Source organism: Spea bombifrons, chromosome 2 (genome assembly GCF_027358695.1).
Source record: "Spea bombifrons isolate aSpeBom1 chromosome 2, aSpeBom1.2.pri, whole genome shotgun sequence".
NCBI classification, from domain to species: Eukaryota; Metazoa; Chordata; class Amphibia; order Anura; family Pelobatidae; genus Spea; species Spea bombifrons.
In genome coordinates, this window is record NC_071088.1 from 135,136,758 (window position 1) to 135,280,936 (window position 144,179).

The 144,179-nt window shown below is 45.7% G+C and overlaps 2 protein-coding genes across 2 annotated transcripts in view; both read left to right on the forward strand.

Annotated features, from left to right (window-relative positions):
- Window positions 1-16,247, forward strand: part of STARD10 (StAR related lipid transfer domain containing 10) — a 21,375-nt gene extending 5,128 nt beyond the window's left edge. The window contains exons 3-7 of the mRNA XM_053456607.1: window positions 9,926-10,073; window positions 10,493-10,596; window positions 12,129-12,246; window positions 12,843-12,895; window positions 15,489-16,247. Coding sequence (XP_053312582.1) covers window positions 9,926-10,073; window positions 10,493-10,596; window positions 12,129-12,246; window positions 12,843-12,895; window positions 15,489-15,716 — 651 coding nt within the window. The 3' untranslated portion in view covers window positions 15,717-16,247. The remainder of the gene's footprint in view (window positions 1-9,925; window positions 10,074-10,492; window positions 10,597-12,128; window positions 12,247-12,842; window positions 12,896-15,488) is intronic.
- Window positions 16,248-41,871: 25,624 nt separating this feature from the next.
- On the forward strand, window positions 41,872-115,793 carry ARAP1 (ArfGAP with RhoGAP domain, ankyrin repeat and PH domain 1). The gene is made up of 35 exons (XM_053456611.1): window positions 41,872-41,953; window positions 57,299-58,017; window positions 65,305-65,450; window positions 66,261-66,331; window positions 66,704-66,813; window positions 70,895-71,053; window positions 77,072-77,141; window positions 77,339-77,459; window positions 78,435-78,628; window positions 79,251-79,357; window positions 79,861-80,060; window positions 81,381-81,466; window positions 82,544-82,726; window positions 90,778-90,952; window positions 97,328-97,462; window positions 98,246-98,381; window positions 98,702-98,804; window positions 99,045-99,237; window positions 99,418-99,460; window positions 99,716-99,879; window positions 100,199-100,408; window positions 100,696-100,801; window positions 101,618-101,765; window positions 102,668-102,748; window positions 103,115-103,183; window positions 103,955-104,072; window positions 104,566-104,682; window positions 105,518-105,678; window positions 106,022-106,063; window positions 107,713-107,798; window positions 110,416-110,466; window positions 112,196-112,259; window positions 112,949-113,101; window positions 114,721-114,760; window positions 115,756-115,793. The coding sequence occupies exons 2-34, from the start codon at window positions 57,335-57,337 to the stop codon at window positions 114,736-114,738; spliced, it is 4,503 nt and encodes a 1,500-aa protein (XP_053312586.1). The 5' UTR covers window positions 41,872-41,953; window positions 57,299-57,334; the 3' UTR covers window positions 114,739-114,760; window positions 115,756-115,793.
- The last annotated feature ends 28,386 nt before the right edge of the window (window positions 115,794-144,179 follow it).

A 144,179-nucleotide genomic window follows, 5' to 3' on the forward strand; every position in this document is an offset into this window, starting at 1 on the left:
TCTATAGCTCTCTGGGTCAGTCGGTTGGGGGGCTCAAAGGATTCTCCCCAACTGGCCCGTGGCCCCCACTGCCTACAAAAGCAGGACAGTGCGGCAGCTTCCCAGTGGGACTGTGGCGAAAACCTGGACACTTGGGAAGTATTGAAGTCATTTTTATATTATTTTTGGTTCGTAAATTTTCTTCATTTTAACTCTATTTTAGCTTATTTCCCCAAGCTTTGATACGTGCTTCTATTTGGAATATCCACTAGCGAGAAAGAAGGGCATCGGTGACGCAAAAAGGAAATCGTGAGCTACTGGTCGGCCGCGGGGTTAATTTTTCTGTCTATGATAAATGGATAATAGGGGTGTCGGAAAGGACATGATTATCTGTTTCTATGGCTTTGTGGCTTTGTGGAGATACTGGTTGAAAGGCTTCTCTGTGTCTTTACGTCTGGGCACCGGCAGCACAGTTGTAAGTTAACCCAGATTCGGAGCGTCGGAGGGGTATTTTTGGAACAGAGTGAACCCGCGTGGGCTGCTGCTTCTTCTTCTCCTCCGACAATCTGCCTTTGTAGAAACGTGACGCGGTCGGCGAGCCGGCAAGCTCCGGAGGGAGAAACATTTCGGGAAAAGCGCGTTAACCTCGACCGCCTGCTTTGAAGACCCGGATAGGTGGGATTCCTGAGGATCAAACGGTGATCTTCACGAGAAGGCTCCTCCTGATGACCGCCAGTGAGCAGGGTTGCCCGAATCGGATAAAGTTCTGACATATTTAACAAAGAAGACCAGTTTTGGTTAGTTTCTTGAGACAAGACAAGAAACCGAGCCGGCTGACGGCATGGCGCCGGGATGAGTCAAACCCATTGGCTGGTTGGATGAGACCTACTGGACTTGTCCGTCATACTCTCCTCACAAAGCCAAGCCAGCTACCTGTAGTGAAGTCATGGTGGTCCTCCATAGCGTTCTAGTGAACTGTGTTGGATAGAACAGTGATGTGATCTTGGTTGCCATGGCGATGAGACCACTTGTTAAGCTTTGCACCAAAATCACTTTTTTTTAATTTATATAGAAGACCCACCAAACCACGTGAGACAGAAAGACGAGGCCCAAAGAAGTATCAGCAGAATTGTGATGTGTAAAGAATTTTTTTTACCCCCCCAGGAACGATGTGAAGGTCTGTTCAGCTTGACGTATCGATAGAAAGTGGAGTGCAGGAAGCGTTGGGTAATAAGAAGCGTCTTGGTCAGTAAATATTTTATAAGTGGATACAGAGGTCGTTCTGCCGGATCGTTCTGCCGGTTTTCACCAAAGCTTTATGTTGCAATCTCTGTCCGTCTAGAGAGAGAGAACATTTACTGATCCCAGCAGGTCAAAAGCAAACAGAGGAAAGTTTGAGTTTCTGTAGACAGGGATCGACCCCCCCCTCCCCACACCTCGGCCGCTGAATATAATACCCGTCATTGTCTAAATAAAGGTTAGACCGCCCTTCTTGAAGTTCGACGCACCCTCTGATCTTAAGAGTAAAAAAACCACACTTCTAAGAAATGGGCATTTCTCCGCGTTTTGCCCCGGCGACTCTGGGTGAAGAGCTGGGTCTCTGGGTCGCTACGGGGAATCTCCGTGTTGTCCCACTCCCCGCCCACTTTCTCTCCACCAATTGCGTGTTCCCCGCGACACCAGCGGGGACCTCCTACCCGCATGGGTGGGCTCGGAGTAGCCGGGGCCAGAAGGTTCCCAGGTTATGGGGTGTGCGACTCCAGTGCCATAAAAGCTGCGGAGCTCCGAGATTTAAGGCTAAAACCTATCTTTCTTCTCAATATTATTCGTACGATTACAAGAAAGGGAAGAGTTTATTTTTTGTCCTTTCTGACGGTAATCGTGGCTCTGGGTCAGCAGAGACTGCCGGGACCTCGGAGACGCTACAGAAGTATCATGTCTTGATACTGCCGGGGGTCTGTACAGGAAGCTCTCCGTGATACAGGAAGTAGAAACACGGATGTGGGTTTTATCTGCTGCCAGTTAAAGGGACGCTTCGGCCATCATGTGCACTTTACTGTCCCTTTAAACTTTCGCGCGATCCTCCATGCGAACGCCAGGCAGCTCCAGGGTGGGTTTAGGGGAAATGGCAGAAAATTCTCCTGTTGAGTTGAATGGAATCCCTTTCCTGACAATGTCGGCTGCCTTACGGCGGTGCAACGTTGCAGCTACTCCTTTTTTTTCCCTCCTAAAGTACTTAGATTCAGGAGCTATATGCTTTCTAAGACAAGAAGACCAACGACTGATGAAGGTTCGAGTCTTTACAGCAGGAAAAACAGGCGACTAGGCGGGGGCCGGATGGGGCCGATCTGCCAGCAGCTTCTATGTTTCTATATTAGTGTTCTCCCGCTTAAATTAATGACAATTATTCCTACTTTGATATTCCTGCTACAAAGAGAATCATTTATACTCTCCCAGTAGTTGAATAGGAGATTTCCAATGATCGGCTTATCTGCACCTGTGCTGGAGACAGTCTTGGCGCTGAAAAGGTTAAGGATAACAGCGAAGAGATCCTTTTTGTAATTTGAGATGAACCGGAGCAGAAAGCCTGGCTGGGAAGGAAAAAACCCCACTGTCCTTAATCTGACATGATGGGATTCAATTATCCTGTGGTTATAGAGCCGAGTGTATGGGGGGGGCAGCCAATCACAGCGCACTCGGAGATGAGCCGTCTGCCCCCGGTGACTCACGCAGGGCAACAGACCTTAAAGGTGTCATTCACTTTTGGCTGAACTGAAAACAACCCTTACCAATCACATCACGTTTTTATTATCCGTAATCCCCCCCCCCCCAACATTCCTAGATCTTTAGAATATTTTTATGGAATTCATCCTAAATAAGCGTATTCCTTTGTTATAATTACGTCTTCACAGTTCAGCCTGCCCATCTTAGACACCCCCCCCATCCGTGATCTCTATAAACGTTTCTAATCACTCTCATCACACCTATCACACGGAACCCCTCACTCACTCGCACTCGCTGGCCATCACTGTGTGCATGTGGATCTGTGAAGCTTCACACGCGTGAGCATAGAATGGCGGGTAGGCGTGACTGTAGACAGACAGACTGCTGTGATGTAATACATAGGGGAGGGACTTACAGGACTCTATTGCTAGGCAACTGCAGTATTTCCATAAACTTTTTAAACGCGGTTTTTTTAAAACGGGGAGCATTAAAGAAAAAAGTAAAATGACAGAGAACTTTCTTTTACTTCTCGCTACGCGATGCCGAACGTATCTGGGGTTATTTCAAGAGCCCCCCAATCTGTACAGTATAACGCCCCCGACAGCCTCCCCATAAAAGCATGAAGGGCTTTGCGAGTATTTGAAAAATTGGGGAAAATAAGATATTTTACCCTTTGGCAGAAGCTACAAGGCTGCAGCTTCCCTCCTCCTTCAGTGTCTAATAATTCTCATCACTGATTGGATAGTAAATACGCCACTGCACATTATTGATACTTTCGGGGGGGGGGGTAGGACGCTGGAAGAAAAGCCGGATGGAGGGACTCATGGCATGTACCGCATCGCGTCGGACACGACACCCACCCTGTAGTTAATAAAATTCCAGCGAGCGGCAGCCCAACGTTTCGCAGAAACCTCTAATCCCAGCTGACATTCCTCTCGGAAGGCAATTAGTGGCCCCTGGAGTCACAGGGCCGTTTCCAATGACACTCGCGCCGCGTCCCGCTGACCATCTGTCCCCGTGTGACATGCACACACTCACACTCACACTATCCCGCACACTCACACTATCCCACACACACACTCACCCGCACACTATCCCCTCCCTGACGGCATCATGTATTCCATGCATAGCTTCACTCCTGGCCAAGAAACCGAGCAGGGAAACCAGCTTCTTTAATAATGGATGTGCACAGGGGGAGGAATAACTGCATACCTGCCAAGAGTCCCTGTTTAGGAGGGACAGTCCCTGTTTTGGTGTTTTTTTTACCCCAATCGTACATTCTGGAGCTGTCCTCTTCATACTCTAGCTCTGATTTACCAAATGCCTGAACATTACAGGTGAAAATCCCTGCTTTAATACAGGTGACCAGGACAGATATTACAACCATTTAGTTGTTGCCATTACTGGATAAAATACCATATAACGTATGTGCCGGGCAGTTAAAGGGTTAATGTATTTGCAACATCTCAGGGGCATCTCTTATTAAAAATATCCCAGGGATGCTCGTAATCTATGATAGGAAGGTACGTCCTCTTATGACGTCCCTTCAAGGTTTTTTTTTTCCTCCCCATTGCCAAAATAACTAAGGGAACGTGCTAAATATAGACGCTTTGTGTTCTGACCTTGGGAAAAGTACAGACTGTGTTGGCAGACACTGAATGGGTTAACCGGCGCCTGCACCCGTCAGTGTTTGCTCAAGGTTGAGTGGGGCAGGAGGATGTGGGAATAGTGAATAACGTACACGCGCGTCACGTGGGGTCACGTGACAGATGGTGACATCAAGGACATCGATGGCTGCGGATGTGATGGAGAGTTTGGGCTCAGCAGATAAATTGTCTCCTGTCTAACTCCCATCACACTGAGTCACCCTCTTTGTATAGGGTGATCCAGGTGACACATCTCCAAGAGGGCCACGGTAACCCCTTGATTCTCCCTGCAATGCCCTCTCAGCCCAAAGGGTGGCAGTAAAGAGGTCATTGTTTTGTATTTTGATTGGACGTCTCTATTCTGCCCGTTCCTCCTGCTGTAAAGACTCGGACCTTAATCAGTCGTTGGTCTCGTCTTATGCCTATCCCTCGCTGTATTAGCCTCTACCACTTCTGCTGGGAAGCTACATATCTACCACTCCTCTCACTCACTCTCTCTCCCCACTCTGAGTATCTTTCAGCGTGTTTTTAATGCTCCAGTCCTTTAGCAGGCAGCACAGCGAGCGTTAACCATGCGCAGGCAGGAGACTGTGCATGAGGATGCGGAGAGGAGCACTCAGCATTCCTGTTACCTAGCAACAGCAGCATCTTTCCTGCCTAGCAACCGGCGCATCTGCGATCTCTGGACACGTACACACGTCGTCGGTGTAAACCCTGTATACCACCGTATACATACGAGTACCGCCTGCAGATACACTATAAATACATCATTAATAACATATAGATTGTTAAAGAAACCTTATATTCAGTAAATAAGTAAAATCTATACAGTTAACGGGGCGCTCCAACCACCATATGCGTTTCATTCTCTCTATGATGTTTTTCGCGCATGTGCGTCGGCTCTGTGGCGTCTGAAAGTCTTTCGTTTGAGTTAATATGTTTTATTACCCCTCCTTTGTACTTTAACGGGGCATCTGGAACGAAAGAGAAAAAAAAAAAAAAAAGCCTTTTTAGGCTATTTAAGGGTTAAATGTTTACTTTCAGTAAGACGGAGCGTCAGGATAGGGAAGTTCCCCGCCCCCACCCTGCGTACAAATATACATTATACGTAAATAATAGATGATTTGGGAAGACAGAGCAGACGGAAGGCAGAGATAAAAGAGATTACGTTCTCAGGGCAGTTCGCTGCCGCCGGCAGAGCTTTTTTTTTAGGTTTTGTTTTTTTCCTCCAATTTAATCCCCCGGCCAGCTTTAGTTCTGATGTCAGGATTGCAGCCAAGCTCAGGTAGATTTACACAGATACCGACAGACGGATAACTGAATCGTACCGCCCAACAGTCCCGGATCTTGCGGGACACTCCTGATTTTTGGGTACGGCCCTGGGAGCTTTAAATCCGACGGTGACATAAAAACTACCTCTGGCCGTAATACACGCTAAAACGTGAATAGGTTTACGTGAAAATCCCCAGGCTCCAGCAGATAACCGATCAATACATCCCTTTACTTCAATAGTAATGCTTCCGTTTAACTCTTTAAGTGCTAAACACAATGTATCGTCCGAATCATCCAGCGCTGAAAGATCTTCTATCCGTTCCCTAATAGCCCCTTATAGAGAAGGTTCCTGCCGATGGCGGACCCCCCGTATGGTGCCAGCCTGCCGTAAACATTCTGTGTCTCTAGTCTGAGTCACCCCGGCGCTGGCACAGCGGGGGGGGGGGGGGATTGGCACCGTCCGTCGGCCGTTTCTCTTCTTCAGCTGGCAGGATAAAGGCGGGTGACTCCGGAATGGTGGGCGTCCTGTTTAATGTCACTGCCATCTGCTTCGCGTCATGCAAAATATCTATCTATAATTATATATATTTAATATATATTATATATGTAATATATATATATATAAAACATATACAACATATTACATATACAATATATATGTGTAATATATTATATATTTAATATATATTTATATTATATATTTAATATGTATATATATTTATATTTAATATATATATTTATATTATATATTTGATATTTATATATATATGCCCTCGCATATTGTCTGGGTGCAGATGTGAAGCTAGTGTAATAGGGATGAAGTAAAGGAGTTATCAGATGGCCGGCGTGTGGTCTTGGACCATGGACGCCCTGGATACAGATGTCTTTGTACATCTGGGTTTTGTAGAGTTAATATGTTTTCCTCCTGGATGCCATGACTTGGCTTTCCCTGGATCTGCATCATTTAATACGACTCCACGATGCAGGGTAATCCCGAGGCTATCACCGTGACGCTGCCGTAATAATCGCTTTATGTCGTGTAATCCTGGTTTTTAAACCGAATATAATCTTGCGCTGCGTTTACAAAGGAAGCATACAAGTGGATATAGCTGCCGGCCACAGCGACGCGTGAAGTGTGTAAATGCGACCAACACATTAAATTCACGTGGCATCGTTAGATTGTAAGCTTTGTGCACTGAGGGTAGATAAGTGGAACAGCCTCCCAGCAGAAGTGGTAGAGGCCGATAAAACAAATACGGCAGCGCTTTGAGGAGGCCACACATTGTGCGTGTGACAGAACATTCTGCCTCTATACCACTTCATTCATTGATAGCGTAATCTAAAGACACCCTCTGCTAAAAACAACATGTTTACTTCTAACCTGAAACGCGTTGGGAGTACGGAATAAATAAAGCGCCTCGGCTGCGAGCGTTCAGCGAGCTCGTTAGAGTAATTAGTCCTCCATGTACGTCTGCGTCTTCTCTCTAATAAGTCTGCTATATTCCGACGGCCCCTGCGTAGATATTTTGGGGGCTTCGGTTGCCATCGGGTAATGACACTCTTGTGTCACATGACTATTAAGTGTTCCCGACAAATGTATAAATGTGGATGGTTATGGGTTTTTTTTTTCACAGCCTTAAAGACTCTGCCTTCCCAATTCGGCCGTGTCCTTTTTGTACATATGTACCAAGGAGTAAGGGTTAATCCTATAGATTCATTATCCTCTTCTGCCTCTGCGGCCCCTGGGGCCGATAATGGGCAAAAGGGGCAGCTACACTGAAACGGGACCCTTCCCCCGAATACATGGAAGATCATATTAGAGAATGGTGTTCATTTTGGAAGGGGGGGGTTGTTGGTGGATCCTGGACTAGCGTTGCTCACGCCTGTTGGACGTCTAGGAGGAGGCTATGTTCTGCCACGCGCACGCACACGTATGATGTCCTCTGCGCGTTTCGTCAGCTTGGTGACGTGTCTGCAGACACAGCCGCTGGACGGCAAGCTTCCTCCGAGCTTCACAACATCAATAATATACAAGACAACCATCTTCTCTACATGTCATGTTCCGCGCCGTCCAGCACCCGTTATTATGGATTTTAGGGCCGTAGAGCCCTGCGATACCCTCATACCCAGCAAACATCCCGAGCGCCTAGAAAAGAGGGGCATCAGGGGAGGAATGAGGGGAGAATATTTAACTATTCACACGCAGTTAACCAAATGAAAAAATATAATAACTTGGTGATAGACATCTAGATATCTTTCTTACAAGAGGAAGCTGCAGGTGTCAGACTTGCAGGCTCGTAGTTCCCTGACTTTATTTAACACTTTAATTTACGTCATTATATAAAATAGCCTCATGTCTATTAAAAGCACGCTTAGATCTAATCTAACCTCTACCACCTCTTCTGGGAAGGCACTCCACTTCACCATCTCAATGAGCAGGCGCTTTCCAACATTGCGTTTAACCCTTTAAACCTCCTAGTTTGGGACCTTTCCGGTGAAGCGCGTCGGCTTCCTTATTCCTTTGATATTTTGTCAGCACGTCGTGATCGCGAGCTCTGTGACATTTGGAAGTGACATTTTAAGCTGCCCCGCTGCGACTGCCCTCCTCGCAGTAATCTGCACCCCGTCGAGAGGAGTCCGGATGGCATCGGCACCTGCGAAAAGTCAGCCCTTTTGAATTTTCCCCATCGTTCTTTTTATGACACATTGAGGTCACCGGTGGACCCCGATCTCTCTTCCGGACCGGCATCTTCATTTGGATGATTTCTGATAGTTCAGCCTTTTGAGCTTTGTTGCCTCTTTTTTTTCATTCCTCGTCTGTATGATTAATGAGACAGTAAAGAAATCGATGTATACCCAACGTGCTACGCCATCGCTTTAAGCAATATAACATGTAGGTGGCCCCCTACTTATCATTTTGGGATCATTTGGCCCCTTTGGCAAAAAAACATTGCTGAATGAGCCCATTTTAGAAAGAATCCGCTCACTTTAATCACATGATTTACTGGAAGTTTGGTAGAAAATGCACTATTAACATTTTTTTTGATTTCTTTTAAAGTTAATGTGTTCTTTTTATTCATATACACGAGTCCCAGATATTCTATTTCTAACGTGTAGAATTGTAATGCCGAGGAAACGCTCAATGTTCAAATAACTGAGAAAAAAATGATATTGCGATATTTTGACTGCTGGATATTGGAAGGATTGTAAGGTGGTATTGGAATGGACTGAACAAAAGAAATGATTCCGGGATCAACATGAAGTCATTTCAGGATCTGTGATCTGGTAGTGGAATCTCTGTGCTGTGGTTCTAGAATCGGTGATCTGATAGTGGAATCTCTGTGCTGTGGTTCTAGAATCACGGTGATCTTATAGTGGAATCACTGCATTGTTATTTTAGAATCACAGTGAACTGCTTGTATCAGCATGAATCAATTTTAGAATTGGTGATCTTGTAGTGGAATCACTGTGCTGTAACTTTACAATCATGGTGATCTGATGGCAGAATCACTGTGTTGTGATTTTAAAATCATGGCGATCAGACCGTCGAATCAACTGTGCTTTAACTTTAGAATCGGTGATCTAGTAGTGGAATCTCTGTGCTGTGATTTTACAATCATGGTGATCTGATGGCGGAATCTCTGTGCTGTCATTTTGGAATCCTGGTGATCTAATAGTGAATTCACTGTGCTTTAATTTTAGAATCGGTGATCTGATAGTGGAATCACTGTGCTGTGGTTTTAGAATCATGGTGATCTGATAGTGGAATCTCTGTGCTGTGATTTTAGAATCGGTGATCTGATGGCCGAATCACTGTGCTGTGATTTTAGAATCGGTGATCTGATAGTGGAATCACTGTGCTATGGTTTTAGAATCATTGATCTGATGGAGGAATCACTGTGCTGTGATTTTAGAATCAGTGATCTGATAGTGGAATCACTGTGCTATGGTTTTAGAATCAGTGATCTGATGGAGGAATCACTGTGCTGTGATTTTAGAATCGGTGATCTGATGGCCGAATCACTGTGCTGTGATTTTAGAATCGGTGATCTGATAGTGGAATCACTGTGCTATGGTTTTAGAATCAGTGATCTGATGGAGGAATCACTGTGCTGTGATTTTAGAATCAGTGATCTGATAGTGGAATCACTGTGCTGTGATTTTAGAATCAGTGATCTGATGGCGGAATCACTGTGCTGTGATTTTAGAATCATGGCGATCTGTGCTTACCAGAATGATTGTGTTGAGCTGCTGGACCCCGGGTCTGCTGTCGCTTACCATCTCTCCCTGTGCTGTCTCTGTAGTGCAGGATGGAGTGTAAGGATATACCGGCTGAAGTCCTTTATGACGTTCTCCATGATATAGAGTATCGCAGGAAGTGGGACAGTAACGTCATCGAGACCTTTGATATCGGGAAGCTGACGGTCAATGCGGATATTGGATACTATGCATGTAAGTGAAAACGAGAATACTATTGGATCATAATAATAACTAATAATAATACTTAAATAACTTCGTAAATGTGAACAATTATAAACGGGTTACTCTTTAAGAATTCCTTTGACGCCATCGGTCCGATACTTTAAAAAGTTCTCTAGAACATCCGACCCATTAAAAAATTAACACAGCCTATAGAAAGGGGATTTAGTAATCATTTAACAATTGATGGGGTAAATCCTGAAGACATTTTGAATAAAATCACGTTTTTTCCCCCAGTTTTAACTCTCCAGTGGGGTCTGATGAGATCTGAAAGGGTCTTCAGGGTGTTTTAAAGAGTGTCTCACATGTGACTGTCGGCCCAGGCAGTCTCTGAGTAGAGAGCTGGAACGAAATGCCCTTGATGACTTTCTACCGCTTTGTCTCTCCAACAGGGAAGTGCCCTAAGCCCTTGAAGAACCGCGACGTCATCACTCTGCGCTCGTGGCTGCCAATGGGAAATGATTACATCATCATGAACTATTCTGTTAAACACGCGGTGAGTAAAGCATCATGGGAACAAAGGTCCCGGTGGTATCTGGGGAATGTGCCGAACACAAGCTTTGAACATAGTTGGTCTTTAAGCCAAGCCGGTGGTGACTGGCTGTCCCAACACATACCAGTTTGGGTGTCCCAGTAGAGTTACTGTCTGGACAGTGAAGGTTCTTCTTTGAGAGAACTCAAGATTGGGGCCTCTAGTGAGTGTAGGTTTCTATGGAACGTGAGTGTCTTAGGATCTGGAGTATGGACCATGTTGGGGTCAGCACTGCCGATCTGGGCCAAGTTGTTGTCCATAGCTCTTTATTTTTTAACCCAGTCATGGAAAGTCAGAGGAGGAAGACTAAAGTCCCATCAAGAACTGTAGAGACCTCAGCCCTAGATCTTCGTTGTCGAAGTGTTGAGAAGTTCCGATCTCAGATGGTTAGAGTTCTAAAGAGTTTCTTTCAAAGCGATCGCTCAAAGCTTGGCCTATTTACGCAGGATTTGGGTCTTCACTTTAGCTGACGGTGGTATTAATCACTTGGCTTCCGGTTGATATAATGGAATCATCTCGCTCGTGCTGGGATGGGGTGGTTATCTCTCCGCCAGCAGATGACTCGCACGCCCTTTATGATTTATCTCTCGTCAGAGCGCAATCTGTCCCTTTAAATGCAAAGTAAATATAGAAATATATCACGCTGTCTGTCAACAGAGACAAGTCCAGGAGAGCGGCGCAGATGTGCAAACCCCGCACTGAATGGCATGTTCCCTAACAAACACGTCTTATCTTATTTGCATGTACTGATATCATGCGTGCTCCGTCCGCCATCAAAGCTAGCTCGCTTTCTCATTTCTCCGGCTCTTTTCTACCCCTTTTTCTCCTTTCATTTGCCGGCAGATAAGAACCATCTGGCCCATCCTAGTGTAAGGAACCGTAAGCAGTCGTCGGTCTCGCCTTAGATTAAGGAGGCGTATGCCGATCCCATGCCTGTTTTCATTTCCCTCGCTGTATAAGTCTCTACCACCTCTGCTAGGAGGCTGTTCCACGTATCTACCACCATCCCTGTGAAGCAAAATCCCCACCATCTCTGATGACGCGCCTTTCCTCGTTTGCTATTTCACATTTAGTCTGGCTTTGGAGGCGTAACAGAGCTTGAATCGCAGATAAACGTATCGCTGTCTTACTGCCAGCGTGGCATAAATGGTTTCGATGATTTTAAGCCCCAATCATTTTGTGGAAATAAGAAATATGGTGGAAAGTGAAAAGTGGGTGCGGTTACCGTAGCAACGAACCAGTCTTCATCCTGTTGATTCTACTTTTACAGTTTTGCACTCCAACTGGTCTCTATACTTAACCCATCCCCATATCATCTTATAGGAACTGTAAAAAAAGGTTCATCGATGATGTCATAATTTGGTAATTTGATGTCACCCCTTTTTTAATTTTCCCGATTCTACGTGAAGCTCGTATCCTCTGTGGTGTCATCTCTGGATGGCTTGGATAACATTAAATGGAAGTGATTATTAACCCCTCTGTCCCCGCATTTCTAGAAATACCCCCCCAGGAAAGATCTGGTGAGAGCGGTCTCCATCCAAACGGGGTACCTCATCCAGAGTGAAGGGGCAAAATGCTGCAGCCTCATCTACCTGGCACAGGTGGACCCGAGAGGTGAGATATAAATGTTATTATACATGGATGGATACGGGGGGCTTCTGGGTAACAATGAGCTATAGATCAGCTCTGTGGTGGGAATCATCTCAGAAGAAGTTTGATTTTACCTGCCGTTTCCCATTAAAGCAATAAATAAATGACAGGAATACAAACGTTATATCTATAATTAAACTGAGATATCGTAGGAATGCCTCAAGGAGTGGCCTACCACTTCTACTGGGAGGCTGTTCCACCTATCTACTGCTCCCTCCATTAAATAAAACGTTATAATTTAATTCTAGACTAATAACAGTTACTATAACCACAAATCCACACAAATCCACTCGTGAATGAGGCCAAAATTTGGTTTCACTAACATGGCGGTTCATGAATTTTGGGCAGTTGATTATGGAACGGTCATTCATTTATAAAACCAAACCGCCACCGACTCAACTTCATGTATTTTCACGGCATATAATAAGACGTACATTTCTATCGGATGCCTGCGGTTATTCGTTATGTCCGGAATGTAAGCGGTGATGTCATAATGTCAGAATCCATATAAGGAAGGATGTCTATGATGTATTCAAACAGATCCTTCTTCTTATTTTAAGGTTCTTTACCCAAATGGGTGGTGAACAAATCCTCGCAGTTTTTGGCCCCAAAAGTAAGTACAATAAAAATAATAAACTGCGTATTTTACAAGAATAGGAAAAAAATGAATATGAGAATGTGGTCTGAATTCTAGAACGTGTAAGAAGAATGTTATATTTATATATTATATTATATATATATATATACACAACATTTTTGAGTAAATCAGACAAACCTCAATTACGTCAACTGTATAAGAAATAAATACTTTATATTTATATAGCGCCAGCAGATGCCATGGCGCTGTATGTTCCCGTCTCACCAGATTGCCAGCTCGTTCTCTGTAAATAGCTTCACGGCATTCTGTCTCAGTACTTTTTTTTTAACTAGTTACGCGCCAGAGGCTGAACCCGCCCACTATGTTGCATTCGGAGGCTGGCTTGTCTGGGCACCCGCGGGTTAAATCGTTATTCCAGAGACATGTGCGCTCCCGGCGGGTAAATAAACCGCGCATGTGTTTCTTTTTCTTTAATAGATCCATCAACAAACAGAAGCTGCTTTGTTCCTTCTTGAATATTCTAATTCAAGGCTGTTGTGACGATGGCTGCGATTGCCCGGAGAAGGCTGGCAGAGCTTTTCTCGACATTTAAAAACGCGCCTCGTTTATTTTTATAACGAAAACACGCAGAGACGGTTCCCTGACAGCGCCGCTAGAGAACAATGCTTATTAAAGTACTTTATGAATACTTTAATATGCATTCTTTAAGTAGAAGCTGCAGCTGGCCTCCCCAGTGGCAGGAAAGTGGCCCCATTGAAATGAATAGGAGCGCTTTACACGCATGCACAACGGGGGTCTTCGTTCACCCCCAATGTTCGCAGAACCTTCGGTGGAGCCGACTGGGGTAAGAATATCATGCGCAGAGAGATGTGTCCGGCCCATGGCTGGGGAGGGAAAAGGGGCAAGTGCGTGGGGGGGATTCTGTAAAATCCCCCAATGTATTTGCAAGGAGGGACACCATGAAAATTAAAAATGGCCTCTTAGCTGTCATATACATATACATATGTCATTGATATTAAAGGTAAAATGCCAAGCACACGCATAGAGGAGTGTGAAAACACGTTAACACGGATGTTTATGTCTCCATATGAAATGTAATATGTGCCAGCATTCCTATGCAATTCAGAATAGTATAGCTATATAGTACACATGTGTATACATTCATTATTATTTAATAATTATTAATAACACATTAATAACTAAAAGTAAGGGCATTTGAATAAGTAACTAAAAAGGGGGCATTAACTTAATATCATAATCCTCAAATTAAAAAGCTGCCAGCATTGCAAGGGTTATATATATATATATATATATATATAAAATTAGCAACTTGCTAAAAATGTATCATGTGAAATAACCAAATCAAACCATTTTTATTGCACAACTTGCTACAATGTAACTTTGTTAGGTAGCCGACGGCTTCACCGATGATGGTGTAAGAAATTATGACCCTCTTACAGGGATATTCTTTTAGGGAATGTGTGACGAATAAAGCACAAATACAAGCGTATAGAAAAATGTATATTGATATTGAACTAGGCTACTGTTACAGGTTATAAAACATATAACATACAGAAAACATTTGATAATAATACAAAACAAAAAGGGATACTTAAGCACATTCTTGGGAAACCTCTCTCAGCTCACAGGCTTCTCCCGAACGCCATCTTGCGCAGCTTCGTTCTGAGTCTTCTGACCCAGGACACTTCTGTTCACTGCGCTCTCCTTTCTCAGACTCCTCTTTCTCCCTTCTTTCTATCTTACTCTTCTCTCTCCGACTCTGCTTTCTCTCTCACTCAGACTCTTCTTTCTATTGCAACCCCTAACTAGTCATCCCAGAATTCCTTGTACCTCCCAGAAAGTGGTTCACCCAACCCCTCTTTCCAGAGATTTCCTGTATGACCCAATTATGGAGGAGACAGGTAGTCTATGCAAACATGCACACAGTTATGTTAATATACATCGGCTTCAGTTGTCTGACCCCCTGTGGGGTATCCCACCTCTGCTGGAGCCTTTGTTCCAAACCCTTTGTAATGCATTACTATGCAAATTACCTTACATTGTAAAACCAGATATCTCACCTTATAGAAACCCAAATCGTCCTCAAAACATTATGCAATAAATGTAATATCACATTTTAAAGGCACCCTTCATTTCTTACAATGGCGATTAATGGAATTCTAGTGTGACGCCTCGAGCTTCAGCCCTTTCTTGCAGTTTGAAATGTATTAATCATTATTGTTAGTATATGTGTGTGTGTGTGTGTATATATATATATATATATATTGTTATATAATTTGTTGTTTCAGTTCGTATCAAGGTGATCTGGACACACATTTATGGCTCATTTAGCTGTAGTGGAACCTGTTTGCTGAATTGATTGCATTGTTCTGCGTGTACTTGGAACGATTAGCTCAGATTAGCTCACGTTACTTCACTGTGTGCCGTGGGAACCGAATCGCCAAATACCGTACTTTGTATCAATATTGCGTTTGCTCTTTTTCTCTCTGCTATAACCGGGAAACGCGAGGGGGTCATTGGGTCGGCCCCATTATATCTTCTACTTCCCTAAAAACCCAAATCCTTTTCTCTCTCCGCCGGTCTACAGGCCATGAAGAAGATGTATAAAGCCTGCGTGAAGTATCCCGAGTGGAAGAAGAAGCACAATCCCCAACACAAGCCGTGGCTGTTCCCCGAGCAGAGCACCCTCCCCACCATCAGCCTGTCGGAGGTGTCCGTCCAGCACGCCGACTCGCTGGAGAACATCGACGAGAGCTGCGTGACGGAAACCAAAGACGACCGGGGCGAGGGCAGCGACGAGGACAGCGTCAACTGAGACCCTCGCCGCTCCAGCCAACCCCCTTCATCGTGTTGGTGTCCACCATGGTCTTCATAACAAAGACCTACGGAAGGGTCATTGAAGGAAGACTCCAGTAATAAGAGGGCAGGACGTTTTTATACAGCCCCGCGGGGGTTGTTGTCCATTTTTATTTTGGGCTTGTGTCGGTAACTCATTCACCAGCAGAAGACCGTTTCGACAGAGGGCAGGGCTGGCGTTCTCCCGTAGACTGGGGGTCCCCATAAATGAGCCATACATATGACATACAAAAAAAAAAAAGTCGGCAAGTCTGATGTCACGCTCACAAGCCCAAAATATGGAGAATGACGGGCACTGCCACTTAGGATAGTATCGGCCCCGTCGCCATTCATAATCCCAATAGATGCCGATTAATATGTAACGTTATTCCGCTAGGGGGGCATCTTCTCGATGTAGCCCATCCCCCCCCATCAATCAGTTATTTTTAAGAGCCAATGTTAATGGTTTCTTCCTTTTTAACCAGAATTCCTTCAGCTAGGAATTCCAAAATTTTAACAAAAAAAAGATGATCTATAAATATATCTATATATATATTAATCAATTATTTGTTTACAATAAAAAAACACTTATTTTGGTTAGAATAGAATTAAAATCAGAAAGATATCAGAGCCCACCGTTACAGAGTTAATTATCAGAATTTTTATGAAATGCAGTTTTTGAATGTAGACTGGAAATTTATATTTTGGGGGATATTTTGAAACCACTCAGGCAATAAAATTCTAAGTATGTGTTTTGTAGGGCAACCAATGTTGGTGAAAACATTTCTTTCTTTTTTTTTTTTTTATTTGTTTGTTTTTTTAAATCTATTAAATTTAATGGTAGGAAATTTGGGGTTTTTAGGATTTTAGGCAGTGGATACTAATTCCGACAGCCATACATATTATCGGTCATGCCGTGGGTGGCATTTAGCCATCTGAATGGAGTAGTAGCCAGCTGACCGGGGGGAGGGGGATTTGACCCTAAAAACATATCTCCTAAAATTTGTTTAGACCACACAGACCTCGACCATCCTCAGAACGCCTGGTCCTAAGGCCTTTGACACCGTGAATGATGATTATCGGGAGCTGTTAACCCATCGTGCTTTGGCTCGTACTTCGTTGCATGCCGGCTTGGCGATGGGCAGGATCTGTATGATAATCGTTACGTTTTGTAATATATCCTAATTAATCCCAGGGGCTTCTATATGTACCTAGAATCGCAGTATAGAATTATAGCATGGCAGGATCTTATCGTACATCATTCCATTCCCGGTACCCATAGGCATAAATAATACATCTTTAAATATCATTTAACTGGACTTTTATGCCGGATTGAAACTCGGCGGGATGCTTAGAAATGGGCAAGATTTATTAACAATCGGCATGCGCAAGAATGGGCTGCCTCATCGCCTGCCCTAGCAGACCAAAAACAGTGACTTGCTAAGCCCAGGGCCAGACCGGGGAGGACTAGGCACTTTCCTTTATCATATTCACGCAGCATGTGGCCACCCACTGCAGGACCCGATCCGCCGCTTGTTCCGCAGTAAAGCGGCCCTACTGGCCCACCGGGCATCTCCCCCATGTGCCCCATTGCTAGTCTGGGCCGTGCTCACCCCCATGGCTAGTCTGCCTTCCTGCGGATCCAGGCCTGAGCTTATACTCTAATGATGCAGAAATGTAGATGGAGTATCCCATATAGATCGCGCAGGCTGGCAACCTTATAGATCGCGCAGGCTGGCACCGCACAAACGTCATGGCAGCAACGACGAGGGCAAAACGAGACTCCCCGACATTCAGGACCTCCGTATTAACATGTTCCCCGCGTGCCGAAGGAGACAATGTGTCTCTATACTGTCCGAGACGTCCTGTAATGTATAGAAAACGATGCATTAGATCTCGGGGGCGACGATCGTTTGCCGATCCAGTGAAACTTTCAATGTGGGTGATGTCATTTGCTTAAAAGATAAATCATAATTCACATCTTTTATATATATATATATAAGTAATGTGTGTCGAATGTATCCATTGGTACTGACCTGTCAGTCACGGACTATAACTCTTATCATCCTCCTCATGTGTTAACCCTTTACTGTTTGCCGTCACTAACACTTTTAACGGATCTGTCACTTTTTCTGTTTTTAGTTCAGTACACAAAATGCATATAATATACGTGTGTGTGTATATGTATGTATGTGTATATATATATATATAGGGTGTATATATATACATACCATGCAAGCTGTCGTGTTAATTCCCTGTCTTTTTATTAAATCACTGCCCCGTTTTTTAAGTTCGGTAAGTGTGCCGACGGAGGAGATAAGGACAGTCGGTCGATATGCTAGTCCTGCCACATTTTGCCACAAACCTCAGCTCCTGTAACCTAAAATAGCCACTTTTTACCAAGTTTGAACCAATATCTCAAAAAACAATCACACTAATTGGCGATGATGAAAAGCTGTGACGGAGGCAATGCCCCTCTGTACGGGGGGGGCTTTAGAAATGGGAATTAGTAAAAAAAAATGTTATTGGGATAAATGTTAACAATAAAGACTTCTCTTATGGCTTTAGAGGGAATTTAAATGTTGTCGCGGTTTTGATGTTCTTGTTATGGTTTGAATCCCCTCCCCCGCCGCCGGAGGCTGATCCGTGTTTAGTAGATTTTTATATATATGTGTATGTTGAGGATAACCCATATACAACGTGTTATACGAGGCGAGACCCTTCAGCCTCGGCGATGCCCGTGGGAGCCGGAGATCCTCTATAACGGGGTGTCCAACCTGCGGCCCTCCAGCTGTTGAGAGATGTAGTGCTGCAGCAGCTGGAGGGCCGCAGGTTGGACACCCTTGCTCTATAAAAGTACTTTTAGCATGTAGCTGTGGGCCGGGAAGTGGCCCCCGAATACAAACACTGCCCGATATCCTGCCATTTACTTGAACCGTGTGTCGATTGTAACTTCAAGAAGCTCAAAGTAAATAAAAGACGTCGGTAGAGATGTGCGGTTTTGTGTTTTTTTCCTCCCATAATATATATATATATAATATAATATAATATAATATATGAGCAGAGGTGTGTTTAAAGGTGCTGTCCCCATGCTTCACTCAATGTAAAACCTTTGGAAGTTTAGGAAGATGGTTACTGATGGATTTCCCGGAAGGAATTACAGTGAAGGAAAAAATTATTTGATCCCCGGCTGATTTTTACCCGCTGACAAATACACGATCAGTCTATCATTTTAATGGTAGGGAATAACAACAAAGTAATCCAGAATATCACATTTCAAATAAGTTATAAATTGATTTTACTCAGTGAAATAAGTATTTGACCCCTTTGCAAAACATGACTTAGTACTCGCCATAAAGCGTCAGCAACGGCGGCCTCTAGGTCTGTAAATAAAGGTAGTTTATTGGGACAAAATGAGATAAAACCAGGTTATTGTCACCAACTGACCCACATTACTGAATGGGGGGGTTATATTACTGTATACAGCGCTGGGGGTTATATTACTGTATACAGTGCTGGGGCGTTATATTACTTTATACAGCGCTGGGGGAGGTTATATTACTGTATACAGCGCTGGGGGAGGTTATATTACTGTATACAGCGCTGGGGGGTTATATTACTGTATACAGCGCTGGGAGGTTATATTACTGTATACAGCGCTGGGGGGTTATATTATTGTATACAGCGCTGGGGGTTATATTACTGTATACAGTGCTGGGGGTTATATTACTGTATACAGTGCTGGGGGGTTATATTACTGTATACAGCGCTGGGGGTTATATTACTGTATACAGCGCTGGGGGTTGTATTACTGTATACAGCGCTGGGGGGGTTATATTACTATATACAGTGCTGGGGGTTATATTACTGTATACAGCGTTGGGGGTTATATTACTGTATACAGCGCTGGGAGGTTATATTACTGTATACAGCGCTGGGGGTTATATTACTATATACGGTGCTGGGGGTTATATTACTGTATACAGCGCTGGGGGTTATATTACTGTATACAGCGCTGGGGAGTTATATTACTGTATACAGCGCTGGGAGTTATATTACTGTATGCAGTGCTGGGGGTTATATTACTGTATACAGCACTGGGGGTTATATTACTGTATACAGCGCTGGGGGGTTATATTACTGTATACAGCGCTGGGGGTTATATTACTGTATACAGCGCTGGGGGGTTATATTACTGTTTACAGCGCTGGTGGTTATATTACTGTATACAGCGCTGGGGGGTTATATTACTGTATACAGCGCTGTGGGTTATATTACTGTATACAGCGCTGGGGTGATATTACTATATACAGCGCTGGGGGTTATATTACTGTATACAGCGCTGGGGGGTTATATTACTGTATACAGCGCTGGGGAGTTATATTACTGTATACAGCGCTGGGGAGTTATATTACTGTATACAGCGCTGTGGGTTATATTACTGTATACAGCGCTGTGGGTTATATTACTGTATACAGCGCTGGGGTGATATTACTATATACAGCGCTGGGGGTTATATTACTGTATACAGCGCTGGGGGGTTATATTACTGTATACAGCGCTGGGGAGTTATATTACTGTATACAGCGCTGGGGAGTTATATTACAGTATACAGCGCTGGGGGTTATATTACTGTATACAGCGCTGGGGGTTATATTACTGTATACAGCGCTGGGGGTTATATTACTGTATGCAGCACTGGGGGGTTATATTACTGTATACAGCGCTGGGGGTTATATTACTGTATACAGCGCTGGGGGTTATATTACTGTATACAGCGCTGGGGGTTATATTACTGTATACAGTGCTGGGGGTTATATTACTGTATACAGCGCTGGGGGTTATATTTCTGTATACAGCGCTGGGGGTTATATTACTGTATACTGCGCTGGGTTTTATGCTCAGTTATTGTTTAAAATTCTCTATAGTAAGGTTTATTTCATACTCCGTGTCTGTTTTGTGGAGTAAAAACTAGACTTGGGCACCAGGGGGCTCTTCGTGTTCGTCTTCGTGCTCGTCTTCGGGGGAAAAAAAATCTTCGTATTCCGCGAATATTCGCCCGTTCCTGTCTTCTCTTCGGGCGAATATTCGCGGACATTCTTCGTGCTCGTTTAATCTTCGTTTTCCTCCTGGTTGCCTAGCAGGGGTTAATACGGGGTTAATAACACATCACAGCAGCAGCAGCTGCCGTGAAGGTACGTGTGTGCAGCTCTATTGGTCGTTTCGGCAGGGGGCTGGTCTGGCATCAACGAGTGAATTGCAGAACTGCAGAATGCACTTCATTCGTTGATGGCAGGCGAGCCCCCTGCCGAAACGACCAATAGAGTTGCACACACATACCGAGGTGTACTGTCCATAGATGTTTAATAAAAGAATAGGGAATATTTTACATTTTTAAATTGATTTTGGACCACTTTACATGCCTAACATTTGCTACCTATTTACAATGGCATACTTTGCAACAACCCAACTTACTTATTGGACAGGACTGGAAAATAGCAGGACTGTCCACCAAAATCTTGGGTGTGTTGGCAGGTATGCTGATGGAAAAATGTTGGACAAGAACTAAAAAATAGCTTAGGGTTAATGTACGGTTATGGTTAAGATTAGTAGCAGTGCACTGGTTTGGTTAAAGATGGATTATGTCTAAATAATAATAATTTAATTTTAATGTTTTTTTTTAAAAAAAAATAGGGGTTTATTTAAATGTATTTTAAAGTTAGATTTATTATTTAGTACTTGATTATATTTATTAAATGTTTATAGTAGCGTTACCTACCGAGCTATAACTACCTATGTGTATTTGCATTTTGCATACCTAGTTTAGCTAAATTAGATGGGACAGGACTGGAAAAAAGCAGGACTGTCCCTGAAAAAGTTGGGTCTGTTGGCAGGTATGTGGATGGAAAAATGTTATAGGGTGAAGTGTGAGTTATAGTGTTAATGTAATGCTATTAGTGAGTGAAGGCCAGGGCAAATAAGGAAAAGGTCCTTGTGTTTTGTGCATTGTAAGTGTGTGTGTATGTGTGTTATGTGTGATGTCACTGTGTGTTATATGTGTTATATGTGTTATTGTGTGTGTTATGTTTGGTTGGTTGTGTATCAGAAGAAAATTAATGAAATGGAAAAGGAAATGGGAAAGGCAAATGAGTGGGCAATTGGGGACCCGCTCACCTGTTTCACCCCAGGGCAAAGCACCCAAACACTGTCAGTCTTAGACGTTTGGCAGCAGACTTCCAGAGCTCAGACACAAGGCCCTAGCGTAAGCTGGCCACTCCGGCGGAGGTAGCAGGCGTTGCCACACCGCAGACAGAGGCAGCCAGGGGGGAGAAACTGCCCTTACCATTAGGGACATTTTGGGCATGACTCTAGCCAGGAAGCGAACTGGCAGAGAAGAGATGCTGGCACCACCACCAGCAGCAGCATTGAAAAGGCGAATGAGTGGGCAATTGGCGACCCACTCACCTGTTTCACCCCAGGGCAAAGCACCCAAACACTGTCAGTCTTAGACGTTTGGCAGCAGACTTCCAGAGGTCAGACACAAGGCCCTAGCGTAAGCTGGCCACTCCGGCGGAGGTAGCAGGCGTTGCCACACCGCAAACAGACGCAGCCAGAGGGGAGAAACTGCCCTTACCACTAGGGACATTTGATTCATGACACTAGCCAGGAAGCGAACTGGCATCGAAGAGACACTGGCACCACCACCAGCAGCAGCAGCAGAATTGGGAAAGGCGAATGAGTGGGCAATTGGCGACCCACTCACCTGTTTCACCCCAGGGCAAAGCACCCAAACACTGTCAGTCTTAGACGTTTGGCAGCAGACTTCCAGAGCTCAGACACAAGGCCCTAGCGTAAGCTGGCCACTCCGGCGGAGGTAGCAGGCGTTGCCACACCGCAAACAGACGCAGCCAGAGGGGAGAAACTGCCCTTACCACTAGGGACATTTTGGGCATGACTCTAGCCAGGAAGCGAACTGGCAGAGAAGAGATGCTGGCACCACCACCAGCAGCAGCATTGAAAAGGCGAATGAGTGGGCAATTGGCGACCCACTCACCTGTTTCACCCCAGGGCAAAGCACCCAAACACTGTCAGTCTTAGACGTTTGGCAGCAGACTTCCAGAGCTCAGACACTAGGCCCTAGCGTAAGCTGGCCACTCCGGCGGAGGTAGCAGGCGTTGCCACACCGCAGACAGAGGCAGCCAGGGGGGAGAAACTGCCCTTACCATTAGGGACATTTGATTCATGACACTAGCCAGGAAGCAAACTGGCAGAGAAGAGACACTGGCACCACCACCAGCAGCAGCAGCAGCAGAATTGGGAAAGGCGAATGAGTGGGCAATTGGCGACCCACTCACCTGTTTCACCCCAGAGCAAAGCATCCAAACACTGTCAGTCCTTGGCGTTTGGGAGCGGACTTCCAGAGCTCAGACACAAGGCCCTAGCGTAAGCTGGCTACATTGGCGGAGGTAGCAGGCGTTGCCACACCGCAGCAAGTGCAACCAGGGGGGAGAAACTGCCCTTACCATAAGGGACATTTAAGGCATGACACTAGCCAGGAAGCGAACTGGCAGAGAAGAGATGCTGGCACCACCAGCAGCAGCAGCAGCAGCAGCATTGGAAAAGGCAAATGAGTGGGCAATTGACGACCCGCTCACCTGTTTCACCCCAGGGCAAAGCATCCAAAGACTGTCAGTCCTTGGCGTTTGGGAGCGGACTTCCAGAACTCAGACACAAGGCCCTAGCGTAAGCTGGCTACATTGGCGGAGGTAGCAGGCGTTGCCACACCGCAGCAAGTGCAACCAGGGGGGAGAAACTGCCCTTACCATAAGGGACATTTAAGGCATGACACTAGCCAGGAAGCGAACTGGCAGAGAAGAGATGCTGGCACCACCAGCAGCAGCAGCAGCAGCAGCAGCATTGGAAAAGGCAAATGAGTGGGCAATTGACGACCCGCTCACCTGTTTCACCCCAGGGCAAAGCATCCAAAGACTGTCAGTCCTTGGCGTTTGGGAGCGGACTTCCAGAACTCAGACACAAGGCCCTAGCGTAAGCTGGCTACATTGGCGGAGGTAGCAGGCGTTGCCACACCGCAGCAAGTGCAACCAGGGGGGAGAAACTGCCCTTACCATAAGGGACATTTGAGGCATGACACTAGCCAGGAAGCGAACTGGCAGAGAAGAGACACTGGCACCACCACCAGCAGCAGCAGCAGCAGCATTGGAAAAGGCGAATGAGTGGGCAATTGACGACCCGCTCACCTGTTTCACCCCAGGGCAAAGCATCCAAAAACTGTCAGTCCTTGGCGTTTGGGAGCGGACTTCCAGAACTCAGACACAAGGCCCTAGCGTAAGCTGGCTACATTGGCGGAGGTAGCAGGCGTTGCCACACCGCAGCAAGTGCAACCAGGGGGGAGAAACTACCCTCTCCATTAGGGACATTTAAGGCATGACACTAGCCAGGAAGCGAACTGGCATTGAAGAGAGACACTGGCACCACCACCAGCAGCAGCAGCATTGGAAAAGGCGAATGAGTGGGCAATTGACGACCCGCTCACCTGTTTCACCCCAGGGCAAAGCATCCAAAAACTGTCAGTCCTTGGCGTTTGGGAGCAGACCTACAGAACTCAGACACAAGGCCCTAGCGTAAGCTGGCTACACCGGCGGAGGTAGCAGGCGTTGCCACACCGCAGCAAGTGCAACCAGGGGGGAGAAACTACCCTTACCATCAGGGACATTCGAGGCATGACACTAGCCAGGAAGCGAACTGGCATTGAAGAGAGACACTGGCACCACCACCAGCAGCAGCAGAATTGGGAAAGGCGAATGAGTGGGCAATTGACGACCCGCTCACCTGTTTCACCCCAGGGCAAAGCATCCAAGCACTGTCAGTCTTTGGCGTTTGGGAGCAGACCTACAGAACTCAGACACAAGGCCCTAGCGTAAGCTGGCTACACCGGCGGAGGTAGCAGGCGTTGCCACACCGCAGCAAGTGCAACCAGGGGGGAGAAACTACCCTTACCATCAGGGACATTCGAGGCATGACACTAGCCAGGAAGCGAACTGGCATTGAAGAGAGACACTGGCACCACCACCAGCAGCAGCAGAATTGGGAAAGGCGAATGAGTGGGCAATTGACGACCCGCTCACCTGTTTCACCCCAGGGCAAAGCATCCAAGCACTGTCAGTCCTTGGCGTTTGGGAGCAGACCTACAGAACTCAGACACAAGGCCCTAGCGTAAGCTGGCTACACCGGCGGAGGTAGCAGGCGTTGCCACACCGCAGCAAGTGCAACCAGGGGGGAGAAACTACCCTTTCCATTAGGGACATCTGAGGCATGATTTCAGCCAGGAAGCGAACTGGCAAAAGATACTGGCACCACCACCAGCAGCAGCGTTGGAAACGGAAAAAGGTGAATGAGTGGGCAATTGACGACCCACTCACCTGTTTCACCCCAGGGCAAAGCATCCAAAGACTGTCAGTCCTAGGCGTTTGGGAGCGGACTTACAGAGCTCAGACACTAGGCCCTAGCGTAAATTGGCTACACCAGCGGAGGTAGCAGGCATTGCCACACCGCAGCAAGTGCAACCAGGGGGAGAAACTACCTTAAACATTAGAGAGAAAAAGTTTAACTTTCCAAGCTAAGAGCTGGGTAACCCAATTTGGGCAGATTGAATTTAAGAAAGGCAATCTGCTCCATCAGATGAGGTGCCATGCGTGAGCGCTGTGGACTCAGTATGTTTCCAGTCATAGAAAACACGCGCTCACTTTGAACAGTGGTTGGCGGACATGATAGAAGCTGCTGCGCAACCCATGAGAGTGCAGGCCACACACTCTTCTTTTCATCCCAGTAGCTAAGAGGATCAACATTAGGAGCAGAAGGAACTTCACAGAGGTAAAGTTTGACCATTTCAGCAGCACTACTCTCCTTTCTGCTGCTAGCTCTGTCAGATGGTCCAACTATACTGCCAAGTGCCTCTTCCCAAAACGCAGCTGCTCCACTCAGCTGTGTTGTGCTGCTTGTGGCACTGCTGCTGATGCTGCTGCTAGGGGTAGCAGACCACATCATCTCTTCCTCCTCCTGCACCTCACCCTCCTCGGACAGCATTCCCATTTTACGCTGCCAGTCACGCACCTTGTTGACCAATTGCTCCCGGTAGCTACTGAGAACATTGAATTTCAAAGCTAGCTTTCCCTTAATTCTTGGATCACAAAGGCACGCTAGCATCATTTCGGGACTCTCTTCCATTCGCTTGCGAAGGTGTACTTTTAGCAGATCCTTCAGCTTCCTGACTATGGCTGCTACGTCAGGATGTAGAGTGCCACCTTGAACAGCCTCACGGTTTCCAAGGAACACATCCATCTTGCTGCCTAGATGGGAGAACACTGGGATTACCTGGGCCAGACTGGCAGTGTTTGAGCTTAAATTTTCTGTGGCATCCCTGAATGGTTTAAGGACTGCCACTAGCTGGGCGATCACTGTCCAATCCTCCCTATTCAATGGAGAGGTAATCCCAATATTGTGCTCTGAGGCAAGATTATGGATTGCCCTCTGCTGCTCCAAAATCCTCTCTAGCATGTCTAACGTGGAGTTCCACCGTGTACTGACATCCTGACGTAGGCAGTGTACGGGAAGACCTGACCTCTCTTGCTCTTCCCTCAAAAGTTGGCTAGCCTTAACACTATGGTGAAAGTGCCCAGCGATCTTTCTGCAGCGGGACAGAACTACTGCTGCCACATTAGTTCCTTCTGACATTGCTGCCTTCACTACAAGATGGATGATGTGGGCTGCACAGCGCACACCAACAATATGACCATCTCGCAGCGCTTTCACCATATTGGCACCTCCGTCAGTTACCACAAAACCAACTTCAACATTGGTGCCCGCCTCTGCTCCCACCCAAAGGCTAAACATTTTCCTCATCGCATGCAGAATGTTTTGGGAAGTGTGCTTTTCATCCATCACTTCTGCATGGAGAAGGAAAGATCGGTAGCCTGCTGCAGCAGCTTCCTTAGACACACCGGGCTGCCACCAGTGTGCTGTCAAAGAAAGAAAGGCATGCTGGCCGCTAGGTGCACTCCACAAATCTGTAGTGAAATGAACAGACTGACCAGCAGCCTTGGAAAGCTCCTCTTTCACTGCTGCAACACAGGACCGATACAATGAGGGGACAATGTTCCTGCTGAAAGTGGAACGTGACGGAACTGTATATTGTGGAGCCACAGCCGCCATCAATTGTTTGAAAGGCTCCCCTTCGATCATAGAGAAGGATGCCCCTCCAACAGCAATGAACTGACCAATCAGTCGCGTTACTTTATTGGCCTGCTGTTTGGGCATTGACCTTTTGGATTGGAATGCCACAAATTGTTCCAGGGTGGGCTGGACATGCAGTGCTCCAACCTGCCTTGGTCTCTGGCTGCCAGCACTAGTTGCTGCTGCTGCTGCTGCTGCTGCTATTGGCTCAGAAGAAGAAGCTGTTGGGGTTTTTCCACGGCCACCAGCTATGCTGCCTGCACTAAGTTTTACCTCTGCATCTTTCCCCAATAGCACAGCGTTGTGTTGAGTGCTGAGGTGATGCTTCATGCTAGCACTGGTAAAATGGCCAGACACTTTCCCTCTGCTTATTAGCTTCCCACAATGTTTGCACTTTCCATAGCGCCCTTCTTCAACATTTTCAAAGTGCTCCCAAATTGGGGCGCGCATAGCCTTGGAGTGTGCCTTGGGTGCTGCTCTTACTGCTCGGGGTGGATGAACAGAGGCAGAACTAGTGGTGGTGGGACTGGTGGTAACAGTACTGGCCATAGTGGGACTGCTAATTGCTTTAGATTTGCTAGGTTTTGCTGCTGCTGCTGGTGGTGGTGATGGTGATGATCGTAGCGGAGAAGGTGGAGGCTCAGGGGAAAATTGTGCACTAGTCATTTGGACACTGCTCCCTGAGGAATCTGATTCCTGACCACTCATCTCCTCTACTTCCTCTGGCTCATAGTCTAGCTCTTCATTAGCCAGATCGAATGGAATTCCTGCTAGGCTGGAGCTAAGACTGATATCGTCGTGAGACTCGTGACTAGTAGTAGTGCGAGCAGGAAGAATAGACTCTGCACTTGGCCTCTCAGTCTCAGGCTCCTCTGCTACCTCGCTAGGTGGAGTTCCACTATGTGTAGCCCTCTCTCTAACTGTCTTTACAAAAATTTTGTAAGGACTTGGTGGCTTGCTAGAGGTACTAGGAGGACATGGCGTGGCGGTACCAGTGGGAACAGTAGGCGCAGCACTAGTGGTGGTAGAGGCGGGGGTGGTGGTGGTGGTGGTTTTCCCTACAAAGGAATGAGATCGCTTTGGTTTGGGACCCCTCTGAGTCTTGCTGCTAATTTGGCTCTGCTTGGTACCTTGCATGCTGCTGGTGGATGGGGAAGATGCTGCTTGGGGCAAAAGGCACTTCTTTTTAGTCACTGGGCTGGTACTACTTGTGCTACCCTTTAACTTTGAACGTGCTTCTGGTGCTTTAGGCTTTCCGTAAAAAACCATAGAGCTTGTGGGCCTAGCCGCACTACTACTGCCTGCTTTTGGTGCCTTTCCTTTACTTGATGATCCTTCAAGCAATGCTTCCCCAAATGATAAGCGAGAGCTTGGCCTACTTGGCCGACTAGACTGACGCAAAGGCTGCATCTTAGAGCTGGTGGTGGTGCTGGTGGTGGTGCTGGTGGTGGTGGTGGTGGTGGTGGTAGATGGAGCTTGTCCCTCCTTAGTCCCAAAAGGAGGATCCATTTCAAATTTTGTGTTGTGTGTGTAGTGTAGTGTAGTGTAGTGTAGTGTAGTGTAGTGTTTAAAAAACTATAAAAAAAAAAATAAAAAAATAAAAATAAAAAAAAGGAAAAACGAATTAAAGACAAAAAAATTAGAGGAAGTTCTCTTCAGTGCTACTGCTTAAAAAGTAAAACTATGCACTACTGCACTGTGCTGTGTGCAATCTGCCAAAATCCTAAAGTTATTTAAATTATTAACTCAAGATTAACTATTTAATAACTAGCAGTATTTTATTTTTAATTTGAATTTACACGGGCCTAAGAGCTTAGCCTACCACTATGCTAGCCTAAAGTTATATTTCCTTACTATAAGTCTACCTCTAGGCAGACGCTCTCAAACCCACTAAGCTAAAGTGAGGTTAAATCAGATTCAGTATATGATTTATTAATTAATATTAAGTTATATAATATTAATAGATTAGAACTAATTTACTTATATATTATGTATTATAGATAGAAGAATATAGATTATGAATTAGAATTTAGAATTAGAATTACTTATATTATAGATTATGAATTAGAATATTATTATTTATAATATATTATAGATTAAGATTAAAGAAGATTAGAATTATTTTAGTACTACAGCTAGTAGCTTGAAGCTTTGCTTAGTACAGCTCGTCACAGTCAATTTTTCTTGAAAAGAATTAGAAATAAAATAAAATGTCACAGCAAAACAGTTATCTTCACTGCTTGCTGCACTCACTAGCCCAACAAGTTCACTTCACTGATGGACTGAGGTGAGCAAAACACTAAGGGTACTTTTAATAAAATTGAAATAAAATGTAAAATAAATGAGAAAATCTTTGCAAAACAGTTAACGTCACTGCTTGCTGATCAAAAAAAAACACAGCACTTATGCGGCTGCACTCACTAGCCCAACAAGTTCACTTCACTGATGGACTGAGGTGAGCAAAACAAATGAAATAAAATGAAAGATTAATTAAGAAAAATTGACTTGGTCTCTTACTGTTGCTAAAACAAAGCACAAACTATAGAGCTGCAGCACCAGTACTAATAAGATTAGCTGAACTATACGCTAGTAGTAATTAATTAATATTATTACTTTTATTTATAGCTAATTTAATTAACTATTAAGATAAGAAAGAATTAGAGAATTATTGATATTACTGATTTTAGATTAGACACTAGTAGATGTTCTGAATGTCTACAGTACACTCTACACTAGTATACTATTACTAACTATAACTGACAAATATATATATAATTTTATAATGAATTCAATTATTAATTATATTAATTAATATTACTGATTTTAAATTAGACACTAGTAGATGAATGTCTACAGTACACTCTACACTAGTATACTATAGTATATATATATATATGACTGACAAATATATATATATATATATATAATATTATAATGAACTATTAAATTATAGATTCTATTAAATTGTAATTTATAAATTCTATTTAATTTATTTAAGCAGGACAGGCAATAGGCACTAGTGCCAGCCCAGGGCAAGGGCACCCCAGTGCCACTGAGGCACTGGGTGCACTGTCAACTCAACAGCACTTACACTAAAGTTGATGACAAATTAATTTTAAAAAAATTAAATTAATCAAATTATTATTATTAAATATGTTAATTAAGTAGCACTGAAGTGAGGATGAAGTACACAGTGAGAAATGGCAGGCTAAGGCTTACCAGTCTCACACAGAACAGAACAATCTCTCTCTGTAACGCTCGGATGCAGCACAGCAGTGTTGCCAAAGCAGTCACAGCGAAAAATGAATGGATCTCTCAGGCAAGCTCTGGTCTTATAAAGGCGCCTTCAGAATTCAAAAAACAGCAGCACAGGCATTGGACGAGACCCTTAGCGTTACGTCACAAGAGTGAGCTGATTGGACAGACGAGGATCAGCTCACTCCTGTTTGAAATTTTGGCGGTTGCGCGGCAAAAACGAAGACGATCACGAAGAATCTTCGATTCTTCGTGATTGTGAGTCTTCGTCTTCGCCTACGGTTTGCCGGCACTGTATTCTGTTCTACGTTCCTTCGGAACGAACAAAAAAACGGCCTCTTCGTGCTCGTTTTCATGTTCGCCCGAAGACGAATGCACAAGTCTAGTAAAAACCCATTTATATAATTCCTGCAGAAAATGTATCTGGCTGCCGGTTCATTAGCTGAACGATCCTTGCTGTGAGGACAAACTGTTCGCTTTGTTGTTCACGAAGCTTCCATAAGGATGCCCAGGAGTCCGCTGGAAATGAGATCTCCAGCAATCGCGTCTTCATAACAGAAACGTGCAAAAAGATTTATGAAAATCTGCCCAAAACTGCACCCCGAGGCAAAGTGATTCTGAATCCGTCTTCAACGCCAATTTCAGATATGATTTACAGGCTGGAGGCAGAGGGATGAACCGGCAGAGTTCTAAGGCTGCAACAATTAGGAATTCAGATATTTGGGGTTGATTGCACTTTAGTGGATGTTCTGCAGCTTTAAAATATATAAGTAATGTTCTCTGATGCACATATATGCCAGTCTATAAACTTAGAATTTGCCAGCAGATTGGCCACATTCGGCCCCCGTCTAGTCTGCCCGTTTTTCCTGCTGTAAAGACTCAAACCTTAATCAGTCGTCTATCCCATGCGTGTTTACTACCCTCACTGTATTACCCTCTACCACTTCTGCTGGGAGACTTCCTTACATTACAAGCCTCTGATTCTCTAGTTATAGAACATGACCTCTGGACAAAGAGACAATGATGAGACTTGATTATGGATTATTTTTCCATACGCTGGCTTGTTAAGAAGGAGTTAAAGAGATGTCTCTGGTTATGAAGGCGTTAAAGAGATTGTCTCTGGTCATGAAGGAGGTAAAACATGTCTATGGTTAAGAAGGAGCTAAAGAGATGTCTGGTCATGAAGGAGTTAAACAGATGTCTCTGGTCACGAAGGAGTTAAAGAGATGTCTCTGGTCATGAAGAGTTAAAGAGATGTCTTTGGCTAGAAAGGAGTTAAAGAGATGTCTCTGGTTAAGAAGGCGTTAGAGATGCCTCTGGCTAGGAAGGAGTTAAAGAGATGTCTGGTTATGAATGCGTTAAAGAGATGTCTCTGGTTAAGAAGGAGTTAAAGATATGTATCCAGTCATGAAGGAGTTAAAGAGATGTCTCTGGTTAAGAAGGGGTTAAAGAGATGTCTCTGGTCATGAAGGAGTTAATGAGATGTCTCTGGTTAAGAAGGAGTTAAAGAGATGTCTCTGGTTAAGAAGGAGTTAAAGAGATGTCTGGTTAAGAATGAGTTAAAGAGATGTCTGGAGTTAAAGAGTTGTCTCTGGTTAAGAAGGAGTTAAAGAGATGTCTGGTTATGAAGGAGTTAAAGAAATGTCTCTGGTTAAGAAGGAATTAAAGAGATGTCTCTGGTTAAGAAGGAGTTAAAGAGATGTCTGGTTAAGAAGGAGTTAAAGAGATGTCTGGTTAGGAAGGAGTTAAAGAGATGTCTGGTTAAGAAGGAGTTAAAGAGATGTCTCTGGTTAAGGAGGAGTTAAAGAGATGTCTGGTTAAGAAGGAGTTAAAGAGATGTCTCTGGCTAACAAGGAGTTAAAGAGATGTCTCTGGTTAAGAAGGAGTTAAAGAGATGTCTCTGGTTAAGAAGGAGTTAAAGAGATGTCTCTGGTTAAGAAGGAGTTAAAGAGATGTTAAACATCCTTAAAAAAATGACCTTGACTAAAATGGAAGTTTGTGTTATTGGGACTGCGACAGTGAGCGTCGCCATGGCAACCCATTGAGTAGTCACCCGTGGCCGCTGGCGATGCGGGAACGGCCGTCTCTCTCCTCTCTCTGTATTCTCCGGTGCTGAGAGACCGGTCCGGGTGAGGGGCTCTGCCGGTCGTGCTCCTTGTGACGGATTTAATAAACTTATTCGAATCACTCGCGCCGTGTGACACTGTCAAGATTCAGACCAAACATGGCCAGGTTCACCTCGATAAAATCGCCCAAAGTTTTCAATATTATTATTTCTCCCTATATAATACTGAAGCCACGAAGGGTCCCGGGGGGCCACCTACAGACAGTCTCAGATAAAGGAATGGAGGCAATGGATGCCCCAAACATGGCTGAGGAGTGAAAAGATACTGGGGCAGGAAGTCCCCGGATCCTGAAGGTCTTACTTCAGCAGGCTGTAAAAAGCTCAAGGATCCCCTCGGCCCGTGCTTCCCAAGGGCATTTCATTCTTAAAGACATGAGGGTTTTTTTTACCCACCCAGACTTTAGGAGCCAATATTCCGGTGATCCCGAAGAAGGGAAAACATCTTATAAATGTTGACAAACTTGGACTTCAAAACTCTTTCCAAAAAATGTGGCTACCTCTACGAGGAACGTATCCCCAGGTTGACTAACCCTGACCAGCTTGGATTTCTCCTGGGTCGTGAGGCACGGGACAGCACAGCACGGGTTCTTAACCTTATTCATATTATAAAGAAGTCCAAAACGAGTGTCTTCTTCTGTCCACCAATCCAGAAAAAGACCTTTTCTCCTAGGGGCGACAGTTGTGGCTTTGGTCCATGCAGGTGTTGGTGGACGGGGGCTCTAAACCATTGGCCAGAATCAGAGTGAGTGGATCTTCTCTGTGTGATGTCCAATTCCCTTTAATTCCCTCCTCAGCATTTTGGGAATATGGCTCATCGACCAACTTGAAAAAAGTTACGATGACTCTGAGATTTTTTCATGTTTTGGTCGCTTGGTCCTCACTTAAAAATATTAAACTTCCATTTAAATTGTGTGAATCAAATTTTAAGGGTCATCTGACCAGTTGGGAGGTCCCTCTCTTTACATGGCTTCGGAGGGTCAAAACATCAGCATTTTGTACCTCCTTCGTTGGCTTCCCGTTGAAACCCTGCTGTGTTCCATTCATGGCGGAATTCTCATTCGCCAACATTTGGTAGGTATTGGAATTGGGAAGCCCTCATTCATCAATGCCAAAAGCTTTTCCGGATGACAGCATATTGTATATATACATTGGGAAGCTGTTCCACTTATCCACTACCCTCTAAGTAAAGTTATCACATTTAGAAGTCGGTTGGCTCACATTAATTCACTAGGTCCGGGACGCAGGCATTTTCCTGCAGAATTAATTGACCGTGCATTGTGGTTTATGATTTCGAGTTTGCGGCTCACCTAAAGGTTGGATGGGAGTGCGGCAGCGGGTCCCTCGGCGAATAAAAACATGAATTTGAATGGTATCCAGGAGCGAATCTGCTGGGATTATATATATATAACTCAGATGAAAATTGTTTAAAGAAAGAGAAATAATTGAAACAAGAAATCCTCATAATTCTGAATCCCTGCTACGACGAGGCGAGGGAATGAAGAATAACCTGAAGGAGAACACGCAAAGGGCAGATTGTCTCCTTGAAGCCTGGAAGAAATCTACAGCTGGGGCATTAAAGGTCCTAATGGAATAATTATTTGGAGATGCCCACCATTGGTGAGCTGCTGCTTCCATACCACCCAAGTGTCCCTGGACAGTCCTGATTTCCGGGGCACTGTCCGATTTCATAATATAATCAATAACATGTTCCAAGACAGAGCCTTTTAGATGCCAGACAAGATACAGAGATGTGGTGGGGCCCCTCCACCCAGCTGGCAGGGACCCCCAGGATTTTGGTTTACGCCACTGCTATTTCTAAAGCTGAAGACATTAGCGCGGGGGGGGGGAATGTGAGGACCAGCCTGCTTTCCACAGTTCCTTCCCCAGAACGGCAGACATAATAATAAAGGAAATGCACATATTTTACTCTTCTCTTCAAAGATGAATTAACCCCTTTCCCACCAGGCAAACCAGGTGTATTCCTCGGAAGTAATGGAAGAGAAAGGTTTCCTGTAGCAGTACATGTAAAGCTCAAGCTCCTCCCATTATTAAACAAACTCCGCCCCCCGGATATTCTGCCTGGTGACCCGGAGACTCAGAGAAGTGGCGCTTCACCATCTAACATGCACCCCATCTAACACGCACCCCATCTAACACACCCAGACAGACACCCCATCTAACACGCACCCCATCTAACACGCACCCCATCTAACACACACCCCATCTAACACACCCAGACATACACCCCATCTAACACGCACCCCATCTAACACGCACCCCATCTAACACACCCAGACATACACCCCATCTAACACGCACCCCATCTAACACGCACCCCATCTAACATGCACCCCATCTAACACGCACCCCATCTAACACACCCAGACAGACACCCCATCTAACACGCACCCCATCTAACACGCACCCCATCTAACACACACCCCATCTAACACACCCAGACATACACCCCATCTAACACACACCCCATCTAACACCCCCAGACACCTCCGTGTCCCAGAACCGGCTCCTCGGACCTCTCCTTATGGCGGAGCGACTTCATGTAAGGGCACCAGACATTGCTTAGTGAGAGAACGGAGCGGGGGAAAGCGGCAGGGAGTAGGTACAGGGGGTAGAGACCGGGCACAGCCACCCACTGCTCCATTCCCCAGAGAAAGGAGAGCACCTGGGAAGCAGGAATCCCCCCTCCCCCCCGAGAGATCCCAGGTATGCCAGCAGGTCTCATAGAAACCCTACTGGGGTCTCTGAACGCCCACCACCCATCATGCACCTAAAGATCGTATCCAAACCGTACGTCTCTGGAGATTATGTAGGAATATTATCAATGTTTAAACCCCTAGTATGGCTTCTGTTTGCCTTCTTATCTGACAGAATTCCACCACGTTGCAAGATCGTAAAGGAGAAAAAGACCTGCTTAAAGGCTCAGCGAGGTCTCAGGAGATAAAACCAAACTGATGTGCGTGGGGAGATCTCGCTCGGATCACCCGGGGTATAACGCTTTTATAAACGACAGTGTGAGGGAGACGTGAAGCTCGTACTTTCCCAGGGAATGTTTTATTTTCGGTTACGGTCATGAAACATAATGACAGGGCGCTGGTAGGCCAAAGTACTCTGTTGCCATATAAACAGAGAACAAGCTTCTACGTCTCGGTGTTGACTTTATGTTTTAAACATAAACTCTGTTCTGGACTGAGATGACCTCAGATGATCACAAGTGGTTCTTTAACTTCAGCATCCCTATGAACTCATCTCAGAAGATCCAAAAGAGAGGACTTCTTTGGGACTGAGTTGATGTTCCATACACGATATTATAAGATCTTGGTAAAGTTCTAGGTGCAGAACGAAGAGATCTGGCTGGTGCTAAGTGGGGTTGCTTATCATCTGAACGAAGATCATCTGAAGGTCGTATCTGGGATGAAAGCCTCAAAACCCAGAGAAAACCCAATTATAAAATGATTGATGGTTCAATGTGGGGTCATTTTCCCCAATGTGGAACTTGACGTGACCTTCTCCCTCTTCTAGTGCTGTTGGTGTTATACCAAGGACCTTCTCGTAGACGCTAAGTGTCCGGGCTCATGTGTCTTTGGTCAGCGGGTCCTTTGTCCACGGTCTTCCTCATTGGTAACCAGAAGTTCTTCTCAGCCCTCATCATCATCATTAATAGAAAGAAGCAGCTCATCAAACACTCCAAGAACCCAAACACTGTAACTAACCCAGGTAATCTGCAATGCTGTGTAATATATATATATATCTATAGATGAACAAAATCCCTTGAATATTAGAAAATAAAGAGAATAAAACAAAATTTTATGTTTTCCCATTTTTTATTTTATTTTATTTAAAAACAATATAGCTCATCTAATGCCCTGGTCTACAGAAGCCACATCAACACTCGAGAACAATTATTATTATTTTTTTAATAATCAGCCTGCTACAGAATATAATAATTATAATAATTATAATAATTACAGAAAAAAAGAAAAGCCATTATCATGCTAATGATAAAAATAATCGGGTTATTGTAATCAATTAAAACAAGTAACCATCGAACGAAAACTGATACAAAATAACATACAATCAGAAAAAAGTATAAAATATATAACGCGATACAAGAAATATTTATTGAGAAAGGCAGGCAAACCGGGGCAAAAAGATACACCTAATAATTCTCAGTATAGATGAAAATCCTGGGGGGCAACCGGGGTTAATGAACATATTTGGGCTATTTTCTCCCCGTTATTATAATGATGTTTATGAATATGATATTTAAAAGAAAGTCCAACTTGTTTTGAGAGGTCCTGTAGTGTAGTGGCCCTTAAGGGGTTAAAGGGGCACTCGAACCATTAATGTACAGGAACCGTATATAACCGCGTATATGATAGCTGGGGTTCGTGCGTGTGGCTATCAGAGCCGGCCTTAGGTGTTCCGGCGCCCTGTGCGAACTACTCCTCTGGCGCCCCCCCCACTACCCCCCCTCTGCCCCTTCAAACTACCCCCCCTGCCCCTTCAAACTACCCCCCTATGCCCCTTCAAACTACCCCCCCCCTGCCCCTTCAAACTACCCCCCTATGCCCCTTCAAACTAACCCCCCTGCCCCTTCAAACTACCCCCCCCTGCCCCTTCAAACTACCCCCTCTGCCCCTTCAAACTACCCCCCCTCTGCCCCTTCAAACTACCCCCCCCTGCCCCTTCAAACTACCCCCCCTGCCCCTTCAAACTACCCCCCTCTGCCTCTTCCTTCAAACTATCCCCCTGCTCTCCCTACTTCTCCTTATCCTAACTTACCTTGAGGAGTCCTGCCGGCATTTCATGTTGAGCGCCGGCACCACGACGGAGTCACGGAGAGTAAGGGGCGTCGAGCGGTTGCTGAGAACTTCACGAGCAACCGCTCGGCGCCCCTCCCCGGGACATAAATGAAAACATTGTTGGTTTTTTTTGTTGTTGGTTTTTTTAACTTTATTTAACATCCTCCATGTTAAATAGAGCTAAAAAAAACTTTATTTAACATGGAGGTTGTTAAATAAAGTTAAAAAAACCAACAACAAAAAAAACCAACAATGTTTTCATTTAGGTGCGGAGGGGGGGGCGGAGGAGGAGGACCCCGCGGCGGCGGCGGCGGCAGCGGCGGAGGACCCCGTGGCGGCGGCAGCAGCGGCGGCGGCGGAGGACCCGGCGGCGCCCCCTGGAGTGTCGCACACCCCAAAGGCCGGCCCTGGTGGCTATTTTGCGTGTGTCAAGAATTTTCAGAGCAAGGAGGACGGTGGCAGCTGCAGGGCTGCAGCTTCCACCCCAAGTAAGTAATTAATTGTATTTACATTTTTTTAAATTATTTTTGATGAATGCACAGTAAAAGCACTCACAGAGGGTTACTCATTGAGTACATTAATATGCCTTCTTCTACCGCAGGGCTGTCAGGGACATTAAACTGTCCCTTTCAGACATATTGGTACAAAGGGTGGAGAAGACGATACATTGAGCTGTCTAAAGCTTCATTGGTGGACAGAGGAGAAAAATGAGAAAACTAGAAAACTGGCACAAAAAAAGCTGAAAAAATGATTTAAAAAATGACGCAATATCAGGCAACAGAAACAGGAATCAAGGCGTTGTTAGTGGACAGGACATCTGGTTCTGGTGGTGCATCAACCCATTTACTAGCCCTTTACTAGCCATCTACAAGCGAATCTACCCGGTTTATTGGCTTGCTTATAAACGGCGACAGATTTATATTTCAGATGTGGTTGTGGAGCCTCAATAAAGTATCTTTGACATCTTGGAAGACGCAGGCAGACAGGGCAGATTGGAGCTTTAGACAGAGAGACACTTGGGTGGTATTGGGTACAAAGTTTAATAAGCGGGTTAGACTGTTTGGTAGTGAGAGTGCGGGAGTTGTGACCCAATTTGAGGTCTGTCCAGGTGTTGAAGTCCCCCCCCCCACAACAACCCCATCCCCATGCGTAAGCTATAGAGAAACTGTGTCAGAGGAGTTATTATATTTGGCATAGTGGCCAGCGGGGCAATGAATGAAAACCAGGACAGTTGGGAGGTATGCATAGTGGACCCCTATGGCTTCTTGGTGCTAAACTACTGTTGATCACATATGTATTATTTTATCACTGAGCGTACAAATGGTTTGTTAACATACAACTGTCTCGTTTTGAGAATTCATTTATTTGAGCCCAGAATCTCGCTTTTAATAATCTGTGGTTTGTGAAAAGCCTATCGTCAATTTATTGTGAGAGAAGTTTAAAAGATTTGGCATTTAAAAGGTCAATATATATATATATATATATATATATATATATATATATATATAACAGGGATATTAAAAAGGGGTTATCTGCAGGTCCCTATACTATAATGAGCCAATGGCTCCCCCCAGTGGTAAACAGCGATATAACAAGCATAAAACACCCGCACTGCAAACTATCAGACACAGGAAAGACAATAGCCCCCTTTTAATAGCTCCTAGGTTCTCTCCTATACAGGGGGCACATCAGGCATCTATCCCATACCTACCCTTAATATACCTCAGGGGTGGGCCGACTCCATTCAAAGTAACTAGTGATTCACACTGAAGAAAGACGTTAGCGGCCATGGACTGGCTACCTGGCAAACGCAGCGCAGGAGACTTACCCCGACAGGCAGATTGGGCCGGATTCACATCAGGATGGCAACCAAGTCCCTTTCAAGGGGCAACCGAGGGCTCTGTCTATAGACCACTGGCATCTTTTTTTTTCTAATAGATTGTAAGCTCCCAAGCCCAGGGTCCCCTTCGCCGTCTATACCGGTTATGTGCTAATCTTATTGTAAAGGTTGTTCATTTTTAACTGCCCCTCTGTAGTGACAGCGCTACGGAATGTGCTGGCGCTTTATAAATAAAATATAATGTAATAACATTTCTTCAACCCAGCTACAGCTTCAGACTTCAGACAAGTGACACCCGCCTGCCTCGCCATCAGCGACAGGAGCGGCAGCCCAGCTTTAGGTGACCTGCTTACTCCTTTTGAATAGAATAGTGGTGTGAGTGTCACTGCTTCCTCTTGTACAGCGCTGCGGAATATGACGGCGCTATGTAAATCAATAAAATACTAACCATGAGCCGTGTGCTGACGTTGCCTCTGGGCTCTCATTGACTTGGTTATCGCAGTCATGGCTAATGATCTGTCTGGATGTCCTTCTCTGGGCCGCGGATAGATGTGATCGCTGCGGGGGCAGATCCGCTGACTGCAGATACACTGCCTGCGGAATTATCCCACCGACAGGCGGATCCTCCCCGCTGATACCACAAGAAACAAAAAAATAAAATACATTCTCCCCTGATGCCCCTCTCTCCTCCCCCGATGCCCCTCTTTTCTAGGAGCTCGGAATGTTTGCTGGGTATGAGGGGATCGCAGGGCTCTACAGCCCCTAAAAGCCCCGGTAATGTGTATAGAAACAGCAGGAAATGGGTTAATAAATGAAACATTAAATGCAGTCTTCTGAATGCTCCACTCAGTTACACAAATACCCAGCATTAGGGCAGAAAATCCACATTAGGGACTGAAATGTGAGATGTATATGATATTATTATATATTATATTATTATATATATTATATTATATATATTATATGATATAATAAGTTATTCTTAACTACAAACTATTTGACCCCAGCTCCTTTATCTCTCCGGGGCGCAAAACGGGCACAGCAAGATGCTAGGACTGTTTCTGGACAGGCGGCAGGTATAGTATGAGGTATGAGGTGCCGGTCATACCCCAGGTTGGTCCAAAATTCTTCAAAAAGTGGAGGGGCAACGCGGTCGGGTCACTAGAGGTTGCTGGGCTATGACATCATAACTTGGCGCTCTGTATATGGAGGCCGTCTCATTGGTTCCTCTTTATGAGTCTATACACCCCGTATACTGCAGGGCAGCACTTTATCTGGGCTGGTCAGCAATATGTAAAGATTATACGCGTCCTGGAAAGCATGGCCGCCGTGCTCACCCTCTGAAAAAACCCTCCGCTCCGTATCAGAAAGGAATCGTGTAACGGCCCCCATAATCTGATGATTGTACAGCCCAGACCTACATGCAAGGGTGGGATGGCCTGGGGGCAGCGGGGCAATGAGAGGGTGACAGAGTGTGTGGGGGTGTTAGGGTGAGTGTGTGTGGGGTGTTAGAGTGAATGTGTGTGGGGTGTTAGAGTGAGGGTGTTAGAGTGACTGTGTGGGGGTGTTAGAGTGAGTGTGTGGGGGTGTTAGAGTGAGTGTGTGTGGGGTGTTAGAGTGAATGTGTGTGGGGTGTTAGAGTGAGGGTGTTAGAGTGACTGTGTGGGGGTGTTAGAGTGAGTGTGTGGGGGTGTTAGAGTGAGTGTGTGGGGGTGTTAGTGTGAGTGTGTGGGGAGTGGTAGGGTGAGTGTGTGTCGAATGGTAGAGTGAGTGTGTGGGGGTGTTAGAGTGTGTGGGGGGGTGTTAGAGTGAGTGTGTGGGGGTGTTAGGGTGAGTGTGTGTGGGGTGTTAGAGTGAGTGTGTGTGGGGTGTTAGAGTGAGGGTGTTAGAGTGAGTGTGTGGGGGTGTTAGAGTGAGTATGTGGGGGGGTTAGAGTGAGTGTGTGGGTGTTAGAGTGAGTGTGTGGGGGTGTTAGAGTGAGTGTGTGGGGAGTGGTAGGGTGAGTGTGTGTCGAATGGTAGAGTGAGTGTGTGGGAGTGTTAGAGTGTGTGGGGGGGGTGTTAGAGTGAGTGTGTGGGGGTGTTAGAGTGAGTGTGTGGGGAGTGGTAGGGTGAGTGTGTGTGGGGTGTTAGAGTGAGTGTGTGTGGGGTGTTTGAGTGAGGGTGTTAGAGTGAGTGTGTGGGGGTGTTAGAGTGAGTATGTGGGGGGGTTAGAGTGAGTGTGTGGGTGTTAGAGTGAGTGTGTGGGGGTGTTAGAGTGAGTGTGTGGGGAGTGGTAGGGTGAGTGTGTGTCGAATGGTAGAGTGAGTGTGTGGGAGTGTTAGAGTGTGTGGGGGGGGGGTGTTAGAGTGAGTGTGTGGGGGTGTTAGAGTGAGTGTGTGGGGAGTGGTAGGGTGAGTGTGTGTCGAATGGTAGAGTGAGGGTGTGAGGGTGTTAGAGTGAGTGTGTGTGGGGTGTTAGAGTGAGTGTGTGGGGTGTTAGAGCGAGTGTGTGTGGGTGTTAGAGTGAGTGTGTGTGGGGTGTTAGAGTGAGTGTGTGTGGGGTGTTAGAGTGAGTGTGTGGGGAGTGGTAGGGTTAGTGTGTGGGGGTGTTAGAGTGAGGGTGTCCTCTAGTGAGTATGCTGATTACCGGGCAGGGGGCCTCAGCTTTAGCCGCCCCTCCCCCCTGCACCCCCAGGCCATGGTGTGTAAAGCGCAGGGCTGGACCGGTTGCTGGCTGCGGTTCCCATAGCAACCAGTAGATGGCGCACGTCGCTGACAGATGAATAACCAAATTCCGAAAAATCATTTTTTTTCCTCCTCTTTATTCATTGAAAAGGTTAAATCGGCAGCCCAGGGGGAGGAGGCACTCAGAGGAACAACAACAAGAAGTCGCACAAGGGCAGCGGCAGGGGAGGACAGCAGAGGGTACACCGGCGGTGGACAGGTCAGTACTGGCTACTTATATACAGCAGAATAGAGTACTTGTACAGCGCCGAGCACCCCTTACTGCGGTTTGATTAAAGTGTAAGCTCTGAGGGGCAGTGACTCCATGTGGTTTGATAAGAGTGTAAGCTTAATGGGATAGTGATATTCTTGGAGTAGAGCACCGAGCACACCTTTAGCTTTGTGAGACGTCGATCTTCCTGGTGTATAGTGCCGCGCTATTAAAGTGTTAGCTCTGTGGGGCAGCGACTGTTGCGTACAGCACTGAGCACCCCAAGTGGTTTGAAAAGAGTGTAACATTTGTGGGGCAGGGATATTCCTGGTGTACAGCACTGAGCACCCCTCTTGTTATGTCAGCTCTGTGATACAGTGAGATTATCCTAGGTACAGAGCTGAGCACACCTTCTGGTTGTATTCTAAGGTAAGATGTCTGGGACAATTATTCTCCTGATGTACAGCACCAAGTATTCCTTTGGCCCATTGCTTTACCACGCTGAACTTGCGCTTCAACTATGTAGAGTGCAAGCTCTGTGGGGAAGGGATTCTATAATGTGATTGCTGTACAGCGCTGTGTTTGTGCTGCGGGTCAGATTAGAGTGTAAGCTCTGTGGGGGAGGGATTCTGTTATATGATTGCTGTACAGCGCTGTGTTTGTGCTGCGGGTCAGATTAGAGTGTAAGCTCTGTGGGGGAGGGATTCTATTATATGATTGCTGTACAGCGCTGTGTTTGTGCTGTGGTTCTGATTAGAGTGTAAGCTCTTTAGGCTTACGCGCTGAGAACACACTTAATATAAATAAACAAACAGCTCTTCTTATCGTTACAGAAGTTTTAGATTGTCAGCTCTCCGAGCCGGACCCTCCCCCTACCTTTTCTTTCTATGCACATTGTTATGCGATGCGCTACCTGGCATGTCCCGGTTACACGTTGTACATCGCTACGGAATATGACGGCGCAATACTAATCCATGAGTAACAGCGTATGATGTAAGGTGTGTAACACAGTAAGCAGATCTGTGGGAGGCGTGTACAGTAACACGCGTGTGACATACAATACCAAACGCACAGCGTGTTAATGTGCCTGATATCTGTAACATACGTGTTCATGGCATGTGCAGTAACAGGTTAATAGGCCGGCAGACAGCGGCATGTCTTGGGGGGGGCAGGGCTGGTCTGTCTGGTTATGGGCTCTGACACCGGGGTCAGACGGGCCTCTGGGGTGGGGGGGGTGTCTGGGGGGGGGTGTTACTAGAATGCCAGAATTGTAGGAATTCCGTAACTAGCGTGTAATTAGCCGTGTGGGTTAGTATGCTGCCTCTAGACATACGTGATTCTCCAGAGTATTCACAGGGCTGCCCCCGGGGGTTGTGGGACCCCATTGCTCACTTTAGGGGCAATACGTGGTCCTGCCCCCCCTATTGTGCTGGTGGACTGCGAGTGTGAGTGAGAGGTAAGTAGCGGCACTGTTGGGGCTCTCCTAAGCGAGCCTCACTTGCCCCGGCCCAAGACCAGCCCTAAATATTAGTCTTTTAAACCCGCTTTTTGCAGAATTCATAAACATCACGATGCAAAGTTTTGTCTCATTCATAGCCGGGAACATTAAACAATCATGTGACACAAATGCAGGCGCTAATAGGTTGTTACTATAGAAACTGAAAAAGCTTATTCAAAGTCTGTTTGTATTGACCTATTTTGAATGAAGTCACCTTTATTCAAGCAGGAATTCCATCTGTGATACAGCAGGGAGTGAAGCACCAATCGGAATGCTCCAGATTAAATCAGAGTAGAATGTGAATCGGGTTCCGGTGACCCCCAGAATCTGCCCCTGCACCCAGAGACCCTAGGATCGGGGTAAAAACCCTGACAGTTCCTAGGCCCCCGCCAAGCGTTACCCAGAAGCCATAAACTTCTTGTGCGCATGTCCAGGGTTCTAGAAGGACTCTAGTGAGGATCCAGACACAGAAGGCCAGGAGACACCTCAGTCTGGAGCTGCTCCAGATGTTGGGCTTCGACCCCCACCGGAGGAACCCGGCAGCGAACTCTGATTCTCCAGACTTAACGTACGGAGACCCGAGCTCCAGGCGGAACGTTCTAGGCGCTGACCTAACCTGGACTCGGTCTAGGGGTCCAAATATTCCTCTCTTGGGTGATCAGGCCCCCAATGTGTTGCTCCTCAACTAGTGACAGAGGGGGATCTAATCTCCCCAAATGGGCCATTTACACTATGGAGGCCGAGCCGAGTCAGAATTATGGATACCCCAAATGCCCATTTCTTTAATAGTCACAAAAAAATTTGGTTTAACCCACCTGGCCTTCTCTCCTGGGTTGTCTGCCCACCTAGTATCTCCTTAAACCTGAGTGATTTTTATAACCCTATGTGTCTGGTCGCCCTCCCACCTATCTAGACCCCAATTAAAGTCTTAAGTCCTCAGACTGTTTCTTTAAACTAAGCTCTCCCTACTTTAGAGACCTCAGAGGTCTCCTCTTCAAGAGAACAAGACTTTATAGCTTCAGGGGCTCTTTACATCTCATTCTATGAGCCGCAGGAAGGTCTCGCTAATGTCTGTTAGGCCGTATCGTCGCTGGGGCCGATGCCGCGTCACAAATGATTGTGCATTGCTTTGGGAGCGGTGGGCTTAAGGTCAGGAAGCCACCTAACGCTTCTAGTCTCTTCCTGTCCTCTGAGTCATTTATTACATGAAAACGAATATAAAAAAACTTTAAAGCACCTTAAAATATTTGTGTGACTCAGTCGATTGTGGTTTTCATGAGAAAAAAAAGTTGTGTAAAAACCGCTCTTGTTTTGTGTGTTGGAAACGGGCCGGTGGAAATCCGGTACCCTGACACCTTTAGACAGGCTTAAAAAAATAAAAATACTGCAAAGTAAGAAAACGTCTCAAAATATAGACGTTAATAGCTTGTTTTTATCACTTAAAAAAATGCAACGGGAGTGAACAGCTTCAATTCTGCTAGGTAGACACAAAGTCGGGGATTTTGTAGGCATATAGTTAGGTGTACGATTAAACGATTACACTAATCGGGTCCTAACGATCATCGATGTCGTTTAAATAATAATAATACTGGGCGAGGAACAGCCAGACTCACTAACGAGGTGAGGGTGCTGAAGAAAGTTTAAAGTCATACACTCAGCACAGCAACAACCCACAGGGTAGCTATACCTCTTCTGCACCGTCTCTACCAGGCAAGGCCAAGCTCGACTCGACTATTCACGAAAACATAGGAACCGGATGCAGAAGAATGGCAGCGGGTGCTCCGGAACGATGAGTCAAAATGTGAAATATCTGGAAGAAGGCATTTTGTTCACCGGAGGGGCAAACAAAAGAGCGTTTTCAGGTAACATTGAAGCACGGCGGAGCGTTGGGCTGAATTTCTGCAAATGGAGTGGGGGATTTGTTTGGAATGAATGCTGAGACGTACAGACAGCGAGGCATCTGATTGGCCCCCGAATTTATTCTGCATCCTGACAGCGACCCCCAAACATACGGCCAAAGCCATTAAGAGCTATCCTCAGAAGAACAAGGAGCCCTGGAAGTCGCGGTACGAGCCCCACAGACCCCAACATCATCGAATCCGTCTGGGATTACGTGTAGAGAGAGACGTGACCGGGGGGCCGAAACCCACTGAAGAACTGCGGTTAGTTCTCCAAATTATTTGGAACCACCTACCTGCCGAGTTTTGAAGGCAAAGGGCGGTCACACCGAGTATTGACCTGATTTACATTTTTCTTCTGTTCACTCACTTTGCCTTTTGTTAAATGATAAAAATAAATTATTAATATGTCTATTTTTGAAAACATTCTTACTTTACAGCATTTTTCACACCTGCCTAAAACTTTTGCACAGTACTGTGTGTATACATATATATAATTTTGTGTGAGGGAGCGGCCCCCCTTTAAGCGTGGCGCTGCTCAGAGCGCGTCGGGGGGATTATGGGAATGGCTGAATTCCTTCTGTGCAGGAATTGTGTGAGGATTACTCAGAAAGGGGACGCTTTTGTTGTGAAGCGAGCTGAATAATTTGTATGAATGCGCAGCAGACCTGCCTGTAATACCGGTGCTCGCGCATACAGAGCCCGGGGCTGCGGTACAGGTCCTCGGAGGGGCCAAACAATCTGTTCTATTCCTTGTCCCCAGGGGGGTCTTTTAACCATTTATAATTACAACTTTTTTACAATCCGCACAGAAGCTCCATCCAGACCCCCCCAAAATAAATAAAGTAACTGGAGGGCAAAATTGGTTTATTTATTTAGTAGTACAGAAGTGGAATACGTTCCCAGCAGAAGTGGTAGAGGCTGATACAGTGATGGAATTTAAACATGCATGGGGTAGGCATGTGGCTTTGTATCAACAACGAACAAAAGTATTTTTGTTGGCTGTGAGGTCACTATGATGTCACTTCACTAGAAACAAGAAATATATATATATATATATATATATATATTTTAAATCAAAAATAGAAAAAGTAACTAATTTTCTCAAACGGTCTTTGGTTGCCGCGGCGAGCTGTGTGATTCCCCAGTTCTGTTGATCTTCTGCTTTCTATGTTTTTTTTTTTTTTTTTTGTTATTTTCAGTAAGTATTTTTAGTTTTTTTGTGTGTTTTTATTAAAGTCGCTTTAGTAAAACAATTCAGACTGCCAAGGAATCCCGGAGAAAGTCAGCAAGTCCTGGAAAGGCCTGGCAGCCGGTGGGATGAAATCAGGCTCGATAAAAGCGTTAGGGGGCAGCCCTGGACCGGCCGTCTGGCACACCGGCAAGTTGGGCCACTGAGTCACAAGACACAATAAAAACAGAAATAAAAGCATAAAAATGTCCCGTTTCCAGCCGTCCCCTGCACCCACATCATCAGACGGCCAGGTCGTGGCTACCCATTGTACCCCCCCATGGGGCATTTTAATCTGTGCCAGCGATGACATCATATCCCTTCCCCCGGTTTCTTTGCACGTCCTTGTATTCTCTGTGTTTGGACAATGATGTCAAGGTCACTTTGTGGCCCTCTGGGAATAGATGGAGCTGGTCAGCATAACTCCCAGGTGTCCTGGCTTTTGTGGGAAAGTCCCTGATATCCTGTGACCTGTCCAGGGAACTGTAAAGGGATCGGTGCTGTTATATGAATTTCAAACTTATTTACTACCCGTGCTAATCGCAGATATGTGCTGCTGGTGCTGTAGAAGACGGCTTGTTCTCCACGGTGGTCTGTAGGGGCCGGATATAAATTCTGTGTTGGCAAAGCCGTTCCAGAAGTGACCCCAGGAGGACGGTCCTTGCCGGCGCATACAGCTAGGACACAGAAGCCGTTAGTCATTCGCTCTGGGGCTAGTGCCAACTGTTTGACCCGAGCGTGGCTTTCACTGACTGCGCGAGGGGGGTCTATTAACATGGAAGCGTCGGATTAATCACGGATTACTCACCGCAGCCGATGCCCGGTTATCAGCCAAGAACCGAGGCGAAGCGCTTCCTCTTACCCTTCCTGATGTAGCGAAGGAGCCGGCTTCATCCCGCTGGGGTCAGAGAACTCGGAGGTCTCTCTATTTTGGGGGTCTCTGTGCCAAACGTATAGAGAAACGAAAGAGAAACCCATACTGTTTTTTATGCTGCCACAACGTATAGATCAAGTTGTGTATAGATCAATGTCAGGTGGATAGGAATGTATGATTTGCAAAGAAAAGGTTTCTTTTCAGGTAGCATTTCTATTTTGGGTAATTCTTATTCAAAAACAACTAGGTGTCCACCAAACCAGACCCCATGTATCTCGATGAAGTCTGCAGCCGGTCAGAAGACGGGTCCCGGTGGCGGGAAAGCCGGGTCTCCTGCGATTGACCCTTATGTCTGAACCTTTGCCAAAGTCCTAAGAAGATGGCCACGTAGTCTGAGGTCTTTGTCTTGTTTCGTCGTCCTGGAGAAGTGATCGCTCGGGGGTTCCGTCTGACGCAGTCCGCTTAGAACTCGAGAAGCGGTGAAGGTGGGCAGCCTTGTGTGACCCCAAAATAACGTCGTGCAGCCATTTACCGATACCGGGTTGCAAATGTCTCTACGTTGGGTCAACCTAAGAGCAGAACGTCTCTCCAAAGCTAAACCCACGCGAGGCTCTACCCATTAACTTGTGGGTCAAACCATCAAAGGCTTTCTCCCGGGCCAAGACTGACCAGAACAGACCCTGTGGTCCATGATGTAATGGATCATGCCCTTGGTAAGCGCTAAGCGGTCTCCTATTGTGTGTCCCAGGGGTGCAGAAGGTTCTGGTCATGGAGCACAAACCTGGAGGCCAATATCATAGCTTGGTGTAAGGCTTGGAGGCAAGATGGCTATTTACGGTATATAATTGAGGATTTTAATGAGAAAATTCTGTTTATGAACCCATTCCCTGACATTATCGGGGCTTTTAGGGCTGTAGAACCCTGCGATACCCTCATACCCAGCAAACATTCCGAGCTCCTAGAAGAAAAGGGGCATCAGGGGAAGAATGAGGGACAGATGGGTTTGGGGACCAAAGAGGGACTCTCCTTCTTGAACAGGGACGCTTGGAAGGAGTGGTGCGATATACATCCGTGTAAATGGAACCGTAGTCGGCATTAAGGATGGGTAACTATGATACGGGAGGCCGGCAGAGCACGTCACGTGAGTTGTAATTCACAGCAGAGCGTAGGAGGCAGCGGATCCCTGCATAGAGCCGGCAGGAGCCCCTGACTGTATCAAGCCTGCGTCTGGTCGGCAGGGTAGGTAAGTACTACCCTGCAAAACACAGGAATATCAGAAATACTCAGTTTCCTCTTCCGCCTTTAAAACGGATGCTTACGTAGAGAGTGTGCTGATCGCAGAATGCAGAACAGGAAGATGGCTGTAATTATTGGGAAATGCCCGGTACGCTTAACGGCGCGATGTAAAACCAGCCGAACGAACGAGTAAAGGGCCGCGGGAGTGCCACGTTTTTGTAAAAGGGGGAATTTTCTTCGCTCGTCGTGTGCAGCATGAAGCATCAGGTGCCGCTAACAGGATCGATACCTACGGCTGCCACGAAATTTTAAGGTGTGTTTAGAACTTTTAATTAAAATCGTATTCTTATAGTCTGAACGCTTACCTAGGTCCAGGATCCATGATTTTAGCTCACGCAGAATATAGAATATCTGTAGGACCTATAAAAAAAACCCGCAAGAATTTACCAAACCGGCCCGGTGGGCCGAGCGCATTCTGTACCCATGAAAGGTTATGTTTGGGGGAATTTTGGTGGACCGCTTTCCCAGCACAGTCGGTGTAGCCCCCACTTTCTTTCATATATCTGCCTATGTCCTGTCGATCAGGAGCGGGGTAGCTGTACGGGGTAGTTGTGCGGCTTCATGGTGGGTCTGTACACTTGACACATAACTAGTTTTTGCCGGATCCGCAGGTAGACCTTGTAAATGCTCCGCTGTTTCTAAGGTGCGAGAGGGGCAGTTGTGTCCGGGCATTGCATGGCAAGGGGTGCACTTCAGCCACCCAGCAGCAATACCCCTGAACCATCTTCTGCCTCCAGGGGCAAATGTGATGTTGGTGCGGGATAGGACCTCCGACCCTAACCCAGGTTACGGCTCTGCTGGTAACTTACTGGTGGCTTGAAGTAGAGCCCTGGGCGGGACGGCTTTTTCAATCCCGCCTGCTCCCGCAATGTGGGTGTTCCACTCCCGCAACATGTGTGGCCAATCCCGCCCGCTCCCGCCACATTTGTGGCCAATCACGCCTGCCTCCTTACCTGAACTGCAGATTTCCCGCGCAGTCCCGTAAGGCTGCCCTCGAGTTCCTCCCTCACAGAGTCTCTTCTCTTGCTCCGCCCAGGAAGAAGGCGGAGTCACTGTTCTACAACTCTTGGAAGGTCAGCCTGGGGCTTATGTTGCGAGACCCCTTGGACTGTACTGAACGTGACCTCCCAGCGTGGGACCTGCTATCCGGTTAGGGTTGGTTTTCGGAATAGTTGCACCTTGGAGTGACCTTCGCGGTGTAGCTACCCTGGGTCTTGTTGCTGTGCTCAGTCTTGCCGCGGTAAGTTGACGTTGCGCTCCTGACTTGGGACGCTTGGAGATACTTGGTGAACGATAAACTCCGCAGTGGGTCGCCGATAACCCAAAATGAAATGTCCTGTAATCATAAGAAATAATTTAATACGTTTAAGGAGTTGAGTTGGTTTAATTAAAAAACGGCAGAATTCAAGCTCATTCATTCTCATTCTTCTCGCTGAAACGTTTAAAATAATGTTGAATGGTTTTGTAACTTTTTGGAATAAATGCAAAAATCAGAGCAACCGAGTTTCAGAGGATTGTCCGGTCGGCTGTCGTAGGAGCAAAAATGTAAAATTAATTTTAACTAAAATAAAAGAAATATTAATTAAAAATGACTTGAATCACATCCCAGAACACCTTGCGCTTCTTCTCTGCTGCTTCAGCAATGAGGAAGTTACTGGGGAAAGGCCAGGTGGGGCGTGTGGATAGCAGGGAGAGAGCCGCGCAGGGGAGACGGCTGGAGGGCCACGGCTTCGTGATCTTGCTGCTGCGGAAAGCTGAAGCAGATAAAGCTGCTTCCTAACGCGTGAGTCCTGCCTGCCTGCCTGCCTGCCTGTCTGCCATGAAGTCTGCTGGGGTAAGCGTGCTGCGTCAGTCTGTGGGGGGTACAGGTGGCAAACCAAACGCGCGTTGTGTCTGCGAACAGGGCTGGCTGACAGTGTTGTGAGTTGTACAGAGGCATCGGATTGGCAGAGCCTAAAGGACCGCTTAGAGTTGGCTGTTTGAGGCTTGTGGGAGTTGTAGTTAATGTAAAGAAACTACTGCTATGAGAGGGACGTCGGTTGGATTATTGATTCTTCCTGAGCGATTTGTACGCAGACGACCATCAGAAGTGTTTGGCTGTTTGCTCTGTGCTGTACCCAATGGGTGATGGGAGTTGTAGTCCTGCCACACAGTTACTTACTGAATTCCAGCGTGACCAGGATAAACCCCAAAGCGGATGGAGTGTTCTCCAAACCATCGCGATGCGCCCGGTGTCCCTTTATTCTTTATTCTAACGGTGCAGTTACCCCAAAAGTTAACCCTTTCCCTGCATTAGAGAGCCTGTAAAGGATGGCGTGGCCCTTTAAGTCAGTAGCGCTGTGAAAGTGACGCTTCCCCTCTAAATGCGGGGAACGCATCCTGTATTCCAGTCGCTCTTTGTGGTCTGGCTAAGTTGGAAGCCATAGCTGACAGTGTTCTTCTGCACAGCTTGGGGTTATCTGGTCAGACCTGTTTAGACAAAGAATTCCTTTTCCTCCTCAATCTTCTGATTAACCCCTTCCTTCCCAGGCAGTGCAGTGACAGGAACTAAAATGAAGTTTTTTGTTTTTGTACTTCGTTGTTAACCATTTGAGAGCCGGAGTTCCAGTCAGTGCTTTGACCCCCCCCCCCCCGTACCCCCTGAGGGTTAATCCTGCTATAACTATTTGGGATGACGAGGACAGGTTAACCCTTGAGTGGCCGCGGATCACGCACGATATGCAGAAACAGAATCACCAGACCATGTACGTCTAGATTGCAAGCTCTTCGAGCCGGCCCTTGTCACCTTTTATTTCTGTGAATCCATATTGTTGCGTGATGCCCATTGTACAGCGCTGCAGCCTGTGATGGCGCCATATCAATCAGTAGACAAGTTGTCCGCATTGCACTGGGCTCTTAGAGATTACCCCCCCCCCGGGTCCCTACAGTTAGCTCTGAATTTGGGTTCGTATATTACGCAACACTTTGTGTTTATTCAAAGGGTGAAGCGTAGAGACCTGTGTGCATGCCTGCGAGCCGTCTACCTGCGCTGACCTGACAAACATTAACCCTTCCATAGGCCGGTGTGAAGATGTAGCCAAATGTGTTAAATGACACAAATATCGCCCCACATCCAAACCTTGACCTGTCATTATTTAACGGTGCACTTAAATGAGTCACCTGCACTCAAGCAGGGATATCAACCACAACATATTGGGAGAAAAAGCACCCAATCTGGAGTCTTATATATGATCACATGGCGGCAGATCGGCCCCATTGGCCCGTTCCTCCGGCTGTAAAGACTCAAACCTTGGATTCAGGAGCCGTACGCCTATCCCATGCATGTTTAAATCCCATCGCTGTATTACCCTCTACCACCTCCGCTGAGAAGCTGTTTATCATATAAACGTGTACACCTGTTGCACTGTATGTTGTGTGTATCTGTAATGTAGCAGCCGTTGGACATTGAACTAGATTGTAAGCTCTCCGGAGCAGAGCCCTCTTCTCCTTTTGTACCAGTCTGTTATCGCGTGCGATTTCAAATTATTCCACTGATTGTAACAGCGCTATGGCCTCTGCTGGCGCTATATAAATAAATGTAATGGAGCTTCGTAACGCGCGGTGAAGTCTTTTAAATGGACCATTTATTGCCCCCGACACCCCCACTATAGAACAATGTATACTAAAGTACCCTCTGGGCATACCTTATTATTATTTATTGTTTTATATAGCACCATCATATTCCATAGCGCTGTACAGCGGGTAAGCGGGACATAACAAGTAGTCTTGCCGGGTGTCCGCGGGTGGCTGCTGGTTGCGCATGCAGAGCGGAATCTCGAGTTCCTGTGGAGGAAACGTGATAAAGAAAACCAAAAAACAGAAGTTGTCCCTGAAAAAAAAATAAACATTTACTGATAAGACGTTCGGGGCGCACAGGATCACCTCGCTCAGCCGGGTCGCGGGGTAATAATAATAATAAATAATAATATAATAATATTTATTACTAATAACTGGCAGCTGTCATTCCATATCACCTTCATAGCTGCCAACAGTCCTGGACAGTCCCTTCCAGCTCTCTGCTCTTGTTGCCAGGTGATCGTATGCATGTAGGGGAAGGGGAGAAGTTGGAGATACGCGGGTAGAAGTACCCCTGTGATGTCACACTCCCCCCCCCACACTGCCTTGTGTATCCCATTGTATAGCTCTGTATGATGGCGCTATATAAATCGTGGCCAGAGCCCTGGGTGATGCGCACCTGCTTCTGGGTTTTAAGACCTTCGAGGGCCACAGTGATCCAGAGTTCTTACAAGGAGAGTGGTAAGTAAATGGAACAGCCCCCCAGCAGAGGTGGCAGAGGGTAATACAGTGAGAGGATGTAACATGCATGGGATAGGTGTACGGCTCCTGAGTCTTTGTGTCAGGAGTTCGATGGCTCTGGATTATAAGTCTGTAGGAAATGATTATTTAGCACTAAACACCAGAGCTCAGAATATTGGTAAAAAGTAGGACTTTCCACCCACGTTTTGCAGTTGTTGTGACATCGGCATCATGTGACCGCTTGCGACATGATGGGGAAGCGTTGCATGCGTCGTGGTGACTTCTGCCCCACATCAGGTGAAACCGCCGCGGTCTCTGTTACCCCCATATATACTGTGTGGGGCGGGGGAGGGGTGTATGCAGAATCCCCCCCCCCATGCCTCTATCTGCAAGGGGAGTAAGACCCCACAAACAGTTAAAGGGGCCGCACGGCTATCATAAGCGTGAATAAAGAGACGGTGGCCGGAGTGTCCCGTTACATGATTCTATTCTCCATTGGTGGGGCTGCGTGGGACACGGGACTTCCGCCTCGCTTCGTGACACTCGGAACTACTGATCTTGAAGGAACTGGTTGCTGGGAGTTTTCTAGGGATGTAATAAAGAGAAGGAATGGCTTCGGATGAGGACTAGACGCCGGGGTGCGGGGTGCCTTATCACATCGGGCTGTCACTCAACACTCAGGCTCCGCCCTCTAAATGGAGACCCGCTTTTAGGGTGGTGAAAATGCAACATTGTGGGAAATAATAACCCCGAGACTCAGACCTTAGATTCAGGAGCCGTATGTCTGTCCCATGCATGTTTAATACCCTCACTGTATTACCCTCTACCACTTCTGCTGGGAGGCTGTTCCACTTATCTACCAACTTCCTTAAAGAAGCAGGTAATCAGGTTTACGTCCTGTGCTGGGTGGAGGTATTAAGTCACAGATGCCCCCATGGATCCTGTTAACCTATAATTTGCCCCCCCCACCCTGTAGTTCATTGATTTTCTGAGACTCCTTTGTTCAGAGGAGCTCAAAGTACGTTCACAATCACAAGACGCCGGGCTACGGCAACAAGGAAGAGAAAGTGGGGCGACGTCTCCGAACGCCCTGCGCCTGGCCGAGTGGCTCGGGGATTTAACGGGGAGGAAAGAGCGTTTAAAGGGACGCTCCGGGGTCCCCGGCAGCTGCCCGGAAAGAGATCTCACGTTACATTTGCTTTGTAAGTCCCTTTATACACATTAGTTAAATGAGCCTTGCCTAAAGGAGAAGTTGCAGTTCCAGGGCTGCAGCACAATGTGTGTGTGTGTGGGGGGGGGGGGGTTGTTTGGCCGGACAAATCTCCTGACCCTAAAACATCTGGGGGAGCGGGGGAAAGGGGGCAAACGCATTTAGGGGGTTCGGCAGACGGGGGGATGCCATGAGAATTTAAAGGGGCCGCCGCTCACCCCATTTCTGTCGAACCCCCGAAGTACATAGAGGTGCACCCCCGTATGTTAAGGGTTAATAATAGATTGTAGGCTCACAAGGGCAGGGTCCTCTCCTCGCGTTTGTCAAATATTTCCCTCTCCACCTGCAGTGACTGCGCTACGGCACTTGCCGGCGCTATTTACGTAATGTTAGTGATGGGTATCGTATCACGCGGTCGCACTTCTCGTTTTGCTCCGTTATGTCGTAACGTCCGTTATGCCGCGTTTTCTCCGCTTTTATGTCATTTTGTGTGTTGTAACATCGCTACAGACTCTGCCGGCGCTCTCATCATACGGCGGGGGTTAAAGAGATTGGGGTTCTGCTTCCCACGTGCAGTAACGGCCTGAGCTTTTCTAAATTAAACGGACATGTCATAATGCCTTATTGATTTATATAGCGCCAGCATATTCCGCAGCGCTGTACAATAAGTAAAGGGTAAGGAGAAGGCCGGGTGAAATGCGTCGGGGGGGGCGTTGCGTTGATTCGTTCTGGATTTATCTCGCCTTGTTTCAGTGTGGCCCCCGTATGCTTCAGCTGGGGAAGGCCTGTGGCCCTTGGTGGTATTGTTGGGTTTCTACCCCACTGTGAGCGCGACGACTTCCCATTTCATTCATTGTCATAGATTCCGTGGCGGCCCCCCCATCGTATCAATCCGCTGACCCCATTTCTCGTCACCCAGCGTTCTTCACATGGGAGCAGGAATTCTCCCCCGATCCATTTGGCCCTCCGCTGGCCGGGGGCTGCAGGGACTTAGTCTTTCTTTTACAGGGGGGGGGCATTCTTCATTTCTTGACCCACTCGGGTGAGATCAGAGGATCCCTCCAACCACCCCCTTGTCGGGAAAAATGTGACAGTGGGGCAGCTATGCAGGTCAGTGTCAGGACTGTCCAGCGGGCAGACTAGACGGGGCCGACGGGGGCCGATCTGTCGTGTCATTGAGGAAACGCTAGTGACATTAAGCAGCCCAGGGTCTAAGAAAAGGGTGAGTTTGAGTCGAGTTAAAAAGATTTGTCTCGGCAGAGAAAGCTGGGAACATCGACTCGAGCTCTAACCCCAAGAGCTTTCAATTCAACTAGCCTAATAAGTTACCTGCCCTACAAATGAAAAGAATCCACTCGCCCATTAAAGAGGGAAGTATTTTCTGGGGGTAACTAGGGTCACTGAGAGGGCGTAGAATAGGTGGAACAACCTCCCAGCAGAAGTGGTAAGGGAATTTAGGATAAGATCCATCCGGCCCCCGTCTAGTCGCCCGTTTCTCCTGCTGTAAAGACTCAGACCTTAATCAGTCGTTGGTCTCGTCTTAGACTCAGGAGCCGTATGCCTATCCCGTGTTCTGGTGATCATTCTAGGTGAGCACCACTGCCGAGCTCCCCGCAGAACAGTCCTGACATCCGTTATTCTAGAGCCGCAGCCGGCATCATATATCACTAACTTAATTTGCCGCAATGTATCCTTCATCCTGGGACCGCGGTGGGACTCCCAGAGCTGACAGTGTTCCGAGACGTAAAGTTACCTAACCTTTCGAGGCCTCAGAGGTCTTGTCTTCAGATGGACGCAGGGCTGAGGTTTAGAAAGAGGAATGTATTGTACAATCAGGTTCCTGTAAAGATGTTTCCAAACCAGCCAGCAGGTGGCGCTATAATAACTCGCCACTAATTTATTTCTGAAATACTCCTTTTAATGGTCTTTTAAGGGTGGTAGGTAAGCGGAACAGCCTCCCAGGAGAAGTGGCAGAGATTGACACAGTAAATTTAAACGTGTGGGATAGGCGTACAGCTCCTGAATCTAAGACGGGAGCGAGGGTTAGAGGGTAAAGTCTTTACAGCAGAAAAAAACCACGAACACTGATGTGCCTTCCCGTTCTATATCCCAAACTCTGAGCTGTGCCATCGGATAAACGCCCAACTGCCCTATGGAGACAATTGGTTTCTGTAGGCTCTGTGCAGGCAAAGCTGCCAACTGTCCTGATTAACTGCCTAAAGCTTGGTTCTCACGACTGGCCAGGTAAACGTGGGGCTGTTGGTTGCTATATGCCAGTATGTTATGTGACTAGATGTGGGCCACACTATGCACTATTTCGGGTTTCCCCGTAAATCTTCGAGGTCTAAGTCACTGAGTTAAAAGAAAAAATTCAACACAAGACGTTAGAGGGTCAAAGGTCACGCCGGGGGAGGTAAGCGGAGTCCTGCGCGCCGTCGAGCGGTTCCCTTTTTCCGTGTAAGGGGTTATTTGCATACAGTTCTGCTTTGGTCTTCTTGGGATCAGAATCTATGCCAGGGTGTCCAACCTGCGGCCCTCCAGCTGCTGCAGGACTACATCTCCCATCCTCCTCAGCCAGCCCCTTAGGTGAAAGAGCATTATGGGAGATGTAGTTCTGCAGCAGCTGGAGGGGCGCAGGTTGGACACCCCTGATCTATATATCCCCAGCGTGCCACCGAGTCATCTGCATTGGTCTTACCATATAGACTCTAAATACTTATCAACCAATAGATGCGAATAAGCAAGGCCTGAATATAAGATGAAACTCCACAACAAAGATGGCGTCCATTGGGCGGTGGTTGCAGGATTGGTAAATGATGATAAATGGGTCACGTTTCATGACACCTCGCCTCTTCCTCTGTTTTTAGCGTACGTCATTTGTTAAATGTGCATCCTAAGGCAAAAAGTCCATCAGCTGCCTCCATAGAGGAACAAAGGGGAGAAATAACTGTAATGGGGAGGAATAATCATAAATATCCGAAGAAAGGGTTTTAAGATGACTTATATGCTCCTCAGCGGTTCCAATAATTCTGTTTTATCATATTATTACAGATGCAGAGATGAAGTGAAGAGTCGGGACTGTCCAATATGGCTGAGGACCTCTCTCTTCCCATCTCTGAGTGTCTCCAGTCCCTTAAGCTAGACCAGTACGCCGACCTCTTCGAGAAGAACGATTTCCATACGGTGTCTGACTTAAGGGCACTTAGTGATGAAGGACTGACCCAGCTCGGGGTGCATCTTCCGGGACATCGCAAACGCATCATGGCGTTTCTCCAGAAGTCTATTTCCCAGGACAGCTCCTGGGAGAGCTCTTTGGAAAGACCCGTGGCCATGAAACGCAGTGTCTTTCGGGAAACTGTCTCGAGTGACCAGGAGACGCCCCCACATGGCCAGTACCCCCTGATCCCTCCTAGACCTAGCGTGCAAGCTAGACCCGCCTGTGCCCCACCGCCCATTCCTCCACGAAAGGGCAGCGCACCACCGGTGAAGTTTTCCGTGAATCCGCCATTAAGCGCGCCCGAGTCTTGGCCTGAACCCTCCAGTCCTGCCCCCGCTGACCCCATTGTTTGCCCGGTTCAGGCTCCTTCACCAACAGAAGGCCTTCTGGAGAAGGAGGAGACCTGTGATGGGGCTCCACAGTTGGTTGTCCCACCTTTGCCGGCGAAACGTCATAAGATCGAGAACAAAAGCTCCAGCAAAACCCAACGGCCGTTACCTGTACGACCTCCGGTGTTACCCCCGAGGATCTTCCACCACCCCGAGCCGAAAGAGTAAGTGCAATGCTTTGTAATAGCAAAGAACCTGTTTAGAAATAATTTAGGAGGGTCTGATGGGCCCTCTTTTGTAGGAGCATAGAATATTTGGTGGGTATGAGGGCATCACAGGGTTCTACAGCCCTCTGTAGGAGGACACTTGGAAGACAATTGCCCCTGTGGTGGATCCATCACTAACTAAAAGTATTATTAACAATCCAACCTGGATTATTCTATTTAAGTATTTCCCTTTTGGACTCCATGGATGAAGGCAGCCATTTTGAACCTCTAAGACCCGGCCTGTCCTTTTTACTAATAGAAACACCATGTGGGCAATGGAGTGTTTGGACAGTCATATTCCTTGACGCCGCAGCCTAACGTTACTGGGTGGAATTGAGTGTGTGCTATGGGGAAGAATAACAATACCGTATTGGCTCGGATATAGGCCGCACCCTAAAAGTTTGGTGCTTTTTTAAAGAAAAAGTTTTTTTAATAGACATGCTGCCACTCTGTCCCCCCCCGAGATATGCTGCCACTGCCCCCCCGAGATATGCTGCCACTGCCCCCCCGAGATATGCTGCCACTGCCCCCCGAGATATGCTGCCACTGTCCTCCCCCCCCGAGATATGCTGCCACTGCCCCCCCGAGATATGCTGCCACTGTCCTCCCCCCCCCGAGATATGCTGCCACTGTCCTCCTTCCCCCCCCCCCGAGATATGCTGCCACTCTGCCCCCCCCCCGACTTACCAGAGCAGACTCCCGGGTGTCTTGCGGGGCCGGCGGGGGACATCTACGCAATACGCGTATACAACTTCCGGTTGTATTGCGTAGATGTCCCCCGCCGGCCCCTGGAGTCTGCTCAGGTAAGTCTTGGGGGCAGAGGTAAAACGTATCGTGCGGACGGTCACCGGCTGTGGCGATGCGCGTAAACAACCTCCGCTGCTGGGACATCTGCACGATGTGCTTTAACAATCTCCCTTGCCGGGACTCCCCCCGTGGGAATTCCCGGCAAGGGAGATTGTTAAAGCACATCGAGCAGACATGCCGGCAGCGGAGGTCGTTTACGCGCATCGCCGCTGCCGGTGACCGTCCGCACAATGCGCTTAGCCAACCTCCCGTGCCGGCACCCCCGCCCCCCGTGGGAAGTGCTGGCAGGGGAGGCTGTCTGAGCGTATCGGGGAGTAGGATGCAGGTCCCCTGCACCGCTGCGGGGGATCTGTATCCTAACCCTGCTGCCTGCCCGGCGCCCGGAACTGCATGTCCCGGGCATCGGGCGCTAGACCCCGAATATAGGCCGCACCCCCACTTTAAAGACTTAAAGTGGGGGAAAAAAGTGCAGCCTATATTCGAGCCAATACGGTATGTGGTGGCACTCGAAATAACGAGATTCTTCTTATCTTTACCGCTTCGTTAAGCTAATTACGAGCTCACTGTCTTAGTTGGCACCAGGTTTGTGATAGGGAAACTATGACCTCTGCTAGAACACCCCCATCATGTCTTTCTTTCTCTATATTGACTTAAAGAAGTCCTTTTCAGAGCTCCCAGATCATAACCTGCTTCCAAAAACATGTTGATTTTTTTAATTTGCGGGGGGGAGACATTTGGCGTTGCTCAGACCTCATACGAGCACTTCCTGTGGAACCTCCGAACACAAACAAACTATAAGAGAAGAAATGTGGCCCACCCTGCTCTTTTTACCGTGTTTTATTCACTTGAGTCTGTGGGTGTTTTTCAGACTCTTTTAACTGTACGCATTCATACAGAATTACAAATATTAAGTAAAATACAAAAAAAACACAATAAACTTCCACTCCGCAGTCTATTCTTGCTGCGTACAATTTACTGTGTAGAATGGAGAACGACAACGATATGGAGTGGGATTATGAATAAGACTCCTAGTACTTTAAGGCTTTAACACCCTTTGGCACTGAAGCGGTTAAATATATGTATGTGACATTTTTGGCCGGTTTCGTCATGTCAGGTGACATTATAATAGCAGGAAGTAAACTCGGATGCTTGTTTGTCTTGGCTGTGTTCGGGGAACCCGCTTTCCGACGGTGGATTTGGCCGTCGTTGGAGGTAGAAGCTAGATTGTGGTTGAAGCTGCCTCCAAGAGGAAGCCGTCGTGGAAAGGGCATCAATCATTCAAACGGGGAAACTTGGCAATGTAGAGGGCTTCAATACGCAATGAAGACAATAAGAGGTCCATGTTTTCGAGGAGCTCGGAATGTTTGCTGGGTATGAGGGTATCGCAGGGTTCTACAGGTACGGGGTGCTGTATGAGACAATGAAAACACCACATTTCCTATAAGTCACGCTATAGAACCTAGAGCAACGTAGGTGGGCTGCACCCCCATTACACTTGTATGATGGTTGCCTTTGGGGCTGTGTATAAAAGATCTCTACGTTCTAGACCACAATCCCATTCTGAAGAGCGGGTCAGGTCTTTCTGAGAATGGTGCCATGGATGAGGTTTCGGGCTGGGGTTTGATCATCCTTTATCTGAGCCGAAAGTCTGGGGTTAACGTGTGGTAGATGCGTAAATACTTTACCGAGTTGCCGTGGTTTGAGTCCCCAGTGGTTTCAGGGTGGTCTGGTATGTGGAGATCGAACCAAAGGACCTTCTAATGCCCCAGATGCCTTGAAGTGGGCAACTCCTAGAGAAGTGGGATGCTTCTGGGGGGATGGGGAGCGTTCACCATAAGAAGGGCCAGGTTGGTTCTTCTTACCCTTAGTGAATAATCCTTGGGCTTCTCTAGTTCTGGATGAGCTTGGCTACCAGCATGTTCCTGGTGACAGCAAGATGTCTCCTACCAGCTCAGCACCCCGGACAGCTGCTTGTGTTGTGTTAATGGTGGGAAGCCTCCGTCCTGCCAGTGGGAAGACTATGCGGCCCATGGCCATGTACGCTGTGTATCCGCCTTTTAAGGGTTTGATAAGAGGAACGGGCATCACATACTCAACACTTTACATCTAGAACACGTGGGGTTAGTGGTTTGCCTTCGGCTCTCCACTCCCTGAGCCCATCGCACGTGGGTTGGTCCGGTTAAAGCTCTCGGTGTTTATAACTTTAGGCTTGGGTTAAATCTGAACCTTATCTATATATATGTCTACCCAGACGGTGCTCATGTAATATATCCTGACCCCATCCCAGAACGTGAGGTCCTGTAACACCGAGCGATCAGCCGCCAGGTTCAATAATCTGTATCCACGGAAATGTCTCAATCTTATTACTGCATTTAGTAATTCAGCGATTCCAAGAGCCATACCACAAAAACCTTCTTCCCCCATCTCACCGATTATGCAACAATGGCATTTCTATAAATGACGTAGATCACATATATTAACTGAATGCAGATCTGTTCTGATATAATTAATTTTGCAGTTCTGTACATTAAATACATACATTTGGTGTCTACGGTTTAATATACATATTTATATATTTATATACTCAGGCAGCAGCCAACTAAGCTTTTGACTTTTCAGGATCTACTGGATTATTCCTCCCCTATTATTAAATTGAGAAGAGATGGACCTTTAGGACAGGAAATTGAAGCCCTTCATCTGTAACCGAAGCACTTCTCACGTCTTTGTGGTTTTGCAAATTGTAATCTTATTGTTTTAGCTGGCCGGAGGTTGCGATAAGGAAACTTATGATCATGAATGATCATTCTGATCCCTGCAAGAACAGCCCCATTATGTCTTTCTCTATATATATTGACTTAAAGAAGTCATTTTCATATTTCCAGATCTTAATTTACTTCAAAAACATGTTGAGACTTTTAATTCACTGAGGGGGAAGACATTTGGTGTTGCTCAGAGCTCATACGAGCACTTCCTGTGGAATCTCTGAGCACAAATAAGAAATAAATGACAATTGCTTTCCATGCTGAGCTGAAAGTTTCGCTTTCCCAAGTAATAGAAACTTGTTATTTTGGCTTCAGTTTCTGTCCACAGATGACTCGTAGCAGAATACCGTTAGAAAGCTTGGAGTCTCTTAGAAATATCCTTGTTTTGTTTTTTTTTTAAAGAAAAGCACATTTAGCCCTTTAAAATCAGAAATCCAGCGCAGACGGGGTTAATGTTGTAAATGACTATTGTAGCTGGAAACGGCTGATTTTCAATTGAATCTCTTCATCACTCCTGTGTTCCAACGGCCCTTTATCACTCCCATCACTCCTGTGTTCCGATGGCCCTTTATCACTCCCATCACTCCTGTGTTCCAATGGCCCTTTATCACTCCCATCACTCCTGTGTTCCAATGGCCCTTTATCACTCCCATCACTCCTGTGTTCCGATGGCCCTTTATCACTCCCATCACTCCCGTGTTCCGATGGCCCTTTATCACTCCCATCACTCCCGTGTTCCGATGGCCCTTTATCACTCCCATCACTCCTGTGTTCCGATGGCCCTTTATCACTCCCATCACTCCTGTGTTCCGATGGCACGTTGTGTTCGCTGATCCAATTTTAGATTTAAAAGGATAATTGATGGTTAGAAACCCTTTTGTAATTATGTTACAGCCAGAAATGTCCTTGTTTTCCATGAAAACTGCTCAGTGACCCCAAACTTTTATGTAGAGTATACTAACGTTGTAACGTTTAATCATGTCCCCCGTCGAGGAGTAGTATCCTCTGGAGGAAAGGGTTAATTGTCCGATACCCTGTGGTTATGCATTCGTCTTCCTGCGTATCCGGAAGTTGTAAGCAGAAGCTTGTTTAGACGTTTCACGCGTAGCGGCTGAGTGTCCGGATAGAAGTGTCGAGCGGCAGCGGATGGGGTTAAATCGTTGGATAAGCCATGGATTCCGCGCCGGGTGGACCGGGGGCTCTCCGGACCCTGCTACCCGCGGATCGTTCTGACACTCACCGGCTCTGGACACGTACCCTTTAATAGAGTGTAAACCGGTAAGAGACCTCGCGCCCCCCGTTGCTCTCAGGTTTCACTGGTCGGTAGCGTCGAGGAAATTCTGCGGCAAGACGTCGGTCAGAGAATATGACTGTAATGCCGCGTACGTGGGAAATGGAAGCTGCTGGCGGGTCCCGGAACACCGGAGTTCATAGACCTGTATATTTCCAGTCAGAGGGCAGACCGCGACCGTGTTAACACTTTTATGTCACATTATTATTAATAATATTTTATTATTACTATTTTATTTATATACTCATAATTATTATTTTCTTATTTATATACTTATAATTTATATAGGTATTACTATTATCTTTTATATATATATTATTACTATTTTATTTATATACACATAATTCTTCGTAATGTTATCTATATACACATTATTATTTATTATTATTATTATTACTATTTTATTTATATACACAATTATTATTTTCTTATTTATATACTTATATTTATATAGTTATTACTATTATCTTTTATATATATATTATTCCTATTTTTTTTATATACACGTAATTCGTATTATTATCTATATACACATTATTATTACTACTACTATTTTCTTGTATCTATATACATTATTATTATTCTTATTATTATTACTATTTATATACACATTATTATTATTATTTATATACACATTATTATTATTCTTATTACTATTTATATACACATTATTATTATTATTATTCTTATTATTATTACTATTTATATACACTATTATTATTATTACTATTTATATACACATTATTATTATTATTACTATTTATATACACATTATTATTCTTCTTATTACTATTTATATATACATTATTATTATTCTTATTATTATTACTATTTATATACACATTATTATTATTATTACTATTTTATTTATATACACATTATTATTATTATTATTATTACTATTTTATTTATATACACATTATTATTATTATTATTATTATTATTATTACTATTTTATTTATATACACATTATTATTATTATTACCATTACAGTTATTATTTATATTTTATTTCCGTAGCGCTTCTTACAGTCCATGCATTCAAAGAAAATGACGGGAGTGGAATAGACTGAGATGACGGGTATATTTAGTAGCGCAGTATATGCGGTATTTCTGGCTATTTGTCTATAGGTCCCGGGATAATGTTCCGTGGACTTTGACTTCCATGATGAATTTAGTCTGACAGCAGCTTGGGGGGGGGGGTCAAGGCTTTTTCCTCTCCTGAGGATTAAATGTCTGATTACGTTACAGAAATACCAGAAGCACCGGGATCCTCCTCCGTACTACTCCCACCGAGAAAAATACCTGTAGGGGCAAATACCTTTTAACGTAATATTGTATATATAGCACCAACATATTCTACAGCGCCGTACAGTGAGAGGACACTTGAAAATCACATATTTAAAGTAAGATGGAATGATGAGCCCTTCTCTCTGGCCCTTCCCAACTAAAACATAGACACGGTAATAGACGTAAGGAACGCAGGAGAGATCGGAAGCTTTAAAGGGATGCTCCAGTGTTCTGCCGGTGTCTCTGGGATTAAGTCGCCAGTCCTTAACTCCTGGAGATCTGAAAGTAAAGGCTGAGAGCTCAGTATGTCCGGCTTGGAGGAGAGAAGAGAGAGAGGGGATGGGAGAGAGACATTTACATTACATTTATTCAGATTCTATGCTTCTGTCTCCCCGAGTTACCCGTCCCCCAGGGTAATGACCATTCCTTTAACGAACGTTAACCCTGGGGGCTCATTCATCCGCCCAGCTTCATGCGAGTACTGAATGATAAATAACTGGCACTGATATATATTTATTTGTGTTCAGTTTACAACATGATGGTGCCTCTTCATCTTCCCTGAATGATGCCGATCTGTTACGCAACAAGTTCCTTCCTCTTCCAGCAGATCTTCTGTTTTCATCTTAAAAACGGAAATTCGAGATATTTAAAAATTATTTCTCCTCTCTTCCCCCTTTCTCTCTTCCCCCTTTCTCTCTTCCCCCTTTCTCTCTTCCCCCTTTCTCACTCTTTTCTCTCTCTCATCTCTCGCTCTCTCGTTTGCCAGGAACCCTTAATTGCCGTGTGACACCAATGCAGGGACAGGTTGTTGCCATATAAGCTAAAAATAAAGTTTGTGTTTATATGTGATTAACCCTCCGAGGGAAACAAATAGAACGACAGTGACGCTTTATTAGCGTGGCTTTCTAGAGAGCAATGTTTTGTCTCAGTGGGACAGCACCTTTAGTTAATATAAAAATAGCTTCTCGTTCAGGTTTTTCCGTCCCTTAAAACGGAGCGCAGTTTATTGCTGTTCCCGAAATTCCCGTCAGCACCCAGATGGATTAATGATTAACCCTTAGTAAACATCATATTGTGCCTTCTGTTTCCTGTGTAGATCTCCCCCTCCGACTTTAGAGGAACCAAAAGCGCCTGAAGATCACCAGAACGTATTCCTTTCGGCTGCGATTGTCCCCAAACCCCTGCCACGGCTGCCTCCACAAGACCTATCTACTAAACAGAGCGCCTCGACGCCCAGAGAAGGTGAGTACTGCCCATCGCAGAGGCTTTATATCGGTATCCGAGGTGGGGATTATTGTTTCCGGGCCGCTTTTGGCACCCATGACTAGTTTAGTCGGGGTTTTCTCGCTAATGTGCTTGAAGAACTCCGACTCTGAGTTTTTTTTGGCCATGGGGGGGCAGCAAGGGGCAATTTTCCTTGGGTCAGATTTCTTTAAACAGGCGCCCTTTAATACAGGGCCAGTCTGCGTGGGGCGGGGTAAAGTTTCACAATAGTAGCTTATATAGAATGTGGGGTTGGCACGGGGCAACTTGGCTGCACTTGCTCCCTGGCTGAAAAGATGTCAGCCCTTCCCTTCTCTCTAATCCCTGCGGATACATAAAGCTCTTTAGAGCCCCTGGGGAGTGCCGGTGGCCCTTTTAAAAGATATTGGGGTCCTCATCGGACGAGAGACGGGCATTGCACACCCGCAGCAGACGTTCCGACCCAGAAAGACCTCTTAGCTCCGCGCTGAATGTGTGCTGAATACTCACATCATGAGTGGGTAGGCTGCAGAGAATATGGTCCCACGGTTCATCTTGCAGTGTCCACTCACCCCACGCTGTGAGTAAAACTCACCGGGATCACAGGGAGTCCAATGCAAGCTGCTTTCAAAACCTCCTTAATTTTGGGCACCATTCAGTGGAAGCCCCTTTGTTGATTCCACAGCGATATTAATTGGGACTCGACCTGGAGAAGCTCACCGATGAGCCGGGATTCACAGATGCTTTCTCCCCTCCTCTGATCCCTCGCCGCCGGAAACCATAACAACTTTTTTCTACTTTGCCTCCTAGCGCCTCCGGGTTCTCAGACAGCAGAAGTCATGGAGCCCAACTTAGGGATCATCTACGAACAGACTGGAGAGGTTAGTTCACAAGAGGATTCTGGGTAGATTAATGCACAATATGGCTTCATGCAGCTATATAAAGATACAACTATAGGGGCCCGCACAACCTAAAAAGCATAAAAAGCACATAACATTCACATTCCCAGGTTGCTGCTAGAACAATGACTGTAAAGTGTGACGTAATCCCCGATATTTAAGTATTTTATGAGCAGTGTTCGCTGGGCATGCGCTGAATTCTCACTTTGTTTCATAGATCTATGTAGCTTAACTACAGCGGTTTTAATTCCTGCCCCCAAAGGGCAGAAATGCTTATGGTCCGGCTACAGTTTGTGCATTTTTTAAAAAAAAATTGGACATTTTTCAACATTAAACTCCACTTCTTCCTTGCAGATTGATGGGGTTATCCTCACCGGTTTCCGGAAAACCAAACTCAACAGCTTAATGAGTGATGACGATATGATAGAGAACGGATCGGATGAATATGAAGACGTCGGCCATGTGTAAGTCATCTCCTTAAGGGGGAACGTCCACTCGTTTTTATTCCTGCATCATACATACTGCTTTGTTTTCTGTTTTAAAACAATCCTGGTGTTCACATAATGTTTATCTCAACCTCGGCTGCAAGCGCCCAGAAGAACCATCTAACTAATGAAAGTATGGAGGAACGGACTTCATTAGCATTCCCATAAAGCGTCAGCTTAGTGTGGTGATTAAGCTGGGAAATATCACATGACTGACAACAACAGCGCCTCCAGGTCTGCAGATAAAGGGAGTTTATTGGGACAAAACAAGAGAAAACCAGATTTTTGTAAATGCTGATCGACATATATACAGATCTGGGGAGTAATTAATATATACAGATCTGGGGAGTAATTAATATATACAGGGTTGCCGCTGTCTACAGTGCTGCAGATAAAGAGAGTTTATTGGAACTTTTCCCCCTCTAGTTTCTGATAATTAGTTTTGACATTAGTCAAGACAAGCTTTCAGGACCTCGGAGGTCTCCCGTTCAGAGTGCAAAATAAAAGGTATCTGCTTTAAAAAGCATTCCATATGGATAAAGGAGACGTCTAACGAGAATTACCAGGATCTTGTTTGTTGGTAATTTATTAATAAATGCGTTATGTGACGAAAGCGGTTTGTGAAATGGTCCAAAACAAACTGTCCACTAGAGGGCAGCAAAGAAATAGAAACAGTAGTTAGTAGTAGTTACTAGTAATAGTAGTAGTTAGTAGTAGTTACTAGTAGTAGTTCCTACAAGGTAGACAGAGGAGAGAATGGTTACAGGAACACACCAGGCATCATTTAAACTTGTCATGTTGTCCATTTTGGGAATATATAATATATATTAATGGGGGGGGTTCACATGCGTGTGCATTCACAAGGAGGGCATCACAAAAAGGGGCTGCGCAGCTATTGTATGCATTAAAGCTCATGGAAGGGCTGGGCTGGGGGTCTTTCTGGTTATTGGTGTGGAAGAGACGCGCCGTTTGGTAGATCGCTGCCCCCTCCGTCACCCTGGGAAGGCTTTGTCTGCAGACATTCCTCAGGGACACAAAGGAGGGACTTCATTAACCGGCTCCCTCCGTGCAAACCTCACGAGAGCCGCCGTCCTGCCGGATTCATGAGACGCGCAGCCCGGCTTTCTGTGAGTTCCCAACACGCAGACTGTCCGGTTATAGGAGCGGGGAGAGGCTGACAATGTATACTATTCGCAAGTATAAAGATTTTTAGTATAACTTTCAGACCATGGAGTGGAACTGGCTCCCAGCAGAAGTGGTAGAGGGTAATACAGTGAGGGATATGGCTCCTCAATCTAAGACGAGACCAACGACTGATTTAGGTTTGAGTCTTTACAGCAGGAGAAACGGCAACTACACTGGGGCCGACAGATTGTGTTTTATGTTTGTATTCCCACGCAGGGCCGGCCCTAGACATTGTGCTGTCTGCGTCCAAGCATGAGACGCTAAACCCCCCCAACTATGCCTAAACCCAGACGCACACAGGCATGTAGACACACACAGGCAGGCATGTAGACACACACACACAGGCAGGCATGTAGACACACACACACAGGCAGGCATGTAGACACACGCACACAGGCATGTAGACACACGCACACAGGCATGTAGACACACGCACACAGGCATGTAGACACACGCACACAGTCATATAGACACGCACACAGTCATATAGACACGCACACAGGCATGTAGACGCACACGCACACAGGCATGTAGACGCACACAGGCATGTAGACACACACGCACACAGGCATGTAGACACACACGCACACAGGCATGTAGACACACACGCACACAGGCATGTAGACAAACGTGCTAACGTACCCAGACAGGCAGGGACTCTGGACTTAACTCTTTATCGTTACTTGTGAAGCATACTGTCGGCTTTCTCGTTGCCCCCCCCATACTTGCCTCCCCTGTCAAAGTGGCTCTTGTGTCCCACCGTGGCCCGTGTAACGCCCGGCTCTGTGCCCACGGGCAGACCTGGATGTGTGTAATGTAATGCTTCGGGGGGGGGGTATGTAGTCCACAGCTGTTAAACTGTGAAAAGCAATTCCGACAGGACTGTTAGACAAACGCCAGGACACTCCGTATCTGTGTGGTGAATCCCAGGGTAACTGCAGAACGGGAACCTGAAACATTAACCCCTTACAGCCCTACCGCGTCGGTGTAACATTCCCGCGTGGCATGCAAAGGGTTAATAGCGCCACAGTACAGTTGGCACGGAAGCTGCCGGTGGAACCGGCCGGACTGGTTTCCAGTTAGTGCCATCTGGGGAGGACGTACCGGGCGAGAGTCTGAGTGCTGCGCATTTACTGGGCCTGAGCTGACGTTCATTTGAGGCTCTTGCGGGTTCTTTGACAGCGAGGATGATGGGAGTTGCGTTCCAGTCAGGCGTTGGCTGGTTCTGGGAGATCCTCTGATTTCTGTCAATGTTGCTTTGGCCGGGGAATGCGCGGATACAGAGGGCGGAAGACAAAAAGCAGACCTTCTCGACAGAAAGGGTAGTAGGTATATGGAATAGACTTCCAGCGGCGGTAGTACAGGAAGGTAAAGGGAGTTAAGCTTGGGATCTGCATAAACGCTCGCAACCAGCTAATACGTAGAAGGTGATGAGATTGACGGCTTCAAGCAAAGGTTTTGATGCCGCCTAATCTCAGCAGATAATCCCGGCCGGATATCTTTAACCCTTTGAGGCCCACAAGGGAGGGCATCGCGTTCATCGTAAACGTTAGACCAGCAGTGTTGTTCCTCTGTCGGCTCACAGCTGGTTGACGGGGTAATTATATCAGGTAATGGCAGAAATAACCCTGCGATTTCCCCCAAACCCCCCCCCCCAAGGGATCCGGTTACATGGAGGAGATTCGTAAAGGAAAGTAACCCCTTCATGGCCAGAAGACTCTCTTACTTAATTTACTTTATTTTGCTCCTTATACTTTTATTTTGCACCACATTTTTTATTATACCTCCGCCAGAAAACATTATAACTAATATTACATACTGCAGGGCTATTACTGTATACAGCGCTGGGGGTTATATTATTGTATACAGCGCTGGGGGTTATATTACTGTATACAGCATTGGGGGGTTATTACTGTATACAGCGCTGAGGAGTTATATTACTGTATACAGTGCTGGGGTTATATTGCTGTATACAGCACTGGGGGGTTATATTACTCTATACAGCACGGGGGGTTATATTACTGTATACAGCGCTGGGGGTTATATTACTGTATACAGCGCTGGGGGGTTATTACTGTATACAGCGCTGGGGGTTATTACTGTATACAGCGCTGGGGGTTATTACTGTATACAGCGCTGGGGGTTATTACTGTATACAGCGCTGGGGGTTATATTACTGTATACAGTGCTGGGGGGTTATTACTGTATACAGCGCTGGAGGTTATTACTGTATACAGTGCTGGGGGGTTATATTACTGTATACAGCGCTGGGGGGTTATATTACTGTATACAGCGCTGGGGGTTATATTACTGTATACAGCGCTGGGGGGTTATATTACTGTATACAGCGCTGGGGGGTTATATTACTGTATACAGCGCTGGGGGGGCTATATTACTGTGTATAGCGCTGGGGGGGCTATATTACTGTGTACAGCGCTGGGGGGGCTATATTACTGTGTACAGTGCTGGGGGGCTATATTACTGTATACAGCGCTGGGGGTTATATTACTGTATACAGCGCTGGGGCTTATATTATTGTATACAGCGCTGGGGGTAATATTACTGTATACAGCACTGGGGGGGTTATATTACTGTATACAGCGCTGGGGGTTATATTACTGTATACAGCGCTGGGGGTTATATTACTGTATACAGCGCTGGGGCTTATATTATTGTATACAGCGCTGGGGGTAATATTACTGTATACAGCACTGGGGGGGTTATATTACTGTATACAGCGCTGGGGGTTATATTACTGTATACAGCGCTGGGGGTTATATTACTCTATACAGCGCTGGGCCGGTCGGTTACCCCGCTGTCACGCACCGTTATATATATTACGCTTCTCACGCTCTTCCTCTCCTCGGTTCTTTAGCAGGATGCAGAGTGATGGCGATCTCAGCACCTGGAGATCCAGCAGCTCTCTCTCCTCGGGGATCTCCAGTTCTCACAGCGGGAACATGGATGACACGGAGTTTTCTGCTAACATGCCGGTTGTCAAAGCTGGGTGGCTGGACAAGAACCCCCCGCAAGGGTGAGTGCGTCTGTCAGAAGCCCTCAAGTAAGCTTCGGGGATGGCTGCATATCGGCCGGTCCTATGAGTGTCAAGCCCGTTGCCGGTTGGATACTCTGACCGGCTGTACGGGGAGCAGAACTGTGCCTGGAGAAGGCTGCTCTCCCCTCTTACCGTAGAAGCCGGCATAGCTGGCTCCTCGCTGACAAACACAATGTAACGCCGGCAGCCGGCAGCCTCCCCTCTCCGGTGGGTGAGCTATAATGTAGCGGATACATTGTAACTGAGCCCGACCTCTGCTTTCCCAACCTGTGTGCATGCATGCTGTGCACTGTATGCATGTTTCTCATTAACCTCTTCGTTACAGACGAGTGTTGATTAACTTCCATATGTTTTTAGTTAACCTCTTCAATCGTGGTGCACAAATCTGGGTATAATGTGGACAATGTGACAAATAGATGGGTAGGGTGTGTGGCCCCAGGGCTTTATATTGCATATTATATGTATTGAGGCTCATTTGGCATCTTTCTTCTGTGATTGACATTTAAAGGTGCTGTTCCAGTTATACCACTTAGCAGATCTGTTGGGAGACCTTTTCTGATTAATTTTTTCCTGATTCTATGGCAACAACCAATCGGTGCCGGCTTTTCATGCCACATGATAATAAAGCATTCCCTGAAAAATGGTGGAAGAGGCAACATTTGGCTTGAGTAAAGAATTATTTCTGGGAAAGTGAAGTGTTCAGCAGTACTGAGAATGTTGCTGTCGCTCTTAGGCTAGGTTTCCACTTGGGTTTTTGTCCGGCGTTTTTTTCTTGATGAAAAACGCCAGGAAAACTGCCAAGAAAACTGCCACTGCATTTACCTGCGTTTTGGCGTTTTTTCTGCAGTTTTTTCTGGCGTTTTAGCCTTTCTGTGGAAATTGCTTTTTTTGACCTTAGGCAGTTTTTCCAGCCTTTACAAGTTAGAAGTTTCACCCAGCTAAAAGGGATTAGGATAAATGGCAAGTATCTGCCCTCTCCTGATGTCATTTACTTGGTAGACCCTTTTGTCTCTTTTCTGTGGTTTGTAAGGCATGCTTTATTCTGAATGTCTGCTCCTCTGGGAAGATTGGCCCCAAATGATGGTGCAAATTGTTTGCTGTTGCTTTTGGCACGCAGGATCCGGTCGCGTATGTTTGTTTGTAATGGCATGTTTGTTCCAAATGGTGTAAAATTCAATATGAACCAGTCCAGGACTTTGTTTTGTGTGAAACTGTTTGTTTTCAGCCTATTTCTCGTAGGACACACAGATACTGGGTCCATCCTCTGCATTGTAACTGTGGAAAAAACGCCATAAAAAACGCCAAGGCAATAAACCCACATGGCTTTTTCAGGCTAGGTTTCCACTTGGGTTTTTTTAGCTAAAAACGCCTATAAAAACGCCAATAGCGCCACCTGGCGTTTTTTTGTGAAAAACGCATGCAGCCAGATGTTAGCTGTAATTCAATAGGAAATCGCAAAATGCCATTTCCACTTGGCGTTTTTCTGTTTGGCGTTTTTTTAGTCCTCTTTGGCGTTTTTCTGCTTTTTTGGGCTCTGTGGCAGTTTTTCAAAACTGCAGCATGTTGACACTCTGGCGTTTTTTGCAAGAAATCTTGGCTTTTTTTCTCCAATAGAAGTCTATGGGAGAGAAAAAACGCCATGAAAAAGCCATGTGGGTTTATTGCCTTGGCGTTTTTTATGGCGTTTTTTCCACAGTTACAATGCAGAGGATGGACCCAGTATCTGTGTGTCCTACGAGAAATAGGCTGAAAACAAACAGTTTCACACAAAACAAAGTCCTGGACTGGTTCATATTGAATTTTACACCATTTGGAACAAACATGCCATTACAAACAAACATACGCGACCGGATCCTGCGTGCCAAAAGCAACAGCAAAGAATTTGCACCATCATTTGGGGCCAATCTTCCCAGAGGAGCAGACATTCGGAATAAAGCATGCCTTACAAACCACAGAAAAGAGACAAAAGGGTCTACCAAGTAAATGACATCAGGAGAGGGCAGATACTTGCCATTTATCCTAATCCCTTTTAGCTGGGTGAAACTTCTAACTTGTAAAGGCTGGAAAAACTGCCTAAGGTCAAAAAAAGCAATTTCCACAGAAAGGCTAAAACGCCAGAAAAAACTGCAGAAAAAACGCCAAAACGCAGGTAAATGCAGCGGCAGTTTTCTTGGCAGTTTTCCTGGCGTTTTTCATCAAGAAAAAAACGCCGGACAAAAACCCAAGTGGAAACCTAGCCTCATGGCGTTTTTTCTCTCCCATAGACTTCTATTGGAGAAAAAAAGCCAAGATTTCTTGCAAAAAACGCCAGAGTGTCAACATGCTGCGATTCAGAAAAACTGCCACAGAGCCCAAAAAAGCAGAAAAACGCCAAAGAGGACAGAAAAACGCCAAACAGAAAAACGCCAAGTGGAAATGGTATTTTGCGATTTCCTATTGAATTACAGCTAACATCTGGCTGCATGCGTTTTTCACAAAAAAACGCCAGGTGGCGCTATTGGCGTTTTTATAGGCGTTTTTAGCAAAAAAAAAACCCAATGGAAACCAAGCCTTAAGAAGCTGTATTTAATTCTAAAAGCGTCAAAAACCCCAGAGCAGGTATAATTACCCTCTAATCTTGTACGTGATTGCACCATCTTTCCTCCAATAATAGAAATATATATATATATAGTCTTTATTCCATGTCGATATTGTGTATTGGGACAGCACAGAAAGAGACCCTTCCATTCCAACAAGAGACCTCTGAGGCCTGAAAGCTTCTGTGTCGGCCTAATAAAAAGTATTAACTTTGACCAAATTTAAGATTCTGTGGCTGTCACATTTCTGTTTTTTTTTTTTTTTTTTAAATCGATTTTGCAGAAAAACTTGAAGAGTTAAGCAACCAATCAGCACGATCTCCCCGTTGTTTGCACTCTCTCCCAGCTCCGGCGCTCTTTGTTTCTCTTTAGGTCCAGGCTGTCTCTCCCGCTGACTTTACGCTCTCTCTGTATCCCGCCGGTCGCACTCCCGCGCGTCCGGCGTCCATCTGCTTCTCGTCTAGCGCCGTACCTCCCTTTTTTTTGGTTTGGATATGAGATTCTTCATTACATTTGGGGATTTCTGCATAAAAATACCACACCCAGCATCCTCAACCGAGTGTGGGACGGAGCAGCTGAGTTTCCACGGACGCCGTCCAAAAAAGCGGATTTGTTTTCTAGTATCGGGTACATACCTTCTTTCCGCGCAGAACGCCTGAACGGGGCTTGGCGTAGTTAGTAGGGTTGGAAGGTTGGCGTATTGGGCGTCTCCCGAGGCTGGCGTGCGTTGTTTATACTGTCCACATACTGAGACTAAGAGTACTTGGTTATTGTCCGGCTTGGTAACCCTTGGTGGCTGGCGTGCGGAGCGTTCTCTGGTTGACTTTCATGCCAGACCAGAGACCTTTTGAAGTAGATATGTCTTATATTCGTGAGGATTGGCACAGTTGGTGACTGTCGGGGTTGACATGGCGGGTGCCCGCTCATGCCGGGTATACATGTTGTCTCTGGGGGGTGGCTCCTGTCTGGCTTGGATCATGGTCACCGTTCCTGATATATCTTGGGTTGGCTTCTCGCAGCGGTGGAACTCCTGGAAACTCTTTGGGTTCCACCTGCATTCTTGTTTTTACCCAAATGTGACGAGCTCTAAGGAATGGCCGCGTTATCACCATGCTAAGTACCGGGTGCAGCCCGCTTGTGCCCGTCTCGCCAAGGGTGAATGAGCAAGCCCACAAGCTACGTCCGCCATGAGGATCTAATACTAAGTCGCAGGGAGCTGGAGCCGGCTGACCCACCCTGCTGCATCCGAGGCACCTGTACTGGAGCGTGGCCACCGATGGGTTAATTACAAGCTTTAGAGAACCGCGTTAATATTTCCCACCAACAATGGCTTCCTTTTACAGAGAGTGGAACTTGGCACCCTGATCCCTTTCTATCGGTTACCTCCTGCTGGAAAAAAAAACCCAAACATTTTTTGGAAGATAAGGTGGTTTTTGCAGATTTTATATTTGAAACAGAAGATGGGGGGGGGACTGTTTTCCTTCTCCCGGAGCGCTGGCCGAGCGTCAGCTCCTGCAGCTGCTGTACGGTGAGGCAGACGTTGAGTCGAGGTTCCTGCGGGAGCGTCACGGAGGGTTCTCTGCGTTCCGTGGCCGACATTCCAGCGGAGAACCCTTCCGACCCGCCTTCTGCTTGTCTAACGGGGATATGCGTGATGAGTAGGAAGCATAATGTGCTCCTTATGTCTTGCCTGGATCCATCCTGTGTTCCATCAATTAGATTTGTATCCATACAGCTCTAGCCTGTGGGCCTTGATTTCCATCCGGCCACCAGCTCTCTCTCCTCGGGGATCTCCTGTTCTCACCGCTTCGGTGGTAACATGTACGAGAACGAGGTTTCTTCTAACAGCTCATCCGTTATCAAAGTGGGGTGGCTGGACCAGAACCCCCCCCCCCACAACGGCGAGAACATCATACCAAGGCCCTCCTAGTAAGGTTCAGGTACATATTTGTACAGGCGACAACTATCCAGGTTGATTTTTTTTTCACCTCCGGATGTCTCAACCCATATAAATTTAAACGACATCCTTATAGAATGTTCCAGGTTCTCTGCAAAGGACTCTCCGTAGGTCACCCTCCAGATGCCAACCACTTGACCGCGTTTATACCGTGTAAGCGGAGCCATCGTTGACAATTTAATTGGCGTGGCCATTGGCGTGAGGTTTCTCATACTCTGCGCTCGACACGTCCAGAGTCCATTGTTGGTTCCTGAGTGACCAGCCTTGGAGGTATCACAGAATACATCCCTGCCCTGGATGTTACCCTCGGCTGCTCCGTCTTCCCGGACGTCTCGTCTGTTCACCAATCTTTGGATGTTCCTTCCCACCGATAAAATATCCTGTTCTATTACATCTACTAACACTGCGATACCGATGTGCTCCGGAACACTCGCATTTGTTGAGTTACTTTGTATCGTGGAATATCGGCGTTATTTATTGGAACGTGATAGTTGTTGAGGAAGAAGACGATCTGGAAATGAAGTTTTTGGAGAGAACACGGGGAATGATATTTAAGTTAAAGGAGATTATGAATGTTATTACATGTTATTAGATGTTCCGTCCGTAGCGTATGAGCTCCAGATACGTGGATGTTTGGTGTAACGGCTGTGCGGATGGCGCTGGGTCTCCCCGGAGATCGGATTAAAGCAGCGGAAGCCTCGGACGAGTTACAGATGTAATTCAATACCTTCCTTTTCAGTTTTGTTAACAATGTTTCTGCTGTACATACAAGTTCTGGGTGTTGGCGCCAAAGACTCCTGTGAGCTGCGTTGAGATAATTTGCCCCCTTGGATATCTCCGGAGAAATTCGCTGGGATTTTCCGTAACTTTTTGTATATTTCCGGAATTAACAAATTTCGATGTTTGTAATTTGACTTAATACGTTTGTGTCTTACGCGGATCGTTATATCGGCCTGAAATAAATGAAGTGTTAACAGTAGCACAGAATCTTGTCACCGATTGGCTGTGCGGTTCAGCTCTGAATACCGATTGGTCCCAAAAACTAAACTGACGACTAATGAGGTTCCATCGCTAAATCAGGAGATGAATTGAATTACTTATGGAGGAGCAATGGAGTAGATTCACGCGTGTGATGGTGTAACGTAATGGTTAATGTGCCACAAGGGGATAGGCCTTTCCACTATCCAATCAGGGCCCCCAAATGACTCGGCTTAACCCTAGGTACTTGAATAATCTGCGGATATGGCAAAGCCAATGAGGATCCTTTTCGTTGTATAACTTCTGTATGTGATAATAAATGGACAGCGATGAGGTCAGAGTTACTCTGTAGTAAGCGCTCCTTCGTCTTGTACCGCGCTCCCCTATAGGAGGCTTTTCTGTGCTATCGTTCAGAGTTTTCATCTCTTTGCCCGTATTTCGGAATCCATGTTTGTCGTTCTCATGCTTCTGTCTTCTCTCCTGAAGGTCGTACATTTTCCAGAAGCGGTGGGTGAAGCTGGACGTGGACTACCTGCGGTATTATGACACCGACAAGGTATTTCTTGTCTCTCCCGTTTACGTTTTTGTTCGGTTTGGTGGAAAATTGCTAAGGGGGCGAAACTACTAAACTATGGTTAGGAGGGACTCCGTAATCCTGGGCTGCAATCAAATAGAATAGTCCGCCTGTGAAGAGTCAAACCTTAATCGGTGCGTGGTTTTGTGATATTTTTAGGCCGTCTCTTCTCTTTCCAGGACATGTATTCGAAAAGGTTCATCAAGACCAGCTCGATATCCCAAGTCACATCTGGGAAAGATCAGAAGTTTGAGGTCTCGACGTCCAACCGGAACTTTGTCTTCCGGGCAGAGAGTGACGGTAAATTTCTGATCTCTTCTGTAATGAAACGCTGCGGGGCTGATGTGGTTTCTGTGCGTACTTTATATGCTCTTTCATCTGTCTACCCTATTCATTCTTATCGATAGCACCCCGACCCGCCTTTCTTCCCTTCTCATCAGCATTCCCAAGCCTGTACGGTTTGATAAATTCCCATGTTCTATGTCCTCCGCCTTCTGCCTCCCCGCTCATCCCTCTCACCGCCATCTAGAACCTCTGTCCTTCTTTCTATCTCTGCCGTGATCTATCTATCTTTCTTCTTTCTATCTCTGCCACGGTCTATCTATCTTTCTTCTTTCTTTCTCTGCCATAAAGGAGTCTTGTTCGCCATCTTGGTGTCGACATGGAGTTGAAGTAGGCAGATTGTCCATCCAACGAGCCCAGTTTTTAATAACATGTTAGCCATGTTCCCTGTTTGCCCCCATAAGTCTGTTCACCGGCCATAGATAGGAGACTTCAGGAAGAGTCATAACAGGTGTTGGGAGACCTTTATGGTTAACTTTTTATTGGGTTATGGGCCGAGTCCCTCTCCTGTTACTGTTGGGTTTGGTGCTGAGGACTTCATTCCAGGAATAATGACTCAACGTGCTTCAGTTCTGGATAACTGAGAGGTTCCTTGGCCCCTGGTGTAAAATGTACATGTACCACTCTCATTACGCCCAGCTAAAGGACCAGGTCTAGCGAAAGGACTCACTGGGGTTTAGTACTTGGTACCGTTGGTGAGAAGGTTCAGGTGCTGCTGTGGAGAGGTATAAATAAAAGTGCTGCACAATGTGGATATGTATCCATTTCTTGATACGTTTGCATATATTTACAATAAATTTGTGTCCGTTATAAATGTAAATAAACGCCGGCGGCTGCGTATATTGGTGTCTTTGCCGTAAAGGAACATTATTTATGCAGTGCTAGGGGTCATCTGGTTACATGATGCCATTGACGATGTCTCTTGACCCGCAGCCGATCGGAATGACTGGGTGAAAGCTTTCGAGCAGGTCCTCGGTGAAAGGAGGAAGCGCTTCTCAACCATCAATCAGATGTCCGGAGGGCCGGAGAACGTGGACAAGATTGGCTTCTTGGAAATGAGAGGCTGTAAACCCAAGCTGTTTGTTGTGGTGGCTTCGGATAAGGTTTACCTGTATAAGAATTATGAGGTACGTGGGCCGCTGCGGGCTCGGTCCGTTGGCTTGGTTACTTTATGGGAATAAATGTAGCCGAAGCTGAGCTAGAACCGACGATAAGAGAACCCCCCCCCAGACTCTGCTCACATTGTGTCTACTCCGGACTTGACACCACTTCTGCCTGCTTTGCCAGCTCTGTACGACCCTTACGATTGAACATAGACTTTGACAGCAGATCGGCCCCATTCGGCCCCTGTCCAGTCGCCCGTTTCTCCTGCTGTAAAGACTCAAACCTTAATCAGCCGTTGGTCTCGTCTTCAGGATTCAGGAGCCGTGTGTCTATCCCATGCATGTTTACATCCCCTTGCTGTATTACTCTCTACCACCTCTGCTGGGAGGCTACTCCACTTATCTACCACCCACTCAGTAAAAAAAACCCATTTACATTCCTTTTAAGCCTCTGACCCTTCTGGGTACCTTAGATATTAAATAGCCGCATGGACTCATTACTGTGATATATATAGTGAATATGATAGCGCTATATAAATGATTCTGTGTTTCTGCATGTAAGGCCTCATGTTTTGTGCCTTTAATTGGATTAAAAGTAAGGAGAGAGATCGCAGGGCTGTTAGAAACTTGTCTTTGTACATAACAGGACTACATGTCTGGAGTCGGGGTAACATCCATCGATATGAACCTCGGGAACGTGAAGGACTGTGACAAGAAAAGCTTCGACCTCACAACGCCCTACAGGACCTTCAGGTGAGGTCTTTCAGTCGACACTGTAGGTGATTTCAGCTTCTTCTTACGGCTCTGAAATAACCTCGCGTAGATTGCTTTCTGGCAACGTAAAGTGAGTCCGAGATAAGTCCTTTCATCATCGATTAACCCATCGCCCACTGCAGAAAGATAACGGACAAGAAAGAGATTATTATACATGGAGTTTCAAATAATATTTTACTCTTAAAGTTTAATTGCACAAAAGCAACATAGAAGCTTTAAGCCTTGTTTTCAGTTTCCATGGAAACAACCTATTATTGCCTGCTTTTGTGTCACATGACCATTAAGTGTTTCCGTCCAAAAAACGATGAAAGGGGCGTCATTTTACGTGATTAGAGAATTAGTTCTGAGCAGGGTTTGGGAATGAGACGGTACTCGGAGTGATGAGTAAGTGGTACAGCAGCTTAAAGTTTATAGAAGTTAAAGACAGCCAAGTGCATTTGTTGTATTTTGGGGTGATTTGGATCTGAATTCCCTCGCGGCAGCTTCTCGGCGGAGTCGGAGGCAGAGAAGAGCGACTGGGTGGAGGCGATGCTGCAGTCGGTGGCCGAAGCGCTGTCCAACCTGGAAGTGGCCAAGAAAATCTGGTCGGTGGAAGCGAATCAGAGATGTGCCGACTGCAACGCGCCAAATCCAGACTGGGCGTCCATAAACCTCTGCGTGGTGATCTGCAAAAAGTGTGCAGGTAAAGAATGTATACAGTAATATAACCCCCCCTCGGCACTGTATACATTAATATAACCCCCTCCCCTGGCGCTGTATACAGTAATATAACCCCCAGCGCTGTATACAGTAATATAAACCCCCCTCCCGGCGCTGTATACAGTAATATACCCCCCAGCGCTGTATACAGTAATATAACCCCAGCGCTGTATACAGTAATATAACCCCCAGCGCTGTATACAGTAATATAACCCCCAGCGCTGTATACAGTAATATAACCCCCAGCGCTGTATACAGTAATATAACCCCCAGCGCTGTATACAGTAATATAACCCCCAGCAATGTATACAGTAATAAAAACCCCCAGCGCTGTATACAGTAATATAACCCCCAGCGCTGTATACAGTAATATACCCCCCAGCACTGTATACAGTAATATAACCCCAGCGCTGTATACAGTAATATAACCCCAGCGCTGTATACAGTAATATAACCCCCCATCGGTGTATACAGTAATATAACCCCCCAGCGCTGTATACAGTAATATAAACCCCCCTCCCGGCGCTGTATACAGTAATATACCCCCCAGCGCTGTATACAGTAATATAACCCCAGCGCTGTATACAGTAATATAACCCCCCATCGCTGTATACAGTAATATAACCCCCCATCGCTGTATACAGTAATATAACCCCCAGCGCTGTATACAGTAATATAAACCCCCCTCCCGGCGCTGTATACAGTAATATAACCTCCAGCGCTGTATACAGTAATATAACCCCCCAGTGCTGTATACAGTAATATAACCCCCAGCGCTGTATACAGTAATATAACCCTCCAGCGCTGTATACAGTAATATAACCCCCCAGTGGTGTATACAGTAATATAACCCCCAGCGCTGTATACAGTAATATAACCCCAGCGCTGTATACAGTAATATAACCCCAGCGCTGTATACAGTAATATAACCTCCAGCACTGTATACAGTAATATAACCCCCCCATCGCTGTATACAGTAATATAACCCCCAGCGCTGTATACAGTAATATAACCCCCGTCGCTGTATATAGTAAAAACTCCCTTTATCGGCAGAGCTGGAGGCCACCAACTTTAAATTATATTTGTAGTTTATATGATATTATATAGCATTTGGATGTAATGGATATACACGCTGTTTCTCCTTTCTTCTGAGTCCTGCACCAGTAGCATTGGGTACACTGATACAGTGAATACGAAGGGGCCTGGTGCACGATGTCCTAAACGCCGGAGACATGGAATAAACGTGCGAATGTCTTCTGAATTCTAAATAATGGTTAATATTCTGCTTTTTTTCCATGCGCAGGGGAGCACCGGGGTCTCGGCCCCAGCATCAGCAAAGTACGGAGTCTGAAGATGGACAATAAGGTCTGGACGGACGAACTGATCGAGGTAATTCTCTGCTTGACCGGCGCTTGGACCGGATCCTGGGTCTGGCTGATTTTATTTTGACTTCTATCGGAATAATCCTGGCTTTGTCTGTAATCTCGGTTTGTCGGCTCATTTATTTATTCTATACACGTTATTGGGGGTTTTGGGGCTGTAGAACCCTGCGGTCCCCTCATACCCAGCAAACATTCCGAGCTCCTAGAAAAGAGGGGCATCGGGGGAGGAGAGAGGGACTATCTCTCCTACAGGGAGACCCTTGGCAGCTATGGGTTTGTTAGATAGGATGGAGGGCCGGGGATTATGAAGCACATCTGGAATGGTTTAGCCAGTAAACGGATCGCACTTTGTTACTCAGACTGGATTTACTTTGTTTGAGTAAGAGCACGAAGGCGTCTGCTGCGAGGTGAATACTCTGCGGGGGCAGATCGACTAAACGCCTCTCCCGGTCTCTGCTGACTGCTATTAAACCTATACACACGCACATATATGTCTCTCTGATCGCCCCGTAGTCAGGCAATGTACAGGACGTGTGACCGGGTATTATTCTGACACCGCACTGGATATTGTACAGCGCTGCGGTATGTGATGGCGCTATATAAAACAATGAATAATCACAATATTGCTGCGCTGTTCACGGAATAAGTCATACGGTGTGCAGAAGATTTCAAGACGCGAGAGGTCTCTTCAGGCGTGAAGAACGAGACTTCATCCGAGGAAGGGGCCGCCGAGGTTTTGAAAGCCCGTGAGTGTGAGTGTTTGTCTGCCAAAAGTATCACCAAATACTCAAGACAAGCAGTATTTCCCTGTAAATTCCTTAAAGGGCGGAATTCCCCCCCCCGAAACAAACTGGATACAAAAAAAGGGAAATTTTTTCACCAAACTTGATAAACTTGTGTCAGTTTAAGGTAAGCGGTCCGGCCGACTGCTGAAAGCAGGAAGTTAATGTCATTCGAGTGTTTCTGTAACTGGCGCAGGACTCCATGCACTCTCCTTTATTGTATTAGTACTACAGAATCTGTCATTTTTTTTCCGCCCCGTTCAATACGCGTCTCTTTTTCTTTCTCCTGTGCTCCCGGCTAGCTGTTCCGAAAAATTGGCAACGGGGTCAGCAACCAGTTCTGGGCAGCGAACGTTCCCCCGAGCGAAGCCATCGACTCCCTGAGCGGCACGCAGGACCGGAAGACGTTCATCGCGGCCAAGTACAGGGAAGGCAAATACCGCCGCTATCACCAGCTCTTCGGCAACCAAGCCGAGCTCAACAAGGTAAGGATTTCCCGGCCGGCGCGCCATTAAGCAGATAAGTAAACGTGTGTCCTAGTGTGCGCTCACGCCAAGCGGCACCGCAGCCGATCACACGCACGATGACATCATTAACGCATATCAGTGATGTCACCATGACATCAGGAGGGGTCCTCTCTCTACAAGAGGGCTCACTGGCTTCTAAAAAGACCCTGATGATGGCGCGCTGTTTTTTTCCTTCTTTCTGTGTTTTTGGTTATTACGGATGGAATGCTGCCTGAGCCCGCTGGGAGTTTCAGTCCACAGCCGTGGGGGGGGGTGGGATCGCTGCCGCGGGCACGTGCCGCCGCCGTCGTGAACTGCTGACAGCGCAGGCTCTTTCAGGGTACGTTCGGCAGAGTCAGCAGGTTAGACAATGCGCAGCGCTGGGTATTGCGATAGATTGTAAGCTTGCGGGCCGAGCCCTCGTTACCCGATGTATTGGGTCCTCTACGCCGATCGGTCCTGGTTCTGCCAGACCCTTTGAATGTACGGACTGTAAGAAGCGCTTCGGACACTGTTGGCGCCATATAAATAAGTGTGTTAAGTGGTTTTATCGCCGTAGCAACCAAGTAGAATGTTGCTGCTGAGTGAACGATTTTGGCCGTTGCTATAGTGATTAGACCGGTTTTCACAATTTTTTTTTTTTTTTTTTTTGTGAAACCATTGCTTTGGACGCCCGGTTTCCATGAATGTGTAGATTTAATGAATCCAAAATAAAATGTATGCAAAAAAAACCAGCCACACGAAGCTGGGGTATTAGACTCGTCGTGTGCAATTATATTTAACCCCTTCCTGGTTGTCCATCAGGGCTCCAACTGAAAGTACCATGCAGGGGGTCACAAGAGGTACAAGAACCATTTTATTGAGAATAAAAAGATAGTGATGAAAAAAGGAGACAAAATGTCTGTGAAATGGCGAAAACGATGAAGTCTGAAATCCATAAAGGGTGATGAGGAGGAGGAGAGCCTAGATATGACATCATACAGTGCTCTGCAGAGTGATGATGTCACTCAAAGCTCCAGGTGCGTGTTCACGGTGGGGAAAAAAGATGGAGAAAATTGGAGGGAACAAAATTCTGGAGGAGGAGAGCGGGGAGAAAAAAGCCTGGAATGATGGAGAGAAGATATTGGGACTATGGCTGCCCGAAGAAAGAGAAAATCAGAGAGAGTTTTAACAATGCTAGAGACGGGGAGGTAGAGGGCTGGGGTGTGGGGGGGGTCACAATGGGGTATGGAGCGGAAAAATCGCTGACGATTGAGAGAAAGTATAAGGAAAAAGAAAATAATCAAAAGACTGGCTGGACGGTGGGAATTTCCCCGCCTTGGGTCCCGCTGTCTGCCCCCTTTTGCCTCCGCAGTAATAGAAGCCCCCGCGACAGATACTAGAATCTGAATGCAGACAGAACCGCTGGGCGCATCCCTACCGCCCATCACTGCCAGCCACCATCCATTTACAAAAGGGGGGGGGTGAAGTCCAGCTGTATTTTTAGAGGGGCTTCTGCCTCCCCGCCCCCCGGGCCAGCCGTGTTTTCGCCATGGAGCGCACAGTCAGCTTCCTCCTTTGTACGGGGGGCTTAAGCTGAAAACAAAAAAGCCACATTTTTATTTCGCCGTTTCCATGGAGATTCAGCGCTCCGTACATTCCACAGACAAAAAAACACAACGCTGGGGGCTTGTCTGGGGTAATTACCCCTGCGGGGGATCACAATGCGGCACCCATCCGTCACATGCAGTGTAAGTTACCCCCTGTATTTCTGGGGTCTCCTCGGTAAATGTTACCGTGGCGTTGAAGGGGTTAAGTCCGCCGTGCAGTAGGCGGTCGGCTCTCGGTATGACGTCTCCACCTACAGATCTGCTACAGAAGAATACATGTTTTGTTCCATGCGCGGCCTCAGATCTCACTCCAGATATAACTGGAGAACCTGCCGGGGGACATCCGGGCACACGGCGAATAAAGAGTTAATACCGCATGTTTATCATCAAATGTATTCCGTCCACTGACTTCTGCTGGGAGGCTGCTCCACTTATCTACCACCTTCTCAGTAAAGTAAAACTTTGTTCCGTTCCATCTGAGCCTCTGGCGTTAGATTCCGGTCTCTTGTTGTAACTTTTCCCCTCCTCTGAAATAAATTCCCTCCTGTACCTCCCCGTCTGTCTCTCTCTCTCTCTTCCTCTCCCTGTCTCTCTCTCTCTCTTCCTCTCCCTGTCTCTCTCTCTCTCTTCCTCTCCCCGTCTCTCTCTCTCTCTCTCTCTCTCCCCCCGTCTGTCTCTCTCTCTCTCATCCTCTCTCACTCTCGCCTATTGTAAAGCGTTATGGAGTCTGCTCTCTCTGTAATGTAAACGTAATGAAGCGCGGTTGTTGTTTAGAAGATTCCATCGGTTGCTATGGTGATAAGACAGTTATTTCAAAGTTTGCACCGGAATCACGTTTAGCTGCCCCCCCCCCATCACACACAATGAATATTTAAAGGGACGGATGGGGGTAAGCCCCCCCCCCTCAGAGCCTGCCATGCTGGGGTTGTTGTGCTGGAGCCTGTGATCTGCCTCTGGGCGAGGCCGGCTCTGGGAATCCAGATGTGAGCCTCCCTCTGACATCACTCGGGATCCGCTCCAGAGCTCACTCTCCGGCAGACCGGAGCAGCGGCAGCGAGTGTGAGCTCTGCGGGTTCAGGGTCTGCACAACCCGGCGAATCCCCGTAACCAGAGAACATGACCTGAGAGACCCCACAGAGCTGCCCACAGGTACAGTCACACCTTTATACACATAGTGGGTAGTGGATACGCAGGGGGAGGGGGTGGTAGTATGAGCTGCATGTTTCGGGGCAGTTTGTTACGGTGGATTTATGTTGGGTTATAAGCGTGTGAAAGGAGTGCATCGCGTCGCCGGTAATCTCATAAATCTGCAGGGTCGGAGGCTTAGATGGGATGTAAGGAAGGTTTACTTTACTGAGAGGGTAGTACATAAGTGGAACAGCCTCCCAGCAGAAGTGGTAGAGGGTAATACAGTGAGGGTATTAAACATGCATGGGATAGGGATACAGCTCCTGAATCTAAGACGAGACCAGCGACTGATTAAGGTCGGAGCCGTTACAGCAGGAGAAACGGGCGACTCGCATCCTCCCACCGGTTACTGAACGGAATTCTGCAAAGAACTGCTGACTCGGTGTGTTTGTCGCCAGCGACGTCTCTGGTGGTCGGGGTCGGGATTAGTGTTAGATTTAGGGTCAGTTTGGGTTGTTATGGTCAGTGTGGGTTGGTTAGGGTCAGTGTGGGTTGTTATGGTTAGCGTGGGTTGGTTAGGGTCGGTGTGGGTTGGTTAGGGTTAGTGTGGGTTGGTTAGGGTTGGCGTGGGTTGGTTAGGGTCGGCGTGGGTTGGTTAGGGTCAGTGTGGGTTGGTTAGGGTCGGTGTGGGTTGGTTAGGGTCGGTGTGTGGGTTGTTATGGTCAGTGTGGGTTGGTTAGGGTCAGTGTGGGTTGATTAGGGTCAGTGTGGGTTGGTTAGGGTCAGTGTGGGTTGGTTAGGGTCAGTGTGGGTTGGTTAGGGTCAGTGTGGGTTGTTATGGTCAGTGTGGGTTGGTTAGGGTCGGTGTGTGGGTTGGTTAGGGTCAGTGTGGGTTGGTTAGGGTCGGCGTGGGTTGGTTAGGGTCAGTGTGGGTTGTTATGGTCAGTGTGGGTTGGTTAGGGTCGGTGTGTGGGTTGGTTAGGGTCAGTGTGGGTTGGTTAGGGTCGGTGTGTGGGTTGGTTAGGGTCGGTGTGTGGGTTGGTTAGGGTCGGCGTGGGTTGGTTAGGGTCAGTGTGGGTTGGTTAGGGTCGGTGTGTGGGTTGTTATGGTCAGTGTGGGTTGGTTAGGGTCAGTGTGGGTTGGTTAGGGTCGGTGTGTGGGTTGTTATGGTCAGTGTGGGTTGGTTAGGGTCAGTGTGGGTTGGTTAGGGTCGGTGTGTGGGTTGTTATGGTCAGTGTGGGTTGGTTAGGGTCAGTGTGGGTTGGTTAGGGTCAGTGTGGGTTGGTTAGGGTCAGTGTGGGTTGTTATGGTCAGTGTGGGTTGGTTAGGGTCGGTGTGTGGGTTGGTTAGGGTCAGTGTGGGTTGGTTAGGGTCGGCGTGGGTTGGTTAGGGTCAGTGTGGGTTGGTTAGGGTCGGTGTGTGGGTTGGTTAGGGTCAGTGTGGGTTGGTTAGGGTCAGTGTGGGTTGGTTAGGGTCGGTGTGTGGGTTGGTTAGGGTCGGCGTGGGTTGGTTAGGGTCGGTGTGGGTCGGTTAGGGTCGGTGTGGGTTGGTTAGGGTCGGTGTGTGGGTTGGTTAGGGTCAGTGTGGGTTGGTTAGGGTCAGTGTGGGTTGGTTAGGGTCAGAGAGTTGTAGTCCGCAGCAGCTGCCGAGCCGGTGATTACTGTGGCTGTTACAGGGTTCTGTTACTTTGTTCCGTAGAAGGTGCAACAACTTTCACTTACATAGAAACATAGAACGTGATGGCAGATCGGCCCCATCCGGCCCCCGTCTAGTCCGTTTCTCCTGCTGTAAAGACTCAAACCTTAATCAGTCGCCGGTCTTGTCTTAGACTCAGGAGCCATATGTCTATCCCATACATGTATTAGCCTCTACCATCTCTGCTGGAGGGCAGTTCCACTCTCAGTAAAGTAAGATAATGCTTGCCTGGTACATCTCCATCGCGGCGGTCGGTTAGCGTGTTGTTACGTGGGCCGGGTTATGAAGTATAGGATCCTTTCTGTGATATTGTGTAACGTGTGGCGTGTTCGTACCGGCCGGGTACATCCGTCATGTTTGGCTGGCATCGGCGAGCGTGTTGCGTGCGGGTGGAGGAGGCAGGAGCTTACAGACTCGCTAACCGGCTCCACCAGCTCACAGTTTACTTTGTCTGCAACTATTTATGGTATCTGCCTAGAACAAACAAAATAAACCTGTGCGGCCCCCGTCTAGTCGCCCGTTCCTCCCGCTGTAAAGACTCAGACCTTAATCAGTCGCTGGTCTCGCCTTAGACTCAGGAGCCGTATGTCTACCCCACGCATGTTTAAATCCTCCCACTATATTGGCCTCTACCACCTCTGCTGGGAGGCTGTTCCACTTATCTACCACCCACTCAGTAAAGTAAAACTTCCTTCCATCGCTTCTAAGCCTCCGACCCTCTAGTTTTATGAGATTACCGGCGAAGCGATGCACTCCTTTCACGCGCTTATAACATGGTAATAAATCCACCGTAACCCCCCTCCCCTAAACATGCAGCTCATACGAAACTTGTTTTTTTTTAATATTTTTATTTTTTTACATTTTTTAGCCGTTTCTGTTACCCCCGGGTGACGATCACAATGACCGCACTCACCGGGTCACGAGGATATATATCTCACGTACTTCCCACGGGTTTCCGGTTTCGGGTTAACCCCTGAGGTGCCCGAGCGAGGGAGTGTAAAATAGTCTCCGTGTTCAAAGGGTTAACATGGTTCTCTTCTCATAGACTCTGGCCAGTAACTGGTTAATGAAGGTTTGGGTTTAACCCTATCTGCCTGGAGTTAGATCTGTATAGGAACGTGTGGTATTTGGCAAGGGGCTGTCGGGGAGAAAAAAATGTTTTGCCTCTTTTTGTAATATAGAACAGTGGAGACAGCATACCACCCAACTGTCCCTCTTCGGGAACCAAGTCCCTGTTTGTCTTTTCAAAGCCCTGCTCCTCAACACTCGTCTAACTACATTCAGTTGCGTTCAGTTTGATTAACCCATTAATGCTTGGTTTGGCTCTCAGCTGACTTGCTGGCGTGACAGGGTGCCCTAGGCTTTAGGTATCTGTCCCGGACTGTAGGTTATCGCGTTACAGATCACAATTCACTCGGTAGTGATATATTTATTCCATCCCCTCGTGTGTTTTCACCATTAACTAGCGCCATGCTCCTAACTGTCCCAATGAGTCCAAAACCAGCAATATACGTCCTTGGTAGGTTTATTTAGCAGAGTAAACCGACTAGATTATAAACTCGCAAGAGCAGGGCCCTCTTCTCCTTTGCACCAGTGTTATTGCATGTGTTATTGCATGTGTTATTGCATGTGTTATCGCATGTGTTATCGCATGTGTTTGTTTATAAATTGTTCTAATGAATGAAACAGCGCTGCGGAATCGCCCGGCGCTTTATAAATAAATATAATGTTATTTGTGTTTTAGGAGAGGAGAAGAGTTTGGGGGCAAATAATATTTTAAGACGTTTAGGAAGCTGGTAGGGCTGCAACTAACGATTATTTTAATAATCGATTAGTTGGCCGATTATTTTTTCGATTAATCGGATAAAAAAAATGAATGTACATTTTTCATGTATTTAAAATAATTTACTAAACAAATGATGTTAAATACAAACAGCAGAATAAAAAAACTTTGATAATACATTTCTTGTCTTTATTTCCCAACCAGCCCCCCAATATATGCACATTTGAGCCCAGGCTTGCTACGCTGCCTCCCAGACATGCCATGCTGCCCCCCCACATATGCCACGCTGCCTACCACAGCACTCCACGCTGCCTCCCACATATACCACACCACGCTGCCTCCCACATCTGCCACTCCACGCTGCCTCCCACATATGCCACTCCACGCTGCCTCCCACATCTGCCACTCCACTCTACCCCCCACTGTGCCTGATACGCCTTATACCCCCTGAAACACCACTCCATCCTCCCCAGACATGCCACCCTGCCCTCCCCACATATGCCACGCCATGCTGCCTCCCACATCTGCCACTCCACGCTGCCTCCCACATCTGCCACTGTGCCTGATACGCCTTATATCCCCTGATACCCCACTCCATCCTCCCCAGACATGCCACCCTGCCTCCCAGACATGCCACTTCTCTACCCCCAGATATGCCACTCTACCCCCAGATATGCCTTATACACCCTGATACACCACTCCGTCCTCCCCAGACATGCCACACTGCCCTCCCCACATATGCCTTATATACTGTATATGCCTTATACCCCCAGATATGTCACTTCACTGCCCCCAGGATTTAGATTCCCCTAAATTAACCCTAAACTCCCCATTAACCATAACTGCCCCTAAATTAACCCTTAACACCCCCTTAACCACAGCATCCCCTAAATTAACCCTAAAGACCCCATCAACCACAGCATCCCCTAAATTAACCCTAAACACACCATTAACCACAACGGCCTCAAATTAACCCCAAACACCCCATTAACCACAGCTGCTCCTAAATTAACCCTAAACACCCTATTAACATAACTGCCCCTAAATTAACTCTAAACACCCAATTAACCATAACTGCCCCTAAATTAACCCTAAACACCCCACTAACCATAACTGCCCCTAAATTAACCCCCACCTCCCCTAACTTTCAGTAGCCCAAATATATATATATATATATATATATATATATATATATATATATATATACACACACATACACATTATATATATATATATATATACACATATACTTACAGTTAGATGAGTGTCACAGCCATGTGGTTCTGGCCTGGAGAAGGAAGGGGCGGGGCCAGTTGTCACAGTGATTACAGGGAGGGGGAGTAAGTAGGAGCTGCTGCTGTGAGACGGTGAGTCAGACTAAACTATTATATAATGAGGGGGATTTTTCAGAGCGTTTGCTCTGAAAAAACCCTCATTTTATAATCGATAATAATCGATTCAACTAATCGATAATGAAATTCGTTGCCACCGAATTTCATTATCGATTATTATCGATTTTATCGATTAGTTGTTGCAGCCCTAGAAGCTGGTGATAAGTTGCAGCGCTGTAGGCTGTTACAAAACAAGTTTAACTCCATTAGAGGGGAAATCTCCATCCCCGTATCCGTGTGATTTTGCCCCAGGGGGGTAGTTCAGACCTAGAATGAGAGGCAGATTTAATCTGTACGGAGGAGCCGGTAACCCCAGACGTACGTTTCATCGCATCATTGTCTGAGGTTACAGCTGGATGTGTTATTAATGTGTTATTAACGTGTTATTAACGTGTAAGTCTCTGCGTGACGTGGCGTGACCGTTTTCCCGTGGCTTCCCTCCAGGCTCTCTGCGCTGCGGTCACCACCAGTGATTTAACGGAAACGCAGGCGCTGATTTTCTGCGGGGCGGATGTAAGCTGCTCGTCCGAGGACCTCCTGTACCCGCACCCCATCGATCTGGCTGAGCAGGCCGGGCAGAGGCTGCAGGTGGAATTTCTTCAGCAAAACAAGACCTCAGGTAAATGCCCAGCGTCCGAGAGTCAGGGGGCGGTCTGAGGGTCAGGGGGCGGTCCGAGGGTCAGGGGGCGGTCCAAGAGTCAGGGGGCGGTCCGAGAGTCAGGGGGCGATCCGAGAGTCAGGGGGCAGTCCGAGAGTCGGGGGGGGGTCCGAGAGTCGGGGGGGGTCCGAAAGCATGGGATGTTATCGCCCTTATGCCCCTAGTAAACATACCTTGTGTGTTAAGGGTTAACCTAAAAACTTGATTGGGGGGGGACTGCCCAACGGACGCCAGTCGCTTCACTGACGCATCTGCCGCTTAAAATAAAAGTGCAGAAAAGGAAAAGCTCTATCGCCATAGCAGCCAACGGAATGTTCCTTATGACGGGACAGTTGGGCACTATGGTGATAAAATGCTGCCAATTAAAATAACCTGCTGGGTATAAATACAGCTGGATGTACAGAAAGAAATATGTATTTTCACCCCCCCCGGCAGATTTGTTTTGTCCGAATTATTAGTGTTTTCCCCAAATATGTAGATTTTTTTTCTCTGTATACACCCACCTGTGTTTTCTTTAATACACGGCACTGCGTGGGGGCTCATTATACCCCCGCCGGGCTTGGATTTAACAACATGACAGATCATCCGGTGGGGCTGGTTATAAATTCATTGTAGCCGACGACACTTTTGTAGCTCCCACCCTGGCTGGTACATCGGCTGAGGATCATGGGAGTTGTGGTAGCGGGAGATGCACCCTTTTCAGTGGTCAGGAAGCAGCATGATTTCTTTGGTTGCTATGGGGATAAAGCCACTTTTTCAGACTTTACACCAGAATCCGATGTGTTCTGTAACTCCCATTACGATCAGCTCGGGGAGCGGTAACTTAACAGCGTACTGGGAGCCGGACGTTCCCCTTCGACTAAAGAACCCCCTCTTTTCTTATTTATTACACTTTTTACAACTAAAGGCCGCGTTTGGAACCACATGTGTAATACTTATACTAATTTAATGCCAAGCCCTTCCTACAAAGAGTTATTTCATCACGTAAAGTTCATGTTTTATTTAGGGAACGCTCAACCGTCATGTGACCTGAAACAAGGCACTGATAGGTTGGCATAGAAACACAAAAGGCATATTAAAGGTCAGAACTTTCAGAAAAAAAGAATAACAAAACCAAGCAAATAAACCTTTAGCAGATCGACTCTACATTAAGGTTTATTCAGGAACCGCACTCCTGGCTCATTTCTCCTGCATAACCCCCAGCGCTGTATACACTAATACCGACCAGCGCTGTATACACTAATACCGACCAGCGCTGTATACACTAATACCGACCAGCGCTGTATACGCTAATACCAACCAGCGCTGTATACACTAATACCGACCAGCGCTGTATACACTAATACCGACCAGCGCTGTATACACTAATACCGACCAGCGCTGTATACGCTAATACCAACCAGCGCTGTATACACTAATACCGACCAGCGCTGTATACGCTAATACCGACCAGCGCTGTATACACTAATACCGACCAGCGCTGTATACGCTAATACCAACCAGCGCTGTATACGCTAATACCGACCAGCGCTGTATACCCTAATACCAACCAGCGCTGTATACCCTAATACCAACCAGCGCTGTATACACTAATACCGACCAGCGCTGTATACACTAATACCGACCAGCGCTGTGTACACTAATACCAACCAGCGCTGTATACCCTAATACCATCCAGCGCTGTATACACTAATACCGACCAGCGCTGTATACACTAATACCGACCAGCGCTTTATACCCTAATACTAACCAGCGCTGTATACCCTAATACCATCCAGCGCTGTATACCCTAATACCATCCAGCGCTGTATACACTAATACCAACCAGCGCTGTATACACTAATACCATCCAGCGCTGTATACCCTAATACCATCCAGCGCTGTATACACTAATACCAACCAGCGCTGTATACGCTAATACCAACCAGCGCTGTATACACTAATACCGACCAGCGCTGTATACCCTAATACCAACCAGCGCTGTATACCCTAATACCAACCAGCGCTGTATACACTAATACCGACCAGCGCTGTATACCCTAATACCAACCAGCGCTGTACAACCTAATACCAACCAACGCTGTATACACTAATACCAACCAGCGCTGTATACACTAATACCAACCAGCGCTGTATACCCTGATACCAACCAGCGCTGTATACACTAATACCGACCAGCGCTGTGTACACTAATACCAACCAGCGCTGTATACCCTGATACCAACCAGCGCTGTATACCCTAATACTAACCAGCGCTGTATACACTAATACCAACCAGCGCTGTATACACTAATACCAACCAGCGCTGTATACACTAATACCATCCAGCGCTGTATACACTAATACCATCCAGCGCTGTATACACTAATACCAACCAGCGCTGTATACACTAATACCAACCAGCGCTGTATACACTAATACCATCCAGCGCTGTATACCCTAATACCAACCAGCGCTGTATACCCTAATACCAACCAGCGCTGTATACACTAATACCAACCAGCGCTGTATACACTAATACCAACCAGCGCTGTATACGCTAATACCAACCAGCGCTGTATACGCTAATACCAACCAGCGGTGTATACCCTAATACCAACCAGCGGTGTATACACTAATACCGACCAGCGCTGTATACACTAATACCAACCAGCGCTGTATACACTAATACCAACCAGCGCTGTATACACTAATACCGACCAGCGCTGTATACACTAATACCAACCAGCGCTGTATACACTAATACCAACCAGCGCTGTATACCCTAATACCAACCAGCGGTGTATACAGTAATATCACCCTCCCCAGCGCTGTATACAGTAGTATCACCCCACCCAGCGATGTATATGGTAATATACCCCCAGTGGCAATATTACATGTGCCAGGCAGCTAGTGTGGGTAGAAGGGCAAAAGAATATGGGGTATTCTGCATTTGCAAGGGGGGACACCCCAGTTGTCTCGGCTGTCGTATGCATTAAAGTCCATGTGATGGCTGCAGTGCCTTTTAAGCTTACAATTAGAACATTTGGATGCAGACTGGGAGTGCCTGCTGGGGATTTGGGAATTGTAGTCGGTTTAGTAAGGGGAAGTGAGGTTCCGAGCGCTTGGCCTTTGTGCTGCGCGAGAACAATGATTCATTCCGGGAGAAGAGAGAAGCTGAGTGGATCGGTGAAGCTGCTCACGGTGAATGAATCATTCTCAATAAACACAAAGTCCAGATCCGCGTTAACTGTCTGGGGGCCGAGGAGTCATGCTGTGTGTAAGGAGTGTATTGCACAGCTTCCTGGCACACAGAGGGTTAAACCGCTGGACGAAATCCTAAGAGCAACTTCCTGGAAAAAAAAATATACAAGAAAAAATAGCTGATTTCTGGTAAATGCAGTAACGTGGACGATTTCAGCCATCATTCAGCTGAAAAGATCTTTCCCAGATTTTGGTGAGATAAATCACAATTGTTTAATTTCATAAGGCTGTTAAATCATAGAATCCACGTAGTTTATCTGCTATTAGCTTCTTTGTATAAGAGAACTATCTATTTTTGATCGTTTCAATAATGTGTTGTAGAATTTTATCTCTACTACAGTTACATTTATTTACCGAACGGTGAGATCATGAACTGATCAGATACATCATTCTGTGTCCCTGAAAGTTCCTCTTGAAATAGAAATTCCAGATGTTTAAATTCTGTATTATTTATATTAACTGTCATTTTTCTAAAATATCTTTTGTTTTTGAATGAAAAGCACATTTTGCCCATTAAAATAATATGAAATGGATCAGAAATCCAGTGCAGACAGGGTTAATGTTGGAAATGGCGTAAAGAGGCCCTTTATCACTCTCATCACTCCTGTGTTCCAACGGCCCTTTATCATTCCCATCACTCCCGCGTTCCAACGGCCCTTTATCACTCCCATCACTCCTGTGTTCCATGGGCCTTTATCACTCTCATCACTCCTGTGTTCCAATGGCCCTTTATCACTCCCATCACTCCTGTGTTCCAATGGCCCTTTATCACTCCCATCACTCCTGCGTTCCAATGGCCCTTTATCACTCCCATCACTCCTGCGTTCCAATGGCCCTTTATCACTCCCATCACTCCTGTGTTCCAATGGCCCTTTATCACTCCCATCACTCCTGCGTTCCAATGGCCCTTTATCACTCCCATCACTCCTGCGTTCCAATGGCCCTTTATCACTCCCATCACTCCTGTCTTCCAATGGCCCTTTATCACTCCCATCACTCCTGTGTTCCAATGGCCCTTTATCACTCCCATCACTCCTGTGTTCCAATGGCCCTTTATCACTCCCATCACTCCCGCGTTCCAATGGCCCTTTATCACTCCCATCACTCCTGTGTTCCAATGGCCCTTTATCACTCCCATCACTCCTGTGTTCCAATGGCCCTTTATCACTCCCATCACTCCTGTGTTCCAATGGCACGTTGTGTTCGCTGATGTAAGTTTAAGTTTAAAAGGATAATTGAGGGTTAGAAAACCCTTCTGTAATTATGTTGCAGCCAGAAATCTCCTTGTTTTCCATGAAAACAGCGAAGTGACCCCAAACTTTTTGTGTGTGTGTAGATGTGTGTGTATAAATATATATACACACACACACACACACACGGTGACCCCCCCCCCAAAGATTCTTACAGACAAACTTAAAATGGATTTAATGATGGGATTCCTAGCCTGCGGGAGCTGGTGTTAGATTCTGTTTGCAGAAGTGTTCTACCTTTCTCACTTATTATACATATAATTATTATAATATAATCTGGCTTTAGAAACTCGACCCCTTAGTACCGCCGAATGCCCAAAGCGGAAGTAATTCTTTAATAATGTAACACTTTGGGAGGCTGTTGCCCGGTAGAGCAGCCGCTACGCTGTCCTCCGGTGGAGCAGAAGGGAGCCGAGGTCCTTCACCAGCAAACAAATCAAAAAGATGGATCCAAGCGATCCCTCGAGAGGAAAGAAAACACACGATTTCAGGATTAGAAGGTCCAGAGACACTAATTAAAAGTTTCTGTGTTGTGTTAATGGGATCAAACACAGAACTTGCTGGCAGATCGGCCCCATTTGGCCCCCGTCTAGTCTGCTTTTTTTTCCTGCAGTAATCAGAATCTGGTCTCGTCTTGGATTCTACCGCAGAGATCAAAATTCCATGGTTCTAAGGTTTATTTGCTCAATGCTTCCAAGTGGAACAGCAGCGGCAGTAGCAGGACCTGCCATGAAATTACTTTTTTAACCCTTCCATGCAAATTATAAGATATATGCCGTAGCGATCTATTTACTCTATAACAGCCGCAGCATAAAACCAATCATCTCAGGCCGTTACACTATATTTACATAGCGGCAGCAGATTCCGTAGCGCTGTTACTGTAGACAATTAAAACGGCAAAAACGTTAACACACGTTAAGGCGGTACTGGACCAGAAGAAGAAGACCCTGATCTTATGAGCTTACAATCTATTGATTTGTCTCAGGTAGACGTCTTTGGGGAGAGAGGCCCCAAATCTGTCAGAAATGACGTCGCTGGCTTATTATTTTGAGTAAAACTGATTATTTTCTCTGAATTATGAATTCACTGATTTCGCTTGTTCCATCTTGGAGCCTTTTAGATCCAAGACGGTATAAGTGCGTATGACGGGGTTCCTCGACACAGTAGGATTTTGTACCGCGCTACTGAATGTGCTGTGGATTTTAGGCCAGTAATGTAGCTTTCCATAGGCTGCCCCCCCAAACACACAGAGAGGAGGGTCCTTCATCAGGTCTTGTGACTGCAGCTACAATGTAATCATTGTCCAGCCTGGGACAAGCTCGATGCGCACAGGGCACCACCTCGTGGTAGGTTTAGGTACTGCAGCTTTGGCAATAACCGTTTTTGTTCCCATGTAAAGAAAATAGGGTTTTTAATAAATAAATAAAAAAAGAAAATAGGGGGTTTAAAAACAATAAATGAATTCCCTTTACTAGGGAAGTAAATTAAAAACATTTTTCCATCTACATACTTTTGTCAACCTACTAAATGAGGTTATCCAGCAGGCTACCTTTTTAAATCTTTTCGAAAATTGCATTTGATGATTTTTTAATGCTGTTTTTAAAATTATATAATAGAAACCTTATATAAGTGAGAATAATCCTGTTTAGAACGTCACGTGGAGGCATTGCCGGCGTGGAATTTGTTAGGCAGGTATCTAGACCTATAGTTATAACTATTGGAATAATTTATCATGTGATTGAAATTTAGCGTGTTTTTAGCCCTGGGAATCACAAATAATAAGTGTTTTTTTTTTATATTGCTGAAGTTATTGTTTGAATATTATTTACCTCTTACATTACAGAAATTCCCCGTTTGGATCTGGGGGGTAACATGGAGAAGAATTATTACGTGACGCACCAATCGATCACTCATAATGGCTACCTTTACAAGACCTCGTCCATGACCAAGCTCGTAACCGAGAGGAAAGCCAAGGAGGGTAAGGAAAATATCTTTAAAAACCCTAAAATACTGTTTCTTATATCCCGTAATGGCAGTGGTTCATTTTCTTATTTTGAGCCCCGTGTCTGCATCAAAACGTGGCACAGGGTGGCTTCTGGAGCTGGGCTAGCGAGAAGCAGCTGATGGCAACTGGGACCCCAAGTTTAGGTTCCCTAATTCTGGCAGGACAAGTTGCATAATTATTTAGATGCGCACGTTTTCTCATGATTACCTGATGGACAGCCATATATTTGACGGAGTGTATGCCTTACATATATATGTATAGCATAGCCGATGTGTTTATTAATGAAAACGGGAAGCATTGAATGTTCAGGGGATGAAGACATGATATGTAACACTATACAGACAAACGGGTGCCAAGCTGGTGGAACACTCAACAGAATGTTCGTGGGCAAACACAATACATTGAATGTTTTATACGTGTGTATGTATGTGTATATATGTGTATACGTTATACACACATTCTATTTAGACCGCATTGATGGGCACTTGGTAGATTCACTTTTTACTCATCCCAGGTGAGTTTATATTGGCGGCCGGTCGGAGAAGAGACAGCAGCCTCTGCGGCCGGGGTCTTTGGCATCCCCTTGTGTATTAAGTGGATGTTTGGGGATAGGGAAGTTCTCCCTTGGAACCGGCACTGACCCCCATAAATACACCCAGCGTCGGTGTTACTTGTGGGTGAACTGGGTGTTGGGGGGTTATTGAATGCCTTGTACGATGTGTCTTAGTGACGTAATTATTACACGTGTGTTCGCAGAGTTCAGCCGCCGCTGGTGTGTTCTGAATGACAATATCCTCAGCTACTACGAGAACAACCACAGCTCGACCCCGAACGGCGAGATCAAAGCGGAGGAGATCGTATGTGTGGCTGCCGTCCCGCCGGACACCCACGGGTGAGAACCGCGTTTTATTTCTAGTCTCGCTGGGACGGGGCCAGGAATTGCACCCCTCGGTCCGGGGAGCGTTATTCTTCCCCTGGGACTTCCGGTTCCATCTCTTGCTAGCCCTCGCTGGATGTTGCCCCCTTCCCATTGAGTATGAAGCTGGTGGTGGGGCAGGCCTTGGGGTTTCTCACTCCTCTCGTCCTGCGTATCTTGGTAACGTGAGGGCGGGCGGCCCCCTTACCGGCCCGGGCAGGTAGTTTTCCCATGTGGCAAGCGGTTTGACTGTGTTCCTGGGTGTCTACTTCACGTCAGTTTCTTCCCGCTGGCAGGTATGAGAGCACGTTCGAGATTTACACCAAGTCGGAGCGGCTGTACCTGTTTGCGGCAGATACCCCCGAGGAGTGCAGAGAATGGGTGAAATCCATAACCAAGGTAAAGGTCTCGACCTCTCCATGACCCCGGGTGCCCTCTGACCCCGGGTGCCCTCTGACCCCGGGTGCCCTCTGACCCCGGGTGCCCTCTGACCCCAGCACTACAGCCTCTTCATTTAACCCCCTATAGGAAACTTTAATTCATTCATGAAAAGCGTTAATATGTGGAGACTACAGAGAGGTTTGGGATCATCTGTACCGGGCCAGATCTGTACATTTTACATACTTTCCCCCCCCCCAGTGTTTCCTTCCGCTGAAGGCTGAGGAGCTCCTGAGTTACGACTTTGACCGCATCGGGAAGCTGCAGTATAAGGGGGGACGCAGTCTGGAGAGGACCCGGCCCGGGTGGTTTTCTCTCTGCAAGACGAATCTCTACACTTACTTAGAAGACGACGCCGTGGAAGTGATCAACCTGAAGAAACTGTCTGAGCTCTGTACGTCCCGGTAACGATAACTCAATGTCCTGTGCGGGGGGCGCCCTGACGGACGTCCCGGACCCCTGACTTAACGTGCCATTAGCGGTTAATTCGATTTGGATGAATATTTTTTCTAGAAAACCAGCAGGTTTTGGCTCTTTTGTATAGTTTGTAAAATAACGTTTGTTTTATCCGCAGCCAATAAAGATAAGGAGATCCTGGTCCTGGTGCAGAAAGGGAGGTAAGAAGACGCCGTTCTCCCCGATTGGGATTAAACGCAGTGTTCGTTCCTCACCTGTTACCCCGGGAGCGGCGAGTGACTCGGAGCCGACACGTTTCAGCTCCCGGTTTAGTTAATAAGCTCCTAGGGGGCGGATTCGGGGGGAACCTGGGCTCCGTCAGTCGAGTTGTCGCGGTAGATAAATCGGGGGCCGAGGGCGGCAGGAGATGTATGGTTTCTGCGCAGGCGTTGTAAGCTCTTCCTCTGGTTTCTCAGGATAACGTTCATCTTGGGGGAGCGGAAGCTGGATTTTTCGGCTTGGGTGAATGCCATTCAGACGGCCAGCAGCACCTCCGGAGATACGTTATCAGAGCAGCAGCTGACGGATTCCGACGTCCCTTTCATCGTACAAAAATGCATCCTCCACATTTCACAATTCGGTAGGAAATCCTGCGCGGTTCGAAGGGGCGGCTCATCTTCACATATTACATTGTTTAGAAGATATGGGCCACATGCAAAGGCTTAAATATGGCGGTTTAATGGCGAGGCTTCACCACCATGCGCCAGGGAGTGATGGAGAAGTTGGCGGGCTCCTTTGCCCTACCTTGGGGTCCTTAAGGACCGATACCCGAAGATGTGGTAGGAAGAGACTGCTTAGAGCGCCTTTTTTTTTAAAGGGGCACCCATTCTTACCGTGCCATGTCTACTTAACGCCTCTGCCTTGCACACACTGGAACATGTCTATGGCTTTCTTTGCAGGGGTTGGTTCGGAAGGAATCTACCGGAAGAGCGGCCAGAACTCTAAGACCACGACCCTGCTGGAAGCGTTAAAGAAAGACGCTCGCAGCGTGGTCCTCAAAGAAGACGAGCACCCCGTGGACAACGTTTCCGACGCTCTTAAGAGGTTCTTTAGGGACATCGGCGAGGGGATATTTGCCGAACATTGCATCGACTGGCTGAACGTGACAGGTGGGTAGCAGAGCCTCGCGCTAGGCCTGGAAAGTAAGCTTTAACGGCGCAACCGAGTAAAATGAAATGGGGAAAAAACACTTGTTTTTCACGTTTTCTTGAGTTAGGGTCTTTGAAGTTGTGTGGATGTGTTAGTTTCATATATATAACGTAGTCATCGCTGGCCGTGATTGGCAGCGGGGCTTTAATAGTACAATGTGCAAAATTATATATGATCGAGTGCAAATAAAGCAGATTAACAATAAGGGAAAATGTGGATATTTGGTGATTGTACTGATTTTTCGCAGACATTGAGGACGCGTCGATGAGAATCGGCCAATATCAGAAGCTTCTGGAGAACCTTCCGCCTGTTAATAGAGTCACGTTAAAAGCACTAATTGATCACTTACACTGGTAAGAAATGGCTGCGGACCCCCAATCCTACATCCTAGAGAGCCAGGAACTCCCACCAAAACAGAACGAGACTGCTGCATATCAGCCATATGTATGAGTCCTCGCTCTGTTATCTGATCCCCGATCTACTATCATACTGCCTGTGGGGAGCTATAGAATGTCTCCGTCTTAATCACACTGCCAGACTCTCTGACTAATGAAAGTCTATGGAGGAGTGGACTTCATTAGCATAGCCATAAAGCATCAGCTGAGCGTGGTGATTGAGCCGGGGAAGTTAAAATGCCGTCCATCATCTTCTTTTTCTCCTTTTAAATAAACTTTCTTCCTTTACTTTGTTGATTCCCTTTAAGTATTTAAATGTTTCTATCATATCCCCCCTGTCCCGTCTTTTTTCCAGGCTATATAGGTTAAGATCCTTTAACCTGTCCTGGTAAGGTTTATCCTGTAATTCATAAACCATTTTAGTAGCCCTTCTCTGCACTTTCTCCAACATTTCTATATCCTTCTGGAGATCCGGTCTCCAGTACTGTACACAATACTCCAAGTGAGGTCTCAGCAGTCCTCCGTACAACGGCATGATCTCTTCCCTCTCTCTACTGCTAATACCTCTCGCTATACAACCAAGCATTCTGCTCGCATTACCTGCTGCTCTGCTGCATTGTCTGCCTATCTTTAAGTCCTGTGCTGTTACCCGGCATTAAGGACGATGTAATGCAATGACATATTTACTGTCGATCTGTTTTTACGGCTGGGTTTGAAGCTCCATTAGATCCCCTTTCTAACAGCGCAATGTCCCCGATTACTGTATCCGCTCAGCATCCAGCACTTCTCAAACGTCAACCAGATGAACGTTCACAATCTGGCAATCGTGTTCGGCCCCACGCTATTCCAGACCGTCGGACAGAATTACAAGCCGGGTCGGGTGGTGGAGGACCTCATCACTTTCTATTTGCCGATATTTAATGTAAGTGACCAGGAACTACCCCGCCGCTCAAAGGTTTGGGGTCACTTAGAACTCCCTTGTTTTTTAAGAAAAACAAACCATTAAAATAACATGAAATTGATCAGAAATCCAGCGCAGACAGGGTTAATCTTGTAAATGACTATTGTAGCTGAAAACGGCTGATTTTTAATGGAATCTCTTCATAAGCATACAGAGGCCCTTTATCACTCCCATCACTCCTGTGCTCCAATGGCCCTTTATCACTCCCATCACTCCTGTGCTCCAATGGCCCTTTATCACTCCCATCACTCCTGTGTTCCAGAGGCCCTTTATCACTCCCATCACTCCTGTGTTCCAATGGCCCTTTATCACTCCCATCACTCCTGTGTTCCAGAGGCCCTTTATCACTCCCATCACTCCTGTTTCCCAATGGCCCTTTATCACTCCCATCACTCCTGTGGTCCAATGGCCCTTTATCACTCCCATCACTCCTGTGTTCCAATGGCCCTTTATCACTCCCATCACTCCTGTGTTCCAATGGCCCTTTATCACTCCCATCACTCCTGTGTTCCAGAGGCCCTTTATCACTCCCATCACTCCTGTTTCCCAATGGCCCTTTATCACTCCCATCACTCCTGTGTTCCAGAGGCCCTTTATCACTCCCATCACTCCTGTGTTCCAATGGCCCTTTATCACTCCCATCACTCCTGTGTTCCAATGGCCCTTTATCACTCCCATCACTCCTGTGATACAATGGTCCTTTTTCACTCCCATCACTCCTGTGTTCCAGTGGCCCTTTATCACTCCCATCACTCCTGTGTTCCAATGGCCCTTCATCACTCCCAGCGGAGCAGAATGTTTGCGTGTAATTGTATTTATCTCCATGGCGAGCGCTGAGTCTTATGCGTCTTCCCCGTCTGTAGGTGGATAATCAGGAGCTGAAGAAGGAGCTGGAGATCATTTCAACCATAATAGGATTACGCAACAAGAACCAGAAGCACAGGGTAAGACGGGAGCCAGGCCGTGGCTGTCCAGCTCGCGCATCCGAGAGCCGATAATCACTTTAATCGATTACTGAACTTAATTAATCAATTAATGCTGAAAGCAAAGCTGAGACGTCCAAGAGCTGTCGCCTGTTTGCCGTCCTCAAAAACACATTAATAGCGCTCCCCAGCATGTTAACCCCATAAGCCTGAGCAGATCCGTCATTATATTCTTTCCTCGGATGGTTTAATCGCATGAAAACAACCCAGAATTTATGAGAATCCCTGTCTGTGGCAATTTTTATTTTTTTGTTTTTTTTTTATACGGATTCCATGAAAATGTGTTTAACGTTAATCGCCTTTTTTGCAAATTCCATATTTCCCCAGCCGGGAAGCGATTTCATCTGCACGGTTTATCTGGGAGAAAAGAAGCCGGAGACGGAACAGATCGTACATGTAAGGAGATGCTCGCTACGCCACGACGTGCTGAGGGGGATCCATCGTCGTGTCCTGACGTAACACATTAGTTTTATGTAGAAAGGGGTATTTCTTAATTTGGATAATATGCCGTGTAATGCATATAATGGCTGAGGGGTCCATTTAAATGTTTGTGATGCCCCCCTTGCACGGAGGGATTCTGCCAATCAGTGAAGTGAACACAGCTTAGCGCCAGTGCCCTCCGCTCCAGGGGTCAGACCTTGTGCTAGAGAAGACCGTAATGTCTGCCGGATTTGACAAAAACCTGGTTTTATCTCATTTTGTTCCAATAAAATCCCTTTATCTGCAGACCTGGAGCCGCCGTCAGTCATGTGATATTTTGGTTGAGTTTCCCGGCTCAAACACCACACTGAGCTGATGCTTTATGGCGATACTAATGAAGTCCGTTCCTCCATAGACTTTTATTACTCAGAAGGTCCTGCTGTGTGATTGAGACCGAGTCATTCTATTGTTCCCCACAGGCAGTATGATAAGGAGTCGGGGGGTTGTCTAGTAGATTGGGGTCAGATAACTGAGCGAGCGTTCACGCAAACGGCTGATATGAAGCTGTCCGAAAGCATTATATTACGAGGCAATAACTAGAAGAGGAGAATATTTGTGAAGCGTGTTTATAATCTGTTAGTAGTAAAGGAGTTCTCTTTGCAGTGAAGGTGCGTGAGACGGTCGGCCCCTGAGGGTGACCGGGGGCCGAATTCTCGAGTAATATTTATTTGTATTTTTTGCGCTCAGATTCCGGTCACTATGACCGCGCAGGAGCTGACGGAGACGCTGCTGGAGAGACGCAACATCCGCTCGAAGGACGACGAGTACTGGAGCTGCTTCGAGGTGGATGAAAGCGAGGAGCTCGGTAAGCGTCGGGGTAACGTAGGAGTCGATAGCGGGGACCGTGGAAACGAGAATCTCAGATAACATACGTCCGTGATATAAAGCGATGTGCGTTATTCTTCACAAAAATCACCCCGATGAAATATTTGCAATTGTCCACGAACTGAATATTGATCGAGTTATGTGGTGGGGAAGAAGCCATTGTTGTAGATGAAGTGGGCAGGGAGTCGCGGAACCCGGAGTTTCCCCCGGTGGCGACCCGGAGTTTCCCCCGGCGGCGGCCCGGAGTTTCCCCCGGCGGCAACCCGGAGTTTCCCCCGGCGGCGGCCCGGAGTTTCCCAGCCAAAAACCGGAGAGTTCCCAGCTATGGTCCAGGCGCATTAGAGGGGCTGCGTCTAAAAGGCCTCATATTTGATCCATACATGACATGTTCTGTACGATGTACAGATCAAACTATATCTGAAACCTCTATCGCGGCCTACAGTTGAAGCCTTTTCCCTTTTTCCTCCCCGCAGAGCGGCCGCTGCATTTCTCCGAGAACGTCCTGCACATCTTTCATTCGCAGACGACCAGCAGAAGTCATATGGTGGTGAAGAAGAATTTGCACATGGAAGCCATGCTACACTACATCAGTGAGTAGGGGGTTAATAACGCCTGCCGGGCTGCATGCTGCCGCTGGTGTCCTGGGAAAGGCCAAGTCACAGTATTAATGCCACAGCGGTGTCATCCATACCACGGGACTGTCCCCCGAATAACGAGAGGGTAGGAGCTATGGGGTAGCTACAGGGCTTGGGAAGGTCAGTCCTCAATTCCATAATGTTCGCCATTATGTGGCGAACCCCTGCTTCGTTTGCCCCCTGATCTCTCTTCCCCTTCATCTGTACTATGATGTCATCACCCGCCGCATGCGCAGCCCCGTCATGAGCATGAGAAGAGAGAACTTTGCGTTGCCCCCCCAGACTAGATCCTTATGGATTGAGCTGACCTTCCCAGTCTACCCCATCACCCAAATCAGCCCGAAATCAGGGGATGAATACAGAGATTAACCCTTGGTCTGCCGTACTCTACATGTCAAATAGGAGAGTGACCCTGAAAGCTGAATTAGTTGTACAGTGTGATTGGCAGCCCGTCGCACCGACGCGTTTAGCTTTAATGACATCATCACGGAGCAGGCACGTTCTCCGTAGAAAGGTGCGAGATACGGGGCGCGGGGCGTGATAAACATCGTGGAGAAGCTGGGTCTGGGTTTGTCGCCTTTAGCTGATGTTGGATAACAAATGGCAACTAAGAAACTGGCCGAGCGTAATAGGAGTTGTATTCTAACAAGCACAGCAAGTCCTGGTTCTTTTACCTAACCTTATGTTCTGGGCCAAATTCACTGAAATGCATCGTTTTACCCCAGAGTTGCTGTGTTGGGAGATTTGGGGTCTAACAGCTCCTTTTCATGTTTTATTTTTTTTTTTGCAGATAGCCGGGTGGGGGACTCCAAACACGGCACCATGAAGTTCCGGGAGGACAAAAGCTTCTTGGGAGGACGTTTCACGAGCCCTACTTCATACTCTTCATGCTACTTCATGCTCAACAACACCACCTTGCGCATGTACAAAGACGTCAGGGTACGTCCAGAGGTGACAAGCAGCACGTCTATTTACTTTATGATAACCCCCCCACCAAGGAGCCTGAACCAATCCACAGCATTCAGCAGCTTAGCAATAGCTGGGAGATAACTTACTGGGGTGGAATAATCCTGCAGGTTCTGAGAACAGGGAGTTACGTTGTATACAGATAGAAACAGGAATATATGCATTAGCGTATTGGAGTGTAGAATGCAGGGTTTGGCAGGGCCCCTCCAAATGAATTGATTAAGGTGTCATTTTAAGCCGCAGACCCCCGTATGTGCCCCCCGCAGCAGGTTACGCTCCGTGCTGGCCTTTCCGTGTCTTCTTGTAACCGTTAACCTTTATTAAGCAGAGTCCGAAGCTGCAGAACGCGTCCTCGGACAGTGCGAGTGAGGTGAGAGGCTTGGAGGGGGCGCTCTTCGTTCTCACTGGGTGCTGGTGGCGGACTCCCCTCTCGCTCTTTTCACCTATTGAAGTGATTCTGCACTTATCTGGGGGTTTATTCACTAAATGGAGAGTCCCTCACTTTGTTATTCGTTATGAAGATCCTACGCGTTCAGGTTTCTTCAGCAAAGATGGGCGATCCGGCCCTGTATAATGTATACTTAAGAAGAAACTATGGAGAAAGCTCGCTGATCTAACTATACATTATCCAGGGCCAGCCAAGCTCTTCCTGGAGCAGAAGCTCACTTGGGTTGGCCCTTCATAATGTATAGTGAAGCCACAGAGCTGAAACTACAACTCTCCTGTCGTCTCTCCCTTTTAGTGAATAAACTCCGGCTGATAACTGACCGTGTGATGGGAACCATCAGGTCCTCTAACCCACTGGAAACAATCTCTGCTCCCTTTGGATCTGCCTCTTATTTGACCCACATTACTTACACTGCCTCAAAAGTTTGGGGTCACTGAGCGGTTTTCATGGAAAACAAAGACATTTCTGGCTGTAACATCATTACAAAAGGGTTTTCCAACCATCAATTATCCTTTTAAACTCGGATCAGCGAACACAACGTGCCATTGTAACACAGGAGTGATGGGAGTGATAAAGGGTCATTGGAACACAGGAGTGATGGGAGTGATAAAGGGCCGTTGGAGGACAGGAGTGATGGGAGTGATAAAGGGCCGTTGGAGGACAGGAGTGATGGGAGTGATAAAGGGCCATCGGAACACAGGAGTGATGGGAGTGATAAAGGGTCATTGGAACACAGGAGTGATGGGAGTGATAAAGGGCCGTTGGAGGACAGGAGTGATGGGAGTGATAAAGGGCCATCGGAACACAGGAGTGATGGGAGTGATAAAGGGCCGTTGGAGGACAGGAGTTTTTTTTTTTCTGATTGCATTAATATGAAAGGCGTTGTATAGATTTTCCCAAGAAAGAGGCTGCTTTTCTCATCTTCTAATGGGGTTAGACGCTCAAATCGCAGCAAAGTTTTATGTTTCTAAGTTTTCAAAAATATTGGAATAAGGCATTAAAAAAAGTGCATTTCTAAGTTACTTAATGACTGTTTTTGTTGAGGGCTGTGGCTGATTAGTATTCTGAAGAAAAATAATATGGATTAAACACTAAAATAAGCCTTTCCATTTGAAAAAAAATGTTTTTTAAAATGGTTGGCCAGTTTTGGAGATTTTTGGATAATAATAAATTTATACTTAAATTTCTCATTCCTTGCAGGTTTATTTATTCTAAATACCCTCCCAAAAAAATACAAAAATCAAATGTATCTAAAAAAATTTTTTTTAATATTTTTAAACATTCAAAAATTTGTTGAACCATTCTAGAAAAAAATCTAGACAATTTTCCATGCCCTTTAGAGAGGATACGGTCCCTTTTTCAGCACAGGTCGTCTAATTGTCGCAGAACGTTTCCGTGCCTGGTGTGCGGGTTCATACATGCGCGACGGATAGGATTTTAGTGCATGGAATTAATCCGGAACCAGAAGAAATCAACGGGTTTTCTCTCGAAATACAGGAATGATTCTAAAAGAAAAATAATAAAAAATAATAATAAAAATAGTGAAATGTAACCGCCTCTCCTTATCGCAGAGCCACAAGGCGGAGAAGGAATGGGAAGTGAAAAACCTAACCGTTTACCTGGGGGTGAAAAAGAAGATCCGTACCCAAAATGAAAGGTAAGGACTGCCGGGTATTGCGTTTAAGTTGAATGTTTAGGGGACAAGAGGCAAAGGGCCAATGGCATTTAGAACGAGTCATATACCCCCCATATACTTAAAACCACTCTACAAAGCCTAGGGGCTGGTATGTAAACCCACCCTTACCGGTGTCTGCGTTCTGTTTGGGAGCAGATAATGGAAATGGAACCCGATCCCCAGTAGGGGGCAGTATAGATCTTTCAGAGCTCCATTCTCTTTATGTTTCTGATACATTGTGGATTGTTTCGTGTGGACAGCCCCGCACCTTCTAGATTAACCCGGAATAAAGCGTGCAAAACAATACGCTTTTGGAGCCAGTAGCTCATAGGAAATGTCCGTATTAACCCCCGGCGGCTCGGGGCGAATCACCGCCAAAAACCCAGCCAATTGTCAGAATTGTGTTTAAGGGGTTAAAGCACGTCTGCACAGGATGAAGAAATTGCCCGAGGACCTGCAGTCCTTAAAAAAAACCCGAGAGGCGCCCTATAATTTCATTATCATACGCGCCCTATAATGTCGTTATCATATGCGCCCTATAATGTCGTTATCATATGCGCCCTATAATGTCGTTATCATATGCGCCCTATAATGTCGTTATCATACGCGCCCTATAATGTCGTTATCATACGTGCCAACTCTCTGGATTCTGCCCGGAGTCTCCAGGTGAAGCACTGCTTCTCCGGGTCGCTTTCTGGCTTCTTCATATGTTTGTGCCCTCCCCGGTAAAGTTTTGAATGTTTCTGGGATGTAAAGGGTTAATGGGGGTCTGTGTAAGAATGGTGTTTATTCCCCGCTGTGGTATCGGCATGCAGTGCCAGCTGGGGTGGGCACGCGGGGGGAGTCATGGCAGATCTCAGCACTTTGTCATGGAAACACTTACATGCTCCTCGTTGCTAAGACAACATCCCAAAGGGCAGAAGCATGTTAGCTGGGTGTCCAGGCATTGGCGGGTTAACCCTTTCACTTCTGACAAGTGCATTGGTCGGGCTCTGTATAATGACTGCCCCCCCGGGGAGTAAATTACACAAATAATTGTATTTAATGGACCGGAACATTTTATTATAAAAACAAAGAAAAAAAAGAGAGAAAAGTTGGTTCTTTCCGTTTGTTCTCTGCTTCCATGGTAACCAAGTGCTTCACAGATCTTTCTAATCTTTACCTAATCTCTAAAAATACAACTTTTTTTTTTTTAGTTTGGAAAGTAATGTATTTGATAAAAAAAAATAATATATATATATATATATATATACATATTTATAGTGAAACCAAATAATTGACTAAATATTGAGTGTATACGTTTGTGTATCGTTTAACCCTTCAAGCGACTGTGAGAATGTACCTCTAGGTGAATTTTACGTTAATTGAAATGGTGTAAAAAAAACCCCATGTTTTTAAAATGGCTTAATACAGACAAATGCAAACCCTGAGTCCTGCACCAGTCGCTGATCCCGCTCCACGCCTGATTCCTCTCATTCTATTCCCCCCCCCCTTCCCCTAACTCGGTGCCGGCCAAGCCCCTTCCCTATCCCGACGTCGGGACGCCCGCCTTCGCCCCTCTTAGCTTCGGTAGGAGTCATGGAGGGGGGGTTACAGCTACAGAGATCAGATGGCAGAAAATGTCGTGGAGCATAAAACCTGTTTTATAAAAGACAGGAAGTCCCCGTGGAAGCGGAATTCGCTCTTCCTCCAGACAAAGTAAATGTTATTTGGAACCGGCAGACGCGGCAATGGTCCCTGAGCGCGCCCTAAAGAAAGGACGGAGCGCGTGAGTGGGGTGTCCCCGTGTGAAGGGGCCGGAGCCATCTGTATCGCCGGCTGAATTCTGATCTTAGAACGCGGAATGGAGATATTGTAGCCCATAAATGTGTTAGGGTTTCTCCTTCTATTCTTCTGTTTACTGAAAGGGTGGTAGATAAGTGGAACAGGCTCCCAGCAGGGGTGGTAGAGGGTAATGCAGCAAGGGGGATTTAAACATGCATGGGATAGGAATACGGCTCCTGAATCTAAGACGAGACCAACGATTGATTAAGGAGAAACGGGCGACTAGATGGGGCCAAATGGGGCAAATTCTATGTTTTTACTCCATTGCACGTGGGGGCCGGTACTAAGATTTCTCCTGCCCGCTATTAAGCTGCGTGTATTGGCCGTCTTACAAGCTTGCCCGTGTTATTGTTGTTTATATAGCACCCTCATATTCCACAGCGCAGTACAATGGGGTTGATACTTTTTCCAGTGGATTTGTTGTTTTTTTACTATGTGAATTTGAATATTTGGTGCATTCTTGGAAATATATATTTCTGAGCGCAATCAGACATGGAATGAAAGGGCTAATTTATCACCTAATTGCCTAAAAGATGGCATTTTTGTACCGTTCCTTGATGCAAAATTGTTTTTAGATGACCCATGTCCATAGTTCCGTGAGTTCCATGTCCGCTTTCAACGTACTGAAAATAATCTGCTCTGTTTTATGAAAATGCTGCAAGAAATATGTTGCAGGTTAAAAAAAGGGTAATTTGAATAACTTCCAATAAAGAACAATCTTTTTACAAAATTATATTAGTTTTTGAGTCAAAATACCATTTATTTTCCGTTTCAGCCTGGGATTTACCGTAATTTACAAGAATGAAAAACAAGAGAGGTCACAGTGGTAAGAAAACCTTGCTTTTGACCTTTTGAAAAGTAATTAAAAGTTTTTTGCTCAAATTTTATGCTTTATTATAAATGTTTGGTTTTTTTTAGATGGTTGGCTGTATTAATATCAAGCATTTATTTAAATTGCAGTGATTTGTATATCAATAATACAATTAAATGTTACTTCTTGTCAGTAGATAATTGATGTTTAATGGCTGCACGCAGGCAGCCATCTTGCCTTAGTATGCCCCGCCCCCCTACTCTCGAGACACACTGGAGCTGTTTAGTGATATAACTTGAGCCTGGAGGCTTTACGGCTTTCTTATTCTTTCATACGGTCAATGTTAGAGTCAGGGCAAGTGGGGCTCCCTTCCTGGGCCCCGCAGGGCCGTTGGCTGCTGCTTTTCCTCACCCTCATGGTCCCTGCTGGACCCGCAGGGATCACAGGCGTGGGGGAGAGCTGGAGCCCTGTTTTTGCCCCTTCCTAAAGGCAAAAGGCTGATTGTTCTTGCCCCAGGGAATCGGGAGGACAGCTCGTCATTCTGTTTCAGCCAGTAAGCCTTCAGTTTCCGAGATATGGCTTCTCCTTTTTAATAAAGGGCTCAGAGCTTTACTGACGCTTTATTACGTAGATATCACGTATGACTTTTTAACCCCACTGTGATGTCCTGCCTGGAGGTCCTTAGACCTTCTGATGCATCTGGTGTTTATAGACCTGGAGTTCCTCTTACAAATGACCTCTGGAAAGCCAAACCAGGTTACCTTGTGGAATCAACACGGGGGGGGGGGTTCTCAAACTCTGCGGGGCGCCTGGATCACTAAAAAAAAATGTCTCAAAGAAAAATACAGAATGGAGACTTTGTAACTTCAATCGGCGGCTGTCAGCGGGCAAAGAAAGAGGTTCTTGGAATTGGAATGTAATATTTCGAAGATATTTCTGTTTCTGAGCCGGTAATTCCGTTGCTGGGGCTGTTACTGTATATTACTTCTTTAGAGAGGTATGCAGGCTAGTACCCAAAGCATTGATAAACAAGCTCGTTCTCAGAGGGTTAAAAACAAATGACCTGTGGGGAAAAAGCGAAGTGGCTTTCGGTAAAAGTGCTTGCGGCGTTGGCCATTAGTCTTTGAGTCTAGATGGATCTCGATGCTTGGTGGCTTAATGGGGATCCCAAGGGGCCAAGGAAAGGATTGTTCAGAACAGATACGGCCCCGCGAGAGACGGCAGATACTTGTGTTACGTAGCTTTATCTTTAGTGTTCTGTTTAACCCATCAGCTGCCAATTAGTTTTTCATATCTTTATTGCTGAAGCTGAGGCTCGTTGCCCAAGGTCTGACCCGGGACGGCACCTTCGGTAGCCTTCTGTAACAAATCTTTGCCGCTTCCGTCCATAAGCCGCCCTAAGAGAGCCCCGGCACCTTCTACATAATCATAGGGTCTCTCTTTTTTCTGTCTGTATGATGCGGATCAATACGCTGCGATTGGGATAATGTACGTTAATTATCCCGATGTTTCCCGGGTAAACGCGGCTTCATCGGCCGCATGGCTGCTCCCTCCTGTCTGACGCCGGTCTGGTTAATTTCTCCTCCGTTGCCCCCACGGGATGAGGCCTCAGCGACGGTCTAGCGGCTTCGATATCTCCCATACGTGTCCAGGAATACCTTGCGGCTCCGTAGAGCCTGACGGCAGACTGCTCGGCCCTCGGAGGGATTCGCTTTCATTTCTTTTCTTCCGTTTGTTGTTTCAGGTACGCATGCTGCAAGTCGGAGGTGGAGCTGAGAGAGTGGTTTGCAGCATTAACCTTTGTACAGGTATATAAAAAAAAATATCATTTTTGGACCAATTTCCGTTTTCAAAATATCATTTCCACCAGTGATATCATACAAAATGTCTCTGACATCACAGCTACATAAAACATAGCTTTGCGGGGAATAAACTGCATCATAGGTCCTCCCCAAAGCACCAAAATGCGGGTCTAAATATTCATACTCACTAATACTCCGTTCCGAGATATTCTCACCCAGTCCCCAATGTGTTCCCCGTTCCTGTATGTCCTCACTTATTATATGTTCCTTGGTATGCTCACTAATAGTTCCATCTCAGGCGTTGTCACCGAAGCCCCCATCACAGTTCTGATTACCAATGCTATTGTCTCTAAAGATCCGCTCCAGCCCCGCGTTTTACTGCGTGTAAATCCGTGCATGCATTCCCCAGATATTGGCATTTCTCATTCTCCTCTCCCTGGTTCCTGTCAGCGGCAGGAAGTGTACTTTAGTACACTTCCTGCTTTAAGTAATGGCAGCCAGTGGGAGGAGCCCCGGACCAAAGCTTAATTTTCTAACATATCTTAAGAACTGATACACTGCAGGAATTTTTGGGACTAGACTCTTCCCACCGTTCCTCTCGACCTCGATGCCCCCAGGGATACATCGATGTTACAGTAAGCACTTCCATCCTAAATATCCGACACTAACAAACTCTTCTCCTTGATCTTAATCAGTACGGCAGTCTGTGGCCTGAGCAGACCTCAAGAATAAGGACACGGCAGTCGCAGCTGGACAACACGTTTGGGAATCTGTCCCTCATCCCCATACGAGGAAGCGAGAACGACATACGGAAAAGCGTAGCAGCCTTTAACAAAGACCCCCTCGCGGTAAGTAACGAGTTATGGCCAAATACTCACAGATCGATTTTCGTTAGAAATTGTAATCATTTAGTTAAATTGTATGGGTGAAAGATTCATGGTATATATTTGTACATTACATGAGGATATTTTCAGGGCTGTTGCTTTTATAGTCCGTTTCTCCTGCTGTAAAGACTCAAACCTTAATCAGTCGTTGGTCTCGTCTTAGATTCAGGAGCCGTATGTCTATCCCATGCATGTTTTACATGTTTACCCTCTACCACTTCTACTGGGAGGCTGCTCCACTTCAAGGAATATGTGTATGGTCGGGTCTAATATCATTATATTGGGGAAAGAGGTTAATGCTTGGGGGGGAGTCCATGTCGGGGAAAGAGGTTAATGCATGGGGGGGGGGTCTGCAGAATTTGCAAGGTAGAGAAAAGGTTAATGTAAAGGTGGCAGCTATCATATACATTACAAGTACATAAGATGATGAGCAGTCAGAATAGACATGAGATTGTAAGCTCTTTTGAGCCGGGCTCTCCTTACCTATAAGTCAAATTGTTATGTTACATACTACGCGTTATGTCCTGTGTACAGCGCTACGGAATATGATGGCGCTATATAAAACAATAAATAATAATGAGGTGCTCCTTTCAATTCTGTACCAGGGTGCCATGAATTCTCTCAGCGGGGGTTTTATTATCCCAATCGCTCCAAATAGATTCCCTTGGGGTCCGGTGGATCGGCAGAAGGGGGGCTCTTTAACGAACGCAGATTATTCTCCTCCAGTCGTATTGTTATCGGTTTGATCGGCGGTCTCTTTTGACCGCCTGATACGTTTAACCCGGAGCTTTCTTCTGCTCATTGAAAGCGCTGTCATCCGACTGATCAGAAGAACGATGTATCTCACAAAACTCAATCAAAAATTCGCCTCCAGCTACCGTATCCCGCTGGGACTGAAGTTCGTTAATGCGAAGCGTTTAACGAGTTCAGTCCGCAGATTAATACTTCCAAGCAGCCGCATCTCTGCACGCTGCACAGCGTCGTTAGGAGAAGAGAGAACGGATTTAAAGGTCCCGTTCCACCTGCTATTTTTTTGTTGTTGTAACTAAATGCGACGTTACAGAAATGATTCTTTAATTATGGAAGGTTATTTGCTGGGAGCAATTCGTTGTCATGTGATATAAAAGCGGGCACTGATTTTTGCCATTAAAACGGAAAAAAAAATCATTTTTTTTGTGATTCAACCTACGGTGAAAAGCATTAAATTAAATGTATTTTCTTGATATACTACAGAGTGCAAATTAAAGTGGAACGGCACCTTTAATTCCAGTTTGTGACGTCCTACCGGCGTTGGAAGGCTTTGCTTATTTGTTTTATGAAGCGGATATTTCTTAATTATTTTGTAATCTGATACAGATTTATTAAAAAATAAAAAAAAAATTATATTTTATCTAAAAACATTTTGATTCTGCGCTTGAGCCCATGTGAGCTTGTGGTGTAAGCGTCTCCCCCAGGCAGGAATGGGGCAGAACCGGGGGCTGCAACAGCGATGGAAAATAAAAAAAATATATATATTTTTCCTGTTAAAAATCAAGCGTACGTTACATGTAATAAAACCTTTTATTATTATATTTCTTTTACAGCTTCTAGGAAACGTATGAGACTCGTGGAAACAAAGTCAAGGTAAATCAAGTCAAATTTCAGGAGCCATATACCTATCCCATGCATCTTTAAATTCCCTCACTGTATTAGCCTCTACCACCTTTGCTAGGAGGCTACTCCATTCATCTACCACCTTCTCGGTAAAGTGTATCTTTAACATTATGCCAAAGCCTCCAACCCTCTACTTTTACGTTGTGACCTCTTGTTCTGGAGAGGCTTATCGCCCCGTACCGTACCCAGAAAAAAACATAAACCCCCTCGGACGTTCAAAAGTTTGGGGTCACTTCGCTGTTTTCATATAATTTGCAAAAGAGTTTAATAACCTTCAATTAGCCTTTTAAACGTAAATTTGAATCGGTGAACACAACGTGACATTAGAACACAGGAGTGATGGGAGTGATAAAGGGCCATTGGAACACGGGAGTGATGGGAGTGATAAAGGGCCATTGGAACACAGGAGTGATGGGAGTGATAAAGGGCCATTGAAACACAGGAGTGATGGGAGTGATAAAGGGCCATTGGAACACAGGAGTGATGGGAGTGATAAAGGGCCACTGGAACACAGGAGTGATGGGAGTGATAAAGGGCCATTGGAACACAGGAGTGATGGGAGTGATAAAGGGCCATTGGAACACAGGAGTGATGGGAGTGATAAAGGGCCACTGGAACACAGGAGTGATGGGAGTGATAAAGGGCCATTGGAGCACAGGAGTGATGGGAGTGATAAAGGGCCATTGGAACACAGGAGTGATGGGAGTGATAAAGGGCCATTGGAACACAGGAGTGATGGGAGTGATAAAGGGCCTCTGTACGTCTATGAAGAGATTCCATTAAATATCAGCCAATTCCAGCTACAATAGTCATTTACAACATTAACCCCGTCTGCGCTGGATTTCTGATCCATTTCATGTTATTTTAATGGACAAAAGTTTTCTAAGATTTCTAAGTGACCCCAAACTGTTTGATTATAATCTTGCGAATCTTTGTTACAGGGCTAGCCTTGCACAGTCGGACAGGTCCCCGTAGAGATTTATACCCAGGCGGACACTATTGGACTCTGTATTACTGGTGACTCCGAGATCCGCGGACCTGTCGTATATCGGCGGAGCTGACCGCGCGGATGAGATGCCGGCCGAGCCTCCATGTGAATAATACGGTTTCTGCGCTGTAGACGCTTTTTGTAAATAGCTGGACTATAAAACGCGGACCCTTGGTGGTCCTAGAACCTTGACGAGGTCTTTGTGATTGTGTGACGACGTTGGAGGATGAGACGTAACGTTTTCTGCCGGACGATGAGCTCCTTCCGGCTGTGAACTCGGTTTTCTTCGTTTCAGTTGCAGATTTTCTTTTTGATTTTATCCACTAACCAAAAAAAATTAGAAGAGTCGCGTCTGGATGATGATCGAGAACCGTCGGCCCCCCATCCTCGTGAACGTGGGTGATCGTTAAATGATTTCAGGGATCCCTGGCACTCATGTTAATCCATTTCTCGTGCATCGGATGCGTTTCTAGAATCGCGGATACTTTTCTTTCTTGAAGCCCGGCTTAACCCTTTCCACTGCCCAATGTGAAGAAAGGTGACAGCGCTCCAGGTGCTGGGGCCACAGTAGAAAGCAGGTGCCCAATCTTCTACTAGGACTGCACCCATGGGGGGGGTATCCAGCCCCTTCCTTACCTCCAAGACTGAAGTCAAGTGAGGGTCAGATCTTCTGGAACCCACCCTGAAGAGGGGACCCCCTGAAATCTTCATGGAAGGATTGCAGCCAAAAGAAAAACTTGCCCCCTTCCCCAACCAAGTTCCACTTTCAGTCCATAAACCATGTCAAATCAACCCATTTAAGAAAAATACGTCATCTGACCCCCCAGCCCATGGCCGTTATTATGAGAACAGATGCCTCCACCACCAGCCATAGGCTCGGGTATATTTAAGTGAGGGAAGAAAATAAAAGGTGCAAAGTTTCAAGGGTCCAAGTTCATTTTTGCTCTTATCATCAACGTCATGTGCGGTGAAAGTGCCCCCCCGCACAACCATAAAAACGTGAGTGCCCTGGCGGAACTTACGAGGGGGCTTCACGATGCCCCCCAGGCTTCATAAACCAGGCTCAGAGGATCAGTCTCACAGGTACCCACGCGATCCGATGATGAGCCCAGATTCCACCAGTCCTGGTTTTCGGGAACCAGGTCATACAAACGGACGTGTTTATCTTTCAGAGTCCTGCCGAGTCTGCGGGGGGCAGTCGTTTGGGGTGTTATCTGGTAGAGACTCCGCAGCGGATCATGCCCCATGAAGAAAAAGAACAATTAAAAACGCGATGAGGCGGCGCTCGCATTCAACAGGAAAGCAGAATTGTAACATTTCCTTTTTTATGACCGCGATGAATATGTATCTGTAAATATGTATCAATAGCTGTAAGAATTAGAATTTGGAATGTGGAATTAGAATGACATTTTTCTGCCGTTTATATTATTTAAATCACGCGCCCCTTAGTGTAGGAGAGTTACTTTTGTGATCATTGCTTCGTCTGCATTCTATAGATTCTCTACACCATAGAGGGATACGACTCCGAAGCGACAGAGAAAAAGAGACGTAAACTTGTAATAAGAAAGCTTTTCACAATTATATTTGTATAATTGTTTAAAAAGTCTGTATTGAGCCCAAATTATTTAGATTAAAAATGAAACCCGAGTTGATTTTAATTATAACATTTCTGGTGATCATGTCCTTTTTTTTTTTTTTTTTTTTGGTGGCTTCTAAGTCTAATTTGTCATTCGAGTTACAGACTAACATAACTGACCTAACGTAGCGGCAACGAAGCAACGGGAACATCAACTTGTTTATCTCCGTGGAGCTGGGATGTTTTTCATGTTGTACGGCAGGCACTTTGGTCGCCTGCTCCCTCCACCACCGGATCTCCGTTGCTTGTAAATGTGTCTCGCTGCGATCGCGATCACTGCTTTCGCCTCCGTACCATGCGATCATGCCCCAGGAGTCCAGACTATGCTAAGAGTCCAATTAGCTAAATATGGCGTTGCACAGGGGAAAATATACAACCTAAAAAGCATAAAAGGCATACACATTCAGACTCCCGGGTTAGGGTACTTTTGACGTAGTGGGAGGATAAGCCTGAGAGTCTCATTTGGGTTAAAATGCGTTGCATTTTAGCTCCTTGGTAAGCAATATAGCCATAAAAATTAGACGGGACTCACCAAACTTTGGGGTACTGTGACGTAGTGGCGGGCTAATATATGGCCGTATAGTTTGACGAGAACCCCAATATTTATGCCGCGGATCGGTGTTTTCTGAATGGTATTTGCTTAGCTGAATTCTTGCTTTGATTGGACAGGCGGACCTTTTACTATTGGTCAGCCAGCTTCTGACTGTTCTCCCATGTACTACAAGTGAGCGGTAATTAGCCCTCTATAACCCCATCACACCCTCCAGTCAGTGCTCAATGACTTAATCCTTCTGCCTTGGACTACCAATCTTTGGACTGTTTATTGATTACGCGTTTGCCTTTTCCCATTGGATTACCTTTTTTGCCTCAAGTGGTTTAGTGTTCTCTGGGACTTCTTGTGACCAGAAACCCAACTCCTTTTCATCAGTCATTTATCACTCAACAGCTTACAGGTATGAATCTACCGCTCCTGGTATATGTCCCTGTCAGACAGCCCAATATTTCTTCAGCAACGTCTCCCGAGTGCAGTGATATTCCCCGTGCATGAGTTTGTCGGGTTATTTGGGAGGTAAAAGGCCACCTCTGCAAGGTGTGCATTTTCTGGAATTCCTTCAGTTTGTGCCAATGTCCTATTTTTGGGACATCTTTGAACCCTGGCCAATTCGATTTACCCCATGAAATCATACATTTAAAATGCTGGTATTTTGGTTAGTGAGCTGGGGTTCATTGACTTTCATGGTTGAAAGGACAGACCCTCTGTGAACTCATTAGCTTTTCACTTAGCGCCACCATCTTGTCGGTGACAGCAATGTCACTCACTGATGGCGCTTGTGGTTGCTGTTCGGAGCAGTCGGGGTAGGGGGTATGTTACTGAAGGCTTAGATATCGAGGCATGTCAGAAACGCCAATTACACTTAGAAAGCACATGCTGATTGCTTCCTAAGCTCTGTTTTAGCCGACCTCCATCTTTGTTGATCGGTTTGGCGGTGGCCATTTTTTGGAGGGAGAAGGCTTTCCTCACAATATCAATGGCTAACCCCACTTGTGAGGCTTCCGTGGGGAAGCGTGGATTACAGTGATTTCGAATCCGCCTGTACATGTACGCGCTTTGTCGTGAAGAGGTTAGGAAATTCTCAGTATAACAAATCAGACTTAGAGTTCTAGTCCTTTCAGACCCTGTATATTCAGATCAAGTGGAATACAAAGTAAATTCCCGCTGTGCGATTGAACGCGGCCCTCACTAATATCACAGCGCCCGATGCCTTAAGAATAAACAAACACCGTGACTTGCCCGGGTCGCTAAATTTTTTATTTCAAATCTTCGCTCTGACTATGTTTTCCAGAACGATTCTCCTCGGAAAGGGAACAGAGAGATCCCGGACGCGAGATGTGGCTTTAATCTTTGGAATAATGAGATATGTCAGCCCTGACCTGCATGATAACACTTCAGTGCTTGCGCGATGTAATCTTCGCCCTTGACTTACTCTTTTATTCTCCTTTTTTGGTCTCCATATTGTCATCCGTTTCTTCAGACTATCTTCTCTAGCCTTGTTACTAATGTTTCCTATATTTATTCTGTATCCGCTTTTATCTCTATCATGTTTATATTGTCTTTCATCTTTTCTAACCCAAGGCCTCTAGCAGAGAGTCTGGCTTATCCCTCCTGATTCTCTTCTAGCTACCCTTTTTCTTTGGAGAAACCCTTTTGAAAAGTACATTGCAAATGTTATCAGCACTTACAGAGCAAAATATTATTTCTGTGTTAGTATATTTGTTTGTAAATGAGAGACGTTTGACTATAAGATAAACCAAAGACAAAGGTCATACACTGATCGGCCATAACATTATCACCGCCTGACTAATATTGTGTAGGTCCCCCTTTTGCCGCCATAACAGCCCTGACCCGTCGAGGCATGGACTCTGCTAGACCTCTGAAGCTGTGCTTTGGTATCCGGCACCAGGGCGTTAGCAGCAGATCCTTTAAGTCCTGTAAGCTGCGAGTTGCGGCCCCTATGGATGCGTCCCGGTGCCGCGTGTTATCCAGGTAAGCGACGCACCCGGCCATCCACGTGATGTAAGAGAAAACGTGATTCATCAGACCGGCCACCTTCTTCCATCGCTCCGTGACTGGTCTGTGGCTACTCAGCCCCAAACACTACAAACTGCGATGCTCTGTGTGTTCTGACTCCTTTCTATCAGAGCCAGCATTGTATTTTTCAGCAATTTGAGTTAAGCAGCTTCGACCCCCACGTGCATCAATGTGCCTCGGCCATCCACGACCCTGCTCCCTGGTTTACCACTTTTCCTCCCTTGGACCACTTTTGATACTGACCACCACAGACCGGGAACCCCCACAAGAGCTGCAGTTTTTGACATGCTCTGACTCAGTCGTCTCGCCATCACAATTTGGCCCTCGTTAAAGTCACTCAGATCCTTCCACTTGTCCATTTTTCCGGCTTCTAACATAAACTTTGAGGATGAAATGTTCACTTGCTGCCTAATATATCCCACCCAGTGACAGATGCCATGATAACAAGATTATCCGTGTTATTGACGTCCCCTCTCAGTGCTCAGAATGTTATTGCTGATCGGTGCATATACGTTTTATTTTCTGCTAGTCGACATTTGGGAAAGGCAGTAGTCATTCCGTTCAAAAATATATATTTCAATTAATTTCTCTCCTAACACATTTTTTTAAACATAATGTAGTTTATACATGCTTATTGACCCACAGAAAGGCTATAACAGTGTCTTGATGTTATATAATAGTAAGAAGATCTTCCCACCATGTAAATAATGGCCCTGTTAATAAAGACTTATAGGTCAACCCTCCTTATCTCTTGACTTTAGAGGGGTATATTCCCAGCTTTATTTAATTACCCCCTTACAAAGAGATGGGGGAGTGGAAATTTTATGTGTTTCAGATGAGGACATGAGAGTTCACATTGATCTTACATGCCCTCATCTGTAACTAGCAAAACTTAAAGTCACAGGCACTCGCATGTCCTCTCAAACAATTTACAGATTAGTGAATTCACAAGTTGAAGCCCTAATGTAAACGTGGCTTGAGCCAAGTTATCCCTTAACCTGAATGACAACTTTACTTTATAGAAAGGAATAGACCCAATTAGACACAAGTAAAAATGGGTTTAAGGAAGTCTTGTTTATCATAATGCATTAGGATAAAGCCATGGGAAGTTTAGTTATGAAAATGAAATGAATGTCTTGATTTAAAGTTAAAGAAAAAGTTAAACTTCAGAATTCATTTTTAAGAAGAATAGTGTTAAGAAGCAAATTCTCGCTTAGTCATGGATATTTTTATCAGTAAAGATTTTAAGGCCAAAAATGATTTTTGTATTATTTTTTAAACTAATGCTTAAGATTTAGAAGATGTAGTCTAGACCAAAAGTGCAGAATAATGAGATTATTTCTGCTTCAAGTGAAAAAAAAAAGATAAAAATGCTGAAATTAGTATGGAGATTAAGCAAGCATTGTAAAAGTGTATCCGGCAGCGCCTTGTGCTCGGCTTTGAGTTTCAGGTTTTCCAAGACTATAAGATTGATACATGACCTCTGGCAGCGTGAGCAGGTGAGCCGACACTTTAAAGACTAATATATAAAAGGCAAGCTGCCCCTTGGACGTTATTATATAAAATGTGTGAAATGTGCATTTGGGAAAAAAAAATAATTGAAACTAGAAAAAGGAAATGCATTAAAATGCCAAATCCCCAAATATTTTAATGATAGCTATAAGTTCATATAAAATAAATCTTGAATATTTCTCTTGGCAGAGATGTTACTAATACAGTGCTATGCTCAGCTTGGATTTAGGGCCCCCTCTAGATGTGCATCGCACCCAGGCCTGCACCATGTCACCCCTTTTGCCACTTATATCCCTGCCACCGTTTAAAGGGAAAGTCCCTTAAAAAATCTAAGTTTTGTTTTCTCCTTGAGGATAACCCCAGCTCTGTATACAGTAATATAACCCCCCAGCGCTGTATACAGTAATATAACCCCCCAGCGCTGTATACAGTAATATAACCCCCCAGCGCTGTATACAGTAATATAACCCCCCAGCGCTGTATACAGTAATATAACCCCCAGAGCTGTATACAGTAATATAACCCCCCAGCGCTGTATACAGTAATATAACCCCCCAGCGCTGTATACAGTAATATAACCCCCCAGCGCTGTATACAGTAATATAACCCCCCAGCGCTGTATACAGTAATATAACCCCCCAGCACTGTATACAGTAATATAACCCCCAGCGCTGTATACAGTAACAAACCCCAAGTGCTGTATACAGTACCCTCCAGGAGCCAATCAGCAGCAGGAAATTACTCCCATTGCAATCCATCACCAGTGGGCTCTCATCATACGGTCCGGCGTGACGATTAAATAATTGATCGCCTGTCCATCAACCCTGCAGGCCCGGGATGGCTACTGATCCCCTCAGCATGGGACCCTCTTTCTTCAGAGTCATTGAGGGCTCTGATCTCACTACATCAATACAGCCGGCCGCTGCTAATTAATCGCTCGTAATAATTTGCACATCGTAAGAGAAATCCCTCCCTCCAAACGTTTGTAGTTGGTAGACGTCCCAATCTGCGAAAGAACTTTTAAAAGAGTACAAACTTTTTTCTGGATGATCTAATATGGGGTTTATGGACCGGGTGGTGGGCCATGTCTTCTTTCCACCTAATTAACTATAATTATATAGAGTACAGGATTCCATAGCACCCGACCCAGAAAAAATGGAAAGAAAAATGAATATTTCAGGCACATTCGGGTTGTTTCACTGTACTTGCGCATTTCGTCTTCACTATATATATCATGAAGGTCCAACCCCAGCTTCTGATGGTTTGGCTGGCCCTGTATAAGGTATTGGTAAATCAGAGTCCTTTAGTTCTATCTGGAATTATTTGTAAACGATATCGGGAGATCCTGAAAACCTAAACTACTGAATGGCCTTGAGGACCAGAGTCGTAAGCTGGAGATGTCCTCTACTGGAGGTTGATGAGCTTTGTCATCCAGGATGACTCATTGGTGGCCCAAGGTGTCTTAAAACACAACTCTAAGATTTAATGTTCTTTATAAACGATGGTTTCTATGGAGACAGATTTGCAGATCGCACATTTTTATTTACTGAGGGGGAGAGACACCTAATGTAGCTGTTGACACGGATGAAAGACTGTTTGGATAACCACGTTAGAGGGATAGACTGCTGGCTTGTGGCAGGTGGTGCGGGAAAGTGACTCACTCACTAGTGTTTTAATGACTTCCTGCGGTGATGATAACGCTGTAAGTGATGACGGGGTTGTCCGCTGTTCTTTGTTATATGCCTTCTGTTTTGTGGACAGTTTATCGGGTAGATGGCGTTGTGTTCAGTCTCGTAATTTGTCATCTTAAATAAACAGAGAACGATGACAGAGAAGAACCGATTGGCCCGTTTGGTCTGCACTTTGCGAATGACGTCAAAGCATCAGACATTGTGCTGTCTGGGTCCAAGGATGAAATGCTGCCCCCCCCCCAAAACCATTCCCAACCGCAGACACACACACACAACCAAACACACACATACCCAGACAGACACACACGCAAACACATACAACTAAACACACTCGCACATACGCAGACACAAACATACCCAGACAGACACACCTAGACAGACACACACAACTAAACACAAACACACAGACACACACACCTCATCACACAGACACACACACCTCATCACACAGACACACACAACTAAACACACTCGCACATACGCAGACACACACAAACACATACAACTAAACACAAACACACAGACACACACACCTCATCACACAGACACACACACACAACTAAACACACTCACACATACCCAGACACACACACAACCACATACAACTAAACACAAACACACAGACACACTGTCAAACACTGGGTAAGCAGGTTAGCGAGGGGCCTCGGTGCAGGGACACTGCGATTCATGGTGCAAGGTAGACAGGCACACAGCAGACAGAAGCGCGGGACTGGAACTGGCAAGGCTGATGCTGAAATAGAAGCCCACCGGCAGGGCACACAACTGGAAGCTCACTGGCAGAGCACACGACAGGACATGCTGCTGGAAGCCCTCAGGCTGGGCACACGACAGGAAGCCCACTCGCAGGGCACACGGCAAGAAGCCCACTCGCAGGGCTGAAGGCAGGAGCAATACAGGATCAGGTACAAAAGGAAGCCAGGAACAATTCAGGGCCAGGGCAAAACGGTCCTATTACTACAATGCCAAGGCCCAGTTTGCAGGAAGCTACAGCCCTTTATACTGCAGGGCAGCAGGCAACGAGGCCAGGTGGCAACAATAGGAGGAGAGCAGAAACATAGGCAGAGCGGCCACTAGAGGCTGAACTAGGAACAGTCCAAAAACCTGAATGCACAATACAGGAGCAAGGAAACCAGGGCAGAATGTCACACACACCTCATCACACAGACACACACACACACAACTAAGCACACTCACACCTCATCACACAGACACACACACACAACTAAGCACACTCACACCTCATCACACAGACACACACACACAACTAAACACACTCACACATACCCATACACACACATGCTCAGACACACACACACAGGAGATTAAAAAGGTAAATCCAGGATTCAGAATTTACCTCTTTATCCCTACTTGTAAAATATGCTGTCAGACTTCTCAGGAGTAGGGCAATTGCCCCTTTGCCCCCCCTCTGCATCCGCTCATGATTGGGGTAACAAACTGCTGCTCCTGTCAAAGTGCTGCCTGGACGCCATGTAAGGGCCGCTCCGAATCACGTTTTATTTATTAATTCTTCAGGTTGGCTTCATGCACACCCAAAGCCGCCTTGAAATTTTACTTTATTTGATTTTTCTTCTTCAACTGAAGTCCTATTCCAGATATCTATGTGGTTTTTAATGATTAGGTGGCATTAACCACGAAAATATACCGTGTCCATGATTGGCTGGTCAATGCCGGCCAGTCAAGTGAGTTTCCCGAAAATCTGTTGTTTTTAAAAATAAATAAATAAATTGGGGTGGGGGCACCGAGCAGAGAATCCCGTCACACACCCTATCAGCATCCACAATTTTTCAGGGGTGGGTGGTGCTTATATACCCTGCCCATTCCAGTGGGTGTGGCATCATTAGAATGATCAGGAGCTTTGTCAGGAATAATATTTTGGCTCCTCCCTGATTATTCAGGGACACCCATGATTAATATGACTTCTACTCCGTCACTGATACCCCTTCCTTTACAACCTAACATCACTTTTCCTCCATTAACCCTTCCTTACCTCCTGCCAGCTCCTCGAATCTCCATGAAACATAATCCCCTTATCTGTTCCCAAATTCCACGCGGAAATAATAATAAAAACAAACGAGGAGTATTTGGGGTCTTCTACATAAACACCGAACTCTAGTATACAATTCTACACGTGAAGCGATAACAAGGAACAATCCATTGGTTTCCATGGTGATCTAAATTTAGAAACCTGACCAACAGCTGTACCAGATAATTATGGTCCCGGCGTTCTGTCATGGTGGGTTCAAGTTTTGGTATTTTTTGCACTTTTATTACATCTGCAAGGAAATCCAAATGTATTTTATTTTTTTTAATAAGTGTCCGTTTCATACAGCATCTGTTATCGTCCACATCCATCAAACATCCGGAGATTCAGATGAATGGGTTTAAGTGTAATGTAAGTAAGTTTTACTCTACTGAGTGGGTGGTAGATAAGTGGAGCAGATTCCCAGCAGAAGTGGTAAAGGGTAATACAGTGAGGGGATTAAACATGCATGGGATAGGCATACGGCTCCTGAATCTAAGATGAGACCAACGACTGATTAAGGTTTGAGTCTAAACGGGCAGCGTAGAGGGCCGAATTACTTTGTGCAGAAACCTTGTGTTAAGGGTGCAGCTCGTTTTGCCCGTAGTAGCCGGGAATAGGTTTATAAGGCTGCGGGGTTCCTATTCTGCCCTTTTGTAAGTAGCATTTAGTGAGGGGATGGGGGGGGGTAGTAAGCACCGTAACACAGATTTCTAAGCATAAGTCAAGCAGTCCTAAGGGGGGGGAACAAGCTCCCAATTCTAACGCATTAAATACCGGCGCTACCCTGACTCATGGATGATGTAAAAAAGGCAAAGATATCATTCATTTATACTGAGCTAAAAGTGACGGACTGCCCCGCCTGAAATAATGTACGTCTTTACAGCGGAGACCGTGCCTTCGGGGCATCTCTTTATAACGCACTTCACGAACTCTTTGTGGTTATTTTTATAATATTACATATGAGGCAACTATAAAATAATAACTTGACTTGGGTGCCGACAAAGTCTTCGTGTTCGTAAATATTAGTATTTTGACGAATATTCGCCCATATTCCCGTGTTTTTTTCGAGCGAATATTCGTGTACGTTCTTCGTATTCATTTTTCTCACCCAACATATTAAAGACACCAAGAAAAACTTGATGAAACCAGTCAGATCACTGGCTGCCCTTTCTACTTTGCGCATCGAAACCACTAATTTAATTTCCAACTTGCCAGAATTCCAACATCCTCCCGGCAAGCATGAAATTATAGCTAATTAAGGGGTTATCTTTTTTAATATGACTCGATTAGAACAGAAGCCAGTCTAGATACAATGCCAACAGGCTGGGCAAGTAACTGTTTCCTGGTGGAAAATATATAGTGCTGTAAAAATATACCGATCAGCCATAACATTATGACCACTTGCCTAATATTGTGTAGGTCCCCCTAAACAGCCAAAACAGCCCTAAACCCTCTAGGCATGGACTCCACTAGACCTCTGAAGCTGTGCTTTGGTATCCGGCACCAAGACGTTAGCAGCAGATCCTTTAAGTCCAGTAAGTGGCAAAGTTATTCAGGTCACCTGTCAAAATGTTATGGCTGATCGGTGTAAATGTACAAAACAATATATATATATTTTATTTGCAAAAATTGCAACATTTGCAAAAACTGGACGTGCAGGGTTCTATCCTAGTTTTAGGTATAAGGCAAGGAAAAGCCCTCAGATTCTTGGCCAACATTGGAACTGGTCCAGAGTGAAGACCTTCGGAGGAATCAGAGTCAGATACCGCTTGGTGGTGGATACACAATGGATGTCAAGAGAGGATGTCCAAGACATCAGGATGGTTCCATTAGCGCCTCATATGCACCCTGACGCCTAAAAGTGAAAAAGGTCATGAATTAGGTCCAGCATGGGGAATGTTCCTATGCTTCCTCTGTAAGAGGCAAAATATCTGACCTTTGCTGTCCAAGAAGACCTTTTTTTAACCCAAACGAGACTCTCAAGCAATATAAAGCCTTCTCTGGTCACCATGAATGAGGCACTTGTGTGGCAGGAGGGGCTGCTCAACCCCGAGGTTTGGTCGGAACCTTCACAGCAAAAATATACAGAAAGGGGAGCGGAGACCCTAAAAAGCATAAAAGGCATACAAATTCAGATTCCCTGGTTGCTGCTTGAATAATAATGACCAATAAATACACAAAACAAAGCAAGAATGTAGAGCTTTTTATGATCTGGCCTCCCCTTTCTTGGTAAGCTATATTGCCATGAAAAATTTGATAGGACTCCACAAACTTGGGGCACTTGGACGTAGTGGCGGGCGAAGCAATATACGGCCATATAGTGGGACGGAATCCCCAATATTTATGCCGCAGATAGGTATTTTCTGAATGGTATTCGCTGGCCATGCGCTGAATTCTCGCTTTGTTTTCTGAAGCCCCACATATCTACTACAATAACTGATGCAGCCAGATTGTTGCATCTGAAAATTGACCAGATCACAACGCAGGACATCTTGAACTCAAATAATATTAATATAATAATATTTTAGGGTACTGTATTCTTCTAAAATGTAGAACGGCAAAAGTGGTGGAAGTTAACACTTTGCGGGAGTTTGTTTGGAAGAGAAAGGCATGAGCATAAAGCCAAGGACCAAGTAAGGCTGAAGACCATGTGATAGACGAGGTGGGGAGAGCGGTTCTTATCGGCTATTCTATGTTCTGGCAGCATCCATTTCTGGCTTCTGGGATCGTTCTGCGCTACAATCAAAATAAGAAAAAGAAACTTGCAGGGTTGGATGATTTTTCTCATTCTTTCCCTAGAAATACCATTGAACGAGATAATGGTATTGTTTGAAGTGCCCCGTTAGACAATGGCTCGCGTTCTTTTGTAGCGAGAGACTAAATCACCGTTCTCTTATTCTTTGGAAAATGACCGTTTCTCGCGGTACGGAAAAAACGGGATTGTTAGAAATACTAAAGAACCAATTACAGAGCCAATTACAGATACTGAAAACGATCTAGTGTGAGAGGAAACAGTGAAATATACATATTTTTTTATTTAAATGCGGCAAAATACGTATCCTGCTAACCCTTTAATTGCCAGTGGGAATAACACCTCATTTGTAGGCATCACTATCATGCAAACAGTTCCAGCAGGTACTTAGCACCTCATTGATCCCTGGAGTCCCGTCAGAGGACGCTAATTTTTTGTAAACATAATTTATCATCATTTTATTTCAATATTTTGTTTGTGTGTGTGATTCAGTTTTATGCTTTGTGAGTCTACTAAGTATTCCCGTGCTCCAATTACAGCTGATTTACTAAACTTTTACTGCACACTCTTTGAAGAACAGAAATCATCTTCTCAGCAAGTGTCTTCCCACTCACTACACCTTAGTCAAAAGACTGAGACTGAGACATCCCAACAACAAAACAGAACGCACAGTGGGATAAAACAGAAACTAACTTTGGCGGTGAGTTATGACCAGCATGCACCACACCATATGTAAAAAGCAATATGCAGATCATATGCCAATGAGTTATAACAGAAAACCACACCAACTTACACAAGCCTGCTGTCAGAGCTAAAGGACTCTGGCTCGCTCACTGCTGTCGTGTTGTTGCCGGCTCTTGGCCATTTGGATCCTCTGGCCAAGGTAGCTTGGAGCCTGAGGTGTATTCCTGGGTCGCTTTCACAGCCTTGCCCCTGCATGAGGAACGCTGAATGGCCTCGCTACAAAAAGCACTCTTCACTCACTGACTTTTATGGGCTTGTGTGTGGGAAATGTTGCTTTTAGCTCAGCCCATGGCAATAGCTGAACACTTTGTTTGTTTATGCACTCATGATTTAGCACTGTTTTAAGTGCATATGTGCTTATCAGTCATGGTTTGGGCACTACAGCAGCAGCGGTACTGTACGTCTAGTCTTTTGCTGGCAGAGGTAGTGTGATGCCTTGTGGCTCCCTACCTCTCCTCACAGTGGTCCTCCTCTTCGGAGGTGAACCAAGAAGATCTGGCCCTCCTGCTGTCCGGGGAGGGAAGGAAATGGTCTAGCATATCCCTTCGGGGAATGCTGGACAGAGGACTTGAAGAAGGATCAGGCTTCTGCTGCTTTCACCAACCATGAAGCGCTCCAAGAGAAGCCAGACACCTCGGGCTTCCAAAAACACAAAAACTGTTGCCACCCTGTACCTCTAATCAGGTAATGAGTGACTTAAAAAAAAATCCACGCAAAGGAACCAGATATTGCACTGCGATTAGTGTCCACTGTCGCCCGCTGGAAGAATGCTATGCAATCCAGGGGTCCGCCGTCTATAACAGGAAATACAGCCTCCAGGCGCCCCCCAAGTTCCAAGTCACGGAGGCTCCTGCGACATTCAGTAAGGGAATTTAAACATGCATGGGATAGGCATATGGCTCCTGAATCTAAGACGAGACCAAAGACTGATTAAAGTTTGAGATCATCCAAGACATGATGTCATATCCCAAAAAGGGAACCCTCCTTAACGCCAGGTATTATGAATTGGTTTGCCCAAGTAAAATACATAGCGGTCTTATCGCCATAGCAATCGGTGGAATGGCTCTGCTCATTGGACTGATGGTTGCTTTGGTGGGAAGGCCACTTTTCGAAGAGGTATGGGCAGTGATCATACTATTCTTTCTCATTCAGCACCCATACATAAGTTAGTAAACAAGGTCTCGGCAGCCCTCGGGAGGTAACACTGAATATTCCAGTGACTGGTTAATGAATTTTTCACGCCGTGTTGTATCCACCCTGCCTGGGTTCTTAATGAATGTATTATTCTCCTCCTGTCGCCCGCCCGCTTACCGTTTCCTTCTCGGCTCTGAATTCCTTCTCCCTCTTTGCTGAACGTACTGGCATTTGTGACGTCCTTTATGGTTCACGCAGTGGAGTCTGCGGGTGGTTTGATGGCAAACTGTGTTAAATCAGGAAGCTAAACTCCAGGGTTCGATCTTAATCTATTAGCCCTCTGGATCATTAACTAACCCCCTAGTGCTCTCTTCTCTGTATTGAGGTCTCAGCTGTTTCAGTTATTCCAAAGTTTTTAGATATTCCATTTTTTTTTATCCTTTTTTCATTTATTATCATATCATTCCCTATTTACAAATCTCAGCTTTAACTCTTTCTGCTACATAGGGCTTGTGTGACTGATTCTAATTGAAAAAGTTAAACCTATTTCTATTAGACATGTGCAAACGGGCCAAAAATTATTTGGACAAATTTTCCAGTTCTTTTCGCCCATTTGTTTTCGGGCCCGTTCGGTTTGGCTGAAAATCGGAAACGTTTTAAATTTGGGAACGAAATTTGAAAATTCGGCCCTTTGCCCACATTCGCTCTCATTCTCTCACACTCTCACTTACTCTCTCATTCTCGTTTAATCTCTTTTTCACTCTTTCTGAATGTTTCCCTACCTTCTCTGCCGAACACTTTCCCTTCCACATCTTCCTGTTCTTTATCTTATCTCTTCTACCTTCTGTCTTTCATCCTTTCTCCTTTATCTTTTTCTCCTCTATCTTCATCTGCATCTCTGTGGAAATAACCTGGTGCAAACCTCCACCATTTTCCCCTAATGTGAACTTTCTCCAAAATGACAGCACTTTCGGTGACGTCCCCCCCCCCCAACTGGTGGATCAGGGGAGAGGACTTCAGTTGAAGCGCCGAAGTTCGGAGTAGGTTATGTCTGCAGCGATGTGTTAGTAGGAGGAAGAAAGAGTTGATGATGAATAATTTGAAGGATAAACATTATCATGAAAGACTAATCTCAATATCTCAATAATCTCAGGCTCTCAATATGTCCGGACCTCTGCTGGAGAGCTTTAGACTGCACAATGCATGTGTCAGGCAGATGGGTCGTAATATATTGCGACATACCAAATAATTAGGAAAGGAACTTGACTATATTTGAGGAAATAAATGAAAGCGCAAAAAGTGGCCATAAAATAACTTCCAAAGCTAGATTTTAATAAGCGACAGATAAAAAGCTGGCTGCTGGGCGGAAAGCCTCCCCCTTCTTATCAGGCCTGTTTATAGCAAAAATAAGTAGCATCAAAGAGTTCTTCAGAAGTTTAATTGGATCTCATTAAAATAAAGGCAACTTTGTAGTATTAGGTATGTTCACCCGTCAGCACTTGGCGGGTTATCACAACAGAAAGCAGCTTCTTATTGATCCAGGTTTGGCCAATGGGACGTTGGGTTTTTGCCCCGGAAATACAAGCTGCGATGTGGTCTATGATTACTGGCCACCATCTTTGAAGTTGGTGAGCTTTAGAATATGCAACTATGATGTTCTCCTATATGCTGGAGCATGTGGATCCAATGTTCTGGCACAACTTATCTTTATTAAAACTGGGGGGTTGCAATTTATCCTCCGAAAGGAAAAAAGGCATACAAGAGGTTAATACAGCGGAGGGGTTTAACATACATGGGATTGGCGTATGGCTCCTGAATCTAAAATGACAGACTAGATGGGCCGAATTGGGCTTATCTTCCATCAAAATTCTGTTTCTATGGCACCTGGGTAATTATATTGCTTTTTGCTTTCAAATGGGTTTTCTAGCAGGAGAATGTAAAGATACATTGATCGTCATGACAGACGCATACAATTAGCCTAATAACAATCACTGGTTTGTTCTAGATGGATAATTTATGCAAGGTCAGGGGTTTTGCTCACAGAAAGAGATAACTGATTGCTGGCAGGGCCATCACGTTAATGTCATCATTGTGATTTAAATAGGGATGAGATATTTCTTGTATGTAATATGTAAATGAGCTCTGTGCCGGGGCCAAAAGAATTTCACAGCGTGGTGAAGAAATGGTTAGCATAGCACAGAAAAGCTTGGAACACGCAGATGGAACACGTGAACCGCCTGTGTGCCGGCTAAGAAAACCTAAAGCCGCTAAACAAGCATTGTTAAGCATTGCTTAATGTTGGGGGGACAATGTGCTTACCTTAAAGAGAAGTACAGATCCAGAGCAGCAGCTTCCCTACATTCCATAGGCCATCATTGCATGCCACTGATTGGCTGCTTCGAGTAGCCAATCAGTGGCAGGAAGTGCTCTCATTGGAATCAATGGGAGCACTTTCCGCACTTGAACACGGAGATCTCATTAGGCGACTGCTCTCCGTGTCGGCTCTGGAGTATTTCACGTGTCATTTGATGTGTTCGCCCACGATGCGACACCACAAAAATTAAAGGGTTATCATATGCATTAAAGTGGAATTTCACTGAAATAAATTATGGTATGTTATTTATTGTGTCCTAGTCTTGGTTTAGGTTGCGTGGCAATGGCTCGGTTAAATAAATAAATCGTCTGTGTATAAGAAGACATTTCAACTTCCTATTCAAAGGATCTCTCTGGTTATTCCTTGTTAATTATAAGACTACCCTGATTTTTTTTCTCTTTCTTGCTGTGCTTGTGAATTGTCTTTTCTATTTTTTTTTACAATAAGAAAATAAAGATTTATATATATATATAAAAGAAAATTTGACCCCCCCAAAATTTGAATATTAATTTAGAAAAACAAGAAAAAGTCTGAATATAATACTACCCTATAAGAAAAAAGTTTTATCTGTAAATATTCATTCACATGTAAACTATTCATTATTAATCAATAAAAACTATGATTGAGAAAAATGCATTTTTTGTTTTTATTTCCTTTTATTTGCCAAACTGCCGGGGCTTCTATGAATGAGCACCGGAAGGTCATGTCACGCTGGCGCTCCCTCACAGAAGCCCCAGCGGAAGTGCCGGCAGCTGCGGAGGTTGTCTGCGAGCATCGCACAGAACATCACCGGCTGCCAGAGAGGAGGATCCGGGTCCCCTGCAGCGCTGCGGGGGATCTGGATCTTAGTCTTGTAGTCAGACCTCTATTTGAGGTCTGATTATAAGATGACCTTGAATATAAGACGATGGTTATTTTTCAGAGCACTTACTCTGAAAAAACCTTGTCTTATAATCGAGCAAATACGGTATATTATTTATATTTGTTTTTATGTTCGTTTAGTACTAAAAAAAATAATAGAACCCAATCATAGGATTGTAATTTGGCATCTAAGGAATCCGCAGTAAGTATCGGGGGATACATTTGCCAAAAACATATTTTTTTTAATTTCTAATATCTGACGGAATTCAACATGATAATAAAATATTTAAATCCCGCCAGATTAACGCTGCTTGTATAAAATGACTCCCGAGGAGTTTATAGCATTAAGGTTAGTATTGCTGATGGCTATTAACTCTGTTAATGTGTAGCGGAGGGGCGGCTGAGGGTGCTGCTCTTGGGCAAATCCGCCACTGTGTGCCGTATGGGAGCTGAGGATTTTATTATTCGTAGAACTATATAGCGCCACCATATTCCGCAGCAATGTACAATGGGTAAACAGGGCATAATATGTAGCGTATCACAAAAAGATCTGGACAGACAGAACCAGAAGGAGAGGACGGGCCTGCTCACAGGAGCTTACAATCTAGAAATCCGGTTGAGCTGAATATCTGAAGTTTATATAAAATGAGAAAATATATAAAAAGAAAAGAACAAGAGAATGTCAGATACACCCACTGAGCTATATCCTGTATCTATACCTGCCAACAGTCCCAAAAATGTGCTGGGGCAGTCTTGAGAACTGAGGTTATGTACCAGCTGCTCTTGTAAATGTCTGGTTTACTGGGACTGCGAACAGGTTGGCCGCACAATGTCTGAACTGAGACCGGGATGGAAGAACTATCTGTCAGGTGCCGGTCCGCAATCTTCAAAGAGGGCCAGTCCGTCCATAGAACCCAGAAAGGAGGATAAATATCCACAGCGACGTAAACCGTAGCATTCACAGAAACTACAACAAATCTAATGGTTGGCTTTATTTCACATACTTATTCCCGCAGTATTCCTGTCCCCCCTCCATCGATGCCATAGGGAATGTCTCGCCAAACATGGGACACATTGTAGGTATAGAACTTCACAGGCCTCTGGAATACAAATTCTAACGTATATCTAAACTACTTCAACCTCATTCCGAAACCTTCTCGTTGAGGAACAGGTCTGAGGCCAAGTATGTATCTCACAAATGTTTGCGGGTCTGACTGACAATATCATTATATTTGTTATGTGTCGTCGTTCCTGATTCCTCCCCAAACGCGCTGCGTACTCAGTAATGCGCCGTACTCTCCTTCTCAACCTGAGAGTGATGCACAAATTGCATTTCTCATTCCCGGAAAAATCTATGCGTCATACATCGGATCAATAACAGGGCAATCAAACCGAGTCGATTGGCTCTCTGAGTGTTCCAGCCGGCTTCTATATTATTTCATGTTCATTACCAAGAATTCCGCAGGTTGTTTAGGAGAGCTATACCTGACTCTAATAACAAGGGCCTTCCTATAGATCCTCCACATGTAATGCATTTCAAATCGTAATGTTTTTTCTGCTCCTTCTTCCCTGGATTTCATGAAATAACACAGAAGCGGCAGATCGGCCCCATCCCCCCCCATCTACTCGCCCGTTCTTCCCGCTGTAACGACTCGGACCTTAATCAGTCGCCGGTCTCGTCTTAGATTCAGGAGCCGTATCCCTATCCCATGCATGTTTACATTCCCTATTTTCCTACTATCGATGAGTTACAAGGTGTGACGCTCTTCCCAGAGGCCACGGGTTTTGGAACGTACCGTCACTTTTGGTTTAGTTAAGGACGATAAAGGTTAAGCTAACGTTCTAACCTTTCCAACTATTATTACGTAACCTAAATCATTTAAGAAAAAAACAAATATACAGTGAGAGTGCATGGCCTTGGAAAACGCATCAATTAATGATTAGGCTTCCTTTCTGAATATATCCACGGCAATAAATCGCTGCGTTAGAACCAGTATCTTAGGTCAGGGAGTCCTCTCAGGGAAGAGCAGAGGGAACGTTTTCTCTCATAGAATTATACGTTTTTATGGAATTATACCTATTTACATGGGTTTGGTGGTTATTTCCAAAGGCACCTGTCCAGGCTTTCCGGGACCTTTGCAGGCCCTGGAGTAGTAGGTTAGAAAGGACAGCTCTGGTAGTGACTTACCCTACAAGAGGGAATTCTACGTAGATCTCGGTCAAAAGAACAGTCATTGTTTCATATAATGCAAGAAACCCGAAGCTAAGGGGCATCTAAGCAGGTTAAAACACGCATTTTTCTTGTCGATTCCTTATTATCTATGTTGGACCTGGGATACAACCGGGCAGGATCTAACTGTTGCGATTCTGTGGTGGAAGAAAAGTGGGCGGGCCTTACAGAGACAAAATGGTTCCCTACATACAGGGCTTACAGTTAAGGATAATATTTCAAAGCAACCTGACATTTCAATTTTCGGTAGTCTGTCGGTACACGACACTAATATAAATTCAAAAGTAACACAAAAAGTTTTCTAAAGTGACAAAGATGAATTTGAAAAGATGACAAATATAATTATACCTTATATTCAACTCCACATTTTAGCATCTTGTCCTAGTTAGAACAAACTGGGTAATATCAGGCAGCGCATTACAGAAATCTGCCTAATTATAAAAGATTGAATATGCCAAAATCTCTCATTTCTTTCTAAATGTCTTCTGAAATGAGCTGCCTTGTGTATTCCCGTCTCTAAAGATATTGGACATAAATACTGATGATAATTCTCATTATTCTTTCCAAATGGGCAGGGAAATGTTGATGGCAGCTATGTTTAAAAAGCCCTGCGTTAAAGGGACCCATGATTAAAGTCTTCCTTTGATTGCTATTATTTAAGTATCCAAGAATGAGACGGGTACCGCTCTCGGCATATGTTGTGTTAAAAGTTTTAAAGGGTCACTCAAGCACATATGCACTTTCATGGACATGACTGAGAGGTCCCTTTAAATACAGTATATGTGGTGTCCCCCTTGCACGTGCATGCATTCTGCAGAATACCCCCCCTATGCATTTGCCCCATTCCCCTCCCCCCCAGCTCTTTTCCATCCAGCAGATATGTTCTAATGAACACATCTCTTTGCATGTAATATACACCTAGATATGTGCATGTAGACCCAAAACGAAGCGGACAAAATGTTCATTTTGTTTTTTTGTCCATTAACAAATTCTAATTGATGCTCTTTTGCTTTGGATGAAATTTGGAAGGTTTTCCTTATTCTGGACCAAAATTTGTTGTGTTTTCTCAACCTTTCTCACTCACTCTCAGTCTTTCCCTCACTCTCTCCCGAGCGCTTCCTTGTCTCCCCTTCCTCTTCAGGAGGAGCACTTCTGCAACTAGCCAGAGCCTTGCGCACACTACGGGGACAACCTCTTTCTCATTGAATGGGGGGGGGGTTGTCCCAGTGACGAGTGCGGAGGCTGCCCCCTGGTGGAGGTACTCTGAAGAGCGCTGAAGAGGAGAGAAAAATGCAGACGGGGGAAGAGGTTGTCCTCGTGATGTATGCGGCTTAAGAGGAGACTAAAAACCGTTGAAGACAGGGAAGTAGTTGTCAGAGAAGGTTGAAATGGAGTGAGAGGTTGCGAGGTAAAAAACATATTTCAAAGAAAAATTATAATTTTCGACATTTGTATGAAATAACGAATGTAATAAAATTAATTAAAATTCACACAAATCCAAATGAACAATTCACAGGCTCTTTCAATCCCACTGTCTCACGCTCTCGCTACCTTCTCTACCGACCACTTCCACGAAGAACAAGAAGATGAAGAACAAGAAGATGCGAGACGCTAAGTGGTCGGCAGAGAAGGTAGCGAGAGCACGAGAGAGTGAGAACGAAGATGAGAGACAGAGAGAGTGTGAGAGACTGAGTGAGAGTAAACGTGATCGTCGGACAACGAATTTTGTTCCCGAATTTAAAATGGTGCCTGATTTTTATCCAAAACGAACGGAATTCATTGTCTGAAAACAAATTGGTCAAAAAAACAAACCCAAAAAAAAGTTTTTAGGCCTTTGCACATATACATTATATAGAAACCCACTTTTCGTGTATACCACGGGAGAAGCATTCTTAACTTTCTGTTCTCAGGGTCCGCTGATTGTTTTTGATTGGTTCGGGCAGCCTTTGTAAGGATGGGGAGACGGAGGAGATCTTCAGGAAAGTTGGTTGATTAGATCTGTTTGTTCTGCCACAGTTTTTGATGCTAATTTCAGCTTTCTGCAGGTAAATTAGTTCCATCTAATAAAACAACCATCTACAAAACATTTAAACAGAGTGTAAAACACGGCGCAAGCTCTAGCAATTTAAATATGTTAATCTAATTCTGCTAAAAGCTTTAAACGTGACGTCTCAAAGCTTTCCAAGTCCATTATAAATAAAAAAAAATAAAAAAAAGAGACATTGGCGCATGTACTATAATTAAGAAATAAACTGGCTAATAAAATATTAAATACCCTTCAGTTCAGAAAAAAAGCATAAATAATTATCAAATCTAATGCATACATTTTCCAAAAATAATAAAATAAAATGTTTCATGGCAATTTTTGGCCCCCATAGCTTTTTTAGCAGCCATCTTGAATCCCCATGGCAGATTTAAGGTGGCAATCATCGTAACATCTTCTAAGAAACCAGTTATTAATCTTGTTTTCTGCATTTTTTGTTCTTTTTTGATCCATTCGGAAGGGATGTATTTTCGTGGTAGCTGAAGCTGGGGAAACCAGTTCCCATTTTGTTTGTGGCGGCCATCTTGGATCCCGATGGTGGATCCAAGATGGCAATCATCGTTACATTTTCTAAGAAACATGTTATTGATCTTGTTTTCTGCGGGTTTTATTTCTGATCCATTCGAAAAGGGATCTATTGTCGTTGGAGCTGAACCTGGGGAAACGTCCCTAAGGCCTCCCTCGGTGATACTCCCTACCTGTGATAAGACTACAATCTTAGGCGCAAACGTGAGTGCATAGAAAAGCACCATGTTAATGTAATAATATACTATTGTTTTATATCGACGAATGTCCATATACAAGAGGCATCTCCCAAGAGACATTTAAAGGGGTAAATCTTATATGTTTTATTTGTTATACTTTTTTGTTTTCTGTTTGATTTGTAGATCGCTGTTTGGCAAACAGGTCTCTCCAGCACACAACGGGTTAAATGCCTATGTGTCAGTACTAGTAGTTGTGAATGTGATAATTGGCTAATAATATACACTGCACTCGGCACAGACATGGAATGGATGTGACGTTTCCTTGGTTATGTACAATCTGCTTATGTTCTATTTATAAATACGACTCGGGATGTTATTTTTTGGTATTTAGCGCTCTTCTGGCTTAAATGTTATTTTTTTACCCTGGCTTATCAGATCCGCAGGGAGTCAACGCTACAATGTGGCAAAAAGCTCTGCGGTATTTACGTATCTCATGGACCAGCACCAACAAGTCATAGATGTAATGTTAGAAGGTTTCACTTTACTGAGAGGGTGGTAGGTAAGCAGAACAGCCTCCCAGCAGAAGTGGTAGAGGGTAATACAGCGAGGGAATTTAAACATGCATGGGATAGGCACATGGCTCCTGAATCTAAGACGAGACCAACAACTGATTAAGCAAGAGAAACGGGCGACTAGACGGGCCGAATTCTCTGTTTCCACGTTAAATCCTCCCTCGGAATGTTTCAGTTAACGAGGAATCGTCCCACACGGATATAACTCGTTAACGTTACATAAAGCGTCAGGCTGCTCGCGTCTGAAGACGCTGGGTTCATTGTCTCATGAGCTCGTTCTGTAACGTACCTGTAGACATAACGTCGCTGACAGGCGGATCTCCTTTATACGGGGAGAGAAGCCGCGCGTTTACGATCCTGACTTTAAACGTGTTCGACATTACGAGGACAGGAGGAACGCGTTACCTGGGGTTATAATGACAGATGTTGGGAGCTCCTGGGATGATTTTTCGACAGACGAGTCTGCAGCCGACGCTTTACATCTGCATGCAAAATATCAAGCGAGCGGAAACTGCGCTGGTTTCTCATTGAGTCGAAGCGGCAATGTGTTTCCATGTCTATCAAACAACGAAACCTTTCATAAAACATACGGTGAGCATGTGCTGCGGGGCTACAAGCTAACCCGGCAGAGAACCCAGGCGTATATTACGCCGTTGTACAGCGCTATGGAATACGATGGCGCTATATAAAACAATAAATATTAAAATTACACACACACAGTAATTATTTAATTGAAACGTATTAATGGACTTTAGGATACATCATTCCCAATTATCACGCTCAAGACTTGGTAGACACAGGGCTGGTTATCTGCGCCGTATTAGCAGGGTAAAAAACAGACTAAAGGAAAGGGGTTTATAAAAATCCCCAGAATTGGCATAGAACAGAAAACTGAATTGGATTTTTTTTTAGAAGACCTGAAGTTTCGTTCTATGCTGTTATCTCATGAGCATTCATTTTCACGATGACATTGGCTGTAGAGTGATTTATACTTTGGGCCAATAACTGAAGCTATTTGTGCATTTTACCTGCAGTTCCACATATAGCCACTAGGGTACAGTAACAAGACTTTAGGTAGGATTTACGTGAAGACTGGATCCGTATTGGAGACCTCTTACGCACTTTTCTGTAAATCTGTTCTGGATGACGCACATCGAGCGTACTATCTGCTACATGTTTTCAGTTGCTGTATTTATGGGCACAGGGCTGATTTGCCCAGTTGCCCCCCCAGCGTACGAAGCCATGAAAACGAGGCCAGACTCCCTCCATGAATTGGACAAAAACTAAGCAAAAAGCTCTGAACTTTTGTCCGAAATATGTGAGATTGCATTCACTCACACTCTTTCACACTATCGTTCACTCCTTCTCACACTCACTCACATGCTTTAAATGTTTCCCTACCTTCTCAACCGGCCACTTCTGCATCTTTTTTATTAATCGTCTATCATTTATCTTCTTCTTTCTTGTCTCCATTCGCTTCTCTCTTCAGTCTTCGTTGTTCCTCTGCAGACATAACCCAGTGGGAACTTACACCAAAATTCGTTGGTGTAACTTCCGTTGACGTCCTCTCCTCGATCCTTCAATCGGGAGTAGGGCTGCAACTAACGATTATTTTAATAATCGATTAGTTGGCCGATTATTTTTTCGATTAATCGATTAATCGGATAAAAAAAATTAATGTAAATTTTTTTTTTTCAGTTATTTAAAATAATTTACTAAACAAATGATGTTAAATACAAACAACAGAATAAAAAAACTTTGATAATACATTTCTTGTCTTATTTCCCAACCAGCCCCCCAATATATGCACATTTGAGCCCAGACATGCCTTGCTGCCCCCCCACATCTGTCACGCTGCCTCCCACATCTGCCACTCCACGCTGCCTCCCACATCTGCCACTCCACGCTGCCTCCCACATCTGCCACTCCACGCTGCCTCCCACATCTGCCACTCCACTCTACCCCCCACATGCCACTGTGCCTGATACGCCTTATACCCCCTGAAACACCACTCCATCCTCCCCAGACATGCCACCCTGCCCTCCCCACATATGCCACGCCATGCTGCCTCCCACATCTGCCACTCCACGCTGCCTCCCACATCTGCCACTGTGCCTGATACGCCTTATATCCCCTGATACCCCACTCCATCCTCCCCAGACATGCCACCCTGCCTCCCAGACATGCCACTTCTCTACCCCCAGATATGCCTTATACACCCTGATACACCACTCCGCCCTCCCCAGACATGCCACACTGCCCTCCCCACATATGCCTTATATACTGTATATGCCTTATACCCCCAGATATGTCACTTCACTGCCCCCAGGATTTAGATTCCCCTAAATTAACCCTAAACTCCCCATTAACCATAACTGCCCCTAAATTAACCCTTAAGACCCCTTAACCACAGCATCCCCTAAATTAACCCTAAAGACCCCATCAACCACAGCATCCCCTTAATTAACCCTAAACACACCATTAACCACAACTGCCTCAAATTAACCCCAAACACCCCATTAACCACAGCTGCTCCTAAATTAACCCTAAACACCCTATTAACATAACTGCCCCTAAATTAACCCTAAACACCCCACTAACCATAACTGCCCCTAAATTAACCCCCACCTCCCCTAACTTTCAGTAGCCCAAATATATATATATATATTACATACATATATACACATTATATATACACATTATATATATATATATATATATATATATATATATATATATACATACACATTATATATATATATATATATATATATATATATATATATACACACATACACATTATATATATATATATATATATATATATATATATATATATATACACACACACATATACTTACAGTTAGATGAGTGTCACAGCCATGTGGTTCTGGCCTGGAGAAGGAAGGGGCGGGGCCAGTTGTCACAGTGATTACAGGGAGGGGGAGTAAGTAGGAGCTGCTGCTGTGAGACGGTGAGTCAGACTAAACGGATTATATATTGAGGGGGATTTTTCAGAGCTCTGAAAAAACCCTGATTTTATAATCGATAATAATCGATTCAACTAATCGATAATGAAATTCGTTGCCAACGAATTTCATTATCGATTATTATCGATTTTATCGATTAGTTGTTGCAGCCCTAATCGGGAGAGAGGACGTCACCGAAAGCCTCTTCATTTTGCCCTTAGGTGACCTATCTATTATTTGGAGATCTATACACCACACGCAGGACCGGACTGGTGATGGTCAGGCCATCAATTTCTACCTTTTATTCCCCGTAATAGAGTATGGTATATACACAATGCATGGAAAATACATTGGCTGGTCCCAAACGTTCTCTGAAGGACATCAAGAACGTTGGCAGTTGATAGTTATGTATGTAACGTACGCAGAGTAATTATTAATAGAGAATTTCACAATGAACGCATGGTCAGGGTCGCAGCAGTAGAATAGAGATAATTTGTCTACAGAACGATTGTAAGGAGTCCAAGTCTCCGTCTCCGAGAAGTACTGATAGTTTATTCATTCCCTGGCAGCGTCTCCGACTCGCAGCTATTGTATAATCACAACCCTCTTCGGAAATACGTCTAATGCTTTTGTTAGCGCTGTCTTTAATTCTGGAAAGTTAAGTTCTCTCCTTCTTTCTTTTATTTAGGGAGAAGAGAATATTTAAAGGAACAGTGAAGTAAGAAAATATCTAAACGTAATCTAGCATGTATTGTGTCAAAAAGAAATTGTTAGATGAGACGTTGCTGGATCTGGGATAGGATTTCCAAAAAGCCAGTTTTGTACTTTAAAAATATTTTTTTATGCCTCCTTTGGTAAAATTAACGCTTATTTTTAGGCACCCATTGAAATTTCAGAGTGCCAGAACGTATGACAAACCTCCCGGGACTTTATTATCCCAGATATATGTGTCTACAGATGATAGCTTCCAGATTGTTCCTCATCTCTCTTCTTAGATCTAAACACAACATAATAATAATAATGATTTATTATGCTTTTCGCTGTTTTTACGCCGCTTTACGCCGCTCCGCTGTGTTCTGATCCGTATGATTTGTAGTCTTCTTTGTTGGATTGTGGGAAATGAAAAGAAAATTTGCATGAAAAGCCCTGCTATGATTTTGTCGGGACCGTATCTAAATAATTTGAAAACATTATGTGATAATTATTATACACAAGCAGTAACAAAAATGCCAGGGCCCCTCCTGCAATATGTAACATAATTACACACACAAACGCACGCAGTAACAAACATTCTTACACGCACTAACACACTTACACCCATGATAACATACTTAACAGTCATATACATACACACACACACACAAACACACACGCTGACATACTTCCAACCCTTCACCCTCCCACTTATAGTCCACCGGCCCGTGAGAACTCTGTAGCTTTGCATTTTATCACCTTTTTATATATATTGTTTGTGCTTATAAGATAAGATATACTGTCTGTATATGTATAAATGTAAAGAGATGTTATATAGGTCCAGATTGGCCATTGGCTGACATTGCCCCATACCCCATACGCGGATGTGGCAGATTGGGTGCTGTATTGTCCGACCACCAGCTGCATATACCTGGCCACAGGCCACTTCAGCATAAAAACGCAACACGCGGCCATTATTATCCAGCTGTCAACATATCAACAGGCGGCCACCAGCCTTAAAGTGCCAGGCGCCCATTTCCGCTCCTGGTAGCTCCTATATATAATCACTATTTAAACAAATAATGATATAGAGATTTTCGCTAAGGCGGGTTTGTACTCCACAAACAGATAATTGCTCTACAGCAAAATACCTTATTTGCCGGTTTCCACTGTGACACATTATCCAGAAGAATTTAGAACCTTTAGATCTGAGTACGCCTAACCTTTTCATTAGAGACATAAAAGATGGGAAAGACAGAAGTGTAATTATCATACAACATGAGCTTCTCCGAGGCCAAAAATTAAAAGCCTCAAACGAGGTGGGGGAAGGATTCTAATCAGCAAACGTCTTCCGGAGAATGCCGCGCTTTGGCTTGTTATCCAACACAGATTTTTGTTGAGAGGTTGCCATGGTTATTGGCAGCGTCAGTCAGGGAAACCATATGCAGGTGGCAAGGGTGCTCCAAGGGTGGGAAGGAAAGGCAGCCCAAGTGGTGGTAAGGGTTTTTCGAAAGATCATTAACCCATTAACTTGATTAGGATCGGAACGAGGATCATTTTCTAATTAGAAGGGGAAAATATTTCCAATTTCTTAAGAACATATTACGGCGAAAAGCTGGCTTTCGTTATCCGCCTAGACTTTTAACGCCTGAGGAAGGAATAAGCAATTGGGAAAAAGGGGGAAACCACCAGTTTCTGATCACCGAAGTTACACCATGTAGAACGTTTATGCGCCGTAACTTTACAAGCAACATCGCAACACATCCATCCGCCCACAGCCACACGCGTAACTTTTCCCGCACTTTAGAATCATATTCGAAGATGGGCAAA

What these genes read in the sequence shown, in the direction of transcription:
- ARAP1 (XM_053456611.1), top strand. Translation starts at nt 57,335, where the DNA reads ATGGCTGAGGACCTCTCTCTTCCCATCTCTGAGTGTCTCCAGTCCCTT. An exon ending in CGCCTCGACGCCCAGAGAAG is followed by an intron (nt 65,451 to 66,260) that starts GTGAGTACTGCC and finishes TTTGCCTCCTAG; the next exon opens with CGCCTCCGGGTTCTCAGACA. An exon ending in AGACGGAACAGATCGTACAT is followed by an intron (nt 103,184 to 103,954) that starts GTAAGGAGATGC and finishes TTTTGCGCTCAG; the next exon opens with ATTCCGGTCACTATGACCGC.